We start from the raw sequence: 121896 nt of genomic DNA on the forward strand, positions 1-121896 counted from the left end.
TTTCTACCAGGCAGCTTTCCTTTTACCAACCCCTCTCTTCTTACGCTGTATCCTCTCCTGGCAGGGACCAGCTCACATTGCACAATAACCTAATGGCAGACTGCATTTACAACTGGAATATTAGTAAAGAAGAGCTGGAAGAAAAGGTGGAGATACTTTAGTTATCAAAGAGCAAATCAGAGACCAAGCGAGGTTCTGAAGAGGCAACAGCAAGAAGAATAGACAATGCCCTACAGAACGCTAAGAACTGGGAAAAGGAGAAAACAGGGAAACCTTGCGTTTGCAAAAGCGTTTTATAAAATTGATACATCAAAGCTATACATAGGGGTTTTGGAAATGATTCAGTTGGGAGGAGGCTGAGCAGAGATGTGACCAAGGATATAAACAGGGGGAGGATGGAAGGTGCAGCACATGGCTGCCCTCGGTCCTCGCCACCCCTTTGTGCCTGCCCAGAATGCACAGCTTTTGCAAAGACATGCACAGTCCAGGCACTGGCATTTTCCTTCTTTATGGATGTATTTGTATACATTATAACATTTTCCTCCTTCTGTTTCTCTCCCCAAAAGCTGAAGGGAAAGCTTTGCTTTCCCTCATTTCCTGTCATAAAAGTAAATAACGTCTTCACTGTGAAAACGGAGCAGTTTGAAAATGGCATCCCATCGGAGCTTGTCTGCAGTGTTTCAGCTGCCGCGTCTGAAGATTTTCCTCCATACTCAGCAAAGGACATTGAGAGAGACATATTTTTAAGAACTGTTATATGCTCAATTTGGAGGGAAACACAATAGTCCACTTTGTCCTTCCCCCTCATACCCTGTCTATTTAGACTAAAAAATTGTGTTTGTACAGCACTTAGCCCCATGAGACTGAAGCCTTTAGGTACAAATGTAACTCATTTAAATGGTAATGTACAACAAAATGAGTGGCACCCTTCAAAACAAGGGGCATTTGTAAGTATATCTGTGCCAGGTGCTGACAAATGGAGTGTCATTGTTACAGATGCAGGGAAAGGTCTCAGTGAGCCAATATTTAAAAGTCAGTTTTTCCAGTCAAAGGCCAAACTCTAAAATGTCTGCTTATTTCTCTACTGCCTGTGCCCTGGAGCACTGCGCCTGCCTCCCAGAGAGCAGCACATTAGGACTCTAAAGGTATTTCCCATGCAAGGTCAGATCAATTAAAATGCGCTTTAAATACAGTCACGTGAGCTGTGTCGGGAGCTCTGCAGCCCTGATTAGGTCCCTGACACTCTGAAGGGCGGAATCTAAGGCAATCTGCTGACCTCGGGTAGGAGAGCCAGATAACAAGGAGGCATGAACCTGCTTTTTCACCACCCTGGGACTGAGGGCTTTGCTCCTTCTGGCCACGTAATATTGCTGTAACACCAGCGATGCCAGGAGTTAACTAATTACCTGCTTCTTCCCCTAGTGAAGTCGACACAAAGATCCATTTAGTCTCGGTAAAAGACAGGGTTGTGCTTTCAAAAGTCAGAACAAGCTCTTTCAGCCGCCCCAGAGAGACCAGGCAGCACAGTGTGCGCTGCTGCCTTCCTTTGCCAGACCTGAGAGGAAGCTCCCACGGAAATGTTTACATTAAAGAAATGAATGAAGCAAAACCTTTGCAGAATGAAGCCGTACTGGCTCACACCAGGACCTGGGCCGTCCACTTGAAAGACAAATTAACCAAACAAAAGCTGTCTTAGAGAGACCTCCTTACCACCAAGATTTGAATAAGGTCCTAATCTCTATAGAATATATTAATATAAAAGTACAAGTGAATTATGCTACTGAATAAGTGTTGATGCAATGGATAGAAGGCAGAAATGTTACTTGTATTTGCTGTATGAGCATCTCCTTACTGTCCATCCCCCAGTGAGATGTAGCCAAGTGACAGCTGCCCTTCCCTCTCATCCGGGAGCCACAGGAATATGCCCAGGAATAACCTGTCTCAAGCTGAATGCAACCGTCAGAAGCAACAGAGATATAAAAAAAGGTAAAAGCAGGCCACTGAGGAAGTGTGCATCACCCCGAGTCCCTGTGTGGGCTGCTCGGAAAGATTCCCCTCCTTTTGCCACCATGCTCCTGCTGCCCCCCACCAGCTTGCGGGGAGAGTCTCGGGAAGGGAAACAATGAGTGAAATAATGGGCTTCTACGTAAGCTGCTGTAAGGTTACTGCCATGCCAAACCCACCCCACCATCAGGCAGTTCCCCTGCAGGTCTGATAATAAATCTCTCTGAACATCTACACTGTCAAGAGTTATGTCTTATTCTACGTATTCCACAAACAGATTTCTGCAAGTCAAATTCTGCATGAAGCCATGAGATGCTACATACAGGAGCAGCCTGGGAGGCAATTTCTGCTTTCTAATTTGCACTCATGATATCATTGCACATCAACAGAATTATTCTTTCCCTTCTCCCAAATACCACTGATATAAGTAAAATATTTTCAGCAGGATCTTCATTTGGTGAAAGTCAGCGTAGTTCCACTGAGCCACTGCTAAAGCAATTTACACCATCTGAAGCCCTGGAGCAAAAAAATCCAAGTCAATGGGATATAAGCCAAAATTCGAGTGTTTTGCTGGATACAAACCAGATTTACTTGCTTGGTTGAACAGGTGCCTAAGTGCTCTAGTGAATTGAGGCCCAAATTGGGGCCCATTTTTTATTTGTGTCCACTTCTGCCAGCTTGGACATCTGATACAGAGGTCATCTTATAGCTAACATTTTTGCCTTAAACCCTGCCGATAACCACAATATAGAACAGCTGCCTGTGGAGTTATGTTCCACACATAACTTTAAAAATAAAATGCAAGTGACTGGAAAACGTGGGTTTATAACTAGAACCAGAATACATGGGTACCTTGAAATAGAAATAAATGAAACACTTTCTGCCTGCTGAGAAAAGAACAAATAATCTCCTATTTCTATTGCATTCTCTTTTAGTACTGACATTTCAATACTCCAGCTAGAGTGTCCTAGAAATGCCTTAGCTGGAACTGGTTAGACCAGAAGCACTGTAAGGAAAAAGGTTTTACACATACATTAAATGAGTTTTTGCCTACACACCATCTGATTTCTCTATAAGGAATCTATATTTGCAATAACTGCATTTCCAAACACTTCTAGCAACGTAGCAATGTCCCCCTAGACGTACACTGCTTAGCACATGGTTAGCAACAGCACAGCTGACAGGAGTGGCTACTGACTCCTCGACTCATCCATCCAGCTTGCAAATTCTGTCAGGTGAGTTGAACTCCCACCTCCTAGGAGTAGTTTATATATTGGACCATGACCATTGGATGGGAAAACGCAAAAGGAAGCTTGGAGGCCATATCCAGAATGCAAGGTTCTCCTCGCTTTCCTGAGTCCCTGCTCGCCAGATGAGAGTCCTGCTTGCTCACTTGATTTCTGGTCCAGTCCATACTTCATCTCTTCCTGAAAGGTGCCTGACCTTGTGACTGAGGCGGTGGGGACCTCTCCTCTCCCTGCTCCTCACACGCAGGCAAGCTCACCTCTGGCCTCCTGGTTAGTGAAACCTGGTGAGAGGTGGGTTTGAGGAAAAGGGAATTTATGTCCCACTTCCTGAACTTCAATCTTCAGGCTTTATTTAAAGTCACCATTGCATTGGTTTAAAAAAACAGCAGCTGTCAATACATTTTTTCCTGTTGCTGGGAAATAAGCATGAGGTGAGCTGCTTGGTAGACTGGGGCATCAAGGGACCTAGAAAGGGTTGCCCCAGCAAGGAGGAGGTGAGGGATTTCACAGGAAGATCTGCAACCAAGGGTCAAAGAATTCTACTGTGAATTAGCCCTGCCAAAAGTAACACAGGCAGTTCTCCAACACCAGTGAGTTTCTAAGGTTTTATTTGATACCGTAACAAACCCAACAAGATCCCTTCTTCAAGTGTGCAATTTAATAGCTCTCTTAAATCATTAAATCTCATAGAATCATAGCATAGTTTGGATCGGAAGGGACCTTTAAAGGTCATCTAGTCCAACCCCCCTGCCATGGGTAGGGACATCTTCAACTAGATCAGGTTGCTCAGAGCCCCGTCCAACCTGACCTTGAATTTTCTCAATAGAAAATTAATGAAATAAAGCATTCAGCTTCATTTTGCAATTATCATTTGTAACCTTATATAATTAAGCCTTTTGCAAAATAAGCTTGAATCATAAACTAAGCATGTATTTGCATAAATTTTAACTGGACAGAACTGCAAAAGTAACCAAAAAGAAAGGAATATTACAGGCTCTGAAGTCTTGAGATATGAAAGACAATTCACTATCCACAAACACCAATGAAGAACAGAATTTGCATAGGGAAAAGTCTGCTATTTCATCCATCAGTGCCTCACCTTATTTTGCATCTCAGGCTTGTTTTGTGTCACCAAGCCAGAGGCTAAATGCATTTAATATGCATGCTATTACCATGTTGACATGGAACTAAGCAGCCCTGAAATGTCTCTTTTGGTACTTTGTGGAAAATATAACCATAACTAGAAATTAAGGAGAAAGTATCAAAGGATGCAGGACTGATCAGCAAACACTATAGAGCAGAATATTTAAACAAATTGTCAGGTTTATAAAAATTGGGATGGATGATTAGCGGCTTGATTTTTATTTCAGAGGATTATAATATTGCCACAGTAGGGGAGAAACAATTAAGACCTCTGAGGAGAGGATAAAGTGGCTGGCAAATAAAAGAAACAAAAACTCTTGTGTCCATTCAAGAGGGGGTTACAGGCTACCCTGAAAAGACTGTGAGCCCAGTCCTGCTGTGCCCAGGGCTCAGAGGCTACCACAGGTCAACCCACCTCACAGCAGCACCATTAGGATGCCCATCTCCAGAGGACAGTGTAATGGCACCAGCGCAAAACCTAACACCACAGTGCGGAGCTCCCCATAAATATATTCTGCTTCGGCCCTTCGTTTGGAGGTTTTCCCCTTTGCTAAGAAAGACTCATCCCTCCGCATCTGCTGCCTTTTTTATTTTGACTGTATTTATTTATCTGAACCTTGCTCTGAAAAAAAAACCCACAAGGTATTGAATCACTCCATGGTTTTGATTCCACCTTAGGAAGAACTGAGTGTCTGCACACACAGAGAAAGTAAATATAGCAGAAACTTAAAACTTAATAAATATATCTGGTATTCAAGGATATCAACAAGGGGATCCTCCAGAAATTCTAGATGCCACGTTCCCCTGCATACAACCCAATGCAGTGCCAAATATCAGGAAGCAAACACAGCGCACACTTTTCCAGGGATAAATCACAGAGAGGTAGAAAAGAGCAGGGCATCCTTCGTAACCTATGCAAAGTCACAAAGATATATAAGCATCAAACTCTTGCTCTCACTCTCCCACTTCTCCAGCTGCAGAAAGAGGAGGAAAGCATTTTCTCCCTCTCACAGGCCTCTTGTGAGGGTAAGAGAACTTGCTGCTTGGATGCCATGCTGTTAGGGCTACATAAGGAGCGATAAAGAGGGAGGGGAAAATTTCACACATTACAGGCCGTTTGGCCAAATAGCTGGAAAATACTCGAGATGGTGTCATTAGAAGCACTAGCTTTACATTAAATCTGCCTGGAGTTACTCCAGCCAGCATCAGTGGGAGACGAGGTCCAGGCACAGCTACTGTCTAACCAGAGAGCAAATGCAGCAGTGTCAGAGAGAAATGAATGTAGTCGTTTGCTGTCACGGACCTACAGGGCCCAGGGCTTGATTCCAGTTCCTAAAGACTTCTTGTGTTTTTAGACCCATTTTTAATTGCTTTGCCTCATCAGGGAAAACAAGCATGTGAGCCGCAGGTCTTTGTTCTGTAAACTATAAAGTGCTAAGAGAATATAAGTATTATCATCGCTATTTATTTTACCCTTTGGTGTTTTGTCTCTCTTTCCCGATTGGTTTATGATGACTAACGTCAAAACTCTGTTCCCAGTTAGCTCTCTTGGGCAAAGAGATAATATAATATGACATTTAATACAGTGTACTTCTCTCTTCCGAACATTAAAATCATGTACATAGCAAGAAGCAATCGTAACAATAGATGTATCTTTTATTCACAGGTAAAAACTGAAGCAAGCTGTTATAATACATATTTGTACAAAGGATTTGAAAAAACCATAAAAAGGAAAATGATTAGAAAATATGATTCATTATGAAATGTGGTATTACATACACTATTAAACCTTTTCAAAAGTATTTGTTTGGCAACAGTTTATCAATAGTTTCCACACTTAAGTGGCCTCCTTCAAAAAAGCACAAATCTCATGCAGCATGTATAAACTTGATCCTGAGGGTTTGCCTTCCTTAGAAAAACTGTAAAAAGATATACTATTTGTCTTAAAAGTTCAAAATGCAAATGCTATATTTATAGTCAAAACTATATAAAAATATGGACCTAACTTAACATTTACAAAAACTTTTTGTTCCTTTTTTTTTTTGTTTGTTTTATGGTTTTGGTAATAAACATAATTCTCAATTCCTGCAGTCAGAGAGGAAAAAAGAAAACCAAAACAAACCACAGTGCCCTTTGTAGACTTCCTCACATTAAGTTTACGACTCCAAAAAGACCAGGTCTGTGATAAGTGAGGTTAGTAACCAAGGAAGTAGGTAAGCAGTTAATATATATCTATATATGTATATATAAAATGGAAAACAAACATTTATTTTGATCTGAAAAAGTAATAATACAAAACCTGAAGGTAAAACAATCATCTCAAAATGCCATAATACACCTTTTCAATAGATAAATGTTCATAAAAATATCTTGAACCCTAACCAAGAAAACAATTATAATACAATTTTAATTCTGCTACATAAAACAGCTTTTCTATGAAACAAGAAGGCAAGTTCAGGTATGAAAACATAATTTACTTATTGCTTTTGCTACAATGTTGTTTGTTTTTTACATATAGTCATAAATACACTATACAGTATAAAATATTTCATAGGAATACATTTTGTGGTCTGCTTAGGTTTGCTGGCTTTAATTCTAGCACCAAATACAAAAATGAAAAACAAATTAACTTTAAAGGCACTTCCATTGTATGTTTGTTTGTTTGTTAACATCTTGGTTTGTACTAAATTTCTTCGCTTCCCTCTGGTAGAAGCAATACTTGAGCTTGAGCCTACTTTATCTTTGTACAGTTCAGGTCACGCTGAGGCACCAAATGATTTATGAACATTCCCATCCCTCAGCTGTTTCTTTCTCTTACAACATTCATTGTTGCTTCAACTTTCCTCCTTCACTTCCCAGCTACTTAATCTCTTTACTTCTTCATGTCGGACGATCCAGCTTCACTTCCTTCAGTCCCTTGAAAAACCTCTCTTCAAACCTCCACTTCCCTTACTCCATCTTGTGCATCTGTTATTCCTATATCAAAACACGTCACTATCATGATATGTGACTTGCACAGATTAACACACTGCTCCAGTTCCTCTGTCACTTGTTCCAGTGCCTCCAGGTACTCCTGTGACTCCTTATCGAGATCAGGATCCACTTCAACTGTCAGACAAAAAATTAGTGAGTAAGAGAAACAGCTCATAGCAAAACATTATTCTATCACAAGGGAGCCAATAATGTAGAGTACAATTTTATTTCTCTTGAACTAAGAATTTTTTTTCACTTTACTCAGCAGATGCAAAACTCTACCTTGAGGCTCCAGTTAAGCACAGCATTCAGTCTGTGAACAAATCTCATGCCTCAGTTTCCCAGCTATAACATGGATATGGAAACATTTTTTTCCTTCTTTGGAAAGAAGGATAATAAAAGGTTATATAAATATTTAATATTAACAAGCATCACAGTGAGTCTCTGGATTGTTTTGACATTCTCTTCTGGTTGGTTTGGAGGGGGTTTTTTTGTTCATTTCTGGTACTACTCAGCACTGAACAAATCCCGTATCACAGAGTATTTTAGGGCTCAATTCAGCAAACTATCTTAGCAAGTGCTTAACTTTTTCAGTGGGACTGCTCACATGCTGAAAATTTGTTACATGCTCACCATACTGCTGTTTTTGCAAAGTACTTACAGTCGTCTTTCCACTTATTTGGATCCATCATCAACCTGCACTTTGTCTCTTCCAACTCTTCCTTCAAAAATTCATGCTTTGCCTTTACTTCTCTGATTCGCTGCTGGCGCCTTTCTAGTATCTTCAGCTTGGTATGGAAATACATCAGACCCTTTTAAGACACAGAAAGACCATTTCATGAATTTGCCTGTTATGAGCTGACCTCCAACAGTTTGACACAAATTGCTCCCAGCTCATTACTTGTAAGAGTTAGCAGGTGAGTTGTTTTGTTTGGTTGTGGGGTTGGTGGGGGTTTTTTTGTTTTCTGGGGTTTTTTATTTGAAGTTTACATTAATGGATTCTAATCTAGAGGAACTGCATGCTACACCACTCGAGCATTTGTGGCACTTCTCTGAATTAGCAAACATTCTAATACATTCTGAAATTACTACTGTTTATAGAGGAATTTTTCTTCCAGCAGTGCAAATGATAAACACAGCCTAATAATAATGTGAGAGTTATATTTAATCCTAAAACATATGAATTCTTATTTTCTTAAAAGCATTCCTACCTTCTCAACATCCTGGAAAGGCTATTATGAAAGAAATGGGAAAAAGGCATCAGAAGAATATAGAATTCTGGTCTCCAAAATAGAATTAGCTGAAGTGTTTTCCAATTACAAGTAAATTAAGCTCAGCGCATCCCTGATTTAATAGAATCCTGTCATTTACATAAAGAGTTAATGACCCTATAGTTGAGGGAGGCTGTAAGGTTTCATCAGCCAAGCTAAGATTATAAAGTCTTCTCATAATGTATTCATTGGTAACTTCCATTTACACCATCAGTCATGTTAGACACAATTAATTTTAGACAGTAATCATTTTCATTTTCTGTGTTAAGGGTACCCCAACATATGAATTCTAAAATTAATAATTATAGTGCTTTAATTGCAATCAATTTCCTGAACACCATTCCAGCATTCAAGCAAGGATTCTGCCTGTATACTGTAATTTAAGTTGTCTACAGTTGTTGTAAAATATGTGCTGACCTCAGTTTCCTCTTGTCTGTGTCGCTGTAATCGTTCCACATCATCTATCTCATAAACTTTAATTTCAAATGGCTCTTTTAAAGTGCCTGGCAAAGGTGGTAGATCAACCCATTGGCCAGTAACACTGGGTTTTCTTCCCAGGGAGGCAGCATCTGGCAACGGAGCAGGAATCAGTCTACGACGCTGGAGACCTAAAATTCAAAAAACAAGCATTCCTCAGACTCTAAGAGACTATCAGACTGCAGAATGTACTTCAGTGAATGAATTAAAGAAAGATCTAGGTTCTCAGGATACTTAGGAAGAAATGCTTTTCTTGATCTTCTCCTTTTAGTAAAATACCCTCAGGCTGCTAATTGAGTTACTGTCTTGACAAAGTATGCTCCACTTCGTTCATGGATGGAGTAACAGCAGTTCCTCTCCCAAAGCAGATGTCTGAGCATCAGTTCTTTTTTCTGTCCTTGCAAAAATATTTTGCCTGGATTAATTTTTCTTTAGTGGGCTACAGTGGTATTCATTACCTTGCAATGGCAATGAGATAGTGAGTAATTTCAAACCAATACTGATAATGGCAGACGAATCTGGAAATCTCCTGCTCCTCCAGTTAAAGCCAAGCAAGGTAAGATCCCTCTCATTGTATTACCTCTCTGCAAAGAGCAAACAGTTCCCTCCAGAACTCTACAAATGCTTTAAGGTGTGTACTGGGTTTGCGTAGCCAGGTTTTGGTAGCGGGGGGGCTACAGGGATGGCTTCTGTGAGAAGCTGCTAGAAGCTTCCCTTATGTCCGATAAAGCCAATGCCAGCCGGCTTCAAGACAGACTCACTGCTTGCCAAGGCCAAGCCCATCAGCGACGGTGGTAGCACCTCTGTGATAACATATTTAAGAAGGAGAAAAAACTGCTGTGCAACAGCAACAGCAGCCGGAAGAGAGGAGTGAGAATATGTGAGAGGAACAGCCCTGCAGACACCAAGGTCAGTGAAGAAGGAGGGGAGGAGGTGCTCCAGGTGCCAGAGCAAAGATTCCCCTGCAGCCTGTGGCGAAGACCATGGTGAGGCAGGCTGTCCCCCTGCAGCCCATGGAGGTTAATGATGGAGCAGATATGCACCTGCAGCCCGTGGAGGACCCCACGCCAGAGCAGGTGGATGCACCCGAAGGAGGCTGTGACCTCGTGGGAAGCCTGCGCTGGAGCAGGCTCCTGGCAGGACCTGTGACCCCATGAAGAGGAGCCCACGCTGGAGCAGGTTTACTGGCAGGAGTTGTGACCCCGTGGGGGACTCATGCTGGAGCAATCTGTTCCTGGAGGACTGCACCCCATGGAAAGGACCCACAATGGAGCAGTTTGTGAAGAACTGCAGTCCGTGTGAAGGACTTATGTTGGAGAAGTTTGTGGAGAACTGTCTCCTGTGGGAGGGACGCCACACTGGAGCAGGGAAAGAGTGTGAGGAGTCCTCCCCCTGGAGAAAGGAGCGGCAGAGACGTGTGATGAACTGACCGCAACCCCCGTTCCCCATCCCCCTGCGTCGCTGAGAGGGAGGTGGTAGAGAAAATCAGGAGTCAAGTTGAGCCCAGGAAAAAGGGAGGGCGGGGGAAAAGTGTTTTAAGATTTAGTTTTCATTTCTCATTACCCTACTCTGATTTGATTGGTAATAAATTAAACTAATTTCCCCCAAGTCAAGTCTGTCTTGCCCATGACAGTAATTGCTGAGTGGTCTCTCCCTGTCTTTATCTCGACCCATGAGCCTTTTCGTTATATTTTCTTTCCCCTGTCCAGCTGAGGAGGGGGAGTGATAGAGCAGCTTTGATGGGCATCTGATGCCCAGCCAGGGTCAACCCACCACAAGGTGCTAAATACCAGCAGTTTTCAGTGACTTTGTGGGATTAGGAGGCATTCAGAAGGCAGCAAGCAACCAACCAAGCTGCAACTTGAGCCACCTCTAATGTCAAGGCCTATCACCACCCATTTGCACCAGCACTCAGAAGCTCAGAGCATGACAAAACTCACCAATTCCTCAACAAGAGGGCTCCCAGATTTACAAATAAACAGCATACTGCCACCTTGATGCATCTGCTAGGGCTCAAGTTTCATGAAGCAGAGACTGATTTACATCCTTCAAAAACGCTGGTACATTTGTATACAAGAGTTGGCACTTTGGTGTCCAGCATTTTTTGCTATTGTAAGTCTCTCTTCATTCTCTAAAAGGCTGACCTTTACACTACATGTGTCAAGGATAAGTACACGCATAGAGCTGGTCAGGCAATGTTAGCAAGGCTGCAGTCCAATCCCTAGGTAAATAGGAGGGCTGAAGGCCACCAGGAACAAGCTGAAGTGTCACATGGTAGTAGTAAGTATAAGCAGCTTTTGGGTGACTGGTGACAATAAATTTAGTGCCTAATTTCCTCCTATTGAAAACCAACTCAGAGATAAGGAGTCTTATTTCTTCTGGTCTTCTTACAAAAGGGAGCACATCAAACAGACGAGACAGTGCTGTTCAGAGGACAGTGCTGACAAAATAACGTCTGGGCTGAGACCTCTACAAGAGAGTTAACTGCAAGTTAAGGCTGTCAGGTAAGCCCTGTCACAAATGTCAACGTGAAATGGAGACTAAATCCCAGCAGGTACCCCCAAAAGCAACACACCTCCATAGATACCTGAAGAGTTACCTGCTTTACACATTCTTAAGAAAAACATCCCTAATACTTAATTGCATCCTTACTAATTTCTAAGTAAAAAGAACAATCACAACGGGAATGTTTTGAAAAGGGGAAGACTTTTTCTACTTCTACAACACCTGTTCATCATTCTTACAACCCCAATTCATTTAGCCTGAATCACCACTATAGTCCTGCCTGCTGAAATCACCTGCTGTAACTCTGATCCTGTAACCACTTTGGTGACAGCAGGATCCCTTTGAAGAGGACACTAAACAGATGCAGTCAAACATATATACTAAGCAGACAAACTTCATACCCTTCCACTGTACCAGCCAGGGTCAATGTCATTTCCCCAAGGATGAAGTTAAAGGGTAACGGGACAAGGTTTCCAGTGACATATATGGGAGTAGGATTTGTCCTTAAATCCAGAGACTGCATGACTCCAACACAGTTTGGAGCTACTACTTTGTGAGCTACTCCAAGAATCTCTGACACTTCACAAAGATTACAATATATTTTAGGCCAATAATGGGTCTGCACCAAACATTCTTGTAAGAAATATTTCATGAACTCCCTAGGAAACCTCATTTCATGTATAAAACACAGTATTGTCTCCAAGTCTACAGCACTGCAAAAAAGTAATACATAATTTACTGATATAGAGCAATTTCAATTGGAAAAAGAAATAGTTCGTCATTTTTAAAGACCTTATAAGCATTTCCTGGGGCAAAAACAAATACAAATCCATCAGTAGGTAATGCCTCCTCAATATGTGTGCAACTTATACAGCTGTTAATATTGATTTGTAGGAAAGGTTTAAGAGGTTGATATGCTATGGAAAGAGAACTGCAGCAAATGTTGTATTAAGTTTCCAAAATGATTTATCACCTGCTGAAGCAACTCAGTTGCTTTGACCAGAAAGCACCACGAGATCTACCTCAGTTTAACTCATTTGGTTTTACTGCCAGAATCGAGCATCATGGGTGTCTACAGGGATTGCAATAAGTAGCACTTTCTAACCAAAAGCTCAGATTCAGCGCATTGCTGATATTAGTTCCTACTATATTTCCAACAGTCAGCATGCTTAGGTTGCTGAATGAGGCTGCTGGTCATTAGCTACATGCCACTGATTGCCACCGATTTTTTACGATACTACAGGACTTCAACCTAGATCAGTAAAAATGAATACTGTAACAGCAGTCATATGAGCCTGATTTTGAAGCTGGCTACAACTAGCGGCACTTACATGAGCACCACCTGCGAAAGCAGTAAGGAAAGGCACCGGAGAGCGGGAAGGGGGACCTGGCTCTCGTACGCCCACCTTTGCATGGTGTGGTCGGACGTGTCTGCCTTGGCACAGTATGTGAGCCAGAGCTGCCTGTTCTGAGCAATTCCTCCAGTTGGTTTCCTATTGCTTATAGTATCCACATGTACACTAAAATTTCCGTACAAAAACACTATTACGGTGCAATACAATAATTTTGCAATTAGCTGGTAGCATTAATGTAGGAGTCACTGCATCTTACGTACGCACCCTACGCAGTGCCCCAAAGCCTTACCTTTGGGTAATCTAACGCACATTCAGCAATCCTCATTAATGCACAAACACTCTTCTCCCCTCCAGGCCTATTCCCTTGTTTCCAAACTACAGTCCCAGCCCATCTCTCTGAAATTGGCTCACAGCTGCCTGGCAGCAGAGCTCCTCCTCTCCTCATTGCCCTTCTCTCACAGGTCTTCCCTGACACTCATTTGATCCTTACAAAAACTCATCAGTGCCCACCCAGCACCCTCACTCTTCCCAACCCACCCATAACACCCTTCTATTTCGGGCCGCCCTGGTGCTGCGCTCGCTGCCGACCCTGCTGAGGGAGGAAGGAACATCCCCCCTCCTGCCGGCGGCCATCTGCTGCCTCCTCCCTCGCAGGAAGGCTGCCGGCGCCCCGGGGCACCCGGCGCCTCTCCTGCCCTCTCTGCCGCAGCACCTGTGTCACACCTGCAGCTTTGAAGTGAAATAAATGACAAGTAGCTGCTGTCACAGCGATACGCGTGCACACGCAAGCGCAGGCAGGCAGTCCCCCTCCCCGCTTTGAGTTTCCCCCAAACCTCCTCTCCCTCTCTGTCAGAGACGCCATGAAAACCCCCCATCCTCAGATGCAGTGGAACGCCAGTGGACACCTGGCCACCTTCCCCTTCATTTCTTACCTGTTGACCGTTTCTTGGGGGACTTGAGGCTCCTCATCCGGCCCGGCGACGACATCCCGCTTTCGCTCATGGAGTCGTGTGCCGAGGAGGCGCTGCCAGTGGCCTCGCTGTCCCGAATCATGCTCTCGTAGCCGCTACTGCCCCCGCTGTGGTAAAACAGAGCCGTCCTCCCCATGGCTGGCGGCAGCTCCCCGCTTAGGACGCTGCTGTTGTCGCTGCCATGCCCGCTGCTGTACCGCTGAGGCCGCCGGGGTGCCGTTATCTTGCTGTATGGAGACGGCAGCACCGGGATTTGCGACTTCTCGTCGCTGAGGTTAATGCCGCTGTCGTTTCCGCTGTCGGAGTCGGTGGAGCCTCGGAAGTGGCCCACCTTAGCAGAGCCGCCCGACACCAGCTCATTCACGCGGCTGTTGGCTGCCCTCATGGCCTGCTTGGTCCCCATGATGGTCCCTCGGCCGGGTTTGCCACTGACGGGCTGCATGGGGCGGGGGGCCACCTTCCCGCCAGGGGCCATGACAGAGCCCTTCCCTGCGGGCTGCGCCAGGGACTTCACAGAAGAACTGAGGGACTTCGACCCGCTGGCAGAGAGGCCCCGGTTTTTATTTCCGTTCGCTTGCACCTTCTGGTTAGCTGTGGGTTTTGCCTGGCTGTTTTTACCAGGCGCAGGGGCGGTGAAGGGCAGTGGTAAACCCACACTGGAGGCAACAGGGGGGACCCCCAGCCTGGGGACGGCGCGCCCTGCCCGGCTGTTGCTGGCGCTCCCGTTCTCCCTCACCACGCTTGCTTTGGATCCGACTGACGTCAGGCTGTCGCACCTCTCCAGGGACATGTGGCTCCCGTAACGGTGCACGGCTTCGCTCTTCGACGCCTTCACCTTTAAGCTGGATGTCATCTTGGGCAAAGAGTGGTCGCCCTTCAGGTTAATTTTGCTGCTGGCACTTTCGCTGAAGTAAGACCCAGCTTTCAACCGCAAATCTGCTTCATCTTCAGCCTTTGGTGTGGCAGCTCTGGCAAAGTCCAGGCCGGATGCTTTTCCCCCACCATTACCCAGACCAACAGGTTTCTGCTCCAGGCTCGATTTGCGTACAGGAGGTGTTGGAGGTGTTGGCCCACCTGGCCTGGGCAACATGGTTGACTTCTGTGGTGCACTCTTCTTTCCCAGTGACGATTTCAAGCTGCCAGAGGTCAAGGAAGCATCTGAATTCCCTCGAGTCACGGCCTCCGACAAAGTACTGTTAGCGTGCGACACTGGCATCACTCCCAGCGTGGTGGCTCCTCTCTTCAGCTGTGGCATCTTCATCGCAACTTCTGACTTCTTTGCAGCTCCGCTGGAGGATTTGCAGGCCATTTCGCAACCATCCACAACCCTCTGCGAACAGGCGAGCATAGTCTGCGACTTCGTTGGCCTGGGTGCTGCGCCAAAATACTGGGCAGCTTTTCCTGGCTGCTTCTCAGTACCAAATGCATGAGATTTTGGAGACAGCAGTGAGTCTGCAGGTTTTGCTTCCAACTGATAATCGGTGCGCAACAGCCAGGGATCTTCAAATATACCATGTGGATTCTGCAGCTCTTTATAGCTGAGGACAGTATTATTGTGGATTGGAGACGAGGTAGTTTTTGTTTTCCTAGGAAGACTAGAATGTATTGTTTCTATCACAGGCATATCGCGAGAATTACTAAATTTTATTTTTATGGGCTGATCAGTGACACAAAAAGCACTTTTTATCTGAGATGCTTTGGTAGTTTCAGAGGTTTGAGGGCTTTTGCTGATGCCTGAGGACAGCTTGCTGGAACTCAAGCTCTCACTCTCCAGTTCAGAGAAGCAAAATCCACTGTCATTCAGAGCGCTTTTCAGGGGGACGGATAAAGGGGATGAATCCAGGTTGAAGGGCTCCTCGGACTTATTACAGCTGTAAGATGACTGTGCGACAAAACTGTCACTAGACTGGGCTCCATCACTTTCGATTGTACAGATGCTGACTTCACTAAGCCATGAACTGATGGAGGAACGTCTGCTGCTGGTAAAGGGATCCTTAGCAAAGGGCACAACAATATCAATATTTACACCAGTAGAAGTCTCCTGTGAGGTATAAGCATCAAACTCATCATTTATGCTGCTGATAATACTGACCGGCCTTGAACCCGATGCAAGGGCCTGAAGGGAGCAGTCGCTGTTAAAGCTAATGATACTGGATGGTCTTCCATTATCCATAATCCCACTAATGGATAGTTCTTCGACCACAGTGAAAACAAGCTCATCCTCTCCGTTCAGCTCAACAGGCTGCTGCAAAGTCACTGTGGTGGTTAGTATATCCCGATCAAAACATTTTCCTCTGAATGCTGACCTGAAGCTGTGTACCTCTATCGCACCTGACTGATTCTGGGCATTGCTACCAACCAGGAACGTGCTTCCTATGGGGTTTTGCTCAGGTTTGTTTCCCATCTGCTTGCTCATTCCCACAGGAGGAGTCCGAACTGCATTGCTATTGTCCAGCTCCAAATTCTCAGCTTTGGAGCTTGGTACGTGCTCTTTCTGCTGTGGAGGTGGAGGTGCTGGGCTTGGCAAGGGTCTCTTAACATACAAGGGCTTTTCCTTAATAACACATTCAGCTGTGGCCTTATTCTGCTCCGGATTCCTTGAAGGGCTACACCTTGAGGACTGCAGGGAATCGGTGATTGTCTCTCTCTCTCCCTCCAGTATCGAGTCTATTATTTTGTTGTCAGCTCTGCTCTGCGGCTTGGAAAGCTCTGTTTTCAAGTGAGGTGTGCTCTTTTCATGACAATTGCCATTGCCACCCCTTGGCACAACAGCCTGGAAAGGAAGGTTATGTCCTTTTTTGGGAGATGCAGTTTCTTGTGGAACTGGTTTCTTAAATCCTCCAGAAGGAGAAGATATTTTTTCCTTTATCAGCTTAGACTGTGCATTTTCTGTACCTCCAGAGACTGGGCTACAATTGGACACAACAGAGATTTCTCCACAAGCAAATTTGATGGGTTCCTCACTTCCATCAATGCACTCTAACCTTTCTTGCAGTTCAGCAAAGGTGTTGCATTTAAAATGGTCCTTGTCAGAACTCCTACCAATAGCAGAATTGTCTTTACTTCTCTTCTTGTTTAGGGATGGGATTATGGGAACAAACTCTGGAGGACCTTCATTATCTGTCAATTCCCTGTCAGACAAAGCTGCACCATTGGGACCAACATAGATGACAGTATCACAAGACTGTTCACTGCTGGAGGAATAATCAGGATCACTAGATATACTCAGGACAGGAAGGTCAGGGTCAAGGGCAACAGTTCGTGGGTGGAACGGTCGCAAATGGGGTGGTCTTCGGACATGTCCTTCTTCACATGAACTCTCTCCTCCAGACGAACTGGATGCATACTGCAAATGATCAGTAAGGAAAAAGTTATTAATATAAATTGATATATAAGTATATATATATATGTGTACATATAATTGAGTAAAGGTCAGGTTTGCTATATACTCTGTGCTTTGTGTATACTATCACAACTACATCTAGTGGAAAAATTAGAGTGTGAATTAAAATAACAAATACTGTATTTGGGGTAATATAACAATCACACCTTTTCAGATAATTTACATTAAATATTATGCATTGTCTTTCTCCTCAACAGTTTTCTGTTCCTTCCTTACTGTTTTTTAATTAATACAAATAGGAGCTTTTGAGATAGTTCCATATATAAGCAAAGAAAAAATACATGTTTGGAACAAAAAGAAGGGAATTTCAGGATTAAGGATTGGGGGTGGGATGATGGCTCAGTGCCAAGTCATTTATCAGTTCCTCTCCTGAGCTTTTATGCATTTTGTATTACTTCTTACCACCGAGAAATCCCATGTTCCCCCACCGAGAGGTTAGGAAAACTCATTTTCAAATGAATTAATTTCTGCTTGTTTGTGAACCAACCTTGGATTTCTTCTTCCTCATTCGGTGGATTCGCGATGCAAGCTGAATGGTGGTTAGAGTTTCTGCATAATTGGCTGGGGAGTCAGAAATATGCGCAATCATAGTAGTTCTGCAGTTGATGTTCCCAAGTGATTCCCTCAACAACATTGTCAACTTGTTGTCCCTGTGTAACAAATGAGAACACTAGGATGGTTTAAAGAAATCACAATCATTTTTTGCAGATGAACACCACAAGCTGTGCTTTCACTGTCATAGGATATATGCATGTATGGTACATGTAGATAAGAAACATGCTCCTATTATTTGACCACACTTAATGTGTCTAAATGTACACATACAAAGATACCGATATTTTAATTGTTTATCTGCCTGCGTATTTGCTGTATGATAAGTCATTTTATTTGTTACTTAGACAATTGTAAAACAAATGATTGTTTTAATTATCTCAGGTTTAGCTCATATTACCCAAAAAGCTCATGAGTGCTGTATTTTTAGCTGAGCAGGCTTAGTACCTGGATAGCTAAGCTCTGTGAGGTCTATGCAAACAATTTTGATAATAAGAAAAAAATAAGTCAACAGAAACGGTAAGAAATCTCTAAACAAATATAACAATGTTAGATATCAGAAATACATTAGCAGTGCCACCCCAGCTAATCTAGTTGCCTTTCTGCCTGCTGTGCTCTGCTCTGACAGCAAATGGGAAGCAGAATTTCCCTCTGAAGGCTTTCCTGATGATGCAAGTCCTCCACCATGGACAGCAAAGCTGACAAGACAGGTGACATTTTGTCCTACCTGGTCTCCAAGACATCTCTCCCCAGGGCTCCCTGGAAGCTGCTTCCTATCGCCCCCCTGAGCTGGCCCAACATGTGGGAACTACCGTCATGTCTGCTCACTAAACCATGGTAGGTGACAAGGTTGAGGATCTGCCCTTCCCTTTTCTAACCCATCCATCCTCTACTCCATCCACAGACGTAGCAACTAGCCTGAGGAAATTATCTTTCTGCCTAATACAGAAAGAAAGAACACCTGTTTGAGATGCAGCACTAGATAAATATGTGAAATGACATGATTGATAACAACGGCACAAAGTTATAATGCAAGAAGACAAACAGCAATTAAATTTAAGAACTGAAGGCCAAGTTCTGGTAAGGGTGTTTACAATGTGGCTGTTGTTTTTAAGCTGGGCTCCCCACAGGTGTGTTTGACATAATATTCCACAAAGGAACACACCTAAATGTTCGTTTCTGCTAAACAAATGTGCAACATGGTGGTCTTCTTTTTTTTAATTGAAAAGATGTACCAAAAAGGCATACAGAAATAACAACCTTTGATGACCATACTTGATAAACTCTCTAGTATTTTCTGAAATTTCAACACAATTTTTAAATTTGGAAAAAGGAGAGAAAATCCTATGAAATTTTGATGAAATTGTTCACTAATGTCCAGCTGGCTGAGATCAGTCTAAATTCCAAACCCAGGAAACAAAGAGGAGATAGAAGGAAAGAAAACATTTTGGCCATTTTCCCCTGCTTTTTTTCAACAATCAAACCCTCCTCAATATTTCACCCAACTTAAGTATATACCAATATGCATATAATTTTTGGCCATGTAATTAAAAAATTCATGTTACTAAGTGACATTTTAAAAGTTGTGTGTATGTATATATACGTATATACAGGTAGACAAATAGAGATATGTATTTGTAATATAGAAGTGACCTTAAAAGAAGACAGATCCCTCTCTGACAGAACTTCCTTTAACTCCATCTTAGGTAAAGAGTAAATTGTTGATGCAAATCATTGCTGAGGTAACACCAGCCACAAATTTAAGATAATGCGGACAATAATTCACTTACTTATATGGCACATGCTTAGCACCATTAATTAAGGCCAAAATTACATTGCCCAGGGCAGAGAGAGACAGACACAGAGACCCTCCTCCATCTCGGCTCTTGCTCAGCACTTTTTCACAGCTCCCTAGATCAATGAGATGCAAACGGCTGCGTCCTCCAGACACTAAAACAAAAAGGAGAAAAACAGTTGTACATCACGTTCTTGCATGGACTCAAGCCAAACTTGGTATTCAAAATGTATTCAAATGAGGAAAATAACGAATACAGCATAGGATAATGACCAAATTAAATATTAATAGTAAGGAAACCAGATATTAGCCACAGCTACCAAAATTAAAAGTGACTCGACTGGCCTGAGGGTTCACCTCGTTTTTTCTTTTTAAGTTTATTGCAAATTATTGTTTAAAGTAACCCAAAACCACGTCATTTAAAAATAAACAGTATGGTAAGAAGATTCATACTTCCTCCTTTGCCACTCTTCTCCATGCGATACTGGTATATGTGAAGAGTAAAGAGCATATGTGAATTCCTCCTATCTTCTTCCTCGCATTCAGGTTTGCTGGTACTTCTGGCAGCAATTGCAGCATCAAGGAAAAAGGCAGCTTTCTCTGCTGTCGGGGCCCTTAGCTCACTTTGGTTTTGAAGCTTGAATATAAACAAGAAAATGACTAATTAGCACAAGGGCATTTTTTATTATTATTTTTTGCTGAACTGGCTATATCTCTAGGGCACTAAAAGAAACAAATATGTACACCATGGGAGAAAGGCTTATAAATTAAAAGCAATAAATTTTTTTTACTGTCTTAAAAGTTGTCATAATTGTTGTCAGATAAAAGGAAATAAAAAGCAGAAGAAAGTCAGGCTCAGAAAAATCTATGTTGTGAAATCCTTTATACCTGGGTTCCACATATTGGATCTTCTCTCAGATAAACCCCGGGAGACTGGCCATCCTGAAGGCTGCCAGTGGCTACTTCAGCTAACAAATCCTTAAGGTTTTCATCTTTGCCACTGATCTCCACAGCAGATACTCTAATAGAGAAACGAGTCCCAGTTTTTTCTTTACGTTCATTGATTAATTTGAAGAGCCAAGAAATTGCACAAGGGATGATACCAAGGCTTTGCGTGGAGTTATCTTTCCCAATCATGGTAAAAGATTTTCCTAGAATGAAAAGACAAACATGAACTTAATTCACCTTTCTTGTACAAGACAGTGTCTCTTCATATCACCACTGTACATTACATGCAATGCCATGTGCTGCACAGATAATGGGAAAGAACAGATGCAAAAATGCCAAGTATTTAATTATTAATTCATTACTATTTACTCAATTAGTTTTGCAATTTTTGTAACTCAGACCCACCAGAAAATTAACGTTAAAAACATCTCTGATCTTTTGATTTTCATCACAATGCACCTATATAAACTTGCTCTTGAATAAGCTAATCTGATGTTACGTTTTACCTTTTCAAATTAAAACTTACAATACCAGTGTAGAAATAAACCATGATAAGTTTGCAAAGCTAATTAAAAAGAAATTCTAATCTATTCATATACTCCAGGTTTATTGTTCCAGGAGCTGACAGCATGTAATTACCAGACTGACATAGTAATTAACTGTAACGAATTTGGGAGCTCACCAAGCTTGACATGACCAAAGCAAAATATGCAACCATCTGCACCATTCACAACAGACTGGATTACTTCTGCTACTGTTCCAGAGCATACCTCAGCCTGAAAGAAAGATTGGAGACAAATAAGTAAAAGAGCATATACTGCTACAGTTTTTACTATTCCTCTGTAATGAAATGAATGACTCAATATTTTTGAGGTACAATATTCTCCCCATTTTTATGGCATCAGTCCTATTATTTTAGTAACTATGCTATCTTAAAAAATAATAAAATATGCTACTATAGCCTAAAATAGTTCTCAATTCTATTAAACCAATTCTCTTGGAATATTGATTCTATGACTAATGTAGCAAACTGAATGCTACCCAACCAGGCTTCCTGCTGGTATAATAGCTTAGCCAAGGCTATTCAGCAATAGTAGCAACTCCACTGAAATTAAGCTACTCAAGAGTGCGCACAGGAATTAAAAAGACGTTTATATCAGAGAAAATGCATTAAGATCCCTGAATAAGATTTCGTAGTATCACATTTTCCTCTTCCAGGGGAAACATCATCATCAATAAAGAGAACATGCTAAAATATTTGAGTGTACTAAAACCAGTTTATCCACGTCAGTGAAGGTTTCAAATACACAATAAGATGATCTATTAAGTACGGCAGCTGGGGGCAGGGGAGAGGGTTGGTGTAAATATTACTACAGTGAAATGATAAGGCTCTGTTTGCAGGTGCATGGCAGCAAGCTTGCCTCGAGCTACGACGCCTGCACAGAAGTGGCTGCGCTGACTGATGTCACCCAGAAACACCACAAACAGGCCACCCAACAGGCCCACCACAAGGACCTGAAAGAGCCTAGCCAGGGGTCAACAACCTGAAGGACGGGTGCCAAAACCGGCAGAGAAGCAATCTGTGACCGGCCACCTTGCAGCAGGGCTGGCAACACAAGTAAGAAAAAGCCACTTCCAGTTCTGGACTAGTCTTGAGATCACTGTTGCATATTTCTGCACAAAGATGCCATTTGAGCTTATGCAGAATCTTAAAACCAGCCTCCTGGCGTGGTTACCATGGCTTTAGGCACTAATCGTGTGGAAGGTTATTCTCCATCTTTAGTGCTTGGCTAGAACTTGGACCTAATACATAGTTTCATGTTTCTAGTTTGGGACCCAAAAAATTAAACAAAATCCTAGGAGAAGATCTGAGGCGGGATTCTGAACTAGATCTTGTCATGTTTTCTCAACATTAATATACCATTTTCACCTTGGATGTTTTGTGTTTTATTTTTCTTGCATCAAACCCTAATTTTTTTCAGGCAGTTCAAACTTGAAGTAGTTCTTCATACTCTGCTTATTTTTTTTCCTCTTTTTAAAATTGTTCTAGGATTTTTTTTCTGAACCCAAGATTTTTCCCAGAAGGACATTTCAGATGTCCAATCTCCCCAAATATACTGCAGCCCACAATCCTATCAAATACCAGCCATCCTATCTGTGTCTCAAATTTCAGGTCTGGGGCTACTACTGTACAAATACACCCTTTTGCAGGGCAAAAGAAAGGCATGCACCATCAGCACCATCAAGATAAAAGAATCAGTCAAAAACACAGTATAAACAAACTGGAAAAGGCAAGGAAAATATAAAAGCTCCCTAGCTGTTTCAGTATAGCAATCCCACAGGGTTAGCTGTATCTCTTCTAACAACAGCTTTTAGTTTAACGTTAAGCACATGTTCATTTACCATTGCAAGCAGTGGGGAAGGACTTTATTTCAGTGACATCAAATGGGTTAAAACCTAACTGGATGGAAAAGTGAATTTCAAATTGGCTGTGTGTCTTTCTCTAACAGGAGAAAATGCAGGAAGATAATTTAGTCAGCAAATCCATCTCCCCAGCTATTACTCCTTAATTTTACATCTCGACTAAACTAAAAATGTAAGAATTTACCCACTTATCTATTAATTACCTTGGTTTTTCCAGGCATTAAGGCAACTCATTCAAATAAAATTCCCCAGAAACAGAAAGAACTCTTAAGGCAATCAAATGCAGTGGCCAAGAGAAGACTCAGGAGGTTTATGCAAGTGACTCCAGTACCTGTGACGCATCCTGGGGGAAAACCGCATCAAAGGCAAACATCTTTGGGACAGCAACAATGCCTCTCCTGTGACCTGCATTGGAAGGCCCACTTGCTGCTGGATCATAAAATGTGATTTGCTTTTTTCGCGGGTCTACCTTTAAGAAGGACATGGATTCGGATGTTTCATGTGCTCCTTGAGAGGGACAAATCCTTACCATCACTTTCACCTGCAAGAATTCAGAAGAAAGCGACAATTTGAGTTCCCAGCTACAGATAAACACATGCAAAGCATTCCTCCCAAACCCACTCCCCCTCACATGACACGTTCATTTGTAATATTTAGGTGTGTCAGAACAACCGTGGGATAAAACCAGAGCCAGATTTTCCACCCTGGGGTCTTCACTGAACTAGCTTTTAAAGGTACGCTTTGTCCCTTCAGTTGACTCGGTTCCAGTTTTACCATTTCAATTTATAAATGTCTGATCTGCAGGTATGATCCACTGTAGGTGTAATACCATGCCTAAAGAAAAGGAAACTAGTCTCCTACCTTTCAAGTACTTAATGTGACCGAAAGCACAAACCGATCCACTCTGAAAATCAGTCTGAATAACACGAGGCTCAAACAGCTAGTGCATTCAAACAGAACTAAATCTAGAAACTTTCAATTCCTGGTTCACGTTCTTCTAATAAAAAGGTGCTTCTTTTATAGCCTTCCCAGGCAGACACCTTTATGCTGTCATTGCTAGGCTCATCGGTGGGTAGTTGCAGATTTAATGGGAAAGAAGGGAAGGGAAAAAAGCATTAAAAGGTCAAAAAGCTTGAAAAGAAACCACTCACAAAGTACGTTTCTATTGCAACATTGCAAATGCCAGTTTCCTACACATGGCATTTTAAGACAGCATTTTTAGAGAGCTCAGACACGTTGGCTGTGATTTCCAAAGCAGCTTATGGGAGCCAAGTGACTGGGTCTCACTAAAGTTCAGCAAAGGCTGCACACCTGCTTCTTTTAAGCTTCCTGGAAATCATACTTCTACTCTGAAAAACCGTGAAATATTGCCTCACACCCATTTACAACCATTTATCCTTATGAAATGCTCCCAGGTCAGAACCAGAGTGTTTTATACACCTTGCACTGAAGTAAATGACTATTACAGGCGCAGTGAATCATTTTGCTGATCTTCAATTCTGCACTGCCCAGCAGATCAAACTTAAGAGAAAAGCAATGCTCAGCCCTAGTGACTTTCCATGGCCAGTATGAAATGTTTCAATAGCAAGCTAAACCGCAGTATTTTCTCCTTCTCCAACTACCAGACAACGTTCACAGCACCAGTGTTAACCATCTAGTTTCACTGGGTGAAGAGCCTCCATGGCTGTAATGCGCCACAGCCAGCAGAGCTGGAACAATTTACACCCGTACTCTCCAGAGCACCCAACAGGAGCTTCAGCTTCTGCAATGCAACTACTGACCCACAAAACACCCACTCCTTTTACAGCACTTGCACCTGATTTGGAAGGGGATGACAGATAGCAACCCCGCTGCTGCAAATCACCAGGTGAACCCTCCAAACACAGAGCACGCAGTCGCTTGCTGATCTGAGTCAGGCTCACCTCTAGCCCTGAGCTGGATGGTGCAGGGGGAAGCTGGGTTGGAAAGCATCCATCTCTGATAAAGAATGATCCTCCTTTTCAGTAACTTTTTGTTGCTAAATTTAACCTTAAATCTGCCAGAACAATTTGACTCCTATTTACTATGTTCTGAGAACATTATTTCATTAAAATGGTGTGCACTTATTACACTGACACATTCTTTGTGTCTTCACAAAAAAAAAATGCGCTTTGCAGTCAGCACTTCCCCGTCATTCCTCTATCCAGATAAATAATGGCAAACGAAGAACCAAAGCTGAAAAACTACTTCAGCAAAGCACAACATGTGCAGGGAAATGCAGGCAATGAACAGAGACCGGAGCAGGCTGAGCCACCCTCTAGGACTGCCCTTTATACCAGACAAGATGGCAAGGTGATGGCATACACACCTGCACCCAGAGGATGCAAGCGAAATGTAGTGTCCAAGCCAGGATGATCCACAGCAGACGGGTGGGTGCAGCAGTAAGCACCATGCTGAACCTGTCCCTGGGGAGGGTGAGTAATCTGAAGGTTTCAATTAGGTGCTCAACTGTTTCATTTTTCCAGTTCCTACTTTCTATGGGGGCTAAGCTGCACACAGGCATCCCTGCACAGTTACTCAAGCATCCTCACAGAAAATATTTTCGAGAAAGCGGCTATAAAAGCTCTTCCCCAACATTTTTTCCAAACAAAGAGGTTAAGAAACAACCAATTCCTCCAGTAAACACTGCAGGAGACTCCACCAAAGGTAGCAGCAAATTCTTTCACCTATTGGCTCAAGCAGTGCCCCGATTTCATAGTGATATGAATATGAAAATACCCCAGAAAATAAGCGAACCTTAGAATAAATGAAACAGCTGCTTCAGAAGCAAAGTGCATCAGAGGTGATACACTCAAGGCTGTTTCCCCATAAAAGCTCCATGAAGCCAGCTTTGTGTAATAGCCTGCTAGCTCAGCCTTGACATGCTACCAAGGTGCTCAGAAAAATAACCTCCCTCAGGAAGAAAAAAAACCCTAACACCTAAATATATATATAAATACAAATGCCCACTTCAGGGTCACTTGATTAAAATGAATAAGATAAGAGGAAAATTGGTTTGCTCCTGACGTAAACAGGAAGTTACCTCCATGAGAGCGTTGTTCCCCCTAAAACAAAGATGGCTTCACCCCCAGAAAAACCTTGCGTGTCAAATCAGCTTTTTGAGACCACCTCTCTGAAGCAGAAAGATACTAAAATAGCTTCCCATAATGGACCAGACCCCAAACTTAACAGGCCTCAAGGGTCTTCATTTTCAGAGTGGAAGTGAACTTTCAAGACAAATGGGAGGGGGAAGAGAAAAGCAGCTTGAGGGAGTTCCTCTTTTAGTGTTTTGTGTATAAAAGCTGATTTGCGGAGTAGAAAAACACTGATTTCAAATTCAGTTTCTCTGCCCATTAAATCTTTCTATAAGTGATGCCTACCAGAAATTGTAGGGTTATGATGTGTCACACTCATTCACGATGCTGAGCCAGACTCTGACTTCACTCGGAAATGAAGTGGAAATGCTCATGGAAGTACCAACAAGCACAAAGATTACTGAAACATATCCCTTTGCAACAGCAAAAACTAAGTGCAGGCAGATCCCGGGTGCATGCATACGCTTCTAAGTACATAAAAGAAAGGTTTGGTGTTATACTATTTGTTGTTCTTACACTTCTTGCCCTCCTGTGTTTCAGGACCAATCTTAAATGGCAGGTTTATATTCTCAGCTCTGAAGTTCATCCCAGTACTCTTCTGGGATGAGTACTGCAGAAAAAGCAGCGTACTAAGAGCCAGCATGGTTCCTGCCTTAAGGATCAACTTAACTGCATCTTCCCCTGGGTTTCTTTATCTAGTTCTCATACAAAAGGCATGCTCGCTCTTAGCGATAGCAACATGCAATGCAGGAAACCATCCAGACACAAGGGCTTGAAGTGAGAAGAGAATTCAAGAAAACATGGGAACCTGCAAATTTTAAAGGAACTTTGGCCCGTAACTGGGGAGCATAGCAACAATACCTGCACTGCACTCTAATGCTTTTATTTGCTTATGAAAATGAATGACTAAAATTAAGTGCAATAACATTAATTTCAGGCCCACAAAGGATCACAGCCTCTGTGGGTACTTATTCAACAACGTGGCCTGCTTTGGTGGTCGGTTCCAACTGCAGCAATACCACTACTGGTAACACTTGCACAAAGCAAAGAAAACAAAGGATAAGGAATTTAGAGGAGAATGAATGAAGAAATGGAAGAATAAGACAGGTCTGAAAGAATAAGAATGGGAATGGAAAAAAAAAAAGAGCTAAAAGGAATGGGGGGGAGGGGCAAGAGGAGAGAAAGAACACAAAAAAGGAAAGACAATACAAATATGGCGATTCCAGAAAAGTCATTTAAGGTCACTTTTAGATTCCTTAAGGAGAGCTAAGATGGCATATCCTTCCTGTGATGGAGGTGACCCTTCCTGCTAGAACTGCGGATTTTTAGTAACTCCTTTTTTTTCCCCGCTTTTGTGTATTTCTTCTTCAATGTCACAGAAAGATGCAGAGTAAGAAAAAGAATTACAAGTGGAAGTTTTTCAAGGATACACAGATCTGTTCATAGGCATTCATACAGGCATCGAATATTGGATAGAGGCTCCATTTTAATGAGGATGTTGACAGAAAAAGAGGATAGGTTTGTATTTGAGTTCAATTTCTGCAAATAAAAATAAAAGAAACACAAATACAATACATGCACATTATTAACATTTTTCTCAGTGCCTGAAGACAGCCTAAATCATGCAAACCACTGAAGTATCTCATTCATTAACTGACTCTAATCTGGTGGGTTTTGTACACTGGAGGTTAACACTCAGCTGCTGGACTTTCCAAATTCATGTTTCTGCAGGAACCAGGAGGTCAGCAAAACTGCTGAAGGAAACCCTATTAAAATCAAAAGTGTTTGGGAAAAGAAGATGGTAAATACATCCTGAATATGCCATTAAAAGATAAAGAATTTAAAAAGTAAATAAACAAGCACATAATTTGGAAAAGCCCTAGAAATGGGTGGCATACGGTCAGAGGCCTACCCACTCAGCACAACAATAGGAGTAATTTTAACCTTCACTGGCAAGGATGGGAGAGAGATTCATAGCAATCAAGGAATTGTTGTTGCGTTTGTTTTTTTTAAAGTTTATCTGTCTGTCAGCCTACAGTGGAAGTCAGAGAAAAGAAAGGCTGTAAAAGCAAACATCTGCAAGCTAGAATTCATTTGCTCCGGGTACGTAAGGGCAAATCCAGTGGATGGATGCTGCAGCATAAAAACAAAAGTCATACCGCAGTTTTATGTGCGCATAAAGAATTTCAAAGGAGACAAACTGGCAAAGGGCAGATTTCCGAATAAAATGAGAGGGGGGAAAAAAAAAGTCCCGTGTGTGGAGGACAATGACTATGTGGAAGACTATGAGGCTAAACCCCATACAGTTTTAGAAACATCTGATGAGACCACTAGAGAACCACAGAACCTCAAATATCAGTAATTTGTTGGCGCCCTGAGCCAAAACTCTAGACCTTGGCTTCTTGGACCCTTATGAAAGTCAAATACAGATGCGTATTTAACAATTCTGGCCTAAACAATGAAACATCTCAGAAACTGAGGGATGTACATCCTGGCTGGTACCTGCCCTTCCTCTTCTTACAGCCTTCCTCCTCCATTGCTACTGTCTACCCCATTTCACACCTAAGGGTCACAAGGAGAGACCTTCTGCCCCATCGCCACATGGCAGTCGCTGTTCCCGTGCTGTGACATCCTCCAGGAGTGCCGTCCCCACGTGCCCCCTTTGTGCGGACTCGTGATTTCCAGACCTCCCCCTGCATACTGAATCAGCTGGAGTTGAGGAGAACAGGACGAGGGAGTCACAGCAACCAAAATGATGGGCTGGCTGCAGGACTGGTCAAATAGCACAAAACATTAAGCGTATGTCAGCATCAGAAAGCAGGTTTGGAAAAAGTGAGAGAGACCAAAAAGCCGTGAAACCCAAATTTCAAAGTAACTCTCTGACATGAATGGGAGACTGATGGCCAGAGGCAAGCTAGCAGTTTTGTCTAATACAGCCCATATATTTTGGATATGCTGAATTGAATGGAGCTACGGCAAAGCCACGCATCAATGAACACACAACTCCTCCAAGACCAGTGAGGCATGCGTCGTCCCAGAAGAAATCACGTCCAAGGCTGAATTTGTGGAGAAAAGAGCCAGTGATAACAGAGAAAATGACACAATCCTACACAATTTTAGACAGAAACAGCCAGGAGACTGAGACAGTCGGGTTCACATTGATTATTACCCCATAATCAAAAGAGATGGAAGGGCTATCAACTCTGAGATCAGACGAAGGGGAAGGACAGTCTCACACTTAAAGAGCCAGATGATTTGGATTCTGTTCCTAAGACTATCAGGGACGTCTAGTATAAGTTTTAGACAATGAATACAAAAAATACTATATATATATCTCAGAAAGTTGGTCATTCATCTTTCAGTGAAGGGAGTGCCAAATACTCTATGCGGTTTAATTTGGGGCAGACGTGTAGACAGAGAAGACTCCACTAATTCACCAAGTAATGACTAGACTCCATGGCATTTTGAATGCTGAGGAAATTAAGACCCTGACCCAGCCAAGTATGTCAGCACAGGCATAACTGTAACATATGGTACCTCCTTTGAAATCAATGGACGTGCAGTGTTCATGTGTTTATAGTGATGCTTTGTTAGCATTTGATGCTTATACAGTTGTCAAGTTTCAAATTAGACAGAATGAGAAGGAAAAAATAGAAGGAATTAATTAAAAAGCATGTAAAATTTTAAAATATATGCGCTCAAGCCTTTTTTACTAACATAAATTCTGACTTTATCTGTCTGTATTTTGGGAAAGTGCTGGCACTATACTGGAATCCATTCTAAAAATGCTGGTCATATTCTGTGTTACAGCAGTATCATAATCCATAAATGAACAAGCAATTTGGTCTTTAGCAATAAATGTCTTTATATCAAATTTGAATGGACACTAAATATTCCCTGGAAACACACATCCTAGACAGCATCGGCATCGTGCAGCCAGGAAGTTAATTTTGTCCAGTGTTCACAAAATGGCGTATTACAGCAGGTTAATTAAATAACTATGTTTAGACATCCACCATTCTGAATTAAGATTTCTCAGCAAGAAATTACAAAGAATTCACATTCAGTTGAATAAAGACCATTTTCCAGTGAAATAACTTATTTTTCAACTACAGTGTAAATCAAATTACAAAAGTCCTAGTTCAGAGCCAATATTTTTCATGGATTTAATTGTAACTGACAGATATATAACCCTTGCTAAATTGGTTTACTGTGGGTAGTTCTTACAAGCCTATCATATACTGCCACTACCAATGGATGGCAAATTTATATGCAAAATTGCCATGCTAGCATAGACCATCTAGCTCCCCGGGGAGAACCTAAAAAAAAAAAAAAAAAATCACTTCTGTATTGTACTCTATTAAAGAAGAATTGATTCTCTACTCTCAGGAGACATGAAGAAAACTATTTCATTACAAACTAGAAGGAATTGTGTATTTTTATCTAATTTTTCCACATTTTTGTTTAAGCACTTCAAGGCATTTCAGCAGGGATGTATGTACCTTGGATGATACAGGACTACATACATGGATAGAAGAGTACTTAGTATGATACATGATTTATATCAGAAATAACACTCTAGTCATTAGGAAACAAGCAGCAATAAAGATGACAAAATTAAGTACCTATTTGTTATCCGTCATCAAACCATCATAAGAACCAGTGAATGGGACAAACAGCACACTTAAGAAAACCCTGCATGATCAGTAAATCATATTAGCAGTACCTTAGCTATGGCTTGGTAAAGTATAAATGAAAGTAAATGACTAAAACACATAAATGGAGACCAGTGTGTATATACCTGTCCAAGAAACATGTCTGACAACTCAGGTTCTCTTTAAATGCTCCACTTCAATTGTCTCACATGGGAGGATTCTGTCATTCTAACATAAAAAATTGACAGGATCCTTGGAAGAGACAAGCACTTAAAGTTGCTGTTGTAAGTGATGCAGTATTATAAAGAATGAGCTGAATAGAACCCCAGAAAAAACATTTTGCATGAAAAAGGCTTCCTACCATGCTAAAGAAAAATAGCAAATTAGAATGCTACACAGCAGCCACTGTAAAAAGGATGTCTTTTTTAATACCACAATATGATAAATTATCTTAAGTAGCACATTAATGTCAGAAATTGAGCATAATCTAACTTCTTTCCAGTGACAATATTAAATGGCTTTCAGACGTCTTTCCTACTATTCTGACATTAAATTTAATAACACCCAGAGAGACCACAAAAATGATTCCGTTACAAGAATCATACTGTATTGGATCATTGCCTTTTAAGTAGGATTCAGCTAAATGATTTGGACTCTAGTGTTTTTGGCACATTCAAGAGAAAGGTATCAAATTTGCTACATAACATTTATCAGTAGTGAGCAAAATTCCTTTCAGCATCCAGTTTGCATTGGTAGTGGGATTTTCCTTTGTGCATGAGAGTTTGATTATTGTTGATTACACAAAAAATCGATCCCAGATAGACCTACAGTTCTAATTTTTTTTTTTTAACTTTTCCCTGCTTGGTATTCCTGAACATGGACAAACCCTGCAAGCACCTGTAAGAGAATATAACATTTTGCACTCTTAGTAAAGAAAATTAAGCAAAAGGCTTAATTAAAGATTTGTATCACAGGACAAGTCCACACACTCCTGATGAAATTATTATAAGAGGAAAAATTGGTATTTGTGAAATGTAAAAGAAATTAATAAGACATTTATTTCCCACCTTCCAAGAGAGTACTTGAAAAAATGAGAAATTATAGATAGAAATTGCAAAAGATACATACAGGCTCTCTACTGTAGTAAGTCTCTAACAACAAATGTATTCAACCATAAGAAGCCATATAGCAATTTTACCACAGCAGAACTCTATGATATGCATGGCAATGATGATGTGAGACTAAGAAGAAATTTAGATCTTGGGCTCACTGAGTTCAAGTGCAAGAACTGGCCATCACGATGTTTTCACATTCCTGCCTCCTCCAGCAGTTCTGACAATGCACAGTTACTGCCTTTGCTATAGTCATACAGCTTACAAAAAGCTAGAATTGAAGCCTCTTCCCTTCCCCAAATGTCCATCGAGGTCCTGAGTTCAAGACAAGGTCCCATAACCAGTGACTGGACTTGTCAGCCAGACTGACTAATTCCAATTCTAGTCATCAGAGAAACACCCAGGATAGTCCAGATGCCGCCTATGCTCAATTCAGTCAGTTCCTTAGAGTCAACTGTCCCTTACTCCAATTCAGAGTAATTCTTACTCATGTGATTAACTTTGAAATGAATGAAAAGGACTTAATGCATGGGGAAGCTCTCCACTGAATCGGTGCTTTGGCCAAAGGGAATTTCTTTGGCAGCAAAAGCCAATAGTCATGGTAGGGCAGCTTTGAAAGTGCAAATCAAATAAGGAAGTTAAAATTCCAGGTACAGATGTTAATTTGTTTGTGAGGTCTTTTTTCCAAAGGTTTAGGCTTACTGGGGTCCAACACAGCTGCTGCTTCTGCATGCTGGAGTCTTAGGATCCAGCTCTTCCCTTGCTTAGCCACAGCAATAGCTCCCCTCTATATAATAGAGATATATACATGGGGGAGGAGGGGAAATCTTTACATTTCTTCAGTTGTTACCATCCTCTATTAAACTTCTTTAAAGATATTACCTCAAGGAAGAAGGCGAGTAAAGAAAAAAACAATGAGTGACTGTTATTTAAGCATTATGAACCCGAAAAGGAACATGTATTTATATCACATACTGTTAGAGATCCCCTAAAACTAAAGATGCTTAATCTTCTTGCCTCTCGAACAGTCAATAAAGCATTTCTTTAGAAGTTCAGACTCATGATAACAAACCTAATGCTGTAGCTTCCATGATGGCTGGTAAAATGGGTTATGGTCATGCCTGATTTCCTTACAGCTTATCACTTGTGCATGCATAGTTAGAGCTCCTTTTCTTATGTATATTACCTTGTGTTAGTCAATACTAAAGCTCATCTGCCTCTTTATCCACTCAGTAACTTCAGTGTCATGAGATCTTTTTGCAAGTCTTCACAGTCAGTTTTAGCTTTGGCTGCTCTGAATACGCAGCTTGCCCACCTCATCCAAACCATTGAGGAAGACACCAAACAGCATGGATCTCCATATGACACCACTGCTAACTTTGCTCCAGTGCAGATCTGCCCTCTTGTTTCCTACCAGTTATTAAACCACTAGAGAATACATGACAGCTTAGAGTTTTTCTAAGAAACCTAGGTCAGCGCACTTGCCAAAAGCTTTTTCAAAATCCAAATACACTCTATCAACCAGACCAACCCCATTCAAATGCTCGCTGACTCTTCTACAGAACACTAACGTATGAGTTCCACTTGTAAAAGCTCCATCAACTGATCCCTACTATATCACATTAATCCCTGACTGCTAATTTCTACCTTTATTATTGTTTCAACCACTTTGCCTGGTTGCCTGGTCTGAAAGTCAGCCTTACAACACTATACTTCTGGATTCCCTCTGGAGCCCTTTTCTCCCTTTTGGCCCCAAAAATGACATCACATTTTCCACATTCTCTTCCTGTGTCTTACAATGTATTGAATACCAGCTAAAAGGCAACCTTGAGCATCAGTGGGGGGAGGAAATGTTAAGAATTACCATCACAGGGGAAATACAGAAAGCCAATGATATTGGTCATTGTAAATGTTTCAACATGTACTTTGCTCTAAGCTTTCAGCAGATTTACAAAAGAAATGGGAATACCTAGAGTGTGTCATTACAGAAAATAATTAGTCGTTGTAGTAGTCAGGCCTTACTCACTAGTTCCCTCCTAATATAAACGGTATTTCCACACAGCTGACGTCATTCACCTCTTCAGCTTTTCGTAAAGGGAGCCACATTGCTCCCACTGAAGTATCTTGGACACTTCATGGGTTTCCAGTTTGTTACTCTATTTTTCATTCTCGCATAACTTATACTCTTCTCCTTAAATTTTATCTCTTCAGTCCCTTTACAGTAAGAAAAGGCACGTTTCTCTAGGGAATCCTGTCCTGCTCTGAAAGAAACCATTTGTCAAGAAGGGAATTAAAACTTGTCAAGCTATCTGTGCTCAGAGAAATCACCCCCTTGAGGAGAGTAAGGACTGGTCCTCAATGGGTCATTCTCAGCTTAGTAAGGTGAAGTTAGATGGGAATTAGGCAGCCCATCAGCACGTCTACATTCTTACCTGTACAGCAGAAACCAGCAAGGGACCAGTCCTCCACATCATAACTACCCAGCAGCAAACTGGGAGGTGAGGAAGGAAAAGGTGGCCCCACCGGCTGCTTAACCCACAGTAACCGCACGGTAATAATAGGGCGAGGGACACCGCTGACCTGGGAACGATCACACAAACCAAGGAGAGCACCAGCCACAGATGCCACAGTAGGAAAAAGTGACTCCAGAATCCATCACTGATTCTGTCCCCTATGCGTATCTTGTACTTATTATTGGACAGGCTGCAACAAAAAGCCACGGAAAAAGATAACCAGGAGGAGTGTAAAGGAAAAAGCTGTTAGAAGAAGAGGGACTGAAGTTAACAGAGGACTACAGAACATCTGCCAGCATTTGCTGATTGTTTCTCAATTGCTATGATACTTAAAGCAGTGAGGAAGAAAGGTAATTACTTTATTCCCATCATCCTCATAAAGAGATACTAGCTGACTAAATCTTGATAAGCAGAGGCTGGTGAAGAGGAAATTATAATGGAGAACGTTACTGCACAGTGGGCTAAATGCTACCAAAAGCTTCTTGGCATTGCTCAAAGAAGGTGAAACTATCAGCGTTTAGTACTAAAAGAACACCTATATAGGACTGACACTTTTCCTTTGACCACAAGTTCTAAGAATTAGGATACATGAAATTTCATTTGTGCTGACTCATAATTTTTACAAAAAGCTATATTGCTGGAGGGTTTTTCCTATGGGCAAACACTGTAATTTATAAAGTTGCAGAAGAGGAATGGTTTAAGAGAGGTGTTTAATATTTTAAACTGTGGATCAGAGCAGATGCCTACTCACTTTATTTTTTGAGGAGCATTAAAACTAGTAACTAGCACACCCCATCACCGTTTGGGTGGTCTAGATCTTAACTCAAGAACTAAAGGGCTGATTCAATTAGCAGAGAGCTTTTATCTTCTTCAGCACAGCACAGGATTCTTCCAAATTGTGGTCAACAAGTACATGGTGAGAAGGACACAGCTGGGCCCAAACAAACAGTATCTTCAGCTGAGAGCTAAACAACAGAGACATTTGAGGGTCAACAGCAGCTTGTTGACCCACAAAGTCTGAAAATTCTTGGTGCAGTGTGGCAGGCAGGAGAGAAATACCACCCACATCGCCAGCATGGTATACCTATATATCCCATGTTGGAGGAGAAGCTCACACAGCTGAGCAGCATAGCTGCTCAAGGTCCTGCCATGCCCCTTGGCATTCTGGTAGAGCTCTTCCCTTTGAAAGCCCTCTGCTCTGCTCACTAAAGAAGAAAGTAGGTACACCACATGACCCAAGGTATGTAATCTCCTGCCATCTGGGATCATGCACTTGATCTTTATTAGACTTTGTTGATCTGTTTGAAGACACCAGATAAACCAGAGCTTTCCATGAGGCACAAGTCATGCTGGTAAGCTCCACCGGCCACCCCCAAAGCACAGGAAAAAGGCTGAAGTCTCTTGGCCACACATAGCTGCAGGCACACAAGTGCAGTGAGATGCAAAGACTTTTATTGAGCTGCAGGCACAAGGAGGTACAAGCATGTTTTAATGGTCTTAAGGCAAAGCGCCTCAGAAACGCCACGTTCCCTGTTATTCCTGGTGCCAAGCACTAAGCCTCACGGAGAAGAGGCAGGCACAACAAAAGGGCTGTGCTAAAAACCACACATAGAAAGGGTGTTCCTTAGCAAACCCTCCTCCACCTGGGAATCTTTAAGTTACTGTGCCAGGTTTGCTGTATTCCACCATGTAATACTACATCCTCTTTTCTAACACACTGGAAAAACAGGAGAAGAAACCACATTTTCTTCTGTGAGTTTCCACCTGCTTAAAATAGCCCCAATTACTCCTTTGTTTTCCATTTAGCACAAACTCACTGACTTCAGAAATATAGAGTATTCTCTGTGAGCAACAGTGTCAGCTATAGGTATTTAGGCTGACAATCTCTTTATGTTAATGCTGATTTGTATGGTTACTCAAGGTGCCTATTTTAGCTCTCCTGTGCACATTACATACTTCAATTCTATCTTCAAACGCTAATCTCTTGTAACCTATGTAAATAAGTATTCAGACTCTGCTGTGTGGGTGATTAAACAGTTATAAATATGAATCAGCTCTAAATAATTGGGTTGTATTTTAATTAATTTTAAATAAAATTAGCACAAATTTTACAGTTTGAAAGGTGCTGTATTTCCTAAGTTGGAGAGACATCTATTTCTCTCCTGCTACCTCATTTACATACTCCTGATTTACAATGACGTGTGAAGCAGTGGGAAACAAAGCCCCCTCAATGTATCTCCTTAACCTCAAGCAGACAGAGAGCACCACCACCAGTGGCTGAGCCTTCCTCCCAATGCAGAGACCACTTCTGCCAAAGCTGAAGCCTGTATGTGCATTGGTTTTGGACCAATGATACCAAAGGAAAATTTGTTTCTTGCTTTAATAGAGGGAAAGACAAAACACCCTTTGCCAATGTTGTCGTCAGCGATGTTAACTGGCTTCAAGGAAGCCAACGCTCTAGCACCGAATCTGCTCTGAGGCTGCCAACTCCTTCCAAAGTCAACAGGTGATAACAGCTCTCAGGCCCATTCAAACGGTTGTGGCTATCTCTCTATCCCAAGGCCCTTCCCTTGAGCCTATCGAACCCTGTTCTAGGCTGAAAGCTTCCAGCCCTGTTAAAATTCAGCTAGAAAACTATTTTAAAAAATCGAAATCCGAAGTTACCTTTCCAATGCCAGGGTTGTCCTTGATTTTGGACACAGCTCTCAGAAGGCATGGTGGTGCTGGGGGAGGACAGAGCTGCAGGATGCCACTAAAGTTAGTAGCATAAATAGAGAAGTCGTGTGTGTGTGGCAGGGGCGGATGGTATTTCTTTCTCTTCGAAGACAGGTTAAGCTTCTGTGCTGCTCTGTATAAAAGTAATAGCAAGAAAGGACAATGTTACTAGGTGTTAATGGGAATCTGGACCAGACAAACAGATGCTCATTGTCATCACTGCCTGCTTAACAAATCAAGTCATTGCGTTCTAATCTGATTTCATAAGGACAAACCATCAGGAGACTAATAGAAGGAAATATGGGCAGAAAAATTACTGGCAAAATATTCAGTTAATTTCTCCCCCAACAGAGTTCCAATTATAATCTAACTTTCCCCTCTTTCCCCCAACAGCTTGACAGCTGAATCCTAAAATGCTAAAATATCACTGTTGTAATAAAAAGCTGAAATAATTCCCTTGTCACTGGCAGGACCAGATGGACTTTGCTGGTGATAACATTATGAAAGTGGTTCTTTGTACTCTACAAGTTACTCAAGGCAGAGAATAACACTCCAACTCATCTGAGCTCAAGATCCTCTCTTGTTGGCTGCACTGAAAATCCTTAGATAACAGAGAATTTCCTTCAAGACAGATTGGTTTTTCCTCCTCAATTCCATTCTTTCACATTAAAAGGGAAAGCTATTAGAGAGACATGCTTAATGTGCTGAATGATAATGATCCTGCTTTTGAAATGCAGAATTTCAAAACATAAAAGATGAAGGAAAAATTAAAACATACAATTAAAATTGTAACATTCTTCCTTCTGAATAAGAACAGGACCATAATCAGTTTTTCTGCTACTCCCCTTCAGCAACACCAAACAGCATAGCAAGAAACAAAAACAGAAACTCGACTATACATCAAAACCCACATGGGAAAAATCACCTTGCAGAGTTAAGCAGAACAAATATATGTATTAGCGAGCACACGCTGGGCTACTGGGGGTGGCAGTGAGGGTGAAATCTCAGCTCTGTCAAAGCCAAGGAGAGCTTTGCCACCTGAATAAGACTTGCGTGATCTGACCCTGAGACTGTCAGTAGATAGCCCACCCCCAGATACATATTGTAAAAGCATCCAACATGCTATTTTCATTACTTTGAATGACTGTTAAGCCAGCAAAAACGCGAAGTGTCACACTGCCAGCATCTGTGGGTGACCTGAGACCATACTACTGATGCCAACAGGTCTTCTGGTCCACGCTTGCAATATAAAGGCCTGTAACTTTGGACAAATTAGTTTACAAATATGTGATGACAAAAAGTCCCTTGATACAAGGGCTACTTTGTATTTTTATCATGCCTTTCAGCCCAGGATCTCCAAGTACTTTTCAGTGAGAATGAGCTGGCACTAGCATCTGTGAAGTATTATAAGCAACAGACATATGGAGAAACTAAGGCAGTGCTTTGCTGTCGTACCTAATGCACAGTAAATCTAGACCCCTAACATTGTCACGGATCCAGTGATCTGGCAGCCTCAGACTAAGTGAGCTCAGAAAGCTGATCAGAGAAGGAAACTCTTCCTTTGGTTATATTTATGGTAGGTTAGAAGCAAAAATGAACACTGAGAGCAGGAGGGCTGCACAGTTTCTTCCAGCAGCACTACTTGCTTCCAATGAGTTACAGTACAAGGAACTGGTTCTGTCTGAGAGCAAAATTACGCACTTGGGTCAAGATCAGACAGCTAGTCAGTACGAGGGGCAGGACTCTCAATACAAATCTCCAGAATTCCCAGTCCTGTGCTCTACATCCCCAAATGTGTGTGCTAAACTCCTGGACCTTTTTCCATCAACTTCTAGAGATGCAGACCCCCTACGTGCTTCCTTCTCCCCCTACAAACACTTCAGTATTTAGAAAAAGACAAAGACTCGTGTGATGAAAAAATGAGGCTGTAGTTCCAAACTCAGAGGGAGACAAAAGCCACTGTCTTGTGAGGGACAAGTTGGACTCTTGCCTCTGAGGAAAGAAGCAGCTTTTGACTCCTGCCGCATCCTGAAACCAGCAGGAACTGGAAGGCAACGGCAAAGCAAAACACTGCAAGGATGGGTTTATACAAAACCTCGGGTTTTTGGTGGCAATGAGAACTGATTTAACTACCTAAATCTCAAATCCCCTTGCTAATACCTCATCCAATATGAAAACATATGCCTGAAATAGGACACCAGGCAGACAGTTGCACAACTTCACTATGGTTGCAGCTGCACATTAAAACCGTAATGCCTCCTAAATTACATGCAGCTTTATTGTGCAGAAAAGAGTCTCTACCTGTTGGTACTCTCAATGTGGAATTCAAGACATTCATTACCTTCTATCTCCAAGTACCAATTAACAATTGTGGTTATTATTTAATCATCTTGTTGATTAATATGAAAGATAATGTTTATTTCCTTGTTTACATGCTATGATCCCTTGCTGAAACGATAAAAACTCCTCAAGAGAATGTTTTCAAAGTGCAATCAAGATATACATTAAATCCTGATGAAATAATTATTCCTTCAATAGGTCTGGCTGAAGGAGCTCCTCTGGGAAACATACGTGAAAGAGAATGAGATACAAAGGACAAATTTACTCAGGAATTGTGTATTCAAGCACCTAACTAAGCGTTAACACTCAATGAGTAAATGCACCCAAAAAGGCCAAGCTAAGGAAGGTATATAAACAAATAAACAGAAAATTCAGCCTTTTTAAAGTCTAGCACCTCTCAAAATAGCTCAGTAACACAGTTTTGGACCATTTCAAAAAGCAGATACCAAATCCATTACTACTTGTCTTAACTCCCCCACCAAGACAGAACAACTTTCAAAGTGATTCACTTCCAACAGTATGCACACACTTTCTGCATCTCCACTGTTCAAAGGACAGTGCCATATGCTAGCTAAAGCAATTAACTGCTATAGTGCTGATAAATCCTCTTCCTATGAGTCTGGAGTGTCACGATTTTACTAAGAAATTTGGCAAAGGGACTGCTGATGTCCATGCGAGATAACAGGAAACTGAAAAAGCAGAGGAACCAGAGTAGCTGTTGTAGAAAATAATCAGTGCTTCGATGGGCAACAGGCCAACTGCACTAATAACGATGTATGTGGTTCACATCTAAAAAGCATCTCTTCTCAGGTAGCAGTGCACAAAGCTTAATTACAACCTCTTTGTGTTTGAATGCAAGAATTACTTTGCCCGACATTAAAATGAGGTTGTTTCTGGAGTAGGAACATCACAGACATCTTGTACCAGCAGTATCAAACAGCTTGTTGGGTTTGGTTTTGGTTTTGGTTTTGGTTTTTCTAAAGAAAGGAAAAGTTAAGGATCTAATGGGAAGAATAGGGCAATTTAGGTACAACGGACCATCACTATCAAACTGTAGACTCTGAATATGAATGTAAGTAACTGTCATCGTCAGCTCCTATAAAAAGCACAGTCAGATCTTTAACTGCTACAAAAGCCAGCTGGGCAGCAGCCTTCATATGCTTTGCTTGGGCTCCTGGACTGGTCCAGGCAAAGAGCACCACATACGGACTCATCAATCCTTACGCACTTCTTGCAGCACCAGCAATATGCTTGGTGGCATCCCAGCCAAGTACTCATTAGGCCAAAATATAGGCCAGGCTGGTTTGGACATGGGCCCAACTAAATTAAACAAAATCCAAGTTCATAAAACTCCTTACTTCAGTAAAATTCATGCGAGTATGTATTTACAGGGAGCCACTTCTGAGACACTCCAGAGTGCTGGATTTTCTGCAGTCCTTATCCAACAACCCATTAGTGAATTTACACCTAAGTTTCCAGTACTTTTTTTCCCTCGTATTCCTTTTCTCAGGTGGAATTTGTCTCATGAAGACAGGGAAGGCAAAGCTCTCATAAACTGGGCCCTTTTTGCCTAGCACCAGAAAGACAGAAGTTGGGTTCATACCAGATCACTTTCTGCAGGAGCCTAATTAGGTGCCATGCCTATTTCCTGATTTGCTTCTTTTTCTCAAATTTAATCTTGCACAGGAGGCCCTCACATCCATCTTTGGCACCACAGTGGCTGTCTGACCTCCTCCAATATCAACTTCTGTTTCCTCACAGGGGAAATTACGACCTCTAGGGAATATGATGCAAAACTTAAGTGTTACAGTCATTTGTTTTTCTGGGCATTTTCCAAGCATTTTGTCACAGCTTTGACACAGATGTATGCTTTCCACCTACCTTCGCTTTCCCCATTCAACCTCCACCAAGCACTTTTCTACAAAACATTCTTGCAAGGGAAACTAAGCTCCACTCTTATGCCTCTCTTCCAATTAAAGCATGAGAGACACCCATGTATATTATTTTACCCCTGGCTGTGAGATCTACTGTCTGCGTTTTGCTTAACTCTTCCCATCTTTAATAGAAGATGTCTTTTAAGATGCTCTGGAGAGTTCTTTTCTCATAGCTCGATGTCACGGTAGAAAATAAAACTAATATATGGCTCATGCAGGGGCACTCAAATATCAAATGACAAGGGACAGTGTCTAACCTGCTCTTTCCCCCACACAATTTACAGATTACTAGCTTTTCTGCCATGCATGGATGAGACCAGTGAGGAAGAGCATGGCCAGATCAACTGCATAATGCTCCGCACCTAGGGAATAAGACTGTGCAACAACAGTAGCTACAAAGCCTGCCCATTAAAAGAACCATACATTTTTTTATTTTAAATTCTGACTATGTGGTTAACATGACATTTCAGATATTCTGATATACAGCAAGCTGCTTCTAGCTTACTTTCACTGTACACGTTCTGCACATTAAAGCTGTGAAAGTAAACAGCACTATTTAAATCCCTAAAGAACAGTGTTCCTTCTGGGCATAATTTCTCCACAAAAAAGAAAACTAGATTTGAAACTTTTATAACTATGCAAAATTATAAAATTTTTGCTTTACACTTTGTGGAATTTATTAAGCTTCAGAAGGAAGAGTGATGTGGAATGTACTCTGGAACACATACTAGAAATGGGTCAACTGAGAGAGATACAGAGGATTTAATTGACATGGTGGATTTACGGACAAACCGCCGCAAGTCAGAAATAGAACTGGGAGTCCTGCTTCCATTATTAAGCTCCACTGGCAAAAATAGTAAAAGAAAACTTCTGCACATTCATTTTAGCATGACTCATTACATATTAACAGTTTCAGTGTTATTAGCCAGCCTTATCTTTCAGAGATCACTGTCATTATTCATATTGTTAAGGGCTTATGCCAATGCTTAAGGGCTTCACGGAGAGGGTCAAGGCCAAAGAATTGTACAGTCCAAGCCTTAAATATCCTGAACTTTGGAGTTTACTCAAGAGTACACTTACTCAAGAGTTTTGGTTTGACCTTGACAGCCATCATGGGAGCAATTTTTCTCCTGATTCTGAAACCTCTGCAAAGCTTGCAAAATTCTGGACACAGGTTTACACTGGGTATCAATCTACTTTAAAGCAAGACTCTTCCAAACTTTCCCAGTTCCCAGCCCAACAAGGCATCACTCCTCCACCACATAACCAATATCCCAAGCCTTTCCCACTGCAAACTAGCTCCAAAAGAAGCAGTGGGAAAGTCACAGTCTGTCATTGTATCTGCAGTTCCAGTTATTGTTTCCTTAATTACTCGTCAATACAGACAACAAATAGACGGATGTCCTACAATACACCCTCCAGCACTCTGTCCTGAGCCTTCCGCAACTCACAGCATAAACTTGGTTGGCATTATTACTTTTATTATTGCTGTTACTGTTTGATTTGTGGTTCTAAAATTAGAAAAGTAGCACAATGAAACAGTGCAGTTCCTACCCAAAATCCCAAGCAAACTTAAAAATAAACAAGGTATCTGTTTCCACTAACAGCATTTGATTTGGAAAATAAAATCTGGTTCAGAAAGAGCCATTTTTAAATAGAAAACTGAGAATGCCTAAATCTGTGATGAAGGTTTGGAAAGGACAGGCACCATCTGTATTCCTACAATAAATTTTGTCCAAGGAGTCACTTACAAAGTATATGTTAAATTTTGAGGTTATGGTCTGTTCTTCCCCCTAGAACAAGCTTACTGGGTTCCTGTGATGCATATATAGCTTCAGGAAGATATAAAGGCTTTCCTCACATTAGTACCATTACACAAGTACAGCACCAAACCTTTGTTTGCTTAGCTGTCCCAGCAATGCTGGGGAGAAGCACTGCCAGGAAGAACAAACAATTCATGTTCCTTATTTCAGTGGTTCAGCTTCCTCAATAAATAATTAGTTCGTCTGGATCACAATGCACAGCCTCAAACAATAGCATTTTTATAATGGGTGATGGTAATAAAGTTTCAATAGAAAACCATTATTCTGATACATTCCAAAATGTCAAACCACATCTAATGACGTGGGGATATTACCAAGGCAACATTATGAGAGAAAGTATCATCTCCAGTATGAGATTAAGTTCATACCTTGCCTCTTGCATATAGCATACTCTTGCAATTCAGGCTTGAATTTCAGCCTCTCACTTTGAGTGACCTCTTAATTTTCTCTTACTATCTCTTATTAAAATCAGCAAGGCAGAAATAAAAATCAGCTATATTGACATATTAAGAGCATCATCTGCTCACAGCTGATCAGAGAACACAGGTCCAGAAGGGATTTTAAGAGGTTATCTACATTTTCCCAATGCTCTGGTGGTAGGATGAACTTTACCTAACGCATTCCCAATAAATATTTGTCCAACTCGTTCTTAGAAACCTCCAGTGAAAGCAAGCCTCCCAAGGCAATCAATTCCAGTTTTTAACTATCCTTACTGTTAGAAAATTCATACCTCATGTCTCTCGTAAGTCTGCCTTGCTGGAATTTATGTTCCTTGTTTTCCCCCACCTCCCCAGCAGACATGCAGAGGACCTTATTTCCTTCTGCTGCAGCAGCTGTTACCTGTATGAAGACCACTACCGCACCTCAGTCTTCTCTTTTACAAATGAAAAAGACCCGATCCTTCCAACCTTTCCTCACAGGTCAAGTTTCCTTGATTTCTGACCATCCTTGTTGCTCTCCCTCTACTCTATTCAGATCTTCATGAAGTACAGAATTCAGGCTTAATGCATCGGTGAGCAATAGTCAAGACTCACCCAAATTCAGGCACCACACAGAAAGACCAGGCAAAACCATTTGGGATAAACTCAAATAGACTTCTGGAATATGACAAGTTAAAACAAACCTGCAGGCTACCCCTGACATCAGAAGAGCTTCCTCATGCTGTACAGACCCAAGAGCTGATCCCTTCTCTCAGCTACACATTATTATTGAAACAAAAGCAACCAACCAAGCCTATTTTCAAGCATTCAATTGATTTGCACACATTTCCAAGAAGGAATTTTCAACAGCTCTTCTCCGTAATTTTTCCCCAGGTTTAAGAAACACCGAAGGGCAGAGCTTCACAGGCACCGCCTGTTGCACTCCAACTATTTTTTCCACTCTCCCAAACCAGCGGTTTCTGAGGTCACCGCTACAAAATTGTCGTGAATGATGTCAGCTCCATATTCTCCTCAGCTTGCAGATTTAAGACACTTTTCTGGCCAAAGAACATTGCTTCAGCAGCCAGGACCAGGGTTCAGGAACTGACTTTTTTATATATACACCAGAATAACAGCTAGTCACCGCAGCCCACCACATACCATTTCCAGCTCTGTTCACTAATGATGTTAAACAAAGCAAGAGCAGATGAACATATTACTGTACTTCCATACTTGCTGTTTACAATTGTACCATATGACAAACTGCTGAAAACCTGTGTAGGTTATCTTTATGTAAGCAAGACTGTCAACACCTAATATAGAAATATGTCAGTTCCCGGGCTGCACACAGCATAGCTAGCTACGTATTGAAAATACAGCTACCTGAATGCCAGCAATATTTCCTCGGTCTGTTTCATGAACTAACTGAGCTAAAGCAGGCAGAACCACATCAATCTAAGCATGCTCCTTAGGCAAAAATGCTGGACTTATTTGCCAGTGAGACATAGACTCAGTCAGGTTGAAACAGTCAGGTTGAGGAAAATAAAATTCTAGTCTCATTTGTATTCTATCAAGAAAAAGTAATAAAGACATTTTTAAAACTACAAAGTAATGAAACAGAAACAATGGTGCTAACTAGCCCTTCATTATTAAAGTAATTACTTAAATAGATCACTTAAAATTTGCCCTGCAATATCAGCTCCCGGTATGCAGAAAGAAGTCAGTATAAAAATGACTTACCAGGCAATAAATTATTTTTGTTACACAGGATATTACACTCCATGCTATTCATCAAAAACAATCTGGTATGAAAAGCAAAAGCATTCTGCTCATTCAGGCTGCTCCAGGGAAGAAACAGGCACGTTTGTGAGTGGAAAGGATGAGAGAGAAGCTGCAGGAGATGGCTAACAAGGGGTTCATCTGAAGCACAAGGTTCAGGCAAACATTAGACGGGAAAGAGGGGGATGGAACAAGGGGGGATATTTTCACATTCCCAGTCACATATAGCAGTCTGAATGTAAATCTGTAACTGTAAAGCCTCCTTTACCATAAAAGCTGTGGGGTGGGTTATGTTTTCAGGTTACCTTCCTTTGCCCCAACACACCATCCCCACAGACATACTTTTCTCATCACCTCTAGCTCCCTCAGTTCCACATTTTAGTGCACTCTAGAAATCCACAGAGGATCCAGCCCTGCGTCAGCCGGGTTTTATTTCAGATGCTTAGTCAAAGGCTTGACACCTATACTGCCAAGCAAATAACTTCTCAGGGGGGCATTTACTTATTCCTACTGTTAGCAAGTTAAATGGTCACTGACAGCATTAAATGATGCAGTGGAAATCACCCAGGTACAGAAGTCGTATGCCCACACAATGAATATTTTTAAACGGGGGGGCACACATGGGCTTCTTAAAGCCCAGCGTTCCTGTGATTTATTTAACTGACATCAGTTCTGAAACGATACTTCTCAGAGGTATAATGGGCTGAAATTGCAGCACCATTTAAAATAGCACTTAGCAGGAAAATGTGAGATGCACGTTCTTCCATCACTGCAGACAGAGAGCTTTGACTACTTCTGACCCAAAGATGCTAACTTCAAATTTCAGCAGAAATAACAACTCCTGAAGACCTGCTTGAGAGACTTATCAAAGAAGATTCTGAAGCTTGCCCTGGACTCCCAAGTAGCTTCACTAATAACATTTAGATTAGATTCATTTTATGCTGATTAACTTCCACTGAGTCATTTCCTCACAGTAGAAACTCCACAGGGCAGTGCTTCTTAAAAGTGAGCTCCACCACTGAGGACACGAAAAGCCCAACAAAGCAGAAAGCAACCCCAAGAGCATCACTCAGTGATGACCAGCAAAGCAGCACTAACTAATGCTGAGTGAGGTACTGGCTAAGCTCTGTGAAATATTCTGCCAAAAGAAACATCTTCCATTCTCCAGCAGGAAGGGTGAGGGAAGTTTTAGAAAGGCAAAATTCACTGCTATTTCACAGAGAATTTAAAAGTACCTTCAGAGTAATCCTGCAGTTGATCAAGCACTGCAGCTATACTGCATTATTTTGGCTTGACATTTCATTTTTGTTATAAATGATAATGGGGGATGCCTTATTTTGCCACTAGCACAAGCAAGCAAAGCGGTCTAGCTCAGAGTAGAGACAGTGTCACTTGAAAGTCCATCTGCCCTGCAAACCGCATCCTGCACCCAGTAAACTGAGTCAGAGTGACTGCAAGTCAGCCATGAAAACTAAAATCAGTCTGATTTTACTCTTTTGCCTGCTAAGTCTGTCTGTCTCAATGAAGTATTAAAATAGTTAAATACGTTACTGGAAGAGTCTGAAAGTCATTAATAAAGTTGCAAAACAGGTGCAAACTGTCAAATTACATCCCTGCAGGAAAGTCACCATTATCATTTTACCTATGGAATGCTCTGTTCCCACTGCAGCAAAACCACCAGTGCAGCTGCCACTGCCACCGAGCTGAGGAGCCCCAAATATCGGAGTCAGAACAAGCACTGGTGTTCTGGAGTACAGGAACCAAAAAAGCAGGCAGACTGGGAGGGCTGAGGTGGGGGTAAGGCGAGAGAAGTGCTCCTCTTGACAAGCTAGGAAGGGCAGAAAGAAGGGAAGAAGCCAAAGGGAAAAAGAGACTCTGGTAGCTAGACAACAGTGAGATTCCATATATTCAGGAAAACAGAATAAGCAGGTGCAGGTGCATTCAGCTATGGATGAACGAGAAAATATAGAAAGGATCATATGCAAAATCCTTAAATTAAGGGAGAAAATACCAAGTTTAGGAAAGCAGAAGATCATAGAGAGGACAAAGTAAGAAGAAATATCTGCATGACTCCAGTCAAGGTTATCCATAAATACTTCAGACTTTTCCCTAGTTTAAAATCCCTTCCACTAACCACCATTTACCCCCACAAATAAATTCAAACTTGGGCACAGATTCTCCCCTCCAACATATCTGTGAGCACATCTGTTTTAAATTATTCTGCTTTGCTCTTCCTCCTGGGCATCATGAATGTCTCAGAGTATAGAGCTAATCCAAGACCCAACTGCTGCAACAGCAGTCTGCACTGATCCACCTAGGGCTGCTCAAAAAGTCACCATGTCTCCTGGGAGGGCTGCCTCTGGTGCTCCAGAACCTCCTATATTATCCATGAAGATACTTGGGGCTGACAAAAATCAGAGGCAGCCTCACATGATAAAGATCTTTAAGGCGTCTGGCCAGCCAGAAACACTGCAAGTGTCGTCTTATGCCCCAATTCTGTTTTTGCTATGAAACTGGAGTAAAGACTTAGAACATCCTCTCCAAAATCCCACCTCACCGTGAGGTTCCCACATCACGAGATCCGTTTTTTCCCCTCTTTCACTGTCTCCTCCTTTTTCTATTTCCTGCCAATCTGGTTGGCACTCCCTCCTTGCTTCATTTTGCCACCTCCAGCGTAGCCCAACCTGCTCCCACGCAACCCCTGTGGCCCACGTATCCAGGTAAGGATTCTCTTTCCAAACATCTCCCTGACACGGATGCCTTGCACGATCTCTCCTTGGTTCGTACCATGATCCCTAACCCTCTACACTGGGGAGCTTTGCTTTCCAAGACAAATGACTCCTAGATGCCCAAGGCCGCTTCATGTGGTCACAACCACCCTTCGCTTTCTCAGCCAATTCCCTTAGGCTCTCTCAGATCCTCACCACTGGCTCTCCACCATGGCTAATGATTCAGTGCCTCCCCCCTCTAATTAAATAGCCATATCCTGATCACAGATCTATTGGCCTTTGGGACATTTTTCATGCTTTCAGCAGTGCTCTAAAACTCTGCCCTCCCTCTCCTCTCAGCTCTTCCAATTTCTTTACCTCCTCCCTTTGCTGAACTACAGCTCTGTGTCTCATCTCTGTTTGCCCCGTCAGTCTCATAGTCATCACGGATGAGCTCTTCATAGCAGGGAGCCTGGCTTACCGTTTGCTGATAAAGCACTGCGTAAATGCATGATGTAGTATTAGCAATGATACCAGTAATGATGTTCTGCTCTTAAACATGCTGTCCTGGGAGTCATTTCTGTTTCCAAGAACAAAGCCTACTAAATTCAGGCTTATCTTCTAATTTATCCTCCTTACGGGCTAATGCGAAATGGGATATACCTAAAGCATACACTGTTCTGTTTGTCCTTAATTATAGGCAGTATTATGCTGCCACAGCAACTAGGAAAGCTTAAGCTGCCCTAAGATGATATAAGATACTGCACAATGCTGCACACCCTGCCCTGTCTCCCATCCCCGCATAGCACCCTGCTACGCACCGGTCATGTTTAGTCTCCGGGGACAGCTAGCAACCACATTCCAGCAGCCGCGGCATGGCACCGGCAAGACGAGGCAAGCCCTTTGGTGGCACCCGCTCCGTCTCCATTCGCACATCTGCATGAGGCTTTCTTGCTTTCCCCAGCTCCATGCAGAAAGGAAAAGGGGGCCAGGAAGGCACCTCCTTCGCCAGCACCATGCAGTGGGGAGGACAGTCTGCAAGGAGCAGGCTGCTCCAGCCCACCAGATTCAGAGGAGGGATTCATTAAGGGGAAAAGGCTAATTATATATCTGGCTCCCCCTGGACGCTCCACTTCATCTGCACATCTGTAGCTCTCCCCCAGTCCGCAGATTGCTCAGCCACCCTTCCTGACTGGCTTGCAACAGTGATCAAATGGTAGCAAGAGAAAGTGGGGCATTGCGGGGCATTTAACGAAGACGGTTGATGCACCGAGCGGCTGTTGGGCTGCGTCAATGCCGGCGGGTCATCACGTCCCTGAAGAGCCCTGCAGCTCCTGTGATACTGCTACAACACCGCGAACTAGGGACAAACCATGAATGGGGTTTTGGGTATATCTGCCCCATGGGGAAGAGCTGGTACCCTGCTTTCCTAGATAATTAATTCAAATTTAATTTTCCTGCATCACCTCAACATAGGATTTCTTGGGCATGAGTTGTGCTTTATGAGGAAGCTTTAACAACTGACGCCGCTTCTTCCCTTGACCTGTCATTCACCAAGAATTTACCACAGTTACCTGTAACTATAGCAAGCACTTCTGTTTCAGCCTCACAGACTGGCTGAACCACCACAGGTCAGCACAAAAAGGTCTAACTCAGGATCCACTGAGTCACACGTTTTCTTCACCTTTTAGTGAACTACTACTTATTCATAACCCAGTTATCCACTTTATCTGTCAAAGAGATTTAAATTGTGCCAGCTCTGCACAAAGCCAGGATACCAGTGCATCTCAGCAGGGTACAGGGCAAAAGTTTACAGCTATTAAATACAGAGAACTAGTGAACTACATTATGAGCTTAACAGAAATATAATTCTTGCTTTTAACAGGACAGAGAATGACAGGCTGAAGTGATTTAGTTAGAAACATCTTAAACATGGCAACTTAAAAAAAATGCATGTTTCATTTTTTTGTGCTTTTTTCCCCTGCATTAAATTCTGAAAGTACTGATAGTCATGGAATAATCAGGTTTAACAGGTTAGCAGTAATATATGCCTCAAGTGTTCCTAATACATCATAATCTTCTTTCACAGAATTTGCATCACTGTCAAACTGAACTACTGATTTTCAGTTGATGCTTTTAACATGTTTCTATGGTTACTTTCCAAGGTCGCATCACAGAAGCCTGAACAGCAATTCAGAAAGACAAAAGGCATTTTGCATCCTTCACCATATTAAATAATTTATGAAAGTTAAGGCATCCTCATGGAAAAAAAATCATAAAAGAATAGGTTTTGAGGTTATTTTCTCAGCAACAGTTTGAAGCACAGTAAAATCAATATCTCTACAAAAGCCTTCAAGAACTAGACTATTTGACTAATGTTCCATATGGTACAAAATGCTAAGGAACACATTCTAAGTTTAGATCTATATGCACAAGCTTACATGAACTGCATGAATGGACCTTAAAGCAGAATATGTAGACATCTAATTTGCTGCTGTCAGCTTCACCTTTTAAATCAGGCACTAGGCATTGTCTCAGAAAGTATTCTAAATCTAAAAAATGCAAAAACAAAACTGAAAAAAATGAAGTAGAAATGGTAACGACAGCCTTTATTATTTCCATCACTTTTCATTCAAAGCCACACAGACTTCATCTGTCCCCGAAACGTTACAAATTTTGACTAGTGTAATGAAAGCTTGTACACAAAATATCTGAATTCTCTGCCTACCGCTACACTAGATCAGAGTTTATTGGAACTAATTGAAGTGTCTGAGGCTTGGAACAAAAACACATTAGTCATTTAGTGGTTGTGCTAATATTGCTATGCCTGTCCTGCAGTTTCATTAGATACAGACTGCTTCAATACCCTAATCATATGCTCAGTCACAGCACAATCAGTACACAGAGTACTGACAAGCTGTCCCACCATGCCTAAAGCTGATAAGGTGTCTGCTCTATGAGTAACCTCAATTATTGGCTATATTTTATGGTCAATCTAATGACCAAATGCTTATCAGTGAACCATCAGGTGCCTGTAATAGGATAGTGACCCTTAGTTTATATGTACCATTACTGCTCATTAGTGAATAATTAGATTCTTTAATCCACGACTCACAGGCATTAAAATATGATGGCATATCCTGAATCTAGGAAAAGACAACTATGCTTATTTTAACTCTTAAGATGTTCAATTACATTACTCAGAGATAGTACGTTATACCTTGTTAAGAAAAGCTGCTTGTAAAAAGCATTTCATGTGTAATGTCTTATATCATGTCTAAATTGACACAGCTTTCCCAAACATGCAGGAATATGACCAGAGTGGAAAGATAATGGGTGTAATTCACCACTGTGATTCTCCAGATTTATTAACTTAAATGGTTTTAATGTAGCAAAGCCCAACAACACTGCAAATAATTTAGAAACCTGAAAACTAGTGAGTGCATAGTGAGTGCTATGTTTGGAAGGCTAATTCGTCAAACAAAAGCAGGTGGATGCAAGGGAAAGTAGCTGCAACTATACAGCTATTTCCCTGCGTCAAAGGCTGCAGTCCCATGGCAGCAAGTGCAACCCTGTGACCAAACCAGTTTGAAAAGATGTGAAAATAACCCAACATAAACAAGATCAAAATTTAAGATGGGGGACTTCATACGGTTTGTCTTCACCTCAACATGCTTGCTTTTATACATATTTTCTTCTAAATAGCTTTGATTCCTCCTAGCTGCCCTGTCACTGCTCAAACCTTCCTTCCAGCTCGTCCTTGTACACCGAGGCCGGACACCCTCGCTCTCACCGAAACACCGTACCCCCACCCAGCAGCACGGGCGGTGCTGCCACCACTGTCACCAGCCACCAACAGGAATTGGCACGTTAACGGTCATGGCTTCGATTTCTCAGGGGGCCTTGATTCTCCTCCCAAGGGAGTGGTATTTTCTTTTTTGGCAGAGAGCCGTTAATCTCTTCCCAAGTGCATGCCCATTCTCCTCCTCCTCCTCGCTGCCCTTCTCCTGCCTGTTCTTGGAAACACCATTTCCTCTCTTCCCCAGGTGTCCGGGTGACAAAAATCCCAACAGCTTATTACAGCTTTATACCACAATATGCCAATATTTACTTAGTTGCAAGCATAGCCCACAGAAGGGTCCTACAACTATCTCACATATTTTCACTTAGTAATATAAAGTTTGTTCAGGTTCCTTTTACAAAAAAAAACCAAACCTGGAAACAGGTATAAAGTGTGGAGCACTAAGCAAGGCACGGCTCACATCACACCAAGGGACAAAGCCCAGCTGCATTCTTCTTAAATCTGAAGAATGCAAGATTAAACTTCTCCTCCTGTATTGTAAGGGTAAACTGGGAGCCTCTTCACAGCCATCCATGCCCATGAGCTGCGCTTTTTGCTCCGGCTTTCTTATTCTATCAGTGACCTACTGAGAAGCTGCATTTTCTGCTAAATCCTCTGGTCCTTCGGTAACATGACCATCGAGTAATATCTGGCAATTTGCTTGTGTGACACAGTCAGATGTTAATCAAAGCTTTCTTCCTTCTATGACAGATCAGAGTGAGGAAAAAAGCTTAAAACCGATTTAATTTCTTAATACGCTTCTGTCTGCTGGCTCTAATATTTGGCTTTGATTTTGAATACTTAGCACTTCCATGCTAGACACTCTGCATTTCTAGGTAATGAATAAAATACTTTTTTTCTTTTTTAAAGCAGAGCATAATTAAGCTTGAAGAAATTAAATATGACATTCAAATGAGAAAGAGCTTTGGATGAATATGTAGATTTTGGCTGCACATATGCTTAACAAAATCAATGCCTTCACTGCAAAGACTATCTTAAAGATACTCATTTTAACCATGGGTACCTCTTATCACCAAGTAAACGTTTTGCTGCAGCTCTTAGTTATTATTTCCCAGGTGAGGACATGAACTCTCTGTACGGTCTTTTGAGTTTCTGACCTTACAAACACAAAGCTGTGACTCTCACCGAGGAACAAACTGGAGTAAAAAACCAACCAACCAACCAACAAACCCTGCACAGACCTCCTCCCTTCCCAGGCACAAGACAGCCCGCAAGCAAGAGTCAAAGGGTGTTATTTTGTCGAATAGAGACTCTAGTTTTAATGTGAAAAAGACATTTATTTGCTGCCAGGAAACCACGCCACAGCCCAAAAGCTAATTGTGCTAGGACCTGTACAAACACAGTTAATGCTGTTTCATGAAGAACAAGACTGGAATCCTTTATTCATGTGAAAAAAATCTGTATCTAGTGTTGTTGCTGCTAAGGAAATCACAGATGCAGTTTCCACAAGCACCCTATGAAGGCTTTGTCTTCCAAAGTAACTAACACTGCACCCCAATACACTGAATGTTAACATACATGCATATTTTTGCCTAGCTACGTTATTTCTATGACAAAACAGCCATTTTCCCAAGCTAAAGTCCCAACCACAGCCCCTTTTTTCAAAAGGGCTCTTGTAAAAAGATGGAGGTATTCAGTAGATTTGGTCAAAGAGAGGGCAATGATTTGAAAAAAATAAATATATGTGTGTGTGTGATTATCAATATATTAATTGCATTTATTCCAATAGAGAACAAGGAACAAAATGTGCCAGGCTCTGCATAACGCCAGTAGCACACTGGCCCTGCTATGAAGTTCAGAATTTAAGTGGCTGAGGAGAGAAACATGGTAAGGAAAGATTCAGCAAATACACTGAATAGGGACTACAGCGTAACACTAGTGCCGTGACTCCTCTTTCATCTCTAGGTGCTTGCTGCGAGAGGATGAACTGAACAGAGAGGCGAAGAGAAGTGGATGCTGCTGCAAAGGATTCAAGGCAGGGATGACCTTCTTCCTCAATGTGCTCAAGGCTGGATGGTGCAAAGGGAAAGAGGAGATGGGACTGGAAAGGCTGGAGCAAAGAAGCTTGATATTCCATCAGTACTGAACAAAACCAGCCAAAACTGTTGATATCCCAATACTTGTGGTCCCTGGATAAGCCACTTCCACCCCGGTTTCTGCCAGCATCTGTCTCTCACTCATCCTTGAAGATTTCCTCCTCTTACTCTCCCCTCCTGCTGAAGACTGCTTGAGGGTGAGAGGAAGACTCAGCATGGAAACTTTGATCTGTAAGGTCCCCATGGCAGGAGGAGTCGGAAGACAAGAAGGAGCAGTGGGAGAGGGAGCCTCTCCTGAGACTAAGGCTGATGGTGGTGGAGCAGCCTGGCCAGGACTATGCAACGGTACCCACCTGAGGACCTGCTCAACACAGTTACGACTGCCAGGGATCAATAATGGATCTCTCTCCCCCAGCCTTTGTGAGATTTTCTGCGTTTCAATTTGTGTTTTTTAATCCCAGTCATAACTGAACTTGTTTCTTGAATGTTTGCTTTTAGGGAACCCGAGATTCTTAGACGGGCTCTGGAATACTGAGAAATGAACGCTGAAATACATCAATCAGCAGTGTGATGAAGACCATGAAAATGCTACAAAACTAATTCAGGTAACTGGTAATTGTTGAAGGAAAAATTTATTTCTCACTTAAGTCTCTCTCTCCAACAACAACCACAAAAAAAGAAACAGAAGTTCTTTGTGCAAAAAAATTTCAACCAGCCCTGTTCTTCTGTTAAAAAATTGAAGAGAATCAATTTTGAACAGAGGAAACATGGGTAGGGAATAAGCAATGTACTAATGGGTTTTAAAATGTTTTAGCTAGCACATAGCTGCTAAAGCTATAAAATTCTGATTCACTCAAGGCAAAGACAGATTCATGAGAAGCAATTAGGGCCTGATCCAACGTACAATGATGTCATTTGCAGTCTTGCTGCTGACTTCAAGAATCTTTGAATCAAGCCAACGACAATCACTAGTAAGGATCTGTCGCTTTACAATAAAACCAGAACTGAGTTTTGCTGACCAGTGACAGAAGCATCACCGAGAGAAAAGATTTTGGGTCTTACTTCAGATTATTAGGCACTGATTTCTTTCTCTCAATTCCAAGGAGGGTATTTTATTTTCTGGATTCCTCAGTGAAAGTTACAGTCTTTACATTTGCTTATAACACACAGATTCACTCTGAAATAACTGTGTTCATACCCACAATATGAAATACAGTAATGAAAGCTGTGCTGCTGTCCCGTCTAGGTACTTTAGAGAGGATTCATCTGTCCTTATTTAGGTAACTAAACCAGAAAAAGAGATGCCTGAGCTTTTCCCCTTACCTTTCCTCTCCACTCCCACTGACTCCAGACACCTATCTTAAAATGAAACAAATCATCCTTTGTAGGCAACCATTTCTCTGTGTGGGCTTTAAACCTGCAGCACTTAGCACAGAGACAAAACACTAACTCACACACACCGCTCTTGGGGCAGTCATTTCCCAACCTCTTGTGTACAGACAGACCGTGATATGTAGGCATATAATGCTTAAGACTCACTGTACTATGTTCTTCTAAAAAACAGAACTTGGGAAGTTGAGCTCCTTCTGAGGTCAGATTGTAACTTACAGTAAATGGTGCAAAGCATTTTAAAGATCAAGGAAAAGGAAACAATACAATTACCACCATGATTACTTGATAAGAAGAATCCTCACTCAGTGCATAAATCTGACTTTAATGCCATTCACAGACATACATTTTTCAATATTGTCTCAAAACATGTTCAGTTCTGAATTAAAAAAGAAGTTTGGAATGCAAATACAAAGCCCTGAATTTTGTTGTTTTAAATACCATCTGCTTGACAGCTTATTGCATTTAATCAACATTGCTAATTACAACAAACATTTCACAAACAAAACTAACATATCATTTTCGTTGTAAGACCCAAGAATGGAAAAAAAAAAGATTGTTCTAGGCTACTGCTAAAAAAAAATGTCTTAAACTGTTTTAACTGTTGTTACCAACTATGGAAAAAACTGTTATTTGCACACATAGGCCATGCTACTGAATAAAATTCTACACTTTTTATAATTAGGATCCACGTGAAAAAACCTTGTTACTTCACCTTCTGCTCCAAGGAAACCTACAGAATAACAGACTTGCTACAGGTGGAAATGTCCATTAAGGACTAGACAAAGACCAACACACATTTTCTTGGGTTTTGGTCAATAGAGGTCTCCAGAGAGAGAAACGGGGCATCACCATCACATCCCTGCTCCCCAGCAGCAGTGGGAAGCCACAGTCACGACGAGGTGACCAACTCCACCTCTCAGCAACCAGCACCACACGCTACACCTTCTACACATGGCAAGGAGACTCAACAGCATGTAATAACAAATGTTTGAAGTCCCATGAGCAGTTACAGAAACCAGAAAGGTGAAAAACTACCTTATGAAGAACGAAGCTGCAGCTGAGGTACCTGCCGAGACCCCGGCTGGAGCAACCAGGCTCTGGGAGGCTGCCGAGCCGCCTGCTCCCGCGGGGTCGGAGTTGTTCTGCCCTGAGCTGATCTGAACATTGGGACCATCCCGGCCACTTTCTGGTGCTGTTTCTGCCTGAAAAAAATAAAAACATATGTACAGGTTAATACACTTGCTGAATGGCCATGACAGGGAGAAATTTCGTGCAGCACTTCCTAAGAGTGTCTTTGCAAGGGCGAAGGTGAAGATAGCAGTGGCTGAGGAGCGACAGAGCTGGACAAGAGTACCGCAGTAGGTCCTGCAACAGAGAAGGTAAAAACCATGACCGCAGCAGACAAGCAGAATAACACAGAGACCCTTTGTGATGGGTAATGCACAGCTAAATAGTTTGACAGGCATGAACAAATGGAAAACGATAAGCAAAACCTTTTGTTTTAGAGTGTTATTTGGGAGCTGGCAGAACTGTTTATCTGGTTCAGTTATAACTGTCAGGAATTATTTCTCAGTGGCACATCATCTCAAGGCCTATCTGTTTAAGAGGAAGTAACCAAACAGTCACATTTGTAACATGTTTCCACACGAATAACCCCAAGAACTAAATAAAAAAAAAAATTGATTTTTTAAAACATATATACAGCCCTGCTTTTCAGCATTATCTATCTTAGCAGCACAAGAACATGGCATTTTTGCCTCCTGCAAACTGTTCCAGTGGAAGAACAGGAGTGACTGGAGATGCGTCTTCTCCAGCGTAATGCATCTGCGGCATCTGAGACAGAGTTTGGAGGGCGGGCCGGGGGGATTATTTTGGGATTTTGCCAAAATATCAGACATCTGTATTGTGAAACTGTGTCACATCGGTATCTTCATGCTTAGGCCACCGACTCTTTCAGTACCAAGTTCAATTAAGTCCCATCAGTCAAGTGCTCATTGACAGTGCTGGGAAGGCCTCCTTTTAGGAAGAACCTGCTCTATGTCTAGGAGTACTGAAGATTTAATTAAAGATGACACCACCATAAATATTTGTCAAAAGAGTTAATTGCTTCATGTATGATAATATATGATGCTTCTGTCATCTGAAATACTACTTTGACATTTCCAACTAATTAGCTAAAATAAATTCCAGAAAAGGAGACAGCCTTGTAATGAAGCAAAACGCAATTAAGTACTTCCTGGGATGCCACCAAATTTTAAATTTTGTGCTGCCATAGATCATGTTTTACAACTGCAGATATGCAGACATGGTAATAGGGCCTTCCCAGTTACATACACACCCTCAATTTTCTCATAAACTGACAACCCAAACAGAGTTTTTCTCATGAGAACTGAGGCAACCCCATTATTAGGTATCAAGTAAAAGAAAACTCTTGTCAACCAAGCAGTGCTCGACTGGTGCATGAAAGGCCATCTGGAGTTTCATCTGGACTCATTCCCATAGGCTGAGTGCTGAATTCCCCGTTCCCAGCAAAGTCAACAAGAAGAACGTGCATCCAGCTCTTTTGAAGGTCTGCTCTTTAAAGATTAATACTATTATCAGTATTATGGAGTGGCTGACTAATGCTTTACCATAGACTGCCACACAAAAAAGTACTTTTATAGAGCTCACCTAAGAGATCTGAGGCTGAAACATAGAAGAATATTCACGCAGATTAACTTAATCCTAGCAAAGCTACCCGTGCTAGAAGCCTAACTGGAACCTTTGAATAACCCTCTGCAAAACCCTTCACTTTGTAATACAGAAGTCTCAGGAGACTTAGCGATGCAGGCAAAAAGGCAGTGGCCAAAGCACTGCTAGAGGTCAAGACTGGCACAAAAAATGGTATGCCAGCAATATGAGCAGGTACTTAAGTATTAACAAATTGAAGCGACAAATGTGTGGTCTTGACCTATACCAGCCATGGAACGTATATGGCATGGAGAAAACAATGCAGACTGTGAAAGATCCAAATGTATCATCTGAACTTCTGAGTTACATGAACTGATGCAAAGCACTAATAATAAGCGGAGCTTACTACAGACTTAGCAATTTACAGACTAAGAAATCTATACCAGAAACTCTGAGGCCAGTAAGTAGAGCTCACAAATTGGCACACCAAGGGGCTGCCATCCACGGCGGCTGGTGGCATGATGGCCAGCAAGAGAAGAAAACCCTACCAGCAGCCACTGGCAGGCTAACATTAGTGTTTGAATACTCCCGTATGTTCTTCCAGGAAGAAAATCATAACCCTTTGTCACGTGTGCTGTGGTCTCAGACTAAAAACAGGGTCAAGATGACTTCCCAAGACATATTTTTCCATTCACTTTCAACAGGGGCTATATTAGATGACAGGACTTCGAAATGAAGAAAATCACATTTGAGCAAAATATTGAAAAAAGAAGGCAGAAGCAGCAATGTGTTTCTAACCAATCGTCCTTTAACTAATTGTCCTGGTTTCGGCTGGGATAGGGTTAATTTTCTTCCTAGTGCTGTGTTTTGGATTTAGTATGAGAAGAAATGTTGATAACACACTGATGTTTTCAGTTGTTGCTAAGTGCCCTCCTAATCCAAGGACAGCTCCCGTGCCTACTGACTGAGCTAGGTACACAAGATGGGAGGGAACATAATCAGGACAGCCAGCCCAGCTGGCCAATGGGGTATTCCATACCATGTGACGTCATGCTCAGTATATGAAGGGTAGGCGTGATCCAGGAAGTACCGATCGCTACTTGGTTATCGGTCAGCGCGGGTGGTGAGCAATTGCATTGTGCATCACTCATTTTGTATATTCTATCATTATTTATTATCATTATTCTCCCTTTTCTGTTCTATTAAACTGTCTTTATCTCAACCCACGAGTTTTTCTCACTCTTACCCTTCCGATTCTCTCCCCGTCCCATTGGGGGGGCGGGGGGAGTGAGTGAGCGGCTGCGTGGTATTTGGCTGCCTGCCAGGTTAAACCACGACAGTCCTTTTTGGCGCCCAACGTGGGGCTCGAAGGGTTGAGATAACGATAGATCTGACCAAAGTGTGTTAAGGCAAAATTGTTATAAGCATCCATTATATTGATTGGTCACAATGTTGATGTATTGGCTGTCAAAGTTATGGGGCTGGCTCTCAATGTTGGGTCATGTAATACCTTGCTTGCAGTATATGTTCCCTTTTGTGCTGTTTATCATTATTCGGAACTGGGCCAAGATTATCATTTTGTTGCTGTTTTATGAGGTGATAAAATCATTGGTCGTAAGTCTAATCTGGTATCTGTACTCAGTGCTGCCGTCATTTCTGTACCTCGGGAACCACCTCTTAGAAATTATTAGTAATTGCACTTGTTTCTCCTCGGAGAATGAATTTAAGGGGGAGACGGGATGGGACACTCTCTCCCACTTGTTCATCTTCCCTTCCATATCGTCAGAAACTCCTTTTTCTTCTATCCTCTTTACAAAGATGTCCACAATATTCCCTGAGAATTTTGAATATCCTTGGGATGCTCAAACAAGCATGTTCATATTGCTATGTCTCCTGAATGTGGTTCAGGCCTTGTTTAGGGTTAAACAACTATTCAGGAATACTGTCCAGAGATCAACCCTCAGAAACAAGAAAAGAGGGAGGGCAAGCAGCGGTGCCTCATCAGGGCGGGCGGAGCGGCGAGTCTCGGGGGCGGCTACAGACACGGTGGCTACTCAAAACCCCGCGACAGGCACTGCTGCTACTCCAACCCCCACGACAACCCCTGTGGCTACTCAAACCCCGGCAACAGTCACCGTAGCTTCTCCAACCCCTGCGACAAGCACTGCAGCCACTCAAGCTCCGGCAACAGGCACTACAGTTACTCCAACCCCCATGACAAGCACTGCAGCTACCCAAACCCCAGCAACAGGCACTACAGCTGAACCAGAGGACCAACCCTTGCTGGTATCCGTTGCCCCTGTACAGAAGAGGAAATCTTGGAAGCGGAGATCAGGTCGTTTAGAAAGGGATGATGAAAGACCAGGGCCATCACGAGGAGGGGAGGAGGAAGAGGAAGAACTCATAAACGAGACGGAAACCACCCGATCCCTATCCCTGAGTGAGCTGCGAGATATGCGGAAAGATTTCGGCCGTCGTCCAGGCGAGCATATTGTTACCTGGCTGCTCCGATGCTGGGATAATGGGGCCAGTAGCCTGGAATTGGAGGGGAAGGAAGCCAAACAGCTGGGATCCCTTGCTAGGGAAGGAGGCATTGACAAAGCAATTGGAAAAGGGACACAGGTCCTCAGCCTCTGGAGGCGACTGCTGTCAGGCGTGAAGGAAAGGTATCCCTTCAAGGAAGATGTTATATATCGCCTAGGCAAATGGACCACTATGGAGAGAGGTATCCAGTACCTGAGAGAATTAGGCGTGCTGGAGGTGGTTTATAGTGACCTGAAAGACGACCAAACGCCCAAAGATCCAGATGACGTCCAGTGCACGCGACCCATGTGGCGGAAGTTGGTACGGAGCGCACCAGCATCGTATGCCAGTTCGTTGGCAGTACTGTGCTGGAAAGAGGAAGAAGCACCAACGGTGGATGAGGTGGTTAGCAGACTTCGGGATTTTGAAGAAACTATCTCCTCCTCCCTTGTCTCGGCTGTAGAGAAACTGTCCCGAGAGGTCCAGCAACTCAAAGACAATAGGTCCTATTCTCCACCTGTACGGACCAGTATCTCAGCCGTTAGGAGTCAGCGTTTTACTCCTCAAGAGAGAGGATATCGAAAGTACACACCACGGGGCACCCTGTGGTTTTACCTGCGTGACCACGGAGAGGACATGAGGCAGTGGGATGGAAAACCTACCTTCATCCTAGAGGCACGTGTACGTGAGTTGCAAGGAAAAACAATCACACAAGGGGGTTCTCCCAGGAAAAATGCTGCTCCAGTTTTCAGGAAAACCCTGTCTCACGACGGTCCAGTTTCCAGTGAACAGTTCCCCAGACAGAGTAGAAGGGCTGATCTTACTTTGGACTGTAATGAAGGAATTCTTGACTCACGTTTGCAAGAAGTGAGAAGCGGATACTATGACCAGAACTAGAGGGGCCCTGCCTCCGGCCAGGTGGAGGAAAGGGACAACCGGGTTTACTGGACTGTGTGGATTCGATGGCCTGGCACATCAGAGCCACAGGAGTATAAGGCTCTCGTAGACACCGGTGCGCAGTGTACCCTGATGCCATCAGGCTATAAAGGGGCAGAACCCATTTGTATTTCTGGAGTGACAGGGGGATCCCAAGAGTTAACTGTATTGGAGGCCGAAGTGAGCCTGACCGGGAACGAGTGGCAGAAGCACCCCGTTGTAACTGGCCCAGAGGCTCCGTGCATCCTTGGCATAGACTACCTCAGGAGAGGGTATTTTAAGGACCCAAAAGGGTATCGGTGGGCTTTTGGTATAGCTGCCCTGGAGACGGAGGAAATTAAGCAGCTGTCCACCTTGCCCGGTCTCTCAGAGGACCCTTCTGTTGTGGGGTTGTTGAGGGTTGAAGAACAACAAGTACCAATCGCTACCACAACAGTGCATCGGCGACAATACCGCACCAACCGAGATTCCCTGATCCCTATCCATGAGCTGATTCGTCGATTGGAGAGCCAAGGAGTGATCAGCAAGACTCGCTCACCCTTCAACAGTCCCATATGACCAGTGCGAAAGTCTAATGGAGAGTGGAGACTAACAGTAGACTACCGTGGCCTGAACGAAGTCACGCCGCCACTGAGTGCTGCCGTGCCGGACATGCTAGAACTTCAATACGAACTGGAGTCGAAGGCAGCCAAGTGGTACGCCACCATTGACATTGCTAATGCCTTCTTCTCCATCCCTTTGGCAGCAGAGTGCAGGCCACAGTTTGCTTTCACTTGGAGGGGCATCCAGTACACCTGGAACCGACTGCCCCAGGGGTGGAAACATAGCCCTACCATTTGCCATGGACTAATTCACACCGCACTGGAACAGGGTGAGGCTCCAGAACACCTGCAATACATTGATGACATCATCGTGTGGGGCAACACAGCAGAAGAAGTTTTTGAGAAAGGGGAGAGAATAATTCAAATCCTTCTGAAAGCCGGTTTTGCCATAAAACAAAGTAAGGTCAAGGGACCTGCACAGGAGATCCAGTTTTTAGGAATAAAATGGCAAGACGGGCGTCGTCAGATTCCAATGGATGTGATCAACAAAATAACAGCCATGTCCCCACCAACTAGCAAAAGGGAAACACAAGCTTTCTTAGGCGTTGTGGGCTTTTGGAGAATGCATATTCCAAATTACAGTCAGATCATAAGCCCTCTCTATCAAGTGACCAGGAAGAAGAACGACTTTAGATGGGGCCCTGAGCAACAACAAGCCTTTGAACAAATTAAACAGGAGATAGTTCATGCAGTAGCCCTTGGGCCAGTCCGGGCAGGACAAGATGTGAAGAATGTGCTCTACACCGCAGCCGGGGAGAATGGTCCTACCTGGAGCCTCTGGCAGAAAGCACCAGGGGAGACTCGAGGTCGACCCTTAGGGTTCTGGAGTCGGGGATACAGAGGATCGGAGGCCCGCTACACTCCAACTGAGAAGGAGATATTGGCAGCATATGAAGGGGTTCGAGCTGCTTCGGAAGTGGTTGGCACTGAAGCACAGCTCCTCCTGGCACCCCGACTGCCGGTGCTGGGCTGGATGTTCAAAGGGAGTGTCCCCTCTACACATCATGCAACCGATGCTACGTGGAGTAAGTGGGTCGCGCTGATCACACAACGGGCCCGAATAGGAAACCCCAGTCGCCCAGGAATCTTGGAGGTGATCACGAACTGGCCAGAAGGCAAAGATTTTGGAATATCCCCAGAGGAGGAGGTGACACGTGCTGAAGAAGCCCCACTGTATAATAAACTACCAGAAAACGAGAAGCAATATGCCCTGTTCACTGATGGGTCTTGTCGCCTTGTGGGAAAGCATCGGAGGTGGAAAGCTGCTGTATGGAGTCCTATACGCCAAGTTGCAGAAACTGCTGAAGGAGAAGGTGAATCGAGCCAGTTTGCAGAGGTGAAAGCCATCCAGCTGGCCTTGGACATTGCTGAACGAGAAAAATGGCCAGTACTTTATCTCTATACTGACTCATGGATGGTGGCAAATGCCCTGTGGAGTTGGTTGCAACAGTGGAAGCAGAACAACTGGCAGCGCAGAGGTAAACCCATCTGGGCTGCCGCATTGTGGCAAGATATTGCTGCCCGAGTAGAGAACCTGGTTGTAAAAGTACGTCACGTAGATGCTCACGTACCCAAGAGTCGAGCCACTGAAGAACATCAAAACAACCAGCAGGTGGATCAGGCTGCTAAGATTGAAGTGGCTCAGGTGGATCTGGACTGGCAACATAAGGGTGAATTATTTATAGCTCGGTGGGCCCATGATGCCTCAGGCCATCAAGGAAGAGATGCAACATATAGATGGGCTCGTGATCGAGGGGTGGACTTAACCATGGACGCTATTGCACAGGTTATCCATGAATGTGAAACGTGCGCTGCAATCAAACAAGCCAAGCGAGTAAAGCCTCTTTGGTATGGGGGACGATGGTTGAAATACAAATATGGGGAGGCCTGGCAAATTGATTATATCACACTCCCACAAACCCGGCACGGCAAGCGCTATGTGCTCACCATGGTGGAAGCAACCACCGGCTGGCTAGAAACATACCCTGTGCCCCATGCCACTGCCCGGAACACCATCCTGGGCCTTGAAAAGCAAGTCCTATGGCGACATGGCACCCCAGAAAGAATCGAGTCAGACAACGGGACTCATTTCCGAAACGCCCTCATAGACACCTGGGCCAAAGAGCACGGCATTGAGTGGGTCTATCACATCCCCTACCATGCACCAGCCTCTGGGAAAATCGAACGATACAACGGGCTGCTAAAGACAACACTGAGGGCAATGGGTGGTGGGACATTCAAGCATTGGGACACACATTTAGCAAAAGCCACCTGGTTAGTCAACACTAGGGGGTCTGTTAATCGAGCTGGCCCTGCCCAATCAAGACTTTTACGTACTGTAGATGGAGATAAAGTCCCTGTCGTGCACATAAGAAATATGCTGGGGAAGACAGTCTGGGTTACTCCTGCCTCTGGCAAGGGAAAACCCATCCGTGGGATTGCTTTTGCTCAAGGACCTGGGTGCACTTGGTGGGTGATGCGAAAGGATGGGCAAGTCCGGTGTGTACCTCAAGGGGATTTGATTTTGGGTGAAAATAGCCAATGAACTGAATTTTATAATGTCAATTGTTATATGATATTGTATATCATTATTTATATGGTTGCTATCAATGGTATAGCAGTGAAAATCACCCAGATTAATGAAGAATGAACTAACTCCGATGAAACCGAGCAAAGTGCAACGATGATAGAACTGAACGAGGGCAGCAGTACCGAAATGAGAACTGGCTTCAGGATGCAACAGCCCAACACCACACACCATCCTTCTGGCCCTGAAAGACTGTTATGACAGATGGAGCCCAAAGTTGTGGACTAAAAGAACTCAATGGACATTTATATATATATTTATGTGTATATATGTATGTATATGTATTATATGTATATATGTATGTATATGTATTATATATGTATATATATAAAAAAGATAGTGATGATTAATTGAAAGGTATTGAAAAAGGTGAGACCTAAGCATAACGTAAATGGTATGGAATAAGGGGTGGATACTGTCCTGGTTTCGGCTGGGATAGGGTTAATTTTCTTCCTAGTGCTGTGTTTTGGATTTAGTATGAGAAGAAATGTTGATAACACACTGATGTTTTCAGTTGTTGCTAAGTGCCCTCCTAATCCAAGGACAGCTCCCGTGCCTACTGACTGAGCTAGGTACACAAGATGGGAGGGAACATAATCAGGACAGCCAGCCCAGCTGGCCAATGGGGTATTCCATACCATGTGATGTCATGCTCAGTATATGAAGGGTAGGCGTGATCCAGGAAGTACCGATCGCTACTTGGTTATCGGTCAGCGCGGGTGGTGAGCAATTGCATTGTGCATCACTCATTTTGTATATTCTATCATTATTTATTATCATTATTCTCCCTTTTCTGTTCTATTAAACTGTCTTTATCTCAACCCACGAGTTTTTCTCACTCTTACCCTTCCGATTCTCTCCCCGTCCCATTGGGGGGGCGGGGGGAGTGAGTGAGCGGCTGCGTGGTATTTGGCTGCCTGCCAGGTTAAACCACGACACTAATGCATAATCTAAATGATGGCATAATCTAAAGCTAAATATGAAATCTGCAGAGTTAGCATGAAACTTCAGTGAATTTTACAGCAAAGTGTAACAGATTTGTAAGAACTGACTGGAATCTGCTAACAGATCAATTCCTGTAAAAGCTATTCACGCTTAACAAAAATATGAGCAATGTATAACATACATTCCTTTTTCACCACTTTTTAATTTCTATGAAAACTTAGAAGCCTACATTTCTAAGAGACCAATGATTGTGGACATATCAGGCATCTAAGTTGAAATATCCAAGTCAACCCTGATATTTCAGATACAATGGTTAATATACTTTCCAAACCAACATATCTAAGTTGGATGTCTGTAAATTGCCATTCCCACATTAGACACTTTTGAAAACTCAAACTGTAATTTCTGAGTAAATTTGGAAGTTTTATTCTCAGTTCTGTGTGCGTGTGAAAGGAAGATGAGGGGAAGCCAAGGAGAAGGATTGATTCTTGTAAAGGGGGAAAAAGTGAAGTAAGACATGCAAGATAAAATCATCAGCAGGCTAGTGCAGAAGACAACCCGTGTCTTTTTCATTAAGTCTTCGACTACCCAATTAGTATTCTTAAACACAGAGGTAACATCAGTTTTGTTGCATGGTGAGAAGCTGAAAAAGCCCAAAACGAGTTCTTCCAAGTTTAGGATTCATTTCAGGGACTGCTTGCACCATCCAAAGTGACAGCATTTTCCAGCACAACCATGTTCAGCTCTCCCTGAGACAGCTACATCTCTCAGCTGATGAGGGGGGCTCCAGTATGAGGAAATTTGTCAGGTCCAAGTCATTTGCCCTGAGGCAGGAAAACTAAAGGCAAGTAATGGGACCCTCCGGGGCACTCTGGTTTGTCACACCACCAACCAAGCTTTCAGCTTGTGTTGCTTACAGCTGCTGAAGGGGCACAAATAAGATAAGGGGGCTTTGTTTTTAAACTAAATGCAAGAATTATTTCATGCATCTCCCTCATCTCAACCCATGCTCTTCTGGGGATTGTGTATGGGAAACGTAATTCTCTAGAGGAATGGGAGCAACTTTGCATGACTTTTTTAAGCACGCAAGTCTGCACAGGGAGACTCCAGTCTGCAGCTGAGAGGGAACTGTGCTTCACCATTTACTAAATTTTCATAAATCACTCATGATCAAACGCAGAAATCACAACCTTGTCACTATAAAGTGTTACTGACTGCACTGAATATTTAAAGTGTCACAGGCCTCCGCATCCAGAGATTAATGTTTGTTTTAATTTTCTAAGAAAAGGTTTGCCGGACAAAAGCCATTAACCCTCTGGAAACCAGCTAATCCTCAAAGGAAGGATTTCCAAAACTGCTCTATAGGACCCCTTCCCTCTACTCGCTCCAAAGCCACATGAAAACTGGTGCACAGCAAGGACAACGCTTGAAAGTGTCACACCAGGCGTTTTGCACATGCAGGAATGACCGATGTCTCAGTGCTTCGTATCGGTGCCTGCGTCATGGACGGGAGGGTTCTGGTAGCGGGTCCCAGCGCCCATCCTGAGGACATGGGAGCAGAGCTAGACATGCTGCATTTTGGCTGGCAGCATCCACACACGCAGCTGAGGTTGGCAGGGCCACAACAAGCAATGACAGCATGAGTTGTTCCCCGTTAAGATGGCCAAAGGCTGGGGGAGAGGGCAGGAAGAGTCGGAGGCGACCTGACATCCTCAGGTGTGGAGGTGTGCTGGGCAGAGCAGGGGCATCCCCTGCCCTGTCCCTGATTCCCAGCACACAGGTTCCCTGCTGTGACCAGATGGCAGGAAACATCTGCCCAGGTTTAAACAAGTCAGACTAGTCCAAAATTACACTGTAAAGAAGTTGGCCATAGATTAAATTCCCAGGTACACAGTCCACAGCCTTTACCATCTAAAGGACAATTACAACCCTAACAAGCTCTTTACAAGTTTGAAGCACAAAGCCAAAACCTAAGCCATAATGTTTCCAGTTCCCTGAATATTTCCATTCTCTGGACATTGACCTTTGTCCAGGGATCCAAAAAAGCCAAGCTAAGTGCTGCCACTTTGTCTCCGTAACTTGTGCAAAATATGTGCCTGGTGACAGGCAAGAAAAACATGGGAATATAAAAATCTAGAGAAAAATACATCAGTCCTGGGATTGCACTGTGATGGTAAAAGAAAACCAGAGGCTTGGATAAAGCTGCAACAGAAAGTAATCAGATAAGATGTCTAAATATAAGTATCAAGAACAGATTCACAGAAGAGGGAGTGGAGAAAATTACAAAAGCATCAACGAGTCTGATACACATCTGTGTAATCAGAGTCAGAACTCCATATAATTTATTTTATTTTAAAAAATTGGTCCCATAATGAAAGCATTCAGCAGGGCTTCAACACTGAATTGCAGGTGAAGCTCTAACAAGATCAAGCCTGAGTCTGTACTGGGACTTTTTTTTTTTTTTAAAAAAGTTGTTCTTACCCCCTTCTGACTAGCAGGCAGGCATACAGAATTTTAGTATTTGCTTTAACTTACTATATTCCTCTTTCAGACTGGAACGTCACAGCCAATTAAATTGTAAAAACTGCTTCATCTAATGATTTTGCAATATATTAAATCTACTGTTTGTATATGATAAAACAATCATTTTCCCCCTAAATGGTTCATGCTAAGACTCTTATGACCTACTACCACTAACTGGAACAAATGTGACGTAAATCTCTATCTGGATAATGCTCATACTATAAACCCTTCCTTCCCATAAGCATGGATAAGTCCTGCATACGTCTTCTATGTGAAATGTCTCCTCCTCAGACTGCCTAGCATTATGTAAAGCTAACTGTGCAGTATACGCCAGGTTGAAGTGAAACGTGGTCTGGATAAACTTTTTACCGCCTTTTGACAATGTTTCTGCCGGGGCTCATTATAAAATAACTAAGGCATTTTATAACTACAATACACTACTGTAGTCATTTTATAACCTGCAGCTGCAATGTGGTAACAAGAATGCCTAAACCTGTAGTTTCAGACTTTTATGTGCATCTCATGTTCAATGTGAATCAAGTGCAGAGCATAATATCCCTTCCCCCAAAACAGGTTTTCAGCTACAAGAGCTGCTAATGCCTGGCTTATCATTGATCTCACAGAGAAGTACAATTAAATAGAAATAGGAGGGCTCATCTGCTGTCACAGACTGGAAAGTAATATAGGAGATCCAAAGACAACCTCAGGGCCCTTGCTTTTTGGATTAATATCTGAATTACTAAGACAGGTTAAGGGTTTGGATCTTCACCACCAAAAATCACTAGCAGTCTGTGCTTCATGCATACAAAGGACCTCATCCTTCAACTGCAGTACCCAGCTGCATCCAGAGCTGATGCCCTTGGCTAACAAGGATGGAGAAGAGGCAGCTTGTTCCCCTCTGACCAGGGGCTCCTGATCTCACCTTGGCCCAAGATCTCTCCTAAACCATGCTCCTTGGTCCCTGAGAAATGTATTAAGGTTTTGGGCAGGTCTTGGGCAGGCCTCCTTCGTCTATGAAACGCCCATTCCTTCCTTCAGCCTGCCCATGTTCCCAGGCTGGAAGGTCTCTGCAGCCAGGGTTCTGGTAGCACAAAGATGCCAGCAGGCAGCGATGGACCAATTACTTCACATTTCAGCCACTTGGGACAGTGGTACCGAAAGAGGCAGCAAGTGACGATTTTTTTTCCTTCTTCACAGCTATCTGCCCACCAGTCACACAAAAGTCACCCTCCTATCTGCACATATAAACCCACCACTTGGAAAGTCAGGAGGACATGAAAAAGGGCTATCAAGAAGGACGTAGATCCTGCTGCACATAAACACTCTGAAATTGGGACTTTTTACGTGCAGTGGGTTTAAAACAGACTAGAGGAACTGTTTCTTCTAATGCCTCCAGGCAAACATCAGGAATGTTGCCCAGAGCCCTCCCTGCTGATATGTATTACAATAGTTACAGCCTCCAAAGCCAAAAAAATATAGCTGTGTATTGCTCAGGGTGTTTTAATTTACCATTGTGGTCAAAATTAAAAATGAATTGTTTATTCAAGTGGACAAATATACAGTTGAATCCCTGCTTTTTGTCAGAGGCTGATACGAGCAAGCGAAGGAATTCATTAACAAGCTCATAATAATGCAAATTGCTGTCAGCTTAGAATTGGGTTTCCTACAAGAAGACAAATGCTCTTCCATTAGGACTGACTTCCACAGGCCAGATGCGTCCCTAACAGCAGTGAATCACAGGACACATACAGAACTTTGAATCGGGAGAACTTGTGTCGCTTTCCTGACTCCACAACAAAATTTCTCAATGACTTTAGGCAACTCAACCAAAATCTCACTGTGCCTTGATTACTCTCTATTCAGCAAAATGGAATAACCATGTTCCCAAGAATTCCAGGTCTTACAATTTTATTACGATCATTATATTGTTATAATGATTGACATAAAATGTCAGCAAATAAAGGCAAAGGTGGACGGAGACTGTCATACCATTTCAATCATGCTTGAACTGCTTATATATTAGATGTAACTACTTCAAAGAGAACATCCGTTGGGACCAATCTGCCTGACAGCTACCACATGCAAGGCACCCATTGACTAGTATCTTGCTTGAAGAGGTACAAGACCTCGTTATATGAAGGGAAAACTAGCTCTTTAGTACACCCAAATCTAGAGAACAAGGCAAGCTCATGAAGCAGCATTAAGTTCGCAAACACGGGACAGCTCTGACTATGTAATCATTGTTGAAGGACCTTCCAAATTAGGGATGGAGCTGTGCAGACGCTGCTCTTTTTTCCTTGTGGCTGTTCCCTGCCGACCTGCTCTTTACTCCCCACGTGGAAACCATGTAACCCAGATGCACAGACATGACTCACTATGACTAGAGTGAAATCGCCAAGTCTGCAGATGTCCCAAAGCTCTTTCAAATGGCCAAATGCCATGCCAGTGATGAGGAACTCCAGAAGAACTTCCCAAATGTGAGTGGGCAAAGAAGTGTCAGATGAGATTTGACATAGATAAGATCATGTATTTAGGCAAAAATAATCTAAACCACACCTAAAAGATGCTGAACTCAAAACCGGCAGTTACAACTCAGAAGATCTAAAGGTCGTTGACAGTTCCTCTGAAATTATTGCTTCAAGATGTAGCAGCAGCCAAAAAAAAACCCACACCCAAAAAACCAAAACACCCAAACAAATTTTGGACATCACAAGGCAGGGCACTGAGAGCAAGAAGGAGGGGGTTCACATACTGAGCACCAGGTGCAGTCCTAGTCCTGCATCTCAAGTGAAGTAAGGGAAAGGACAGAGCCAAACAAGTAAATGGTCAACAGGATGGAGCAGCTGCCCTAGAAGCAGAGATGAAAGAGGCTGGGGCTCCGGTTTGTAGAGAGGAAGGCTGAGCGGCATCTGACCGAGGTTTACAAAGTCATGGAGGTGGTAGCTAAGCTGAAAGAAAGTGAGTACTTCTTTGCACGGGGATAGTGAACTTGTGGAACCTGCTGACCCAGGAGGCTGTGGAGGCAGAGTGTCAGCAGGCTCAGACAGGGATTAGATAAATTCCTGCACAGCAGGACCATAAACAGATACTAAAGGGAACAGACACGATGTGTCCCTGAGACTTCCCCAACTGTGCATGATGGAGAGTATGAGCAGACTGCAGAAAGCATGCAGGCTCCATGGCTCTCCCTAAACACTATTTCCAACTCTGCTGCCAGAGACAGCCCTGGGTTAGATGGGCTGCAGCTCAGACCCAGTAGGATATTTCTTATGTTCTTATCACTCCTACACAATCTTTTCACTAGAGTCTTTCTTAGCTTAACTAATAACAGGAGGTTGCACCATTCCCATAGGCCCCCATGTGTACTTCAGAGTCGTCAGGAGAGGTTGGTGAGTCTCAGGGGGATGTCTACACAGCTACTCTGCATGGACCAACTAAACCCAGACCCTTCCCAAGCCAGGCATCACAAGGGCTCTCCCCTTCTTCATCCTTCCACTGCCATCTACCCCCCTAGAATAGCCAACCACCTTGCCCAGCTTTACCACCATGACTTTTAAGAAGCAGAAGGGGGAGGTTCTGAATGGTAGATCTATTACCTTTGCCTAACACCACCAAAACCACAGCAACGGACTCCTGCCTATGGCACCTTTCAAATGCTTCCTTCAACTAAGGTATCAGAAAAGAACAAACTCATCCAGTTTTGAGAGAGTGGCAACTATGCAAACCCAGAGGAATTAATTCATAAACACTTGGGCACCAAACAAAAGTAGTAATAATAATAGGTCAAGTCTGGAAAATGCCTAACCACAACATCAGTTTGTATAATAATTTATATGGACTCACTTGCCTAGAAGTGTTTCACGCTTGAATCTTACAAGTACTACTTTCAGATTCAAAGCAAACCTCTAATTATTGATCCTTCGTTACACTGGGAAATTACCTCATCGTAGTTTTAAAGTTCTATTTATAAGTCTAATAATCTCATCATTGATTACGTTGACTGTATTCTAATTATAAATCCATTATCTCCTCAACAATGAAATAAAATCAATAATGCACGTAAATGGGAAAAAAGGAATTTAAATGCATACATTAATGTCATTTCAAGTAGCACTATTTTATGCACCATCTCTAACAAAACTGTGTCACATCATTAGCAATAATGTGAAAAATCTTTTTCAATTAACAAAGCTGATTTGATGCTATGTTCAGTAAAGTGGCAATCCATTCCATTAAACACACACATATGAAATGCTTGAAACATCTATGAACTCTATCTATACATCATAAATTCTCTCCCAAGTGCTGAAACAGAAAAGTAGATACATTTTCTATTGATGCTTTTTAAACCTCCTTTCAGAAGCTACCACCCAGGGCATTTCAGTGATTCCAGTTGCAAGTCACAAAGAGCATCAATATTTGCCACATGCTCAGCCGCTCATGCCACAAAACAACGGGAGATGCTTTCAGCAATGCTCACACTGTGCACAGCTTGACTACCTGGAGTCCCACGACCTCAACATGCCATCATTCCAGTACACAGCCTATGGAGCAAATGTTAAATTCAAAGTGCTTTCCAAACAACCTACCATGTTCGATCCTATTTTACAGAAGCAGGACGACTGGGCAATCCACGCTTGCATCCAGCCGTGCAAATCAGTGCCTTCCATGTGGTACACAGAGACTACTGCAAAAGACTTTCTCTCCACCAGCCTGCACACGACTAAAGTCTGAGCTCAGCCTGAATTTATCTGGTTTCTCTACTGCATTAACCTCTGAAACCAAAGGGCATTATTCAGCTGCAGCCCCCTTAACAACCCATGTAGCCAGCGCAGAGCAACAGTAGCCTCATAAAAGCACTTCTACATCAGCTATATGGGGTCTTTCTCAAATGTTGGATGACGCTTCTGAGCTCCAGCCAAAAAGTATGAGCCTTTCTTGTAAGGTGATTTCTAATGTTGGGGTGGTGTGGGATGCATCGATTAACAATCGGTTCACTGGTGAGTTCATAGTGGAGCACATGCAGAGTATAAATGGACCAGCTGGAAGGAAAAGAAGCTGAAAGTGAACTGGGTGAAGAGAAAAGGCCATCCCAAAGAAACTAGTTCAATGGCGAGAGTAGAAAATTTAAATATTTGGGGTAAAAAAAAGGAGGGGATTTTTTCTCTTAGTGTAGCTTATGATACACTTGCTGGATGAGAGAATGACCTGTGGGCCAAAGGTAAATCCTGTGGATTATCATTTGCACATAATCTCTAAAGTCTGCTTGTCTTAAACCTACCCCTGATGAGTACAGGTGAAGTCTGGGCCAACATTCTTTATTATTGCTTGTTGACTTCAATTGTCAACAAAGGCGAGTATGGACTTGTTTCCCTGTGAGAGCTGTAATAACAACTGCTTAGCCTAGAGGGGTGAAGGATCAAAAGAACTGTTTTCAGGTGGTAATTTAAGCAACAAGAGTCCTGAGAATAGTTATCCTGTCCCACACTGTAAAACCAATAGTATGGCAGAAATGTCAAGAGATGCAATCCACACCCTCACCTAAGAAAATGCTCATTTCCATCTCGTAGCCAATACCCTTTCTGTCAACTCTTAACATTTTTCCTAAGTCACTCTGATACCTGGGGATACGTTCAAAAGTCACCCCATTTTCACCTTCAGCACCCTACACTGGGGGCAATCTAGAAAAAAAGAGCATGAAGTCCTTGGCAACTCCACAAAACAGAGGGCTACGTTTTTATCAGCGTGTTTAAGGCTGAATTTCCAACCCACGCTTTCTAAGCTGGTCTGGTACCTGGCTGCTGGGGCAGGGTCTCACTGGCTCTGAATGCAAGGTGCCGGTAACAGCGTCGTCCTCCCACATCACACCCCTCCCTCTGCATTCGCTAAGGCAGCAAAGTGCGATGCAAGGCAATACTGCCCAGTCTCAGGAAAAGTCTTTTCCAGGCGGCTATAAATTAGGTTACTATGAGAAAAGCATTTAGTAACTTGGATCAAAAGGTTTCCTTCTGCTGTTCAGACTTATTACGGAGAGTGACCAATGCTAGCTTTGAAGATTTTTTTTTTTTGCCACCCCTTTTCCTTTATGTACTTCCTCTACAAAAGCAGTAGCACCAACACCACTAAAGCTAAAGGAAAAACAGAAAAGCCTCTGTGCAACCCCGGCCCGACCACCTGTCTGGGGTTTGCTATTGACTTCTGCAGAGCCAAGATGTTATATGTAGAGTCTGAGAAATGTCCCAAAGCTGAAAGTCATCCAGATGTCTCACAGACAAGATTTATGGTCAAAGCACTGTATTTTAATTGTTTCGTTACAAAATGTATTTCATGCATTGTATTAATAAAAGGTCACTGAGAAAGCTATCAAGAAGGATTTTAAAAATTAATTTAAAAATCCATTTGGTATGACATTTATCAAAGTAAAAAAGTAAATGCTGGAAAGCAAATCTTGTCATTCTTCTGTTTTCCACAGTCAGTTTTTTATTGCATCTTCTAAGCAAAACGTTAAGTCATCCTTACTATAAACAAAGAAAGAGGATTTAAGGAAGGTCAGAGGCTGAACTACCCTCAGATGAATCCATCTGGTTTACATTAGGGTAAGCAGGAGACTTATTCCTAAGAAGTATAGGAAAGCTTGAATTTTGACTAAAATAACTTTCAGAGATTTTTCACATAAAACAAATGAACATAACTCCTTTAGCTTTCGAGTACATGCACCCATTCACACATGCTACGGGTGAACCCTCCCTCTCTGAACCTCACTGAATCAGGCCATAAACGTATACCTAACTTCAAATTTGTGAATGCTCTCAAGGGACATACATTGGTCTATTGATAAATTTACAATTTTATATACACATGCTTTAAGAGTTTTACTTAAGTCACCTTCAATTTTCCAGTGCTCCAACTTTTCCAATTTCCTAATGGTGCATTTTTAAATGTATTTTTAAAGCAACTTAGAAAGATTCAAGGAGCCATGATATTTTGCCTTATAACCAGTACCATTTGTATATATTCGAATTAGAAATACAGTGTGGCAAGGATTTCATTTTGCATAAGAGGAAAGAAAAAGCAATTTGCAAAACAAGCTCTATTTCACTGTGATGCAGTACGTAACACTGCATACTAATTACACAGCCAACTGAAAGCACAGAGCAAGACCTCTTTTTTTCCCCAACACATAAAACATGCAGATACTTCTAACAGGTGTACAAGGTATTTTCAGTGATTTTAATTTTCTACCTCTCAGTCAGATTCCAACACATTTAGGAAGCCTAAACTCCCCTTGCTCCTCTGCTTCTGTGTTAAACTGAATGGCAATGCTGAGCACTGCTAACATGTTTTTTTCATTTGAGTAGTAACCTTATATTCACTTGTCAGGTCTAGAATTAAAAACATCAATATAAAACTATTTATTAATTAAAGTTGTCAGTTGTCCACTACAAATCAGCTGTCTTACCCAGAGTTATACCAGCTCCCTCCCCTCCACAGTGCTCACTGTCTGGTCAGACTACTTATCACTGCTACCGGTGATTATTTTTTGTAATTTTTCACAACAGGCCACTTGGGTAAAGCAGCTGATTACATCTTCACCTTTTGCACCCTGGTTGCAATCCCAGTCTTCCCCTCCCTGGACCTTCCTCTGGATCCTTAATTACTGTTCCTCTTCACGGCTCCCGAAGCCCACAGTTATTATTTTGGTTTGAGCAGCACCCACACTATGCTTCAAAGACACATTCCTGTTCAAAAAATTTATAATCTATATAATGGATTTTCACACTTGAACTCCAAACATATATTAAAAATTTATGATGTCCTGCACTTCTGACCCCCAACATTCAGCCCAGAAGTGTTTTCACAACTGTAAGTGACATTACAAGGCAATACATGCGAGTTTGGGGAGGGAGAAGAGCAGAAATCAAGTCATTTTTTTTCTCTCCGTAGACACTTCCACTAGCGCCACTATTAAAACTAATCATAAATAAAAAACATGGAACCTGGAGAAATGTTTGTAGGTACGAGGTGGTTTGGCAGCCATACGCTGGGGTGTATTTTCACCCCTGCAAGGCACTGGGCACGCAGCACCCTGCACGGGCCACCCAAGCAAGGGTTTGCTCCGTGTCACCCACCCAGGCTCTGCGACAGGCATCTTTGGCGGACAAGGCAAGCCAAGACAGACATCCAAGAGATGAGAAGGACAAAGAACCTCTTGGAGGTGCCTGCTGCTCTCCCTGTTCTATAAAGGAAGACTCGGTAATTAGCTTAGAATAAACACCTGTCTTTTTGGTAGCTAAAACCCAGCCTTTATCTGTATCTGTCTTCCTGTCTAGAAAACTAATCACGTTCACTTTGGATGGAGCACCAAGTTAAACCACTGAGACATAAAGCGCTTGGACAACAGTTTCCTACCAGGGAGTTCAGCACTTGTTTCAAAAACAACCCTTTGGTAAGACAAAAAGGCAAAATTAGAGATTCTGAGTGAAAGGGGGGTATTTACAGAGTGGTCAAAATAACTTACTCCCAGGGGAAGGGACCATCTTTTTCTTGTGCATTTGTGTGGTATCTTGTCTCGATGGGGGCTGTAGACTCCAAGCTGCAGTCATATTACACATAATAAAGAATACATTCAATGCTGTCCTTTCTACTGCAATTCTTCCTGCTCCAGAATTCCTCTAGCCAGACCAGCTTCACCCCACAAGAAGATGGGAAAGGTTACTAAAAACAGACATCTCCAAAAAGTATCTATATCCACAGCTCTCTCCTGGGCTCATCTTAAACCTAAACCCTGCCTCTTCAGGAAAGACGTCAGGGAAGAATAGCCAAAAAAACTTCAGGAAAGAATAGCCAAAATCAAAAAATAAATAAATAAATCAAGAAAACTTTTCTAATGGGAAAGGAAGTTCAGACTTGACAATCAATAGAAGTCAGGGAATCCTCCCAGTCTTTGCAAAATTATAAGATGAGATGAGATGAGCATTGGACAAGAATGTCCTGCAGTGATGCTGACCTAGGCAAGGGCTAGACTAGCCAGTTCCTGAAATCCCTCCAATGCTATTTCCTCCAACACCTGTGATTCCTCTGGGGAAAAGCGTAGGGGAAGCACTTTCTGCCTCACCCACCCAAATAGCTTCATCAGACACAAGGCTCTTAATAATACAAAAGGCAGTAGGAGAATTCAGACAGACACAGAAAGCACAATCTGGGCAGAGATACATACAGAGTAATTTGGGCTTAAATTAATAAAAAAAAAATAAAAAAAAAAGAAGAGAGAAAACAACTGAAGCCTAGCTTCTCTCCAAAAACTGCTTCTAAATCTAAACTGTCATTGCAGGTGACTGGATCACATCCAAGCAGCCTCCAACACTCACAGTCTAACAGTGTTTGTCCTTTCATTAAAGGTCACTCTTTTCCAGGCTACTGAGTTTCTTTGCACATTTCTAGATCACACTTAAGCTCTTTTGCATTATACACATTTTTCCTTCACAGGGATTAAATGAGGCAACTCAGTTTTATCTTAGAATAATGCAGTGGTTAGGGAAAACCACATCTATCAGTCAGCGTGGTTAAGCAGGAAGAAATCTGGAGCTAGCTGTTAGTGAATTATTTAAGACAAGAATAAGGGCAGACAAGGAATGAGCAGAGAAATGGAAATACTTTGGCTTCCAGAGAGTGAGGGCTTCTTAACCCCGTAGCTTTCCCATTTTTTCCTACATTTCTGTGACATACATTGAATTTAAAAGATAATTAAAAGGTAACATCATATGCCTTACGTTGGCCAAACTGATCCCTAATGCATGGAGCAGCATTTTAGAGAAAAGCGCTCGTAGCAGCAGTTCCTCATGAACTATGAAGAGCTGAATGGGCCATTTTTTTCCCTTTTCTCAATGTAAAATCATCAGAGAGCAATCTGACATCAGTGAAGATTCACTGGATTTAAATGGGGACCCCTCAGAGGTGGGATGTGTGTCCATTCACAAATTTCCATACGAGAGAGAAGTATGGGAGGGAGGAATCACGTCTCCAAGCCTTTTCTGGAAGGAACCACAACAGCGTGTTGTGAAAGTAATGTTATACAGCAGCACTCTTAAACATTTATCTCTGATGATCTTGGAGCTCAACCAACTGAAGCTACCAAGCAATATTAGGTAGTGTTTATATTCAACAGCACGTAAGGCATTATGTTAAATTTGAAGCTGCCTAGCACCGACATACCTGGTGTTGCAAGATCTACTACAACGTCTTTTAGTGAAAACCATGGCTTCTATTCGTACACATTTCATTGTTACTTACAATCCCCTGTTCACTACCATAGGAAAATGGTTTAAGAATAAATCTTAGTCAAAATCAGTCACTATATCCTTCTTCTTAGCACGGTTCCATAGATAGTCACAAAACTGTAATGAACTTGCTTTTAAAGGTAACACGCACCTCTATAAAGCTTTTTCATTTCCCGTAAGAGTGCTTAAAATATACACAGAATACAGGAAATCAACATCAATGCTTAAAATCCAAGTGCAATGACATTTACAGGCATGTGGCTCTGAAGCAACCTTCTGAACACCCTCCTTTACAGCAAACTGTTTTGCAGCACATCTAACCTGAAGATTAATGTTCTCCATCACAGTCTATCAACAGCATCTGCTGAACTGAACACAGCCTTCAAAGTTCAGCGCTAGACTTGAGGGTCAAGTTCATCTTTGATATAATTCCATGAAGCTCCCAGAGTTTCACGTGTGACAAACTTGGCCTTTTATGTTTTTCTAAAGGGGTCACCAGGTACGTGACAGCCAAATAACATCACCTGCATACGTGAAGCTAAAGTAGGTGCAAAAACATCTGAGGAAAGGATCTCACCATCCGAGATAAGAAAGCAAATTCCCTGTGACATCTGACAGATCGTTCAAAGCTCTTTTTCAGCTCTTCAGTTCTTGAAACATGGTTTAGAATACCATTAGCTGATTCCCTCTAAGATAAATATGTATACACCTCAAATTTTATCTTTATCTCTCTGGATATCCACACACACGTAAACAAAACTCAAGCATCTGAGTTATCGCTACTTACTAGACAAGCCTGAGGCAGGAAGCTGTTCACCCTGGAGATACTCCACATGCCCTCGAGGTACTGCTGAGCTTGGATGGTGACGGAGCTCAGAGCGCCGCTGAGACCGCTGGGGGCCACCGTGACTTGAACACTGGAGTTTGGAAAACTGCCTGTGCCTTGAGACCACCCCAGTCCCTTCTTCCTCTCCGTCCCAGAGAAGAGATTCGGTGACTTTCCAGGCTGCCTGCCCACCTGCCCAGCAATGAGCGGCAGGTCTCTCTGGGAAGAGACCGTGACCATCCTGGGTACCATGCTGGTCACTGCCCCGGCGCTGGGCGGGAGGTCGGGCACCTCTGGGTAGCTCGCTTGACTGAGGGTGTGCATCATCTGAATGGCTTCCTGCTTCAGCTGATTCAAGTGAGTGGCACAAGTTTCGCATCTGCTCTCTCCTTCATTCCTGTTTTTCTGTAAATAGTCAGGCACTTGAAGCTTGTCAAAAATTAAAGCTGATAATCGTGGGTCCTAAAGAAGGGGGGAAAGGCAGAAAAAACATACTGAGTTAAAACAATGCAGAAAGATAAAAAGAAAGAAAAGGAAAAAGACAAAAGTTCTCTGGGATTTGCTCTCCACCCATGGAAGTACTTTAAATCTGTTCTGGTAACTCTCAGCTTCCCCCCCCTCCGGAATACTCTAAAGACTTGCAGGTCACAGCAGATTAATAAACCGTAAGTGAATTCATTTGTATGAGACCCAGCATGAAAATCATCATCAGAATTGAACAGTGGAGCTGTGGTGTACTTGATAACAACCCATTCTTCTAATTAACTCTCCTTTGGAGACATCTAACATGCCTCTGTTTCCCATGCTCAGGAACAACGTTAGTTGAGATGCTGACCCTACAAACACCATAATGCGCTTCCTTGGCACACCACTACCTTAAACCCAGGAAATTTAGACTTTAGAGTATTTGAAAAAATTAGTGCGTGACCTGGTAAATGTTTTGTTGTCTTCACCCTCAGAAATGATTAATCAAATGGCATAAAAAACAGTTTACATGGTGCTGCCCACAGCTGGCTCCTCTGCTAGCGAGGACCGTTATTTCTGATCTTTGCAACCCAGATGGTCGCAATATTCCCTTACGCTACAGTTGCTTTGATGAGAAATAGATTTGAGCCTACAGCCATGTGTGAAGGTGTGACAATGGGCACACTAGGAACCTGATTTAAAAGCAACACCTATTTTGTTTCCACAGAGCAATTTTTCCTCCCCTCCCCCTTGCTAGTTCATTTTAAGGCTGCCCAGACATTTTAAAACCCAGCTCTGTGTTTCCAGTTCATCTCCTGAAACACACAAACACCTTCCCATCCCAAGCCTGCTACTGTAAAGATTAGTCAAGAGATTAAATCCAGCCCTGTTGTAAACCTGCTATCAAGAGTAATGCCGAGCAGTAAAAATGACCCAACTTCACACACACTCGTTGAGCTCTCTAAACAATTAAGGTTTTAATGAAATCACAGCGCAGCCAAAGGTTTATTTGTATAATTATTTTAAGTGAAAATATTTAATTTGCTTGTTAATAATGAGGGCACACAAAGTCAGCCATCCAACATATGCTGGGGGTATCCCCAGATCAGTACTCATTTTTAAAAATGTATTACTTTATGCCAAGCTGCAATTGCTCTCTAGGAAATGAATGTCCTATTAGAAAACTAACTAATTCTGGTTTTAATTACAACACACATCAATGAAACTCTTTTAAAAAGTCTTGGCATTGGTTCTTTGGCTTTGCTTATTTTTCTCTTCCAACTGCACTATTTCCCTTTGCTCTGAATTCAGAAAGTCTTAAAACACTGCCTAACTTCTGCAGCAGCAGCACAAAATTTATCTCATTTTCAGTTTCTAGACTACTCCTGCAGTAGTTTTTAATCTATCTCACAAGACACAGTACAGTGTTGATAGAAACCATTGTGAGTATATCTAGCATCACATCATTCCATAGCCAAAAGCCATTAACAAAAGTTGCTTTTTCCTCAGTAATCCAAATTATTGTTTATTTACCGACTTAAAAAAAAAAAAAAGGCACTTCTAAGGCTAAGGGAAGTTACTCCTGCTGTTGACCGAACAATAAATTGCATTCACATTAGTGAACCAGTTTACAAAATCCGGTGAGACGCTGTTTCATTTTTGTATCTTTTCTCTTTATTGAGGTTTAGATCCTGGTAAAAATGCCTTTGAAGTTCCACCATTTGCTTACCCTCACGAGCAAGAAAATTCTTTCCCTCCAAACCTCCCAGAAGACGATAATACTAAATTAACAGATATTAGTTAGGGAAAAAAGGTAATTAATATTTTAGAAACTTTTTTTCTAACCCTTCAGCAGAAAGTGCTATCGATTAGACTTAAAAAAATATAAAAACTCAGTGCTGCGAGCACTATTAAGCCTCAGGCAAAACAAAGGCCACGCAGTCTATCTCCCAAGAAAAACAAACAGCACAGCACTCTGCAGAAACCTTTCCAAGGGAGAGCCCTCTGAGCAAATTCTTGCCGAGGCTGACACACAGCATCTATTCAAACAGCCCCAGAAAACAGCACCTTCCAGCGCCGGGTGCCCTGTCCGCAGCCAGGCACATCCCTGGGCTCGCTCCTTTGATCCAAGTTGGGCACAGAAGGAAGCACCTGCAGGTCCCGACTGCGTGAGCCTCATCTGGCAATGTTTAAAATTGCTATCAAATGTCAAAAGTTTCAAATAAGCAATTAAAGCGAATTACTAGGTGAAACAGGCTTCTCATTTAAAAGAAATGACTTCTTTTGATGTAAAGAAAATTAATGACCCCAATTCTAGCTCCATAAACAGAGTTTACAGTGTAAGGCAGATCAGAGTCAGGCCAGTCTGGCAGTTACAAGGATGCCATATTAAAGGGGGGAACCAAAAAAAAAAAAAAGGTTATTTATTTAGAAAATTACACAGAGCAAACCATATAAGCACATGGTATGCCAAATTTAAACCTTCTAATTTATTTATAGTGTAAAAAAAAAAAAAAGCCATCTCATTTCCAGTGCTTGTATTTTGCCAAGCATTTACAAGGAGCCTTTTAACCCACTCATCCAGCCTCTGTGATCCCCAGTTTGCATCTGCGGCCATCCTCCTCCAGCACCTCACCGAGGGCCCAGCTGTACGGTTAGATTACTTTTATTTTTCCACTCCGTGCAACAAAAACACCTGGGCTAATGGTTGGGCGTGAAGGGCAGAGGAAACACAAGTTACTGTTAAAAACATTAACCATAACTTAAAAGTTAAGCCAGCTCCATTAAAGAGGTTTTACTACCCGGTGACAACGCCCGGTCCCAGGGAGCCCCCACCTCGGCAGCTCGCGCCCTAACAAGGCTGGGGTGGAAGTTACACTCTCATGTTTTACAGAGGGAAGAAATAAAACTTGAGTGACCAAATGTGTTAGACGCACACTTGGGGGGGGAAGCAGTTAAGGCCACCCTTGTGACGGCTCCGCCAGCAGAGAGGCAAGAGAGACAAAGACGGTGTGCAAGTCGCTGGGGGGGTTGGCACAAAAATTAAACATACAACGTACAAGCCTCTATTCCAAAGAGTGCTCCAAAACCAATTTAATCTGCTGTGCTACAAAGATGACTCCTTTATTCCTGCACAGCATAAATAAACCATGCTGTCTTTGTCACACCTACTTTCCACCTACTTTCCTGTTCTTACCTTCTGAACAAGCAGGATAAGCAAAATACTGTGATGCTGTAACATTCACAGCATCCCCTCCCTCTACAGAAACCAAAACCCTGATTTCAGCCTCAGCTTATTAACTTTTGCTTACAAATTTTAGATATTCAAACATCACACACTGTTAGAAGGGTACAATAAACAGTCCCACTAAGGAGAACTGCACTGGGGAGCCCAGCAGCCCCCAGCGAGGTCAAGGCACGAGACAGTTACCTGTACTTATACGACGAATAATTTTCTGAAACGCCTGAATTTGCCACTGTTTTTCAGCAAGCGGTTCTTACAGACACAAGCAAGCTTGCAAACTGCTGCTGGGAGACGAAACATACACGTGCAAATTGCCCGCACGAGGAAGAGCACACGGACATGGTCTGCAAGTCCTTCCAAGCTCAACCGGGCAGGATGGTAAACTTGGGAAACCAAGCTTGTGCTCCCCCGCTAGAACACACGGCAAAACACCCGTTTAGTTCAACACCAGCTGCATTTAGCCCGGAGTTTGCCTCCAGGCTTTAATTCTGAAACCAGGAGTAGGGAAAACGAGCTCAGATTTGAAAACACATCCAGCAACATATAGCAGAAAGAAAGAAAGAGTCATTTCTATGATTCTATGATTTTAATTCACGCTTCCCTCTCTGATGTATACCTCAACTGCTGCATTGCCTCCCTGAGAAATCCAGCGAGGACCAAGCAGGGTTTCAGCTATGCAGGTAACACCGATGTGCTGCATGTGGGGCAGACGAACAAAACCCACATCTCACAACTGTAAAATACTCTGGCCTGAGACCGTTGCCCTTGAAACTACAGACATACTTAAAGCAACTGGCATGTGGCCAAAGGCCAACAGATCTGAAAAGCCCCACTACCGCTTAGGCACCAAAATCATAGCCAGGTTTTCAAAAGCGTGCAACACCAAATGTCCTTGCTGGAGCTGAACTCTTCTGAAAACCTGAAGCAGTTTGTCAGTGATATTGCACTTAAAAAACTAGATTCTTTTGAAATTTTAGCTCAATCTGTAATTTCCCAAGTATTTAAAGTTTGCAGTTAGCGTGTTTGTTAACGAGGAGTAACAGACAGCTTTTCCATTGCAAAAGAGAAACAAAGATACAAGCTTTAAATCTTACCTGCAGCTACTGACTTGTAACTCCCAAACTAAGCAAGAGGAGAGGACGCAGAAAAGCATCTGGATTCTCACTTAAGAAGTCCCTGAAGTAATACCCACCCATCTGTAACCTAATCCTTTCAGCGAGGAACTATCCACGGAGTGCGAACAAACGATGACAAACAAATGATGAAAAGTCAAATTGCCAACAACCGTCCTCAGTAATTACCTGCAATTCTGCCTGGCACTAGTTTCTGCAACACAAGTGTATCTGGAGTAGTATTCTGAATTAAATTAAATTCTTGATATAAAGATAATTGAAAGAAGAAGAATCACTGAATGTCACACTGAAATATATACTTAAATACAGACCTAGGTAAACAACATTTTTAAAGGATGCTTTGGGAGAAAGGAATGTACTTTCCCAGTGCAAAAGAATCAATGTTAATGATTTTTTGTCTTAATTGTCTTCCCAGATTTCTGCCGTGCTGCTTACAAATTAGTTTTTATCTTACATGACATTGTGAAATATCCACTAATATCTTCTATATTGACAAATACTTTGAAGGCTGATGCTTGCTTTAACTATATAGCAGTCACTGTCAGAAAAAAGAGAAGAAAAAGAGAACATTGTACTCAGCAAAACCAGAGACTGCTCAATGTAATCAAGGAATAAAACAGTGCTAATGGTTAATTTTTATTTTTTCTAAAAGAAAAGTTTCCAAGTAGCTGACTGTCTCAAGAGAGTGAAAATATGAGCTGTAAGTCTTAAAGTAACTCATGTTGTGAATTCACTCATTTACTGACCTAATCTTATCAGAATATAAACAATCAAGGAAAAACAAACACACAAAGCTTTCACAAAAACAGAATTCACCAGAAGTCCTGTCTCCTGAGGGTTAAGGGTATCTGGAACTTGCAGTGTAACTTTGCTGTCCTTGAAAACAGCCCTCTGAATAAGCAGGAGAGCAATCCACATTTCCAAAATGAGCAAAATGCACATGCATTAAAAAACAAATAGATGCATCTTTAAGGCCAAATTCTAGCCGCCCTCTCTACCTGAATGTCTCACTACCTTTAGGCGGAAGATTAATTTAAGCCGATGGACTGTGGTCCTCCTCCCATGCTGTCCGCTAGTAGGATTTCTTCAAGTCTCTAACCCCATTATTCTGTTTCTAACCACAACCTCAGGTACTGCACACAGACATATGCCACTGACTCTGCCCAGCTGAGTCTCAACCCAATTTCATTTCATCTCTGGCATCCCAACGAGTTTGGAAAAAAAAAAATCCGAGCACATTTTCTTACTTATTTTATAAGTATACCGCATCTCTTTTAAACAGCACCCATCTTTCTAACAAAAGTCAAGCAATACGATAAATCTGCTAAAACACGCATGACCCCACACTAAAAATGACTGCAGCGTGTTTAGTTATTCTGCAGCTCCACCGAACTCTATTTATTTCCATTTCCTGCCCACTTTAATGTACTTCAGTGGCCCGCAGTAAAGTTAAAGCAATAGGTGTCTGTCATAAAGATGAATAGTGCTATTGGAATGCATAATACAGTGGAAAGAGGAAATGAGAGCAATCTGGTTTATTTACATCTCAGACTCCCATCAGCACCTCAACCCACCTCCCAGTGGCTTCAGCCGCCTTTCCTGTTATCTTGCTGTATAGTCCCCTGCAATGATTTGGCTTTTAACCTCGCAGAACCAGAGGGTATGAGCTGATCTCCCAGATTTGCGTTCATGAGCTGCAGCAAACAGCCATGCAGTGTGCTTAGCGCAAAGAAAACAAAATAAAGGTAGTGGTTGCGATTTAAAATAATTAAAGACACAAACAAAACGAAAGACCGCAAAGAGATCTGCTATCACAGTTAAATTTAGATCAACACACAGGAACCTGACTACTTCTGAAAAACAGTAATTACTGTATCACAAAATATTACTTTTAATCTCCTTTCTTTATGATCTAATTAAACAGATATTTTACTTGCCTTTGGAAAGTGTTTTTCTTAATTTCATTCAATTTTAACATTTGGTGTATTCTATAAACTACACATCCAAACTAGTATGTAATTTTGTGCTTATTTTTAATAGTGTATGACTTCATTTAAAAATGATGACTTTTAATTTGCATGTTTATTGTTGGTTTTAAGTAATCCTTTAATTTTCCCTCTTGGGTCTGTAGCTTACTGTAACTTCACAATGCAAATTCAGTACTGATTTTGTTCATATGAAAACACCGTCTTTCAACACTCTTTTTTTCTTTCTCTCTTTTTTCTTTTTTTTAAACCTTCATCAAAGTATTATCATTTTGAACAGCAGCAAGTGTTTGGGGAAATAGTTGCATACGCATCACCACACAATACGTTGGTGTCTGAAACGCCTTTGCTTGACTATTACTTTCAGAAATAGCCACTTAGACGAAGTTGCCTTTCAGAAATTCAGACAAAAACTTTTCATAGAAATTAGACACTTTTATTTAAAAGATAAACAGCTTTCCATCCTCAATTATTTCTTTCTTGAAACCAGAGAGTAAATTTGGGTTAGCCTATGAACATGGTAAACCAGATTATAGAAACTCTGCCTATTAGACTGCATAAAAAGTCACAACTTCTCTTTCCTCTTACAAGCAAACTGAGTGCTTATGAAAAGCGTTAGAATGCCTATTCTGGAAACCAATGCTCTCTGATACCTTCGTCACATTGAAAGCTACCTACTCCACATACAGTTTGAGTTCCATCAGGCTGCTCGGAGAATACCACAGCTCTGAATTTCAGCACAGGGATGAAAATCAGAAAGCATGCTGCCTGTCAAAATGCCTCAGAAACATCAACTCTTAATACCATTGTATTGGAAACAAAAGGATGTTTCCACTATTACAGTTATTTAGGCAACAGCCCATGCTTTCAGAATGACAAATTGCAATGGTAAGCCTTGTGCGATGGACTCCTTCACTGATGAATTTGGGCCAGAGACCAGCAACCCAGCCCAGACAGCCCAGAGGACTAGGAGAGGAGTAATGCTCCAGATGAGATCTTCAGCATGTTTAAGTGATCGTAACTGCATTTGTCCCAGCAGAACCGTGCCCATTTGTATCAGACAGACCTTTAATGAGGGAGTTCAAGAACGTCTGGACAGCAGCCGCAGTGAAGGCAACTCTGGCTTAGAAAAACTGGATAGGAAAGAGAGTGGTTGGAGCACGCAGGACATCTGTATACAAACCCTACAACTGTTTCAGTCCAACCATCTGAATCCAATTAAAAGAACGCTCAGCGGCAGAAGTTAGGGAGTGGACACATTTTCCAAATGAACATCATTAGCATAATGTAGATTTTAAATCAACTACGAAAACCAGTTCTTGGCATCGGATCACACCCTCTTAGTGTCTCTTTCACTTGCTCATTTTATCAATTACTTGTTTGGTAAATGAATACTTGAGGACCGTACAGAAACGATTCAGCTTTCACAACCGAAGGGCTGCCCATTGTGCGCTCCTCTTGCAAGCTACAAATTGCAGCCTATAGTGCACAGTTAGCACACCAGGCAGTCTGTCTCCAGAAACAAAGTGGATTACGCTTATTCTTCATCTTAACTAAAGTACCACTGCCTCAGTTTAACTGCTTCACCAAAAGCCGACTTGTTGGCTGAAAAATTTTGGGTTTACATCTAAATTTAAGCAGTACTGTAGTGGGTTAGAGTTTTTTCCTTTTTCTCCTTGCTTGGACTTAATCAAGGGAAAAAAGAAGAAAAAAAACCTCTAAGCAGGGATGAATAGAAATGGAATGATGAAGTGTATTTCTAACTCCTCAACCACAGGCAGGCCACACACCACCTGAAGAGTCTGGTCTGGTTCCTTTTCTTACTAGGTGGCACATGTGTGAGACACCACCTCCCTCTCCAATCTGTTCATCCCACAGCAGCTCTTCAAAACTGATTCTTGGGTGGCTTTTTTTAATACCAGTTTTCAGCAGAGGAACTTCAGCAATTAAATACACAAATTTGCCATCAGCTACCTGTTGGAACGTGGGGTCCTGGCACCTCCAGTATCTCTGGACTTGGATGGAATTAAAGTCCATGGTTGTCCCTTAGTTTCAGTTAAGATGCTGGTGCATAGAAGAATTGACCTCATTCTGCTGGCCCCATCTTGCGTTAGAAAGAAAAAATAAATATGCAGATCCTAAGGGACATCTGCAGGTGGGGGACATTGCCCAAAGAATCAAATGACCCTCCTATGGAATCTCATTAGGGTGAAGTATGATCTCAGCCATATAAACAGCAGATGGAGACAGACCATTTGCAGAGTGTCTATAGGACAAAAAGCAGTTTAGAAAACAGGAATGTTGTGGGAAGTTCAAAGGAGTGTGGTTTATTTAGTTTAGAAGAGAGAAAACTGAGCAGAGTCCTCCAGTACACAAAAAGTAGTTACAAAGAGACTGGTGACCAATTACTTTCCATATCCACCTGGGAAAGGAAAATAAGAAATCATGCTACTTTTCAGCAAAGATGCCTTAAGAAAAACTGTCAAAGGTGAGTGAATACTGGCAAGTGCTACAGAATGATGTTGAGAAATCCCGTTCCTTCATGACAGGTTCTGAAGAGCAGGTGAGAAACATCCATGGGAGGTGATCAAGAGATAGGTGATCCCATTTCAGTGGAGGAAGTTGGACTACTTTTTAAAGATCTAAAGATCCTTTTCCAGCCCTATGTTCTTATGATCCTAATTTTGGAAAGATGAGTAACACATCTGTAGACAGACTTGTGGCTTGGGTTCAAATGCCACAGACAGACAAGAAATATAGACTTCAAAATACTATTCTCCTTAGATGACTATTCAGTAACCTACGCTATCTTGCTCACAGCAAGTTTTCCAACTTGCATCATTCCTCTGTTAATTCCATGCCTCTTGTCCTAGTTGTGACCCTCTGTATCGCCTTGAATAATTCTTCTTTTGCCAAATACTCACAGCCCATCGTCATGATACCCAAAACATTCTTTATCATTAACTATACTACATACATATTCCACTTTCAATCTACTCTTACAGATAAAAAGTACAGAATTGTTACATTTCATTCCCTACAGGTTCACAGGATAATTTTAGGAATCTAAATGAGATGCCTAAATTAGATGGTGTAAGTCCAACCACTCCTATCTGTCCATATCATTCTGGAAATAAACATAATAATCAAGATTGATTAAAACCTCAGAAATAAGAATTGGGAAAAAAAAAAACACAACACCCAAACAACACACCAGAGAGTACTAGTTGCATTACAGTAACTAGACTGAGTTGCATTACAGTAACTAGACTATCTCTTGCAAAGGTTAAAAAAAAACTCATTGCAAAGCCCACTAAAAGGAGCTGTGAAGAGATGCAAATGGAGAGAGATTACAAGAGATTACAAATGGAAGACGTCTCCAGGTTGCTGATGGTACACCAGAAATGGATCCATAGCTATCTGCAGGTTTATCTGTCTAGATTTTTCTAGAGGTTCTGCCATCAACACATTTCACAGCATCTTCAAAAAATTTTTCTCAGTAAACCTGTTGTTCCTCTGACCCTGAGACATTTCTATCAGGTTTTCAGGGATAACAAATAATCACAATAAGAAGGTATGGTTTCCCTCAGATACCCACACAAATGACAGATGGACAGAGATATCAAAAACCTAAATATATACACTGAACAAAGAACGATAAGGACTAGTTACTTAAAGAGCTCCTGAAAACTTAAAACAGCCCAGTGTGTTCTATGGCTATAATTTATTTACAGACTTCTCCTATTTCAACAGTTTCTTTAGATGAGAAGTTCAGCACCTAGCACCAGAACATCATGGACCATGAACTAGCAGCAGTGTCATAGTAAGACACTATGTAGAAACATAGCAAGAACAAGGTTATTATTAGCAGTAAGATACTCTCGTTGCTGTTTTTGTTGATCGTGTTGGTCTTCAACAGCCATTACCTGAACAGTATTAGATAATCCTTATCTACAAAACAACTTATTTCTAATAGTGCTGTCAGATCAATCAATCGGTTTGCATGAGAGTACTCTGGCTTCCCAGGAGACTACCACTTTGCTACCCTTCCATTGTACAGTCTTGTAACAAGCCTTTCAATGGCTATACTGTATTGTGAACAATAAAGCATGTATCCAGCCTTGAACCCTTAAAATACCTGACTGGGCACCAAAAGGCATTGCATATTTTTTAGGCGACCTAAATAACAAGCAAGAATTGCCTTTTTTAACCCACTCTTCTTTGTCAGCCCAGGAAATCACACTTGTGTGTGCGGGACAACAACAGCCCTGTGATTAATACCCACCTGTAATCCTTACGGCAGCAATGGTGAGAAGCCCTGCAGTGGTCCTACGAAACCTGCAAGCTGTGCAACCTCTCCCCATCCAAAGGGCTGGTGTAATCAAAGAGGAGCAACTCCTTCTGCCTAAGGTCTCTGTTCTACAAACATAAATCAATGTGGTTATGCTCACAGGCAGACAAAAACCCACTCCACCCATGCTCAGAGCATCTTGAAAGCCATGTTAATAGGGTTTATAAACTCTGCTACAACACGGGATATAAACACATTAAACATACGGGCAGAGTGAGCTTGTATCTGCCTATAACACACATACATGTAGACGTGCCCACAGGTGGCTGGCTAAAATACCTCTGCAAACTCTTTCAGGCTCCTCACAAAAAAAGAAAAAAGAAAAGGGAAAAAAAAAAAAAGCGCCTTAGCTCCTCCTGAAACACAGAAGCAATCCAATACCTGGCAACAACTTTCAAAACCCTTCAAGCCAGATCCTATACAAACCAGCAACTGAGAGATGAAAGGCTCTAGCTCATCCTACCAGTCACACTTACAGGGCTCTTAAACATTTACGGTATCTAACGTTGCTTCTATAGAAATTCCACAAACGTAGACAATGCCTAACATCATAGGATACATTTATGTTTCCATTCAGCTGAAGGTACTACATAAAAGGATGTTTTTATTTTCACTTGTGTTCTGGGACCTTGGAAAAGAAGCTGCCTCATCACCTGCTGGAAAAGGCCAAGTACAGAGGAGGAAAGGGTTCTTTTAAGAAGAGAAATTACAGCCCCAGAGTGAGACCCGGGCTCTAAAGAAATCCATGGAAACGTTCATACTGAATGCAAAGTCAGTATTTCCTCTCTAAGTTCAAGCATCCCCGTTCCTAACTTCAAATCAGCAATAAACTCTTTCACCAGTCTGCCTCTCCATTTCATAAAATGCCCATGAAATGCATGTTTGTAGTTGCTGCGTGATGAGTTAAGTTACGTCTTAGCGTGCAAATTTCCCCCATCATTTTAAAACGAAGTTTTGCGGCAGTGGATGATGTTGTGTCAAGTTTGCAGTAAATCACTAAAAAAAAAAATACATGCTACCCAAGTTGCCTTATTATTATTATTACAGATGTAAATACACGTTTAAAACCAGAAAACTGTGTGTAACCATGCCTTGCTAACATCCTTATAAAATCTGACAGCTTGTCAAACAGCTCCCATTGTAGACAGTGCTGAAGCCGTTCTACAGATCATGACATTAAAGGCCGGTGAAGATAACCATCTTGTCCGGCCTCCTGCACATCACACCCTGCTAATTTCAACTAGAAGAGCCTATCAACTAGATAGGCTTCTTTAATGAAAATAGATGATGCTTTAGTATTTTAAGAAACATTCACTTTTATTTGAGCCCACGTATCTTCCAAAGCCACAGTACTTCTGAAAGAATCATGTTTTTAAAGTAGAAGATACATGAACAAAAAACATACAATCAAACAGACAGGGACAGCACTTGAGATGACGTAAATCCAGAGCTGACACATGCAATTCTTTGCTCCTGAGCCAGTTTATATCAGCTGGGCCAGAAACTTTACTCCCTATGGTCAATTTGAGAAATCCAAGTGGCTGACTCCAGGACTCTCAGCACTATCCCGGACACTGACTGTGTACTGGTAATATTTGACTTACACTTGCAGCTCTAGTCTCAGAGAAACCCATTATGCAGGATATGCTAAGATGTGTGTTTTACTTCACAAGACCGATGCTGTGATTCACAGAGAAAACCTGCGCAGAAGGCGCAGACTGGGATATTACAGCTCCAGCTCCAATCAGCAAATAGTCACTGAAATAAATTAACATCAGCATCCCATGGAAGTCCCTGCATGAGGAAGCTGGGCAAGATTTATTCAAGACCACAATCTCAGGAGCAATTCATCAGAATCAAAGGTAAGCCAAAAAATAAATAAATGAAAATGGGACCAGCTAGAATAACAAAGCAGCACGGCCAAGGCAGCAGCCACATGACAGCCAGAGGCATCTCCAGAGCGATCAGAACAACTGTCCGCAGATCTTGCCAATGAGCCAGATGCTGCTGCTGGAAGAAGGCTTGTGTTGATATAAACTCAGAGATGCAAGATGCTTAACACCAAGAGCAATCAATCTTCACGATTCCCACGTGGCTGCCAAGCTTCACTATTATGCCACAAAGAGATGAAAACAAACTTCATAAAACACATGCAGATTCTACATGACATCAAACTCCCCCGCCCTCCCCTTACTACTCAGAAACAAACCAGCGATTTGGGTGTAGCTATAAATGACCTGATGCTTTTCCTGAGTTAACAACAGAACCAGGAAAGAATATCGTTGGCTAAACAGCTCACTGCGCACGCACTGCCAGAACACCAATGAACTTATCCTACTGTATAGGAAATTCCCATCTTCCAATTAGTGACCCAACAGTGATTGATTTTATAATCCCAAACTTGACTTACGAAGTGACTTCCTCTGGGGCCAACTTTCCATTACCCAGCATGTGGAAAATTGCATACGGTCAGTGCACTACGAAAACCAAGGAAAAATAAGTGCTATTTAAACCCCAATTCCACCGTGCCTCCACATTCTTGCTTTCCTAAGGGAGATGCACTTTTGACAGTTACTTCCTTTCTCTGCCCCAACATCCTATCTCCACCACACACCAGCTGGGCACTCAATCAAAACAGAAACAACAACAGGAACTAGCAGCTATTCATTACAATAGGATCAAAACATTTCTAGGCACTAGTGCTCCGCCAAGTCACTGTCCTTGAAGACCCTGCCGCAATCCACTTCTTCCCTCCCATCGCAGACACCATTACCGAAAGTGGCTCCACTTCAGCCTGAAGCACCACGTATTAAAAATCATGGCTTTTTAATCAGAAGCCGCTCGGTGGCAGGCAGTCACATCTCAGAACTGCAGGAGGCAATGAAACTGGGCAGCAGGAAGGTGAGAAAATTAACTGGCCCACAACACAGGCCAATGTTTATCCTTTATTTTAATCAAGCTAACATTAGCTCCAGTCTATAAAACCAGCACACTAACTACCAGCGTAATCACAGAAACAGCACTGCAATATGATTACTGGACGCTAATTATATCTTATAAAGAGTTAAAAGACAATCAGGTACATGTAATAAAGATTTATATGCAGTTTTCCACTGACCTGGAAACAGCTTCATACGCTAGTAAGTTAACATTACTGCCAGGAACAAAGCAAACAGTTACATCTACATGACAAAATACATGGAACACAAGAGCCAGATGTTGGGTCCTTTCATCAAGGAAGCAATTATTTAATTCCTGGGAAAAGATTTTCTCTCTCTTTGTTCCATCAATACATAATATTGCTCATAAAAGTGCCAGTCCTGGCTCCATGGCCTGGTCTGGGTACAAATCTGCTGTATTGCACAGGGCCATGAAACAAGGGCCTCTTTTTCTCGCCATGCAGTTTCTTCTGGGCAGTAAGCACAGGGCAACTGGAGACATCCTCAGACTGTGTCCACATCTCCCCGTTCCACGCACAACAGTGCGGACCCCAAAGCAGCTGCCAAGAGAGACTGTGCCTCCCCTCACACCTCTCCAGGAAGGCTGGTTCTCCATGGGTGAGCATAACAGGGAACACCAGGGAGCTGCCCACGCTCTCCATCACAGCAGCTGACCTCCAGCTCCCAGACACGAGGGGTCCCTTGGCCACCAAACTAACAGCCCCCCGCTCCAAGCACCACTGAGAACTGCTGGTCTTGAGTCATTTTGGCCATACCCTTCTCACCTGTTGTCCCTCCTCCCAAATGACAACAGCCATCATCTTGCACAGGTGAACACCCAACAGCTACCATCAGCAGCCACCCAAAGATCATAGAGTGGTTTGGGTTGGAAGGGATCTTTAAAGATCCTGTAGTTCCAACCCCCCTGCCATAGGCAGGGACACCTTCCACTAGACCAGGTTGCTCAAAGCCCCATCCAACCTGGCCTTGAACACTTCCAGGGATGGGGCATCCACAACTTCTCTGGGCAACCTGTTCCAGTGTCTCACCACCCTCACAGTAAAGAACTTCTTCCTTATATCCAATCTAAATCTACCCTCTTTTAGCTTAAAACCGTTACCCCTTATCCTCTCACTACAGGTCTTGGTAAAAAGTCTCCCTCCATCTTTCTTACAAGCCCCTTTTAAGTATTGAAAGGTCACAATAAGGTCTCCCCGGCACCTTCTTTTCTCCAGGCCAAACAACCCCAACCTCTCAGCCTTTCTTCACTGGAGAGGTGCTCCAGCCCTCCGACCATTTTTCATGGCCCATGCTTGGCCGTACCCCAGAGTGCTTACAGAGGCAGTAAGGGTAAATATTTACACGCTGGTCACATCCATAGGCCCAGCCGTGTCAAACTCGCAACTCTAAAGCATTTAATGATTTTACCAAAAATCACAAATTATACAGTACTCTACGCAGCAAGCAATTCGGCAGTTTTGCTAACTACGCTATGGACATCATAACTGAAAAAGCACGTCCCTCTGCAAGGTTACTCTGAGGTTGTCGCTACATAAAATAGCCAGACTCAGCCTGAAAATACCATATGTAAGGTACACTCCCGAACAAGACACAACAGATAGAAGCACTTAATAAACAGATCCATTAACTAGGAAACATCCCTGCAGCAATTAAAACTTTGCAAAGTACTACAATGTACACCTGGTTATCGCTCTGACATCTGCTTAGGTTTTCTGTGTGTTTGTAAGTTGGACCAAAGAGAAAGATAATTGAGTTTATGGACGGATCATGACAAAAACGACAACAAGGTACTGTTAACTGTTCATGAAAAATGGCATAAAAACTCAAATAAAGCATGTGTACTGTTTGAAATGCTTAAAAGTTACTGCGTTTTATAATGAACCATATACAACCAAATGGCGTTTCTCCTATTGCTGAAGAATAATTTTATTCTGAACTAAGGATCCCATCATAAAATGAGAGGAAATTCACAGTCTGAACAGTCACAGTTGTGCTGAGCACATTTTTAGGCATATGGCAATTTTATAATGGTCATTGGGGATGAAGAGCTAAAATTCTGTTGCAGGCTCTGAATTTAAAACATTTCACATAAAATTGCATATCTCAGGAAACAAATAAATTGTTAAGTATGCAACCTCGTAACGTTACAGCCAATATTCAGCATATGTAAATCTGACTACCTCAAAATATGGATGCTATTTTCAGTACAAGGACCCAATTATTTTATAAAGGGTCTAAATAAGTAAAAAAAAATTTGTCTGAAGGCATCATTAAAAGAAAACAAATATAATGAGATCTGCCTTAACTTTATACAGTCTGAGTTACCTCAACATCATGCAGCTACAACATGTGATCCAACATTCCCAAGTAAATGCCCTGATTACTATTGTAAGTCTGTCATTTAAATAGTTCCTTCCTGTTTAAAATGTAGAAAGCCAAATGTGTTTTCCCACCACTAAGCATTGTGTAAGACTCCTTTCTCTTCCAGCAAGCTGGCTGAAGATGGAGGAGCTTCCAAACTGATATCATTTTTAATTACGCGTTTTTCTCTCATTACTAATTTCCTAAACATGTCTCTAATCTTGCAGTGAAATCTCTGAGCACAGTAGGTGTATCCACATACATCATGCTCCAGAAAATTAATATGAGATAACGATCAGGACTGCCATCACAACATAACCTGAAACAAGCAAGATACACTGGAGGTGATACATACTCATTAGACTCTGATCTCAAGTGTTTCTGGAAAGCAGCTGTTAATGGATAGTTTCCCTCCCTCCTACATCTTGGAGCTAATAACGCAGTTATTGGGGTCTGGGAGAGGGAGATGCTTCAAGCAACCTCCCCTCTGCACTTTCCACCAGGCAGTTACAAGCTTGTGATGCCCAATGCATATTCACCCCTTCACCCCTTACCCTAAATACTCCACCAAGAAGCACTGTTTGCATAAGGGAGCCATGATCATCTGCTCCCCTACAGAAGATAAGCACAGGTATCCCAGCTCCCTCCTGCCATCAGGGCTCCAACAGCTCCCTCCACCTAGGACAAGGTCTCCTGGTGGGGCTGTCCTCTCCCAAAGCACAGAAGGAGAGCAGAAAGCATTGGAAGTTGCCGCTCCCAGCAAAGAGGTAGGAAGGCACATGCCCACGCACGCCCCATGCACCGAAAGGGGTCACACACCCAGCAGCTGTCTGCATCAGATGCTCTTTTGGCAGGCAGGAATCAGGACTATGTATAGACGCGTCAGCTTAGGTCAATCAAGTGCCAGCCAATTATGCACATGGGATCTCTCTCATTCCTCAGGTATCTCTCACTATCTGAAAGGTATTGCACAGCTAAACACGTTGCAGTGTTCTTTCACCATTAAACCAACAGGGCAAGACGGCAACTTTTAGGAGAAAAAGAAAAAAAAAAAAGGGCAACTATCACTGGACTTTCTCCCCAGCTAAACACATCACACCCAAATTCTTAAGGGAATGATGCTTCCAGCACTCCAGCTGCCTTCTCATCAGCTGACGCTTCCCAAGTAAAAGAGGAAAATCCTAGGAAGTTCAAAGTGGCTGACATTTAAGGAATGAAAAAAAGCAAAACAAGATAAATCACAAGCACTTAAATAAGTTTGTATCTTCTAAGTGGTCTTAAAATATGTCACAAGTATGACTCTGTCTACTAACTCAAAGGAAAAGGATCATTGCTGTTTCACAGTCAAAAACATGAAGGTAGAGAGAGATAAGAAATATAGTTGAAGTAAATGCACCAGATTAATGCACATAAAAACCGGTGCATATATAAGGAACACCAAGGAGTGCTCCGGTATATATCCATGCAACTCACTAGGCTGTAATCGCATACTGAGCAAAATGCATATGCTAAATGGAGTAAGTATATCTAAAAATGTAATGCTAGCTGACTTGCCTTAGGTCTCTAGGGAAGCCTGTGGCACAGACAGTGTGAGTAGGCTGGAGTTGAGATGTTTCACTGTACTCACACATGCTCCTATGGAAGCTGGCTGATGGAAAAATTACAGAATTTCGCATTTTTTTTCTCAAAAAAAAAGTCAACAGTTTCCCAAAACTGCTACCAAAATTTCATCCTGTTTTTCTACCCGCTGTCCATCTACTGACCAAGATCAAAAGCCATAAATCCAACCTTGACTTCCTCAAGAACTTAACGAAGAAATCTGACCTCCTGCAAGAATACTGGTTCTTCTTGAAAACAAATACTTCTCATCTACTAATCTTCACTCATTCAGCAAAGCGAAGGAAAAGCTGGGGAATGCCCCCATTTTCTCTTTCCCACAGCGTCTTGAAAGGACCATGAAGAGGACAGGTACAAACCCAAGGCTTCACCAGAGCTTTGCTGTGCACCACCCACCCCCTTGACTGGAACCAGTGCCCACATCGGACTGGTGATAACGCTAAGCTGCGCAATGCAACCCTCCACCTCAGGTGGGAATTAACTGACCGCTGAAGTCAAGGCAAGCCTTTCAAGTTACTTCACTGGGTTATGACTGGGCTCCTACTTCTTTTTAATTCTTGTTAGCATTTGCTGACAACTCCTTTACAACCAGAGGGACAGGTTCTTTATGAGAAGCCGTTTCAGCTGCCCCAGCTAATGCCTTATCCACAGACTGAAGCAGGTCAGGTTATCTACACATATCAAAGACAACATTATGCTTCATAAGCTATTTTTCTGCTTCAGTAAGGAGTAAGCACGTTTTTATTTCTTACTATGTTTACCCATTACCTCACCAAGCGGCATTATTGTTAGTCTTTCTGAGGCACTCCTAGAATAGAAACGTATAAAACAGGATTTCCTCCAGCTCTGCATACCTACTTACTCCAGAGTCATTAATGACATAGAACTGGATTGAACAAAGACTCAACATCAAATGAGCATTCAAAACAGCTGGAAACAAAAATGTATCTGCCTGGAACACTGCATCTCTGCTTTGTCTTTTAAAAAAAATGCCGATGAGGCACAAATTTGCTTTAAAGACCACTTTTACAGGAATGTTTTCATGAGAAAAATGAAAGAGCTAAACACTTGCATGTGGGACATATCCCAGTGGGCTCCAAATTAAGTTTATAGCAGCTTTTACACAGCAATCTGAAAATCAAATTGTCCTTTGTACTGGAGATCAGAAGTAACTTCACTGCTGTCAAAAGGAACTCTGCAGAAAAGATCCAAGTCCTGCACAAGAATCCTCCGAAAGCCCAAACCAACTACGTATTGTCTTCCATGTGATTACAAGCGAGAGCTGAAATATCCAAGGGTAGGTAACACTGCTCAACTCTGAGATTTTTAAAATACCTCTAACCAATATTTTAAAGAAAACTTACAGATGTATATATGTAAGAAAAATAGAAGCGATACTGCCCCAGAATTCATAGAAGTTGATTCCTCAGGTTGTTACACCATTTGGGTGTTGGATGGGGACATTTATCAGAAGGACTCGTTCCCCTGACAGAATGGGCTTCCCAGCCGAGCCAACGCTGCACGGCGACACGCACCCCGTACCCATCGCGCTGCACCTCAGGACACGCCGCTGACAGCCCAGCATTAAAAAGCAGCACGCCCTGCCCCCTTCTCCCTTCCTCCCCACCATTCCACAGACAGACATGCTAATTCAGGGTATGCTTTCATTTGAAGCTAGCCTGCAAGCACATCTCCCCTGAAAATTAACAGGAATTTGGAAGAAAATTATAGGCAAACAATGAAAAAACAAGCCAGAGGCTACAGACTGGCCATATAATTACCCTTTATAGGGCCCAAGTCGGTAGGACATGGGAGAAATAACCCAAAAGCTACAAGGATACTGCTTGGGTTCAGTGCTTAGCATCCAAAATTACCTTGGCAATCTCTTAAAGACCTCCGTACCGGTGGCGTACACAAAGGCAGAGGCAGCCAGCAGGCTGGGAGAAGCACACAAGCAACGTAAGGATGCTTGAGGAGAAACACTACTGCTCTGTTTAATGCTATCAGCTCCTGCCTGCCTGAGGACATTTCCTACCTCTACCTACAAACACAGCGATTCCCCAGCCATTAAGTAAACAGTCTTTGAAGATAAGCTTATTCTAATCTCTCACTGATGTCACTCCTGTATTGTACTCAGCTGAGCTACAAGGCTCCTGGGTTAACTAACTCCTCTGTAAAATCAGGATTACCTTAACTCTTTGCTCTTGCACAGACTTAAGGTACAGAAAGAAGCAGATTTTTCACACAGTGGCTCTACATTTTTTCTTGTTGAACAATCACAGACATTTTTCAGCTCACTCCTTTAGATGCAGGTGAACCGCTTCTGTACCATTATGCTTAGTGAGACAACCTTCTGTACCAGACCTTTCATCGCTTCCAAAGACAGCAGAAGTACAGCCTTTAGTAAGGAGGGGATGCCCTGGAGTACTTTCCAACACTGGCAAACGGGGCTGTTGCTCCACTGGCAAGAAGATGGACTAGCAAGAGGAATTAAAACGGAAACTACAAAAAGAAAACACAGAAAAGTAAAGACCTTCCAATGTGTCACCTCAGAGAACAATGCCTTTGTGTTCTCACTTGTGTTCACTTCCCACGGCCAAGCGCTTATTCTGCATTGCAGTTCTTTAGCTATCTACTCCACACTTTTCATTGCACCCAATCCTACAAGAGTCAAGCCCTCCCACTGCAATAAAAAGCTCAGGGAAGAACTCAGGGTGGGTCAGAAAAGCCAGCCCTGCGTATAACATATCTTTCATGTCATCAAAAGACTTGGCAGTAAGAAGCTGAAACCCAACTAAATTCTTACAGCACAAATCAGAGCTATTTTGCTTTTGAGCTGCGTGCGCTTAGGAGCAGCCATGACCAGAATAATAAAAGGATATACAGCACAAATCTGAGAAAAGGGACTCAAGTTGTGGCTGAATATTCACGCTCAGTGTCAGTCCCAAGGCAAATTTCTTTTGGAAAATCTGAATATTATCAGCCTGGGTTGTTTGCCTCTTGGATAAGCTATGTCTTAGTTATACAGGCCCTGGCACTATTTCCACACACACACACATATACAGGCAATTATGTTCCCACTGAACAGAAAAATGAAGAGGATGTGCTGGCAAAAAGCAGACAGAGGTAATGATACCTACACAGAGAGACAGATTTGGAATACAGACTTTGACCCAGTTCTGCAGTCTGGCTTCCTCTTTATTTCACTGGTGTAAATCAACTGAAACTACACAGCGACAACAGGCTTCATTTTCCACCTGTTAACACAGGTTTTCGATTCCACTGTCAATAAAAGAACCACGATGCCAACTTATGAAATTAAAATCCAGTGCCGTGTGTAACTGAAGACAGAAGTAAAGAGATGTACAGCCAAGTTCAGGACAACACATTGCTGAAAATACTCTTCCCTAAACCCAGTCATGGCTCCCCGAAGGGTTATTACCAAAGACACGACTACTTTCCACTGCCAAACACCCCACTGGGAGCCAGTAAGGCCATAAGCTGAGGCCAGGGTCTTGCTACTCATGATCGAACTGGCAAACGCTGAGCACAAAGTCCACCCTTCCATGCAAACATCAGAGAAACCCATTCACAACCTGTGTTTCACAGGTACAACATGGCAGGCTGAGAAACTTTCTAAATCACACAAATATTTTTTTAAACATTTAGCTCTTTGTGGAGGTCTCAAATTTTAAACTCAAATAAAAAGGAACTTTACCAGAGGTCAGTCAAGCAGCAGTAAGACTGCACAAGGTGGCAGGTTAAAGCATCTCATATTTATAAGAGTATAAGCATGAAATTCAGAAAGGGCCCCCAGGGATCCCAATGCAAGACATGAAGGTGTAATTAAAAACCATAAATCCATCAAATGAAAAATATGTAAACTTAATACATTAACTCATATATTTTTCTTCCTCGACCACATTTGTCTTACTCTACGCTCCTTTGGAGCCTACAAATAAAAAATTAACAATATCAGAAGAAATATTTCTTAATATGTGGAATGTGAATATCAATAATAAATGCTTTTTACTTTATTCTTACAGGTAATTGCTGAAAGAAGCTCTCTCAGCAGACTGCTGAGACTCAGCATACTATAAATTACTTCAACTGTATCTCCTCTTTACAAAACCCACAAAAGGACAGTATCTTACAGTGTTTCCATGCCACTCAATCATCCACACAAAATTACCCTTGTGCGAGCTTGTTGGAGGAATGTCAAATGTACTTGCCTTTTTTTTGCAACAAAATCTTCAGAGAAAGACAGCAAAATAGCTCACTTCTGCATTCACAGTTATACAAGCTACACTAACACCTGAACATTTTAACTCGAGATTCTGGGTTTAACTTTATATTTAATTACAAGCTAAAGGCAAAATAGTTACAGGCCAAATCCTGGCCTGTGTTTCACCCACAGCATAGTTTTCAAGATAGCTTACAAAAGCTCTGCAGCACCTGTAGTTCATATTAAGGCTAAGGCACTTCTTCTAAAAGTGGTATTTGGGACAAACCAGACCTTTCTTCTTCTGCCCACCTACCAGAAAAGGAGCACCAGCATTGCCCAGAAAGGACAGTGGCAAAGACACTTGTGCCTCGCCTCCATCCTTCAAAGGCCAAATTTTGTAGAGCAAATTTGTTTCTCATCACTAATGACTGTTTCCTTGGGACCAGATGGCCCAGGGCCAGGCAGCGGTATGGGAACACCTCTCTTCCTCACGACACACGCAGCATTAGGGCATGCACGTGGGGATTGTGTGACATCCTCATCAAAGGTCGAACTCCGTGTCCTCTCTGTTACTGGAGCGCTCCTTCTCACAAGTGGAGCAGCCAGGTCCCTATAGAAACAAACACATGTACGCGTGTTCAACACAAAACTGATGCGTCATCACAACATGGCTAATGTTTCTCAAGTAACACCCAAGTCAGCCAAACATCCCTTTTTTCAAATGCTCAGCGATCACTTTTACTAAATCCAGACCAAAACACTAACACAACTCTGCTGCTCTTTCAACGCAACACACAGACCAACGCTGGCAGAGGCTGGCATGCTCTTTACTCTTGTCCTAAGCATAATCGCCACATGGGAAGCAAAATCCTCCTTGCCCTGACTGCCAGGGATTAGCTCACTCAACTATCTCCCTACCCTTCTTTAAATCATTCGGATGTCAGGTGCTCTGGCATCATTCGTCAAGCTTCACCTGCTGAACAGAGGCCAGATCTGTCCAACTTTTTCTATTTATTGCAGCTGAAAATCATTTACTTGCATGAAACAGGCCTTGTGGGACGCTCCCAGTCTGGGCTGGTGACTAGTCACCCAGGCCTGAAAGTGGTCTTGGCTTCTGGAGCCACCTCCACACAACCATCTACCAAGCACTCCACAGATGAAGCACAGAGCACGTTTATAAGGTTTGGCTCTTGGCCACCGAACCCTCCTGGGAACTGTGCCCTTGGTCGCTACAGCCTGGCTGCAGTTGGGCAGTAGATACAAGCAGTTGGTTTTACACTCCACACTAGACAATTTGGTGTTAAAGAGAGGGTCTGTCACGACACCGGCATGTTTTGTCCAGAGGCCTTCAAAGAGGACCCAGCTACCAAGGAAAGAGCTGAATGCTTTCGTCACTCCACACCAAGCAGTACAGAGAGCCTCTACAGATGACCCAAAAGTAGTAAAGCAATTGAAACAAGGATGGCCAGATTTCTTTATCGTACAAGCCACTTGTCTTTGTGTTTTCTGACAGCTGTTAAGACTGCCACATCCCAGAGAGAACCTGGAGACAGCTCGCAGTCTGGGGATGGCAACAGCTCCTGCTGCCCTGTTTTGGGACAGGAATCGGACGTATGCCACCGGTCCAGCATAGTGCCATTGATCTCAACCACCCCAGCAGGCTCATCTCCTGAGCAGTACCTCAGCAGTACCTCAGCTGAGGGCTGCGTGATGTACCCTGGGCATAGCCACCACCTCTGACCTGCTCAGGAGCTACATAAGATGCAAAAGCAGCAGGCAACCCCTGCAAAAAAATTTTACTTGATAAAGCTACAGGCAAAGCTGTAGGAGAGTGCTGTTCTCTGAGGTCCAGGAGAATAGCAACAATGCCAAAAGGAGTAAATACATGCCACAACACACAATACAGTGAGAACAACAGAAGGCAATTAAAAAAAAAAAAGAGCACAATGCAAACTGAGTACATCTAACTTCCCAAATGACTTAAAACACAATGCCAAACACTGCCCGTTTACAGTATAATCAGCACCGATCAATATATACACACTGACAGCGACACAAACCATGCCGTAACACAAGTATGTTGTGGTAAAACAGGAAACAAACTTAAACATAATCTTTTGAATGCTGTGAGAACTAGGACTAATGCTTCGCTTTCACAGTTAATGCCGAAAGCCAGTTAATGCCGAAAGCCAGTCAATGCCCTGCCTAGCCAGAAGTATCACATTTCAGTTTTTTACAGAAGGCTTCCCATCACATTCACCAAGCTGTGTAAAATCCCTCAGCAAAGTTAGAGGAAGATTTGCTAAAAGCTAAATGAAAATTGATCATTTTCCCACAGCCGTCCGGTGTTCCAATCAATTCCGCACAGGTATTGATGTATGGTAACACCGGCCCAGCCCCAGCCGAAACTCCGAGCAGCCTGCCAAGCTCCAGGAACGCTGATCAAAGACTGATTTTAAGGTTTGACTCAGAAAGAAGGATAACTGTGCGCACCTAAGCCTTTTTTTGTGAGCAAGGGCTGAGATTTCGCTGATTCACTGTATGTTATGGTGATACATAAAACAGTCAGACTCTTAGTGATAAAACAAACATGCAACAATGGCATTATGCTGCCTAAAATAGGTGGATATATTTAAAATAGGTGGTATATTTATACCAGTTAAACATTCTTTCTCCAACATGAAAATGAACATCTGCCAGCTACGTCTTAAAAGCTCATGCAGCTTCAAAGCAAAGAAGTCAGTCCAAAGAACTATACGCCAAAAGTTTATATTCACTTTAACTTATCCTAGAGAAGAATGCGTTACTCCTGCAAAGCGACACATCCCCACCACCCCCCTTTCTTGGAATAATCATTTGAAGCTTTGTTCTTGGGTTCCTCTACAAAATTTTCCTTTTTTCCATTTAAAAATAATTTTTTTTTAATGAAAAACTAATAAGTAACACACTTTGGCATAAACTTCAACAGCAGTATGAGGGACTGAAGCAACTAAAGAGTTCCCGGTTTACTATGAGGCCACACCACATTTCCACAAGGCAGCTTTCTAGTTTCATCACAGGGAGGCACAGATGCAGATAAACCCCTGTTAGATAGCATTGGTACAGCTCTAATCCACGCTCCCTGAGCTGATCCGATACCTGCTACTTAAGCAAGCTCCCCTTTGCCTGGACGTACACCACAGCACCTTCAATCCCCTTACACAACCTCACCACTCCCCTCCTGGTGAGCTGGCAGATTTTCAGGACTATCTGTTACTATCTTCATGGTTATCTGAAGTCCCTGGCTTTGTTTTCTGTATTTTCCGTAGCAGAGACCCCAGCCCCAGAACCCTCTCCCCTACCCCCAACACAGAGACACCCAACCTGAAAGTTCATTTGCCAGTCAGACTCCACTGGTTTCTGTGTCCCTGTGGTGTTATATATTTTTCCTTATTATGCATATTACAGGAGCAGTCAGCCCTACTAAGAACAGCAGTCAGTGATGCTCGATGCCATCCATACAAGCCAATAGCAAGAGAGAAACTCTCCACAACAACAACAAAAAAATTTACTGGAAATGGACAAAAGAGGGAAACATTTTCTCTCTGCTGGGCAAAGGAGAAATTAAGCACGTGGATATTAAGCAGCTTGTCCAGATTCACAAAGTCAGTGAAAGATCTAGGGATTAAATTCAGGTCTTGCATCTCTGCCCCGTGTCTAAACGGGACACAGTTCCTCCTGTTAACAAAGGCAGCAGGAGGCATGATTCTCCTGAAAGTAAGGCTCAAGTGTTCTCCCATTAGCCACTCATCTGAAAGACTATAAAAAATTAGTAGACACTTGTAAAAGAAATCAGCCTGTTCCTGATCACGAGCACAGCCAGCGGCGGAGACAAGACTCCCGCCTTCCTGAAGATGCCTTCCATTTGGGGATATACTGGACACGTAAGTACAAAATAGTTATTCCACAGAGCTGCAGGTCTGAAGTCAGAGAACAGGGAGACAAATCCAGGCAAACCAAATTCCATGGATTTCCAGTAAATTAAAAAAATGAGGATACAAGACTCCCAAATGGACAGCTGTCTGCCACACTCAATGTGAGCAATATCCAAATAGATCTAGTTCCGGAAGGTAATCCAATTTTGAGAAAGACAAGAGCATCGTCATGGAAAAGTCTTCCATAAGACACGCACACATTTCCAGACAGATTCTCCTCCTCTAGCCAGGGTGAAGCAAAATCTCCTCTCACTTCTCATGAGAAAATGTTCATCAGCCAGATGAAAACCCAGGGACAAACTGGCTCTTCTTTCCATCAGCATCCTCACTGTGGGAAAAAGGATTCAGACCCACAGAGTGCAGTTATCGCAGGGTACCCAAGCAGCAGGAGACCCATGCAGCAATGGTAGGCAATCCTGGTCTTGGGAAAGAAAAATCTCTTGGTGGTTTCAGCCATCCCCGCTCCAATACCCTGCGGTGCCAGGTCCAGAGCAGCAGCCACTATCAGCTGCTGTGGGCCCGGGGAGAGGAGGATGACTACAGCCTCCTACAACCTCGCTGTTAACAAGTCAGAGGTTGGGATCACTGTAGGTGGAAACTCTTGGCAAAAACAATAAAGCAGCTACTACATATTTCAACAGGTTCAAAGTAACCTCAGATGTTAGGAACAGATGCTCTTTTCCACCCCCTGGGATTTTGAAATGGTTTATGTGTTTCCTCCCTTTTCCCTAATAGGGCAGGGTGCTGAAGGAATTAGCTACAGAAAGAGCCGGAGCAATACTAATTACCGTCAGCTACCCGGGAGACTGCAGTACCTTGAGCTAATTGCGCGATCCCCGCTCCCCCACTTCAGATCCCCCAGTGAGAAAGTCTCTTGCCTCCGGCATCTGAACTGCAAGATAATCCCACTCACCTGTATTTTAAAAGGGCATGCTTGAAAATCCTAAATGTCTAAAGCAAACTCATTACAATTAGTTTCTGTGGCCTATCATACAGCATGGGGACTACTGCACTGGCTGAAACAAGGGAACTGCTCACGTCAACAAATTTGACACGGTGTTGTCACTAACCCCGTTATTAGACTGCACACGTACCTGAAATCCACATCTGAGCTCATAGCCTGAAGCACTCCACAGCCAAGTCTCTGCAAGAATCTCTCTCACAAAATTAAATATTAAAAGTACATCTCAAAAAAATGCCCCGTAGTTTCATATTTATTAACAAAGACATTACTTTTCCATTTACGCGTTTTCGAAATGTTAAATATAGAACATTTTAAGGTGCATTTAGTGCTTGTAAAGAGCCCTGAAAACTAGATTCATCTCCAGAGGAATCTGTAAAAAACAGTTCTCCCATTCAGTTCCCCTTATCCACATCAATCCAGTTGCAGAAAGGCCTCCCAAGAAAACCAGTCAGCCCCTCAGTAACACAGGACCCAAAGTTAGCCAAGATGCACCACAGGGTTTCTAAACCATCACTGGGCCTCTCAAATTCCAGGTGACCATGCCACTCAGTAGAAAGGGCTGACACATTAACAGAAAATGATGGACATGGGAAGAAAAACTCCACAGAAAGTCAGGGGTTGCTTCTAAAAGCTTAGACTTATTCCACGTGCACCTCAAATATTGTGAGAAGTCCCCACATGCTCCAAACCCTCGCTCTCTCAGGGAAGCATGAGCCTGCAGGAGAACGCTAAGGACACAGAGCTCGCTCCCAGGCTCCTCGGTGGGCAGCGCAGGCTCCTGAAGCACCCAACAGTGCACACAGCAGTGAGGAGACAGGCATCTGCAGCCAGGCATCACGCGAGCTCTCCTTGCTACTAGTCCGGCTGTCATCATGCCAGAGTGGCCAGGGTGGGAATAACAAAGCCTACCTGGCCCTCACGCATCAAGACCACAGTCCTCAATCCCGTGCCTGTCCTCTTGGCCTGGTTTTCCAAAGCAATGAGAACTGCTGCGTTGCCCTTCTTGCCATCCTCCTTGCTGCCAGCCCTCCTTAATAGCTTTTGAACCTGTCAAATGATCTGAAATTAAGGTGGAAGGCTCAGAAGTTGGGCAGGACCCACCTGTTATTTATTGTTTGGCAGAAGCCAGATGTCCAAGTACTAGCTTACTGTCAACCAAACAGTATGTGTGCAGCTGCAGATGCAGAGAAGGTGCTGCCTCTTATCAAGTCATCGGGGACAAGGAGGGAACAGCTGGGATTAATGCAGAAGGATGGGGAGAGCAAAGGAGGTGAGCAAAGCACCCATCCCACCAAACCATCCTTCCTTAGTTTTGCTACTCGTGGAAACATGCGGGGGCTATTTAGCATACAGGAGAAACCCACAGGAAAGAGCATGCCCTTCCCAAAACTTTGTTCTTCATCTTCCCTTCAGGTGATGCAATCAGCAGCACATACAGGTGTACCAAGAGACCACGGCTTTGATCAGAAGTGGGTGTGGTGGGAGTTCAATCCAGCAGCACTGCGTGGCATCTGTGCAGCTGAGACACATCAGTGCGAACAGTGTGTCTAAAGCCACTGCTATCCTCCCCTTTCTTCCAGAGAAGCCGGGCTTCCTCCAACTCTAACTGGTGTAACACGGCGGGCTAGGACTTGCTTAGCTCCCTCAAGTGATTCATGGTTCATTAGCACCCAAAAGCATGACCTGTCCTGGTCACCAAGACTCTCTGCAGACCAGGGCTGGCAGCATGCCTCTTTGTACCCAACCACAGCTTACCCAGTCAACTGGGAATATAGAGAATACTCAGGTTTTTTAGGTATCGGAGAAAAAGCATTGTCCGTCCCACCAGCAGTAAAGAGCCCACACTCACTCCTTTGTCCCTCAAACTCCCGGGAAGCCGTTCAGTGGTGTGCCTCGTGTAACACACACCGCAGACAATGCAACAGGGGAAAAAAAACAGGGGAGAAAAGAAGCTCTCAAAAATTCGGAAGCAAGAACTTGGCTGAACTCAAGCTACCATACGATACGTATGTTGCTGCCCCCCTTAACACTGCCTCCGACCCCCGCCTGCACTGGCAGTAGGTACCACACAAACTGCTCAGACTGGGGAGTCGGGGGTGAGGGTGGATGGGCACAGGTGAAATGAGGTGTCTGAATCCCTGGGCTCAGAGAAACACAATCCTCAATGCTAATCACTTCCAAAGTGAAATTCCTCTGATCTTAGCCTCCTGTCAGTAGCGATAAAAAAATTATTTTATTCCAGTATAATTGGGTACGATTATTACTCTTCCAGAACCAAAATATTTATACCAGTATAAAACCCTTCTGTGGATGTAGTTGTATCAATGTGTGCGTTCCTCATACCAAAAGAGCCTTCTTCCTCTGCTCATAAGGGATTAGCTAAAACCATTTTACAGTAGCTGTATATCCTTAAGGCTATGGCCTGCGCTAGAGGGAGTGCAGTTTACTTCCAGCGATGCAGCTGCAGGAGCACATCTCTCATGTCCTGCCTGTCCCCTTCCTTTCAGAGACATATACCTCGCTCTGACATACACCTCTTTAGAAATGACAGCGTTTGGGTTTACCGAACAGGGGCATCACGCAAATTAATTAATTAGCATTTGTGAATCACTGTGAAGATTTTAGGTGCTAAGTATTATTATTACTAATTCAATCTACATCCCCATTCATTTCTCAGCCTCTCCTGCGAAACTGCCAACAGTGATGCCAATTAGCGGTAATTGTTGTGGTGGTTTTGTGACAAGGCTATTTGCCAACTGGGAGTGAGACAGAGACCACCATTTCCCATGGATTGCCCCACAGCTGCCAACAGGAACAACTTCCAGGCACAACAACCTGCTCTCGACTCCAGCCAGAACCCTGGAGGTAGGAGATCCTGTATCCCATTACCAGCTCCCCAAGGACGCAGCCTGCAAGGCACATACAAAACTTTTAATTAGGGATAAACCAAGGCACTTTTTTTTTCCCCTCCTCCACTAGTTCAGGACTAGTGGCCCAGCAACTGATGCTGATACTGCAAAAACAAAATGCTAATCTGGAATAATTTCAGATTCTCGTTTCCATCCTTGCTTGACGAAAATCACACTTTGATTCACACACAGGCCTCACTGTGGCAGCAAACTGTAAAGGCAGCAGCAGTAAAGAGAAGGGAATTGAAGTGTAGGGTGCAGTAAATCTTGTACTTGGGAGAACTGTTAAAGAGTTTTAACATAAGCAAAGAGGTGTATCTTTTTATCAGCTGTCCACAGAGATTTGGAGGACTTTAAAGAGACACAAACAACTAACAGTATTCTGTAATCAATGCACATCATCTGAGCACCAAAACTTTAAATTATTTATATATTTTAAATACGTCTAATTGAAAAGACACCAACACATAAACTGTATGACTCATAGCCCTCACAAGCAATTAGATTTGTTATCCCTGCAGACTGCAAACAGTAGGTTGGCTTTTTATTCTAATGTGAATTCAATCCCTTGTCAGCTGCCCCACGCATGAGAATACACCTTCTCTCTTTCATCAGGAAAGATATCAACAGCAGGAAACTAGCCCTTCTTTCATCTCTGAGGCACCCACCCACCTTTCCAAAGGGTTTTCAACCAGGTGTGGAAATCTTTCTGAATCTGTGCTGAAAGATCCCTTAATTATTATGGCAAAGGAGGTAAATCCTTTGAGAGTAGCATGCTCCAAGCAGTAGTCTTCTGGTGTTTACTCACCCAGTAGTTGCTTAGTTTGACAGTGCATTAGAAGAGCTTGTAAGAAACTCTTTGCACTTTTATTGTATGGGCATGAAACTCTTACGGAGAGGAGCTGCTTTTTCAGATGTCTTGTTATATAATTAAACAAGAAAGGAAGGGGAAAAAAAAAAAGCAAGCTGCTTTTCTGGCACAAACATTACACAGTGCTCAACCTGCCAGCGTATTGCATCAGATTCCCACTGCAAGGCCAATTCGCGGCAGCTGAGTAGCCGAACCCCTGACTGTTATCTCCCGCTAACCTACTTCACACTCAGAAGGCAGTAAGTAGGGCTGTTTATTGCATCTTCCTTCCTGAGGAGCTGCTCACTACACCAGGATTAGTGGGGGTTTTGAGCTTGCAGTTAGGCTAGAGGTCTCACAAGCCTTAGAAAACGTATTTTTAAAAACTTTAAACATCTAACTCTACTGTATACTAGTCAATAAGTAAACTCCAGGTATCTGTTACTCTGTGATCAGGTCTGTCGAGGTTCTGACACTGTGATGACTGCTATTTTATTACGTTCCTAGGCATGCTTTGAAACCCTGCAGAAAAGGGGGATTAATTTACCCATCATCGAGTGCTTATCAAGGAAGTCCCCTGAGACTTGCAGGAAAGAGACCACACAAACAGGCCTTTGCTCACAGGTCTCTTCACCTGAACACCTGGCCAAGACCCCTGACTCTCCTGCACCGGCGGCTTTTTTTCCCATGACAGAGATCCGCTCCCAGATAGGACACTATTCTTTACGGCAGAGGCCCACCCCAACAACGGGAACAGGGGTTTATGTGCTCCTCGCTGAAGCAGCCTATCGCATGCACTTCACAAGGGGAAATTAAACTTCTTTCGCAGCAACCCAGAAAACAAAAGGTCCAGCAGTCCTGAATTCAATGAGATAAGATACGTGACCTTTTACACCACAGAAATAAGAGCCTGCTCCAAACCTAGCAAGTCAATAGAGAGACTCCTGTTGATTTCAAAGGGCTTTGGATCCGGCCCGAAAATACAAACCTCGCTGCGCATTCGGACGCTGCTCCACAATGCACTTCCAAACAAAACTATATTTAGATTCAATGGGAATTCTGTAGATCATACAGGAACTCTTTGAATGAAAACGAAGGTCAGTAGGGTTTGGCTTCCTCTTCAGACCCTCCCCCCCATTCTTGCAAACATCCAGATAAGCATTGTTTAGAAAACAATACGTTACTTCCAAATGTTATCAAAAACCCAACACACGGTTTGTGTGCCCTGGAATCAAATCTCAGGGTCTTCTCTTGCATTTTGCCCCATCAGCTAATCCTTAGGATCTCTTCAGGTGTCTAGGCAAGACTCTATCAAGACTCTATTTTTTCACCTGTATCACCTTTTAAGTTTTGTTTCATGTGCCCTCACTAAAGGAAAAGAGACAACAATAATAAAGACCTCTGATATACAGAAAACACACACAGAAAGAAAAAATGGGCAGGCAACTGCAATACACACGAATAAAGCTGCACATGTGTTAAAGGAAACCCCTGCCACGCTCACACACTTTCTCCATTCACTACCAGATTCCAAGGGCCACCGTGAGGCACAAACTGGAGGAAAATGCCCCAGTGGCACTGAGGACAGGAACAAGCCCATCAGCCAGGGAGGTACACTCAAGCCCCCAGACGGCAAAAGCCCAGCAAAACCATCCTGCTCAAACTTTCCTCCAGCCACAAACACGAGTGTGTGCTTTTCAGCTGCGTTTTATGGGCTGCTCAGAAGGAGGAGCTGAACCGCAGCCACCGGCTGCTTCTGTAGGAAGGATGAAGGCGCTGCAAAGCCCAGCAGCAGCACCGAGCCGGCATCCCCGAATCGGTGTCACCGGGGCTGGGAGGCAGAGGCCAGGGGGAGTAGCTCTTGCAGAGCGGGATGGGGAGCTCGTTTGGCACCGGGGCTCCCGGAGCCGCACTGAGCTCGACCGAGTGCGTGTCCCGGACGGCACCCGCACAGCCTCCCGTCTGCTCGCCCGCTCCTCTTGCCAAAGTCACTATTATTTTTTTAACTGTTTCTGGCAGCCGGTGACTGTAACGAAGGGTGAGCGCCCAGCCGCACAGTTTCGCTTTTTGATAAATCCTTGAACGGGAAATCCTTGAACTTCTGAAGAACTCTCCTGGGTTGGAAATCGCCGGCTTTGCCGTCACGCTCTCCTCCCGAATCCGCGGGGACGTACACCTGACCCCGCCCGGGCTGGGGGCCAGGCTCCCGCGGCCCCCGCACCCCCCATACCCGCCTCCCGCGACCGCCCAGCGGTGCTCGGCGCTGTACGGCCGGCCTGCGCGCACTTACCGGCGGGGCGTTGGGCGGGCAGCCGCCGGCGGCCAGCCGCGCCGCCTGCCTCCTCAGCTCGGCCAGCTGGGCCTGGCAGCTCCGGCACCAGCCCCCGGCCGCCGCCCGCTCCAGCGGCCGCGGCTCGGCCCCCGCGGCGGCCCCCGCTCCCTCGGGCGGCGGGCGGCTGGCGCAGCGCTCCTCCTCGGCGGCGGCCGGCGGCCTCTTCCGCGGGGAGAGCTCCCGCACCGCGCTCCCCTCCGCCACCTGCGGAAAGAGCAGAGCTCAGCGCCGCGGATCGCGGAGCAACGCGGCTCCCACCCCCCTCGCGGGGCACAAAAGGAAAAAGAAAAAAAAAGAAATAAGGAAAAAAAAAAAAGAAGCCCAAACGCTGGGAGGAGTGTGGCAACAACTTACCCCCGGCGCCCGGGGCTCAAGTCCCGGACCCTTCCTGCCCGCGGCCGCGATCATGATAGCGGGGGATGCGCCCCTGCCCCGCGCCCCGCTCCGCTAGTGCGGGCGGCGCGGTGCCCGGCGGCGCGGCCGGCCCGCGGCGCCCATGGCGGGGCGGGGGTCGGGGGTGCCAACAGTGATCTCGCCGGTTCCCCGCCGTCCGGGCTGCCGCGCTAGGTGATGTTGCCTCCCATGTTGAGAAGGGAGTGAAGTTTGGGTTGGGAGAGGGAGGCGGAGTGAGCTCCCCACGGCGGCACGGGGAAGGACCCGGAGCACGGGAGCACGTCGGAAAAAAGCTGGAAAAGTGCTCGGAGGGCAGGGGAGGAGGGGCTGGGCGGGGGCGGGTGGGGTGGGGTAAGCGGGGCGGGGGAGCCTCGGCCAGGGCGGACTGGGGTTGATGTTTGGGGTTGGGAGGGAAGATGCCTTTTCATAGTGACCCTTCAGGATAGCCCCAAACCGGTGTGACTAAAGCGTGGGCACTGCCGCCGTTGCCTCCTTCACACTCCAACACCCAAGTCCTCGGGAGTCAGGAAAAAAGGGCCGGGATGGGGGTGCCGGGCCAGGGTGGGGGTGCCGGGCCTGCTGCGGAGCGCGGAGGCAGGAAAGCCACGCAGGCGTCGGCTTCTGCCGCGGGCGCGGACCGGGCGCCGTGGATGCGGACCAGCTGCAAACGGGGCTCAGGGACCGGCAGGGGCCCGCTGCTCCCCTTCACCCCCGCGGCTGGTGCTCTCCTGCGTGGGTTGGGGGTTCGGTGCCCCCCCTCCGCGGGCAGATGCGCGGTACCGCGGGGCACAGCCCGCCACGGGGCCGAATCCCCAGCCGCTCGGCCGGCGCGGTGGGATGTTCCGACATGTGAAAATTGACCTGACAGATGGAGAAATTAACGTTCGCAGCTAATTGTCTACTTGGCTGCCGCTCCGGCTCGTATATTTAGCACTTTTCTCTTTTCTTAGGGTTTTATTTCCCCAGAGAGAGGAATACGCGCCACTGTCTGTCATTACTCGCCCCCGCCTGCCCGGTCCCGTTGCCCCCGCGGTGGGCAGGGGCCGAGCCCGGACGTGCCCGGCCCTGCCGAGCGGCCCCGCGCGGCGCAGCCCCGCCGCCGCCGTCCCTGTGACCAGAGCGCCACCTGCCGGCGCCGCGGCGGGGCCGCACACGGGAGCCCCCGGTCCCCACCCGGGACGGACCCGGAGCCGGAGCGGGAGACGGCAGCGGTGGCTTCCCTCGGCGATGCCAAACGCGGCTCCTTGTCTCCTTCCCCGCCACCGCGCGGGTGGGTGCTGGTGGCACTGAACCGTGGGGTGGGGTGTGCGGGGATGTGAGCAGCGCCGAGCACAAAGAGTGGGGAAAAATATAGATATGGGGGAAAAAAAAATCCAGCCCCTCAAGAGGCACCTTCCCCGGCCGCTTAAACTTTCCTGGCTCTCCCGAGCCCGTGTCTGAAGCGTCGCCCCCAAATGGCCGCACGCCCCGGGGGAGGGCTGGGGCCGCGTGCGCCCCGGCACGGCCCTGAGGCGGCCCCACACGGCGGGCAGAGCCCCTCGGGGCACTGCGGCCGCTGCCCCTCGCCCGCCCGGACCGGTCGCCTGGAGCCCGAGGAAAGTTTGGGTGGGGAGGTGAAGAGGAGAGACGAGGGGAGCACGGGCTGTTGCCCGGGAGCTGCCGTGTGCCCCTCTCGGGGGCGGGCGGGGAAGCGGGGCTGGCACAGACACAGGCGCCCGGGCGGTGCGCCCCGGCTCCCTTCTCCCGCCTGCTCGGGGCTCTGCAGGTCTCCGGGAACTTGCTCCGAAATTTCATGTGCCCGAATAACGGCTGCAAAACCCGCCCTCGGCTCCAAGGCTCAGGTTGGACGGGGCGGGGGGTAAAGGGGTGTGCTCCCCGGCCGGCGCTGGGGCTGATATCTGAGCCGCGCTCCTGGGCTGAGCCACCTCCTTGTCTTACTGAGTAAAAAAAACCTCCTGGAAATACCGGGACGCGGTGGCCCCGGTCCCCATTTGAAGCCGAGGAGCACAAGGCGCCGCGGTGCCCGGGCGAGCGCCCCGGGAGCGGGCCGGACAGCGCGGTCCCCGCGTGCCGCTCCGCGCTGCCCCGCGTCGCTCCGCGGAGCCGCCAGGACTGTTCGTGGTGCTGAAACCCGCCCCGGCACCGCCGCCGCCAACTTCGCACCGCCAAGTTTGCCATCCGCTTCCCGTGAGCCGGCCCGGGGCAGGGCAAGCAGGCGGCCCCCCCCCGGCCCCCTCCCAGCCCCCAGCCCCCCGGGGCCGGGGCAAGGTCTCCTTACCTTGGCTTTCCTCCGCAGGAGGTGGCTGGTGAAGCCGAAGATGATCTCCGAGTCCAAGCACAAGGCTCCTATCTCCAGCAGGCTGGGGTTTTTCCTCGTGGCGTTGGAGGCATCGGGCGGTTTTTGAAAAGCCATAGTTTGGGGTTGGAAATATCCAGCTCCCTGAGCGGAGGCGATGTATTTGTATACACACACACACACACACACACTCACACACAAAAAAAAGGATAAAATAGCAAACACCTCCCAGCCCTTAAAAAAGAAGAAAAAGAAAGAAAAAAGCCAGACGCGGGTGCGTTACTCCTCCATCTGCCAGGACGCGCGCCGCCGGGGTGAGGTAGCCAGCAGCCGGGCAGACCCACCAGCCTCGCTGCCTCTCTCTGCCTCTCTCCGCCGCTCTCCCTCCCGTTTTATCCCCCCTCCAGCGCACCTTGCCTGACGAGCGAGCGCGGGTGCGGGCCCCGCTCAGTGCCCCGCCAGCGCCGCGGCCGGGGCCGCCGCTGCGCTGGGTGCGCGGGGCCGGCAGCGCCCTGCTCCCCCGCCGCCGGCCATCAGCTCGCCGAGCGAGGGGGCTCCCACCGCCCGCTGGCCAGGAGCCCGCACTGCGAGCCTCCTGCCTCCCCCCATCCACTGCTGGGTGGGTTTAGTGGCTGGTGGTGGTTTTTTTTTTTTTCCCTCCTCCTTCTCCTCCTCCTCCGGGGTGAGCGCAAGGAGGGAAAAGCTGCCAGTGAAGTCAGTTTAGGAGGGGAAAAAGACACGCACAAAAAAAAAAAAAAAAAAAAAAGGAGGAAAGGAAGGAAAAAAGAAAAAAAAAAGGGAAGGGAAAAAAAAAAAGGAAAGCCTGAGGGAGCAGAAGTGAAGCACTTTCCGGAAGGGATCCGGCCTTTCACTCCTCTGAAAATCTTCCCCCTCTTTTTCCCCCCCTGCTTAATTTTATTTGCAGTGGGTGAGGATGGCAAGAGGGAGCGAGCTCCTCCTCATCGAGGGGGCCGAGAAACAGGTCCCTGATGGCTGCCCCGGGGAGAAGGGAAGCTCTCCCTGCAGGCTGCCTCTCCGGCCGCCCCCCTCCGCCGCACCACTGCCGCCCCCACGTACGCGTGTCCCCGCGCGTGTCCCCGCCTGGGGGCCGGGGCAGAGCTCTTGCATCGAGGGTCTCCGCCGGGGCGCGGCCGGTCGGGGCGGGCGGGATGGATCGGGCTCCCCGGCAAAGCGGGGGAGGGGGCTCCGGGCAGAGCGTTAATCCCTTCCCGTGTACTTTCCGCTAAACACATAATTCACCCCCTGACAAAAGCATTATCCCGCTTCATAATGCCTGCAGTGAAAGTGAGCTGAATAATCTGTTTAGCCGGGCTCTGCGGGGGACGGCGCCCCCCCCTCTCCCTCCCGCGGGCTCCGCGCCGGCCGCCCCACCCGGACACGGGGCGCCGCTGGCGGGGGCAGCCGCGGCCGGTCCCGCCGTCCCGCTCTTCCCACCCGGAACTGCGCCCTGGGAAGGGCTGAGGTCCTGCCCCGCAGCCTGGCCTCGGCCGGCGGCCGGCACGTCGGGGGTGAGCTGCGTGGCCATGGGTGCTGTGGGGAAGCGGGGAGGGAGGGAGGAAAGGAGGGATGGAGATGGAAGGAAGGAAGGAAGGAAGGAAGGAAGGAAGGAAGGAAGGAAGGAAGGAAGGAAGGAAGGAAGGAAGGAAGGAGGGAAAGAAGAAAGGAAGGAAGGGGAAGGAAGGAAAAGTAAGAGAGAAAAGAGAGGAGAGGAGAGGAGAGGAGAGAAGAGAAGAGAAGAGAAGTCAAGTCTTAAGTCTCTATGGCCACAAAAGGACACCATAGCTTCTCTTTACTCTGAATTTACTAGGTCACCTGTTCTGGGCTTCTAGCTAATGATGAGCCTGTGTGTTAGAGGTGGGTTAATGGGTGGCTCTGTACAAGGGAGGTGGAATACAGGTGTCACAGGCAGGCACAGGAGGGCTGCTGGGCTGGAGGAGAGGAGGAAGGGAATGGTGAGATGCTTACAGCAAAGGGGCAAGGATTTGTTTGGCTCCTTATTGTCTCCCTTCCTGATGTAGATGATCTCAGACCAGACATGTGCCAATGTGTCAGCTGGTCCCTGAATCCACCTGGGAATGGAGTCTGCAGGGACTGAGCCCCTCTGCCACCTTGCACAGACCCATCCTTTCACCCCCCACCAACTCCATCCTAGCCTCCTGCCTCTCTATGCACCACTCTGCATGCAAAGTCTTCCACCACCCTCCCCTGCACAGGTGGGACATTCCCCTGCCCCGGAAGATCCCCGTGCTTGGAAGGTGCTACATTACCAAGGGGCTGGGAAGAAGAGGGTGAAGGGGAGGGCAGAAGGAAAAACAATTCAAGCAAAATGGTGGTATGAAGATCAGCTGCCCAGGTAAAGTGTGTCCCACACAGGCCCTCAGCCCAGGTGTTCAGCATGAGGTAGAACAGTGCCCATCACCAGAACCCAAAGCATCAAATGTCATTTCCCATGCATTGGGGAAAGAGGCTTGGAAAGATCCAAGGGCAGAGACAAACATGGCCAGGCCAGCGAGGCCTGTTGCCTGCTTTGTGGACGGCCTGAGGCATCTGTCCCCATGCCCCACATCTTCAGCCCAACCCAAGTTTAAGGACTCACATCGCGCTGGTCTGGCGCCAAGGAGAGCCCAGCTCTTCCCTGTCCCCAGGGCACCTCCAGCCCACCAGGCCTCCCTTCCCCACCACAGTTTGCCCCTCTTCCCCAGCTCTTGGCAAGGACCCTAGGAAGGTCTGGGTCTAAAATATGCCCTGAATGTCAGGCACTGAGGATCCCTGTGCAACCCCAACCTCACCCTAATCCTGGAAATTCTCTCTTCAATCACCCCTATTAAAGTAAGTATCTCCCCACCCCACTGCCCTCAGGTGTCTTGCCGATAAACAAGCTGAAGGGAAAGTTATTAGCTTTTATTCATGGTGTCTAAACTAAAGTAAAACATCAACAGGGTGACTGTACATAATAATAGACTAGATAAAGTCCATTTTTCTTGGGCCCTCTGAAAGCGATCCCCGAGCATTAAAACAGGTCTCTTAATAAATATCTTATCTCCCTGCCACAGAGCCCCGGCTGCAGATAACCAGACAGCCATTACTGTACCTCTGAAATAACCCCATTTCCATCAGGGCCACTTCAAACAGGGTCCTCTTTAAAGACCCCCTCCCTCCCCGAGGGGAGGTGGGGGAAGCTTGAACACCCTGGGCAGAGGGGAGCCAGCAAGGGGCAGGGGATTTCATCCAAGTCCCCAGGCAGGGTGGGGGTTGCATTGCAATGCATTCCCTTCCATAAGTAACCATGCAGCGAGGCATTCCCTCTGGAAGCCAAAAGCCTAAATCCATGCCACCCCCCCGTGCCATGCCCTGCATCGGACTGAGGGGTGCTGGGCTCCCACAGCCCAGCTCCCTTGGACCTGCTCTGCAAGCGGAGAGAAGGTTGGGCAGGGGAGCAGGGACACAGCAGGCAGCTGCCATCTCCTCGAGGGAAAAGGCCTTCCCAGTGTGCACATCCCAGGCTGCAAGGTGATGCTGTACAGGTTGCAGTGGACTCCTTTATTAATACACCATACAGGTGATACTGGATTTATTAAGTATATTGCTGTGATTTCACATTTAATTTACTAAGAATACAATGGTTTGGGCTAGAGGACCCGAGGGAAATCTAGGCAACAGTGAGCAAAAATCCATGAAATTCAATGTAGCACACTAATCATGGAGGCATTATAGTATTAATTGCTATAATGATATACTTCTAATCCTATCTTACACCGCGCCACATAATTTCATTGGGTAAGAGAGGAAAGGAATTAAATTTAGTTCAATACAGGCAAGCATGTAACTTAATAGAGTAGTTTGACTCCTGCACACTCACGGGTTTAGAGCTAATGTCACGCAATGCGGTCCGCAGTGGGGAAGAAGGACAGCACAAGACTTTTGACACTCTCACCGAAATCTGGAAGCAATATGGAAAAGTGTTAGATTTCTGCTTTTCGAGAGGCAACCCGGCCATATAAAGGATAATTAGAATTCGTTGTAAAGATGATTTATCATGTCTATCATTGTGCTTGAAAAGGCTAGGTCACCCATGAATGCTGATGAAATTTCAAAGATCTACTCCCCAAGGACTCTCCGCATCTGCTGCCCTCTGAGATGGGGAAATAGCCCAGGGCAAGCTTCTCATTAATACCACAGGAAAATATAAGCATTTTGTCCGACATAACATTTTTCTTCAGTATTATACCTGACACGATCAGACCTTTAAATAACGTGGTAATAGGGCTCACTTTAAAGTTCATGTACTTGGTGTCGCGTCCCCCCTCCCCGTTCCCCCTCCCAGGTTTCAGCTAGGTAGTACCTCCCTCTAACAAGGCAGCGGTTCGACCCGAAACACACTTTCTCCCGTAACAAATATTGAGTGAGGTGGGCGGAGGTGGTAAAAGTAGCTTTTGATCTTGTTTGTATAATATGCAAAAGGACATCAAAGCGAGGGAAGAGGGGGAGGGAGAGAAAGGAAAGCAGAGCAGGAATAGCCCTAGACACGGGAACACCAAATAGCTCATGAATAGCTAAATAAAACGTAATTAGGAAAACACGATAAATTAGTGGTTCTTTAAAGAGAGAGATGGCGGAGCGGGCTGGGAGAGCGGCCAGGGGAGGCGGGCACGTCCCCTTTTCAAAGCCGGCCCCGAGGGCAGCCCAAACCTCGGAGGGGAGGCGGGAAAGCCCCGGGGGCGCCGCTCGGCAGGACCCCGCGGAGACCCCCCCCCTCCTCCCCGCCGCCGCGGGAGCGGCTTCCCCCGGCCCGTCCCGCCCGGGGAGCCCCCGGGGCAGCGCGCACCGGCGGGGGAAGCCGGGAGGGGGGCACCGGCGGGGCCCGGTCCCTCTCCCTGGGGCGGGGTAAAGGGGAGCTGGTTTCCCCGCGAGGCGCTGCAGGTTTCGGGGCGTTCCCGGGCGCTCCCCACCCCGGGCTGCGCGGGGGGCGGCCTGGGAGCCGCGGGGGCGGCCGTTTGTTTGGGGTTCGTCTGTTTGTTTGCTGTGTGGCCTCTCCTTTATTTTGATCAGGCCCGGTTGCCGGCGCTGGGTTTAATTGATTTGCGGGGTGGGCAGTTGAGACCATCAAGGGAAACTTCAGCCCTTGCAGACTGCAGAGAAAAATAACGATCGTATCGGTGAAAGCGTCGTGAAAAGCAAACACATGCCCCCCCCCCCCCCCGCACATGTTCACACGCAGATGGGGATGCGGCCACCCCGGAGACCCGGCGGTGCCCGGGTGAGGCTGCAGGGCCGGACCGGCCGCCTGGGACGCCCCTGGGGCCCAGGGGGGCGCCCAGAGAAGCCCCCGGGCCTCTCCCGGTGGCCAGCTGCAGTCTGAGGGCTGCAAGAGGGAAGACGCCGGCTCCGCGGTGGCTCCGCGGGCGGGATGCGTCTGCACCAGATGGGCTGGAAAGGGCACACAGAGAAGAGAGGCCAACCTTACCCCCCGAGGCAGATTTCTTCTCCCCGAGATAAGCCGGGCTGGCAGGCTCCGTCCTGCCTCCGGGCAGTTCTCCTTCCAGCTCTGCGCTTGGGTGCCTCTTACCCACAACACTGGGGCTCTGCCCTCTGCTCACTGCACTGGTGCTTCCTTGGACCCCTGTGGTCCTGGGAGTCCAGCCTGCCCTGTAGGACCCTTTTTCAGCTCCCACCACAGCACCGGGGCTCCCTGCCATGGTAAGGCCATGCCCTGCCTGCAGTTGGGGCAATTCAGGCCACAGGGTGGATCTCACAAGTCCGGAGCAAAGCAGGGGCTTAAGCAAGCCATGACCTGCCTTGTAGGGGAGGGCTGGATAAAACAACTTGATGCAAGGTCTCTCCTGTCGCTGCCTGGGCCTGGCAGCTCAGAGCTGATCTCGGGCCTGCTCTGACTCGGTCCCTTGCCTCTTCGTGACCCTGCTCTCCAAGGGGAGATCGAAAGCCCTCCTGTAAACAACTGGTGAAGGTCAGGGGAAGGAAAGCCTGACACTACTTAATGAAAGACAGTTGCAGACAATCTTTTGCTCAGTTGTCCGTGTCTGGGAGGTGTGGGGATCTCTGTGTTCAAGCTTTTTAATTTCCATTCTAATTTGCAAGTCATAAAGAGAGACAGTATGCAATCCATGGTCTCCCGTTTAATTTCTTGTCACCCTAATCATGCCAGTTTAACCCTCACTTGCTTGCCTAGGTGCTTTTTATGCTTGGCCCTAGCTACCATCTCCTCTGTGAAATGTGCCGACCCGGACACATTAGTGTCCTGCTTGCACTATAGATCTGTGGTTCTAATGCTATTTCAGTGACCTCTGCCTAAATGCATTTAAGCAGCAGCCCGTAGGAAGAGCGGCAAAAAAAAAAAAAAAAAACAAACACCTCTGCCTTTTTTTTAATGTTTGGATGGATGGTATTTAGAGGGGCTGGTGGGAGTGAGGATTACTTTTTCTGAGCTCTGCCCGCCTGGG

The 121896-nt window shown here is 44.1% G+C and overlaps 1 protein-coding gene across 1 annotated transcript; it reads right to left on the reverse strand.

Annotated features, from left to right (window-relative positions):
* Positions 1–6033: 6033 nt before the first annotated feature.
* On the reverse strand, positions 6034–116576 carry KIF26A (kinesin family member 26A). The gene is made up of 16 exons (XM_075150954.1): positions 115400–116576; positions 112687–112932; positions 79320–79820; positions 56505–56671; positions 37126–37309; positions 23400–23609; positions 21327–21420; positions 20585–20847; positions 20150–20333; positions 19692–19851; positions 17837–17999; positions 13908–17292; positions 9056–9246; positions 8579–8599; positions 8029–8179; positions 6034–7502 (listed from the first exon to the last, which is right to left on the reverse strand). Exons 1-16 carry the CDS (start codon positions 115532–115534, stop codon positions 7327–7329), a joined length of 6231 nt encoding a protein of 2076 aa, XP_075007055.1. The 5' UTR covers positions 115535–116576; the 3' UTR covers positions 6034–7326.
* Positions 116577–121896: the final 5320 nt, after the last annotated feature.

This window comes from Calonectris borealis, chromosome 5, assembly GCF_964195595.1.
Source record: "Calonectris borealis chromosome 5, bCalBor7.hap1.2, whole genome shotgun sequence".
Lineage (NCBI taxonomy): Eukaryota > Metazoa > Chordata > Aves > Procellariiformes > Procellariidae > Calonectris > Calonectris borealis.

Coding starts and splice junctions, on each gene's coding strand:
- KIF26A (XM_075150954.1), bottom strand. CDS start 115,534: ATGGCTTTTCAAAAACCGCCCGATGCCTCCAACGCCACGAGGAAAAAC. Junction 20,848..21,326: donor CTTTGGTCATGTCAAGCTTG/GTGAGCTCCCAA, acceptor TTTTCATTCTAG/GAAAATCTTTTACCATGATT. Junction 9,247..13,907: donor CCCCAAGAAACGGTCAACAG/GTAAGAAATGAA, acceptor TTTGAATTTTAG/GTCTCCAGCGTCGTAGACTG.